Source organism: Ascaphus truei, chromosome 16 (genome assembly GCF_040206685.1).
Source record: "Ascaphus truei isolate aAscTru1 chromosome 16, aAscTru1.hap1, whole genome shotgun sequence".
NCBI lineage: Eukaryota > Metazoa > Chordata > Amphibia > Anura > Ascaphidae > Ascaphus > Ascaphus truei.
Genome location: NC_134498.1, coordinates 37,529,856 through 37,673,519, shown reverse-complemented (window position 1 = coordinate 37,673,519; position 143,664 = coordinate 37,529,856). Strand labels below are relative to the sequence as shown.

General features: G+C 45.4%; 3 protein-coding genes and 2 non-coding genes across 9 annotated transcripts; 4 read left to right on the top strand and 1 right to left on the bottom strand.

The window, feature by feature from the left end:
• The first annotated feature begins 5,705 nt into the window (after positions 1–5,705).
• Positions 5,706–23,343, top strand: RBMX (RNA binding motif protein X-linked). The gene is made up of 11 exons (XM_075573236.1): positions 5,706–5,792; positions 6,777–6,896; positions 7,376–7,482; positions 8,072–8,237; positions 16,889–17,011; positions 17,661–17,784; positions 17,879–17,995; positions 18,681–18,769; positions 19,235–20,362; positions 20,941–21,006; positions 21,288–23,343. Exons 2-9 carry the CDS (start codon positions 6,788–6,790, stop codon positions 19,537–19,539), a joined length of 1,140 nt encoding a protein of 379 aa, XP_075429351.1. The 5' UTR covers positions 5,706–5,792; positions 6,777–6,787; the 3' UTR covers positions 19,540–20,362; positions 20,941–21,006; positions 21,288–23,343.
• Positions 6,953–7,027, top strand: LOC142467723 (small nucleolar RNA SNORD61). The gene has a single exon (XR_012788496.1). It is a non-coding gene; the product is annotated as a small nucleolar RNA SNORD61 (small nucleolar RNA).
• Positions 17,279–17,353, top strand: LOC142467724 (small nucleolar RNA SNORD61). The gene has a single exon (XR_012788497.1). It is a non-coding gene; the product is annotated as a small nucleolar RNA SNORD61 (small nucleolar RNA).
• Positions 23,344–36,955: 13,612 nt separating the features above from the next.
• Positions 36,956–89,926, top strand: ARHGEF6 (Rac/Cdc42 guanine nucleotide exchange factor 6). 5 transcript variants are annotated; one of them, XM_075573230.1, is made up of 22 exons: positions 36,956–37,277; positions 44,135–44,218; positions 46,746–46,830; positions 49,487–49,614; positions 50,485–50,686; positions 52,112–52,182; positions 54,602–54,696; positions 56,204–56,299; positions 57,521–57,643; positions 63,532–63,670; positions 64,719–64,778; positions 69,393–69,539; positions 71,135–71,221; positions 73,101–73,179; positions 74,882–75,021; positions 75,476–75,631; positions 76,898–76,918; positions 80,994–81,087; positions 83,404–83,493; positions 86,001–86,100; positions 88,386–88,440; positions 89,396–89,926. In XM_075573230.1, the coding sequence occupies exons 1-22, from the start codon at positions 37,113–37,115 to the stop codon at positions 89,516–89,518; spliced, it is 2,340 nt and encodes a 779-aa protein (XP_075429345.1). In that variant the 5' UTR covers positions 36,956–37,112; the 3' UTR covers positions 89,519–89,926. The 5 variants fall into 5 exon arrangements, with proteins under 5 accessions (XP_075429345.1, XP_075429346.1, XP_075429349.1 ...); XM_075573233.1 differs by lacking the exon at positions 36,956–37,277 and adding an exon at positions 38,863–38,939 and having other exon boundaries at positions 49,492–49,614; XM_075573231.1 differs by lacking the exon at positions 76,898–76,918.
• A 4,257-nt stretch (positions 89,927–94,183) lies between these two features.
• Positions 94,184–116,157, bottom strand: CD40LG (CD40 ligand). Its single transcript, XM_075573240.1, has 7 exons — positions 115,546–116,157; positions 113,331–113,468; positions 110,258–110,303; positions 108,317–108,376; positions 101,836–101,898; positions 101,429–101,488; positions 94,184–97,723 (listed from the first exon to the last, which is right to left on the bottom strand). Exons 1-7 carry the CDS (start codon positions 115,702–115,704, stop codon positions 97,350–97,352), a joined length of 900 nt encoding a protein of 299 aa, XP_075429355.1. The 5' UTR covers positions 115,705–116,157; the 3' UTR covers positions 94,184–97,349.
• Between the last annotated feature and the right edge of the window lie 27,507 nt (positions 116,158–143,664).

The following is a 143,664-nucleotide window of genomic DNA, read 5'->3' as shown; positions in this document are numbered from 1 at the left end:
GCAGGAGAATTTGAACTTGACATCTGCGACGGAGGCGTGGCCACGCCCCCGCCGGCGGTTCAGCCAATAAGGGCGAACCAGCCGCGGGACGTCATGGCCACGCCCCCGCAAACCCACAGCCACGCCCCCTCCCGTCACAAACCTTCCCTCTCCCCCCAGACCGCAGATCGCGGTGTAGCGCTGTGCACGCGCCGCCCCCCCGCCGGGCGCGCGTGTCACAGTGAAGACTGGGGACTCAGCCTAAGGCTGGGTCATGCGAGGGGCTTCACGCTCGGCTCTAGCTGGAGCGATGTGTGCCCTGTTGACGTGACAAGGGGGGGCGTGTCGTGGGCGTGACTTCACAGAGCTGGTTCGCCCTCATTGGGCAAACCGCTCACGTTACTCGGCCGTTGCGCGAGGAAACAAATGTATTAGTGCGCTCTAAGGGCAGCCACATAGGCTAAGCTTGTACACTCGGCTTGCTTGCGAGAGTGCAAGCTTTTAGGCCGAGCTCGTGGTGGTGGCGTCGCTATGTGCGCCCGCACACTTCCGGGACTCTTACCTGATTGTCTGTGGTAGTTCTTCAAGTGCCTGTGGAGCTGCGCGCGTCGACACTGCTACATTTTGCAGCAACACCTCAATTTGAAATTTTGCGCTGCAGTCGCGTGACGTCAGCATCACGTGAGCTGGTTCAGCTAATGAGGGTGAACCAGCTCCATGACGCGTTCGCCGCGTTCGCCACGTCCCCCACGTCCCCCACCCCCCAACATCCTGCAGCTAGCGGTAACCAGTTGTTTGTATTTTTCTTAATTTTAGATAATGCACTGGGCGCAAGTCTGTTTTTCAAGGTGTCCGCTCTTTTGAAAATAACAGAACGGTTTTCAGGGACTATTTCTCCCAAAATAGGGTCATTCTTGACAATGTGCCAATGCCTTTTATAAGATTTTTGATTTTATCTGCCTGTCGATTATAGTCTGTAAGAAATGCAAAATTGAAACCACTATTATCTGACTCTGCTCCCTTCATTTTTATTTGTAAAAGTTATTTTCTACCTGTGCACTGTGCTTTGTTTATTGCATCTTAAACATTAACCCTATTAATAACCCTGTATTCTCTTTCTAGAAATCGGTTCTGGCGGAATAAAGATTGATCATTAAAAGTCTCAAGATCAGTACAATTTCTCCTTACTCTTCTAAACTGGCCATAAGGCTAAGGCCCCGGTCTCTCCGCTGTAACGCGCGCCCGCGCTTTTGGCGGCGCGTTCAGCCGATTCCCCGGTCTGCAGCTCACTGCAGGAGGAGAGACCGGGGGGGCGTGGTGGAGGAGTGACGGGGGCGCGGCCATGACGTCACCCGGCAGGTTCGCCCTCATTGGCTGAACCACCGGGGGCGTGCCTAATCGCTCGACGCGAGTCCTGCTCTCAATTCTATTGAGAGCAGGAGTAGCTCTCGCGCGAGCGCTGTGGCCCCCCCTCGCAGCGGGCCCAGCACCATTGCGGGGAGGGCTCTCGTGGGCAGCGGGGGCAAGCCCTAAGGCACATTTCTTATCAAACTAGGATGGTGACAGCTCGACTGTAGTAAATAGTAATTGCTAGCCACCTGTTTAAAGTAAGTTTTTGTCTTAATGTACTCGCTTTCAATAAAAATGGTGAGATCTAAAAAAATTGACTTGATTCTTGCTATAATCACAGGTAAACCTCAAATTTAATTAATTAGCATTGATAGAATCTATGAATTTAAGAAGACTTCCCTCATCACCCCTCCAGATGGAGGTACTTAGCCGTGGTCAGGATTGGAGAGATGCGGATCGTCGTGGTACTTTGCCGAGGTCCGGATTGGAGAGGTGCAGATCGTCGTTGGTAGCCGGGGTGAGGAGATTAGAAGAGCGGAGTCCAAAAGAGTAGCCTAGGTCAGGAACAAAAGAGCTAGGAACTGAAGTACACGACAAGACTGTGGAGGCAAGGGTAGCAGTGAACACTTCGAACAAACAAAGGTTTATGCTCAGCCGATTTGCCAGTGGGCCGGCTGAGCATATATAGGACACAGGTACCAATGAGGTAGCAGACAGGAGGAGGCGTGTCAGTAAGACTGACCGTGATAGGCTGATAAGGCGCAGGAGACAGGAGTGGGGAGGATCCCTGAAGAGTATAGATGATGCGGCTTATGCGCATGCTGACCGCGCACCGATGATGTCGCCGCGTGGGCAGAGTCTGGAGGCGGGACCAGAGAGGGTGGTATTTACATCCGCGCAGGATGCGCACGCGCCCCTAATATGACGGCTGGTCCCAGGAGAAGGGAGAGAAGCGTCACGGATGACGGATAGAGAGGGGGACCGATCACGGGTTGGGGTATGTGCCGAGTGCGCTGAGCGCGTCGCGCATCACAGATCCTGACCCTCTCCACAGGGAAGCATCGCTAGGGTTTTTTTTAATCCCACCATCTCTATTTGTTTGGAGAAATAGGAAGTAGCAAGCAGCCATTTTACACACTCCCATATGTACCCCCTACAAGTGCAGTCAAATATCTCAGGGTACTACATCTACTAAAAGATGTCTCAGAACACGGCATTAAAAAGTGATATCAACATAACATTTGTTATGCATTCTAGGGGTGCCAGGTGGCTTCTCCCAAAAATAATGGAGGACACACCTGTTTCCTCTCCTTGGCCCCACCCCCAGGCTCCTGACACCTCCTGATTGGCTGCATTACCCAATAGCAGCCAATCAGGATGGAGGAAGCAGCCCAGCCCCATAGCAGCAGCCCTGTTCTCTCCCCGCTCAGGGAAATCCTGCGGCCCCCCAAGCTGGTCAGGTCATTATGTCCAGAGAGGTAATACCGGTATACACATACACGCCCAGTATTACCTCTCATGTTTTACTGGACAGTGTGTCCAAATACAGGACAGTCCAGTTCAACACTGGACAACCCTATCCACGTCCTATGTCATATTGTATTTCTTGTCAGGGTTTTTTTTTTGGTATGGAGTATAGTGGTCTGAAGATTTCACTAAACCTCATTAAACAGGAGTAAGTCTCCTGTGTGCTAAAAGTCCCGGCATGCAATTTTCAGAAACCTTAAATAAAAATCACAGCAAGTGCCGAGACATGAATAGCTCCTAATAAAACATTTTATGTCCTGAAATGTGTTATATTAAACAGCCTTTTGGGCCTACGCCTAAAATAATAATAATAAAAAAATCCCATTACTAATTTATCAGGCAGACTTTCAACTTAAAGTGCTAAGTATATTTATGTGTAGGGAACTCACAAATAGTCTCGGTGTTATATCATGTGGCTGAGTACTTTCACTATAATATAATTAAACTAGAAAGGGTAAACCCAGTTGGGCACTCAACTTCCCTGCTGGATGATAAATTGATCAAGTTTAAAAAACTTTATTGTCAAAATAATTAAAATAAATGGTATTTGAAATAGCTAAGGTAGTAGTTACCAACCTTTTTTTGTTTTAGGAACACAATGTGAAATCCCAACCCTCTCCAATAGCGAGTCTGAATATTCAAAGTGCCAATAAAAAAGTTCCTAGTAGAGTGAGTGGGGGGGGGAGGGTGGTAGGGATGTGAGTGCACCTGTATGTGAGTGCACCTGTATACCGGTGTCCTACTGCTGTTATGTGGACAGCTAGAAAGCTGTGTCCTAACCTAGGTAACTAGTGTACCGTACATACCAGAAATAGGCTAAATACCCTTTTGTACCAAGATCTTATAAATAGCTACCCATGTGGATAGGCTAACTGGATATAGTAATGTAAAATATATAAACTCCTAAAAAAGTAAGGTATGTCCTTATGGCAGTGTTTTTCAACCAGGGTTCCTTGGAACCCTTGGGTTCCCCGTGCATCCCTAAAGGGTTTCCTGCAATTTTCTGGTCATTTGAAAATTGTATCAAATACAGAAGAATTTACAATGCATCTGATCACAGAGTTGCCATTAGAATGGTTGGGGGTTCCTCAGAATTTCACTTAGTGTTCCACGACCAAAAAAAGGTTTGAAACTACTGCCTTATGGTATGAACAGTCTACTCAGGATAAAGCTAAGGCCGAGCTCACGGCGGCGGCGGCGTTGCTACGTACGCGCAGTTGCATTCACAAGGTCTCTTACCTGATTGTGTAAGGTAGTTCCTTAAGTGCCCACGGTGCTGCCCAGCTACATTTTGCTGCCACAACAAAAATTGAAATTGGGACTGCAGTAGCATGACGTCAGCATCACGTGAGCTGGTTCAGCCAATGAGGGCGAACCAGCTCTGTGACGCGCCTGTGACGCGTTCGGCACACACCCCGCCACCCCCCCCCCCCCGATTGCTGTGACCCATCTCCTGCAGCTAGCGCACGCATCGCTGGGGCTGCAGGAGTGCGCGCGGGGGCCTAAGTCCTCAGTCACTGCATGTAGCTGATCATGTGGACAATTGCTGGATGTGTAAATAATAGGAGTTCAGAATGGTCTAATGGAGTCAACAAAGGTGCTACAGTATATCAGAGGCATTGCCACTAGGTCAGCAACCACTTCAACCATATCAGCTCCATTGAAAAAATCAATCACTGGAGTAGATTATGAGAAATGTGGTGATGATATAGGGTGCAACGCACATGCGCAGAAGTGGCCGCCAGGTGACACGCATGCGCAGAAGTGGACACTAGGAGACACACACGCACAGTTATTAGAGGAATTCCCAGTGAATATAACTATAGAAGTACAAATAGATTTATTTTTTTAGAAATGTTTCAAAAATAAAACGGGGTGTGGGCTGAAATTGTATTTTTGATTTTTATGATTGACATTGAATGAAAGACTTTTGAGATTAACGGCATTTAAATACTTTACAATCTAAAATATATGTATCTTACTTAGTTATCATAAGTCAATTATATCATGTATTCAAAATGATAGTATGGAAATTTCAACACAAAAATAAATAAAATAAATTATACTCTCAAATCTCTTTCATTGAATTAAAAACATCACCATCGCAAGTACAATTTCTGTGACAAAACAGAAAGAAGTTTCACTTACAATGCGCGTGCTCAGCACACACAACTTTTTTTTATTTATAAAATGTTTTACCAGGAAGTAATACATTGAGAGTTACCTCTCGTCTTCAGGTATGTCCTGGGCACAGAGATATGATGACATGGGTACAAACACAGTTACAGAATGAGGTATTTGTACTAGTACAGACAGGCCCCGGTAATGCGGCGGGTTCCGTTCTATGGTCCCGCCGGAAAGCGGAAACGCCGATTTTTCGGCAATTTCCTCTTCTGCGCATGCGCGACCTCTGCACATTTTTTGCACATGTTTTGCACATGCGCGACCTGGGCAGCCCCCGTTCTGTGCAAGATGCCGACATGGCTGCCCCCTTCCTGGTACCGCTGTATGACCGGAACGACGTAAAGCGGGCCCCTACTGTAATTCAAAACCAACCGTACACACGTCAAAATAACCAGTCAGCACTTCACAACTACATTTAAATAAAGTTTGTATTATTATTATAACAACTCAGTCCTTTTAAAAGTGAGAAGACGTGAGTAATACTGTATGTATGACTAAGCAGCCTGCCAGGCAGTGGCAGCGGAGGGGTTAATGGGGCCTGCTACCCAAGGTGAGGCGCACAGCACCACCGCTAGTTTCATTCATCCTTCATTCATTGGCCAAGGGGGCGTCACATCCGGGCACCACGAGCCTCGCTTCTGTGGCTGTGTGACGTGTCAGTATAAAGCGCGCGCGCTCTTTGTTGGCGGTCATTTTCGTGGCGCAGCTTGGTATCGAGAGGAAGGCAGAGTGCGAAGGCGGCGGAGATCCGGGTAAGTGCCGGCCGTCAAATAACAAAACGTTAGGTTACGCTTCGTAAAAGCTGGACCTCACGCGGGTGGCCTAGCCGTTAATCCCCCACACACGATAGCCTTTTAGTTGTTTGCAACCGAGAAACAGTTGGCACCAGGTGGAGCCGCCATCTTAGATAGGGAGGTCGGCGTGTCCAACCGCCTCTGTGACCGTCGTTTGTACGATTACAAACGAAACCCGAAGCGCTCGAAAAGTTAAATTAATCGACAGCGGCAATTGATGCAGCGGCAAGTGTTATCATGCAATATATATATATTAATAGTGTGTGTGCGCGCGCGCGTTGGTTAAGCCGCGTGTGACCGGCTGGGTAACTCCCCGAGTTACCGGGTTAACTATATATATATATTAATAGTGTGTGTGCGCACGCGTTGGTTAAGCCGCGTGTGACCGGCTGGGTAACTCCCCGAGTTACCGGGTTATCTGCAGTCAGTTCACAGAAACCCATTCAGACCGCGCGTGCCTGTGAGCCCCGTATCCCCGGCCCCGCCGCAGCCCTGCTGGTGCCGGCCGCCATTTTGTGTCCGCGGCTTCGTCTCCTCCCCCCCCCCCCCGGATGGCTCAGGCTTCAAGCACCTTGTTGTTTATTGTCCATTTCACTCCACACACAGGGCTTTAAGGCCGTTTCATGCCCATGGTGTAATTCTCACACATGTATTTTGACCTTGCATTCCCATGTTTTTTCTTTTGGGGTTATATCTTTAGGGCTATTGGAAAAGCTATACTAGATATATCACTGTAGGGCGAGAATACGAGCTACCCTGACTCAAGGGGTTGGTAATAAACTGATTAAAAATTAATATGATGGGGGGCCTTGAAGGCTTGTGCTTAATTTGAGCAACTTTAATGGCTAATGTGTGTGTTTTTTTTTTTTTTTTAATCTTGTGTTTTTTTTGTTAAAGAAATTGGTCTGGTGACCCTCAATAACAAGTTGCTCTTTTTTTCAGATTTTGTCACAATGGTGGAAGCAGATCGCCCTGGTAAACTGTTCATTGGAGGCCTGAACACAGAGACGACTGAGAAGGCCTTGGAGGCGGTGTTTTGTAAATATGGCCGTGTAGTAGAAGGTAAATAAATTCTCATTCTCAATACACATTCACACAATACATTTGCAAAGAAAAAAGCAGTGATGAACTCATGGCATTGATCATGTCTTGAACTGATGAAGCCTTTTTGTCCTCTAAGAAGTTCTGAGCTTTGAGTCTTTTAGATCCAGAAGTGTGCATCACACTTGAATAGCTTTGCTAGCACTTTTTTGGTATGGAGTTTAATTATAGCATGAATGATAAACTGTTAGCTCATTGTGTGGTGGAGGGTCTGCGGCACCATGACCCCTTGGCACAGTCACATGACTGCTGTGCTTAACCCAGAAATGGAAGAGGATTTACTCTACCATACCACATCCTGCATTCCCTTGGAACATCAACACTTGGGGGGAGGTGAGCACACTGAGCATGATATAGCCACTACAGCCCCTGGAGTGGCAAACCTCACGACTGTCTTGGTGCACCCATAGGAGTAACTAATATTAGATACTTTCTTCTAGTCCTTTTAATGAAGGATCGTGAAACAAACAAGTCTCGGGGGTTTGCCTTTGTCACATTTGAGAGCCCTGGAGATGCCAAGGATGCAGCAAGAGAATTGAATGGAAAGGTATGTTAATGAAACTTTGAAGTTGGTGGGCTAGGTAAACACATGGCCGTGTATATTAAAGTTGCAATACAACTAGCATAACTCGTTCACCATAGTGTTTCTGCTGTGATGTTGTTTTGCAGCATTTTTTTTTTGTTAATGCAATCCCAACCCTCTTAAAGGTTAAATGAACATTTGTGGTTAAATGGCTGCTGCTATTCACTGTTTAAAACTGATTGCATGCAACCGCTATGATGCCAGTTAGGGTGTATGTATCTATATCAACAGAAATTGGGATTTTGAAAAATTATTTTTGCTGGCTGCAGCTTCTTTGCACTCAGTTTAGTGGGGTAATATTGCAAAGGTTCCCCCCCCCCAAAGGATTAAAATGTTCCCCTTTATAGCAGTGTCCTATTATGCTTGTTTCATAATTTTCCCCCAGTTATTCTGCAGTGTTAAAGTATCTGAGAAGATCACTAATGTTTTTTTCTCTCTGCTTATTGTGTAATAATGCATGTTTTCAATCAATGCAGTTTCACGTGCAAGGGTGTGTTAAACTAGCATAACTATTTCAATATTACTTGTGAATTAAAACATTTAATTTATGTAGGCTTTGGATGGAAAACCAATAAAGGTAGAACAAGCTACAAAGCCAACCTTTGGGACAACAACAACTAGACATGGGCCAATTTCCACTCCCCGAAGTCGTGGTCCTCCAAGAGGTCTCAGAGGATCAAGAGGAGGAAGTGCAGGGCCCAGAGGCCCTCCACCAAGAGGTATGTTGTCTAAAGTCTTTCAAAACATTTTTTTTTTGTGACCATGTATAGGTGGAACAAAATGGAGGGCACAGAAATGTGCACTGCCAAAGAATTCACTTCGTATGCACACCAGCTTAGTAAAACATAACCTTTACTAATTTTCAATTAAACATGTATCACACTGTGTAAATATTTAAATGTGAAGTAAATGGTAGAAGTGCCCTGATGTGTGGAGGCAAACTAAAGGTAAAGACAAGTAACTGATGGAGAAGGTAGAATGGAAAAGTCCTGTACACTTTCTGACGTAGCCCACTTGCGAAGCCCTATAACTTGGTAACATACCACCAGAACCCACATTAACTCGCTGGCCCTATTAACCCGATTCATTTTAACTAGTCATTACTGAGTGGCACCTTTCCATCTCTGCTAAATACAAGCATAGACTGTTTGATTTGTTTCTGTGGCTACACCCTAAGATGGTGCACTGTCCCCCCTCCTTTGAGGTGAAACATTTCTGCGCTATCGGCAGCATGTCTCCAGCACCACACTAAGGCCTCACCCATGGTTGCTGCTTGCTGGCGGAGGCGCGCTCCCGCTCAGCACTGAGCCCCTAGAGCCCCTTTAGTAGGGGCTCGCCTACGCTCCCGGAAGCGTAGGTCTTATTAGAATTTAAAATTTCAGCGCTCGTCGGAGCGCAGGGCCGGTCACGTGAGCGGTTCGCCCAATGAGGGCGAACCAGCTCCGTGACGTCACTGGCCCGCCCCCTGACGGCACGCTGTCTAAGGCCAGGGAAAGCACCCGCTTTCCCTGAGCCTCAGCACGCCCGCCGGAACCATGGACGAGGCCTAAATCAGGGTGTTTAATGCCACATGAGCCCCTAATGGCATACCTATACATATGCTGAGCATTTATGTATTTTAGCCCACAGCTATTTACTCCTGGCTGGCACCAATATCCTTGGTATATGAAGTCAATGTTGACCTGTTTGCTTGCCATCATGTAAATACTTAATGTGGGGAGCACACATCTATTGACTAATTAATGCACCTACCTTTAGTCCAAAGAAAAACTGTCTTGCGCTTCAGTAGTCAGTAGGTGCACCAAAGTGTCAGCATCATCATGCAGGGATATGAAATGAGGGTGCAATCTGTGGCCACTAATTTGACCGGAGTAGGAGGGAAATTGAGCCCCTACCTAAGATGAAACTCCGGTCTGGGTCCTGCTCTCCTCTGCTCCTCTGATCCCGCGTGCAACCTTCATTGAAGATGCATGGAAAGGAAAGATTCCGTCGCAACCGCGCATGACAAAAGTCCAAGCTACTTCCGGATGAATACGAAAAACTTTATTGGCACATAACACACAAGGCTACACCACGATCTCCCCCTCAACGCGTTTCACGCTCTAGTACAGCGCTTCGTCTTGGAGTGGGGAGACGTGGTATGAGCCTGAACATTTATACTAAAAAAGCCCGCGAAAACGGATTGAATCTTTAACCCCTTCATAGCAAATGCCCTTAATATGTTTATAACACTTGTCACAAGTTATACTTGTGTAATGTATATGCTTAAAGAGCCTACAAGACATTATATAGTGAGTCACCTCTATATAGCTCAAATTCTTATAAGGCATTAATACAATTGGGTATCTAAAAACTAGTTGCAACATCCACAGTAATGCTGCACCCCTGATATTAACCTTTGGAATAACATCACACAGCCTCCCAAAATCGTTAAACCGTATAAAGGGATAACTAAATCCACTCAACAACAATATTAATATGTTGAGTATATAAGGACTGAGGAACTGAATCATAATGTGTAATTCAGGGGAATCGGCAATGAACTAGGAAAAAGGAGGGAGGGGGGAGGAAGGAAGGAAAGGAGGGGGGGGGGCTGGAGAAGAAGAAAAGGAAGAAAAAAAGACAGATGCGGAGGATAAATCACAATGAACCTTAAAATAAAGTTAATACTTGATAATCCATAATTAAAATCATGCAACAACACAGCAAACCTTAACAAATCTAATAAATAAATACATATAATATTATAAGAAACAACGCAGATTCCAGTCCACATTAAGTCCATTGGGTTGCAGTGTGTTCAGGGCAAAAATCCAATGAGCTTCTCGCTGATGCAAGATTTTAATCCGATCTCCACGTGGAGGTAAAGGAATATGTTCAATGGCTAAACATTGCAAAGCACTCCCTGAACCCAATGGACAGGTGTTGAAGTGTGAAGATACCGGATGCAACACATCATGATTACGTATAAGCCATAAGTGCTCTAAGATACGAATCTTGAGGACTCTGCTTGTTAGGCCAACGTATTGTTTGCTGCATCCGCATCTTAACAAATAAACAACAAAATCTGTCTGACAAGACATGAATGATTTAATCTTGAATCTGTGTGTCTCTTCACGGTTAGAAAAATGTGTTGATTTACTCCTATTAGGACATATCTTGCAATGCCCACATTTGTAAGAACCCAATAATTTTGGAAACAAAACCTATTTTTCTTATGGGTTGTAACATACTTGGTGACACATTTCCTAACGTAGCCGCTTTACGAAAAACTGGACGAGGGCCAGTGCAAACCACTTTTTTTATCATTGGGTCCAAGGATAATGTACCCCAATGCTTCCAAATTATGGATTTAATTGCACTGGCTTGTTCGCTATAGTTGGTGATAAAGTAGGGCGCATCGGTGTTTTCGGTAGGTCCACCCTGTCTGGATTGACTCTTATCCATATTAATTAGGCCCTCTCTTTCAGTATTGAGAGCTAGATCGTAGGCTTGATTGATCAAGATCCATTTTGGCATATCCCCTTGACAGAAATCTATCCCTCATCTCACCCGCCCTGTGTACAAAGTCCTCCAAAGAGGAACAGTTCCGACGTAAACGAAGGAACTGTCCCCTTGGGATACCTATCACACTGAACCTCAGATTCACGCATTTGTTTGATATGCATCAAATACAATTTTTAGATCTCAATTTATACATTGCCATTGAGAATAAGATACAATCTGATATATTCAGAAAAGAAAATGCCAGAAATTCGTTACTTCATGCCAGAAGTTGTCACTCCCGCCCTCTGGTCAGAGGTATCCCAAGGGGACAGTTCCTTCGTTTACGTCATTTGCTATGAAGGGGTTAAAGATTAAATCCGTTTTCTCGGGCTTTTTTATTATAAATGTTCAGGCTCATACCACGTCTCCCCACTCCAAGACGAAGCGCTGTACTAGAGCGTTGAGGGGGAGCTCGTGGTGTAGCCTTGTGTGTTATGTGCCAATAAAGTTTTTCGTATTCATCCGGAAGTAGCTTGGACTTTTGTCATGCGCGGTTGCGACGGAATCTTTCCTTTCCACCTACCTCGAGTCCTGAGATTTGTCAGCTCCCTGTTTACACCCACAATACAGTGATGCATGTTTCATTGCAAATTAAAGGTTATGTTCTATGAAGTTGGTGGGCATACAAAGTGAATTCTTTGGCAGTGCACAGTTCTCTGTGCCCTCAATTTGTGTTCTGCCTACTCACTACCAATTCAGGTTTTGCACCCACCACTTATCACGAGGATTTGCCCGTCTTTGTCACGGGAGACCAGGCAATTTACACCCTTTTGCAAGGATCATGCATTGAGCAAAACGAGTTAATGAAATGTAAATGTATTCACAAGAAAAGCCATACACACAATGAAACAACCTACATCAAAAAGGACACGCTTACTTGGGAATTGGGTAGACTCTCCTAGGTGCACTGAATCCTAACCCTGATAACAGTGTCAAAAACAGGACAAAAATATTCCAGGCGGCTTTCGCTTAAGCCGCCCTTTTCTCGATGGAGAGTTGAAACTGGAAACTTAGTTCGTTCTCCAGTCCTCCCAAGATTGTATCTGAGGGGCGCAAGAGGTTATAATACTTCTGTTTCATAACAAAAATACTATAGCCAATCCAGGGTTGAGATTTCTCCGCAGCCAATCTGAGGCAAGCGGGTAGGAAAAAACGTTACCTGGAAATCTGAATGAACCAAGGGACATGTGCAATTTTGGCACCTCGGGCCTGGTTCCCTCAATGCCACCCGCAGTGACAGGCTCCTGCCAGTCTGGTGGGATCAATGGAAATGCAAAGTGTCTCCATTGATCTCAGGCCATGGATACGTGAGTCCGTCCTGTCCAAATGGTCTTGACGCCTTAGACATCCTCTGGGGCTTTTATCTCCAGATGTCCTGCCAGACCTTCTAGCACCAATTGGTGGCCCCAGTGGCCTGTCGGAGCATTGGTTCTGCCAGTCCCAGCTCATTTCTTGGCACATGTTTTAAAACGCACTGTTCCATAAAATATACACTATAAAAATATCCCAAGTCTTTTCTGGTTATGAGCAATAGAATAAGAAGCATGTTGTTTACTAGCCATGTTCCCCACACTCTATACAATAAACATAAGACTGGACTTTTTAAAGTCCCCTCACAACCTTATAGATTGGAGTATCCCCAGAACCTCTAAGCAGGTTCTGGGTTAACTGTACAGTAACTGGGTATCCCCCCTAAACCTGGGGACCCCTTATTGTTACAGGGCTACTTTTCATCCCTTTGCACCATTTACCTTTCTGGGCTGTGCTGAAGCAGGGACCCCTAAGGGTGTCGCACAAGTGTTTTCAAGGGGAGATATTACAGAGACAGTATCTACATGCATCCAGGAATCTGACACACACCCCCCCCCCCCCCTGAAACTCATACCATAGCAATCCCTGCTTGTTGGCATCCCTGGAAAGGTAAAAACACATTCTTTATTGTCTCATAATTACAGGTAATGCTTTTACAACAGTTGGGTCCGAGAGCTGACACTCCTGAACCCCAAAACACAGATCAGAGGTAACCAAACGGGCTTAAGCTTTATTAGTGAGCCTGGTTGCCTCTTCACTGTCACAATTAGTGCAGTGATTTTAGTTAGGTGTGCGCAAAGTTCCTGAGCTGTGCCCCCCTGCCTGGCAGCCCCAGCAGTTGTGCTCCCCCTGTCCTTGGACTCTGCGTCATAACGTCGGAGGTCGTGGCCCGGCACATGACCCGTTGCCATGGCGGCACGTTGTTGAAGAGCCGGTAAAGTGCAGGTAAGAGTTGGAGGCCTCAAGCCTCCCGGCATTTAATTTAAATGCCTTGGGAAAGAGCGCGTGGCCTCTAAGGCTAAGGTCCCACTGGAGGTTGCTGCACGCGCGCCTGGAATCCTGGCAGCACGTGCACCGCGCTAGACTGCGGTCTGTAGGCAGAGTTCTCAGGCGTGGTTGGTGTGGCCAAAACGGGCAGGGTGGGCTCGGCCATTACGAGGAGGTGGGCCACCACACCAGCTCACTCCCCAGTTCATCCTATCCACGGTGAAAATACTTTGGTTACATTTCACATTTCTGATTGTGTGTATACTACCACAGACGCACAACACTGCTCTGTTGGAGACGGGTCACATCTGGTCCACAATACTGTAATCTACTAATACCAGAGCCTGAAGCTAATGAAACACAAGTGCTTTATACAGGCGGTCCTCGGTTATCTGATTTTGCTCAAAATGGCGTCGTAAAGCGAAACCCGTTTTCCCATAGGAACACTGTTTAAATCAAACATTCCGTTCCTGAAGGCATTTTTAATGCTAAAATACACAGAAAATGTTACTCAAGCAATAAGATATGCAGCACACATAGATTATGATGGAAACATTATATTTATTGATTCCATAACTGTAAAATAAAACTATGCTGTATTCTGTACAGAAATGTTCATGAGCAAGAAAAAACCATCAATGATTGGAGGAAGATTATTGGGGGGGGGGGGGGGGCGGATCTTCAATAGACTTTTTGGAGGTGATGTAGGTGGACTTGACGGTTTCGGTCTCTTGAATCTCTTCATTGAAGTCTGGACAGATCCTTTCCTTTTCTGCGTGTAGATCTCTATCAGCTGATTTGGTTAGACACCCCACGACTGACTGTTGATTTCTGTTCAATGTTAGGGTCATTGTCCTCAAATATGGCCAGTGCGCTATCAGTGCGCTATCAATGTGCTTGAATGCCGCAGCCAACATTTTGGTTGACAATAATTTACGTGGCTGGGCCACATCAGCAGATTGGTGGGCCTCCTCTTCAGCAATTTTTTGCTCTTCTAATTGCATGAGGTCTTCATTGCTCAACTCGTTAGAATGTGAGGCGAGCAACTCCTCAATATCCTCGGTTTCCACCTCCAAGTTGAGATCACTGGCCATTTGCACAACAGTTTCTGTAACTTCTGCAACAGTCTCTCTAAGGCCTTGGACATCAGACACAATCAGGGCACAAATTACACCAAACTTCATTTAAATTGGATTGTTTCACCTCATTCCATGCCTCCGATGTTTCTTACTGCATGGAGAATGTTGTAACCCTTCCAAAATTCTTTTAAGGTTGGACCTCCTTTCACATCAGTTGCTCTGATGGCCTGGGCAAATGTTCGCCTAAGATAGTAGGCCTTGAAGGAAGCGATAACCCCCTGGTCCATCGGCTGTATCAATGAGGTGGTGTTGGGGGGCATGAACACCACCATGACGTTTGGATGATGGTCATCCGGGTACACGGGATGGCCAGGAGCAGCAATGATTTAAAACGAGGTTCTGGTTCATGCAATATAATTGCACAGCTGGAATAAATTGATGCTGGAACCAGTCCTCAAAGGCTCCCTGTTACCCATGCCTTACAGTTGGACTTCCAAATCACTGGAAGTGTGTTCTTTGCATAACCCTTGAATGCCGTAGGGTTTTCTGCATGATAAACAAGCAAAGGTTTTAGCTTCAAATCACCTGCAGCATTTGATCTAAGCAGAAGAGTCAGCCTGTCCTTTGCAACTTTAAACCCAGACATTGACTTTTCCTCTCTTGCAATGTAGCTTCTACTGGGCATTTTCTTCCAGTAGAGCCCAGTCTCATCAAAATTGAACACTTGACGTGCGCAATAGCCACCGTCCTCTATAATTTTGGCCAATGTAACAGGGAAGGTTTTAGCTGCCTCCTCATCAGCACTAGCAGCTTCCCCGGTCACTTTAATGTTATGCAAGTTTGCCCTCTCTTTGAACCGCATAAACCAGCCCTTACTTGCAGTGAACGTTTCCTCAGTGGTCCCTTCTCCATGCTGTTGCTTAATGTCATACAGACTCAAAGCTTTGGCCTGAATTAAGGCAAAACTAATAGGCATATGACGGTGGGATTGATCTTCCAGCCATATGAGTTTTTCTACCTCAGCGATATGCCCAGCATGTTGCCTTATTGTTGTACATTGCATAGGTGCTGAGCCCTTGATCTGTTCCAAGATTCTTGTCTTTGATTATTGTCACAATAGTTGTGCGATGTATATCCAAGGCACGTCCAATTTCTGTGTTCGTTTCTCAGAGCGCTTTATTATGTTTTGTTTGGTCTCCAAAGTAATAGATTTTCTATTCCTTTTTGGAGTAACAGCACTTTTGCTTTTATCAGCCATGGTTTAGGGCATAAAATACACCACTAAACCTTCACACAGACTGCTCAGAATGATTTCCCTAGCCTGCAGCCGTCTGATTGGACATTTGTAGCAATTTTTTAAAGCGTCGGATAAGCTGTTTGGGCGTCGTGAAACGGGCCATAGGGATGCATTGACTAGCGTCGGATAAGCCGTTCGTCGTAAAAAGAGGACCGCCTTTAGTTCTAATTGTCACCAGTGAAAGTATGTCACTTGTGGCACTGCATCTTGGGATGAACTTCTCTTTCAATTGGCAGCCAAAGGGTTGATTTTCTGCCAACACGGATGCCCAGTAAAAGGGGAGTTCATTTTCTCACAAAAGGGTGTCTCATACCTGGCCTCTGATTTGCTCCCTTGCATACCATGTCACGCCCGCTCAGGTACACAATCCTGTTGTAGCCCCTGCTGGCTGATTGATGCGTCTGTGTAGTGAGCGAGGAGGCACCGGGGACAGCTAGTGAGCAAGGCTGGTGAGAGGCGCGGTCGCACACCGCCAGCTGCAGCGGGGACCTAGCCTAACTGCCGCACCCCCCTTCTTTGGCCATGCATGCAGTAAGTTTGCCACTAGTCTGGGGTGTCAGACTAGTATTATAATTTATTTAATAAACTGAAGTCACTCAATTTGTATAATTCACTTGGGGCAGCGGATTTTTTTGCAGATTTGAATCGGGGTCAATATGTCAGCTCTTCAGATATTTCCCAATTTGCTGGCCAATAGTAAGTCGTGACATCGGTGCGGTTTCCTATTGGCTCTTGTGACATAGGAGCTTCAAACTTGAAAACTGTGCCGGATGAGGTACAAACACCTACTTCGAGGTATCTCTGATAGTAGGGTGTTCCCATATCTGCAATTAATGGGGTTCAGCAATTAAGAGACCCCCTGCTTAATATATATTTTTAATTGCTGTCTTGGATTTCTTCTTTAAACTTCTAAAATGTTTCCGAACAGCATATTTAAAAAAAAAAAAAAAAAAGTAACTGCTGAAGTACTAGTTATTATAAATATGCCATTACTTACTGTGTAAACATTTGGCAATTTCCAGATCACATTTGGGAGGCAGTCTCCGCATGGGTTTGCATGTAGAGTAGCAAATGCTCAATTCATGATCTATCAAGACTTCAGAGCTGAAAGATTATTCTCCATGATTCATCAATGTTACTTTTTCATCAGGAGGTTCTTCTTCTCGAGGGCAAATGCCTTTGAAGAGAGGACCGCCACCAAGAAGCGGTGGTCCTCCACCTAAAAGATCTGCTCCCTCTGGTCCTATTCGCAGCAGTGGAATGGGAGGAAGAGGTAATTTTATCCTCCATTTAAAACTCGTTACAAAATCAGTGTTTTACCATGTAATAATATATCAACACTTAACTATCAACTGTAAGGTTTGGAAGTGGAGATCTAAATATTATGAACTTTTCTCAGTCTACGTTGTTACAGATATTTTAAATTAATGTAAGCTGTTTTTGATGTTAGAGCTTTGGTACACGTATGCCTTTGAAACAAGGTATGTGTGTAGTAGAAGGTAAATGCTCATTCTTAATACTTCTGTGCTTGCATTTAAAAGCGGTGATGAACTCATGGCGTTGATCATGTCTTGAACTGATGAAGCCTTCTTGTCCTCTAAGAAGTTCTGAGCTTTAGTGGGTCTTTCAGATCTGGAAGTGTTTGTAATCACACTTGTATAGCATTGCTAACACTTTTTTTTTTATATATATATTTTTTTTTTTTGTTATGGAGTTTATGAATGAAACGGCTGTAAACACTTTGTGTGCCGCAGCGGCCACAACAGCAGTACCATTTGCCCCTCTGGCACAGTTGTGTGATGGTGTATGTACACAGCTATACCCATATCCAGTAAACATCTTTTGCAGCAGCATTTGTTTTGAAGTGTCATGATTGCATACTAAATACTACTCATTGACACTAACGTAGTCTGTATTTGCAGCGCCACTTTCACGTGAGAGAGATGGCTATGGAGGACCACCTCGCAGAGAACCTATGCCATCACGGAGAGATGTTTATATGTCACCAAGAGATGATGGCTATAATACAAAAGAGAGATATGATGGGTAAGGAATTTCATGGCCAAGTGACTGTTTGCCTTTGCAACCAGCATTGTGTGGAAATGTAAGCGTGCTAAAAAATATGTATATTTTTCTTCAGTTACTCAAGCAGAGATTATGGAAATTCTAGAGATTCAAGAGATTATGCACCACCACCAAGGGATTATGCCTATCGGGACTACAGTTCACGTGATGAATATGGATCTAGAGGCTATGGGTATGTACTTGGTTTTTGTGTTGCCTCCCTCCACCCAGAAATGCAAATAAAACATTTCTTTCTTTGAAAGAACAGGTGCTCATTATAATTACAAAAGCATAAAAAGTACAATGCGTTTATGGCCTGTAGCTGAAATTAATGGGATCTGTTCTGGAGACCCCTTGCTGCTTTAATTATGACCAAGTCTGCCCAAAAGTACATAGTACCTAAATCGAAATATATGTATACTTGTCCACCACTGTAGGGAATGTGAAATGTTTGAATGGGGGGGGCGGAGAGATGGACAGCTTTCCTCCCCTTCGCCTATTTTTGTGCACTTTTCCCTCCCTCTTCCTATTGTGGCAGATAAGTGCGTTTATTTGGGTTTATGTACTCTTTTATTTGTGCAGACTTGTCTTTGCAATCAAGTAATGGTCTTGTATGTTCCTTTGCACTGTCCACTCATACTCTTTATGCTTTTGTAACTACAATTCATCTTGTTGATATTCTTAAGGTTCTATTTTTAGTCTCTCCCCCCTCGCCCCTCCCAGTCCTGAGGACACCTATTTATCAGGAATTGGGGTTTCCTGTTGTCTTTTAGCAGCAATAGTCTTGTATTCCTCTGTGCGACCCCATCCCCAATAAATTGAGTATTGCTGTCTGATTTAACTATAATATAGCTAGCCTTTTATTTGTTTTGCTTCAGTGATCGTGATGGTTATGGTGGGCGTGACAACCGGGACTATTCCGATCACCCAAGTGGGGGTTCTTACAGAGACTCGTATGAGGCATACGGTAAGGTTTCATTTTAAAAGTCTCTTGTTTTGCAGGTTTACTTAATTGCCCTATGGTGAAGATCCACATTTCATAATGGGAATTGGAACACTGCTAGTTTTATTTGGGGCAGAGGCAGATTTTATTCTCCCATAAATGGAATGCTAATTTAAGTTGCATTACAGCAAGATCAAAATACAATACACCAATGAAGCAAATGCAACTCCCTGGATATCATGTGGCAAAATGTCTATATAAAAAAAAAGCTGCTGTTCTGGAGCTCATTACCCAATGAAGTGTGCCTCACTTATTTCCAACAAACTAGATTTTGTAGCAATATGCAGCCCCCTCTACTAGAATTTCCCAAACATGGCAGACCCTACAAAAACTACCCAGAAAGTACAAGAAAGTAAATAAGCTGCAAATATCAAATATATGTGATGTAACTTATAGTATTGCCCTATTACCTGACCATTGACCCTGCAGGTAACTCGCGTAGTGCACCACCTGCAAGAGGGCCCCCGCCATCATATGGTGGAAGCAGTCGGTATGATGATTACAGCAGTGCTCGGGATGGATATGGAGGCCGAGACAGTTATTCAAGCAGCAGAAATGATCTCTACTCAAGTGGGCGTGATCGTGTTGGCAGACAAGAACGGGGGCTACCACCTCCAATGGATAGGGGCTATCCTCCACGTGACTCATACAGCAGTTCAAGCCGTGGTGTGCCCAGAGGTGGTGGCCGTGGCGGGAGCCGATCTGACAGAGGAGGTGGCAGAAGCAGATATTAAAAATCTATTAACATGGACCAAACACATCCTTTAAACAAACTCAAAGGAGACAGTGGCACTTCTGCCCTTACCACCAGCGGACTACTATAAAGAAGTTTGTTTTTATTTATCCCCTTTTTTTTACCTGTAAGTTTTCTCCTCCATGAATTTTATGCTCTTGTGAGGAAAGGTTAAAATGCTTAATCTTCAAATTTTGTTAGCATTTTTCTTTGAAATGTTAAATGTGTAGTTTGAGCTGTGTATTAGTGTTGTAATTTTTTTCAAAGTAAAGTTTCACTGAAACGCCACATTCCATCTTATTTCATTATTGTTCCCCCGACTGTCCACACAACATCTGAGTTACAATGGAGACCACAAACATGAGGACTCATTCAACTTTTTAATGTAAATTGTAGGGGGTTGTGCTGCTTGCCACACAAACCTGAATTCCCCAAATTACCAGTTTATTTATCAATCAAATGGTGTGTAAGGATGCTAAAGATTAAGTCCACTACACCTGAAACAATGGATAATGCTGACACTCCCTACAGTTACCGTGCAACAAAGGACTTTCTGCCCACTCCTCCTAAATAAGAATTTAACACATGGTAATCTGCTGCAATTTAAAGGTACAATCCCTGTCATACCAAGAAGCTACCAAACAATATTTGCTGTTACTGTTTCAATTTGTTTGCAACTCTGTAGTGTCACTTTTAAAGGAATGATTCTAAAGGCCAATGAAGAACCAAATCCATTGATGCCTCCATCTCAAAGACCATGACAACCTAAAACAAGTGAATCTTTCAACTATAAACCATCAAATGCCTGAGAAACAGCAATGAGGGTAAGCAAAGCAAACTAGTTTTTTCAGTCTAAGTCAAACTTGCGCTGCATATCTACCTCATGGTACAGATTTACAGTACATAATGGAATTAATGAATCATGGAAAGGCACTGCTGGATAACAAATATCTAAACAACATTATGCTTGGATAAAAATCATGTTGAACATCAATTAGTTTGGAAAATTGTGGATACCTGCATTTGATAGAGGGAAAAGATTTCACATTTAATAAATTAATGGGCAGGTGAAACTTGCGGTTCATCTCTAGCCTCGGATGTTCTTGCAGACCAAAGCACACTTGATATAGGTTATTAAAGAGCAGCTTGTTGCCACATGCACGCTTTTGATACATGTCAACCTCTGAAGTTCCAAAAACTTGAATAGACTGAAGACCTACAGGTACCTTAATCTAAACATGGCAGTGCACAATGGAAACTTCATGCCATAAGTCATCCTGATGTTCCTTTCCAAACAAATGCCTCTCCAAACAAAGGATATCATTGAAGGGCCTAACTGCAAGTTCAGGGAAAGGCAAAATTGTATGTGAAACACCATTTCTCATGTTAAATATTCTTGCAGGTTGACTGTTTCCTTCTGATACCTGGGAAATGATGAATTTTCATTGGATTTGGCCATATGCAAATGGTAAGAATTCATCAGGTTTTGTCGTGTAATGAAGTTGTTGCTTGAGACGCACTTATTTAGCAAACTGTTTTAAGAACTATGCCACAAGTATTAATGGGAGGGCCATAATCTGAATTCTTCTGGACTAGTTGAAAGGTGTAAACTAGAGTCCGAGTAACAAGTGAATCTAATGTTGTAGGGAAAAGTCTTAACTAGGAACAAACTATTCAGAACTCTATTCACATTGTACATCCAACTGTACCTGTGTACAACTGTTTACACTTCTTTTCATGCTTTTGTAGATGAAATACCATGGATTGAACGTTTCAGAACACGTGCCAGCGTCTGATGTCGGAAGGTATAGGTTTGGCTTGCAGCTAATGGAGTGATGTCATGGTTTGTTTCTTTCAGAGAGGAAAGTTGCATTTTTGTAGAAATATGGAGTACAGATGTAGAACCATATAACATGGCTTAACACCTCGTATTTCTAAAATGGTCCCAAGCCCACTAGCACACTTTTTAAAAAATCACAATACTATTTAGGGCATAATGTGGGGGATGCTTCCTACAAGTAACTAGACGGCAGATTTTTAGAATAACTGAGGTAACCACTTAAGATGAGTTAAGGTAGCAATTTCTGGAAAACCCAAAGCTATCGATAGGCAGGTTGGAGAACCAAACAGATGATGGTAGGATGTTTTGCAGAGGCAAATTGCCTGCTGCTTGCCAGTGAGTAATTTTTTAACGACTGCTTGCAAATAGCATTTTGTCCCACTTTCACGTTAAACTATAAAAAACCTGAACATAAACGTCCCAACTTAAAAGTTGATGGCCCTCCTAGAATTAGAATAAAAATTAGCATGGGCATTTGGCTAAATGCCAAGTTTGTCACAATGTTGTGGGAAGAACACAGGAAGGGGAAAAACCCCAAGTATAGTGAAAGCCCTTTCATGTTTGACTGTCCTGGTGGAGAGGAGAGCAGGGTGCCTGCAAATATTAAGTAATAGATGTGTCAAGCTTAAGCAAATGTAATCCTATATGCAGGTTAAAGTCCCCACGAGAAATTAGTATTGTCAATGGGGTCCCATAAATTGCTAATTGGTTTCCAGTTACTCTGCCCATTTATTTACCAGAGAACCAGACCTGTCACTTTGCCCCAGAGAAGCATAAATTGTTTCTATTGCAAGATTCCATGTTTTTAGGTTAATATTTACCAGAGGTTCTACAGTGCTAGCAGCAAGTATAATTCAGGGTTTTTAGTTGGTACTTACAAATCTAAAACCATTTGATAAAAAAGCATGGCAAGTGTTTCTGTTTTGTAGTGCAACAAGTATTTTGACGTTTCAGATTAAATGAATGTCCTTTTGTGCTGAAGGTTGATGTGCTCTTAAGGGTGCTTTTTTATTTTATTTTTTGTTAAATTTAGTTTCAGATGCATTTTAAGGACTTAATTGCTGCATTTCAACATTTTCAGGTATTTATTACATATACCATCTAGATTTACATTACCTGAACATATACATAGTCTTGATTTAACATGGAAAGTGCACCTCTTCATGCTAGTTGGGCAGCTATGGGCCATATCAATATCTCCATGGGCTGTCAGAGCCCTGTTCTACATAAGACTCTTAAACTTTCTGCAGCCACAGTAGTTGCCACCTTTGTGGCCAAGCAAATGTTAAAACTTTTTGCTTTACACTTGTTTAGCCACTGGCCTGTGAGACTTTATATACCTATAACACACAAATATATAAATATAAAGAATACTACATGTCGCGCAGCGTACACTGACATGTAAATATATGAATAATTTCTTGGCCAATGCAAATTCCAAATGAACAAGATGGTTTACACTTTTTTTTTCAGTGCTGAATTTAAAAGGTTCATGCAGTCCCATAGCATAAAAACACTCGCATATATATCCTACGTCTCAAATGCAAACGGGTAGCATGTCTCTACTATCAACCATTTCTTTTAGACGAATCCCATAATCGGTATTTGCATTTTGAATGCAATGTAAAATAATACAAAATATTGCCAACTACACTGATGCCAAATATGTTCAATTGTAGCAAGACGCACCAAATTAATACTTCGCATGGCTGTTTACACCTGCATTATTCAGGGCTGCGTGTATTCTGGCAGGGGCATGCATATACATTAAAGGCACTATATAAATAAAGACCTACAATACTCGCATCTACGTTAACTTCAGATTTAAAACACCCACACTAGAGCACTTAACCAAAAGATATTTTCTTTCCCCACAAATCTTTCCAGAATTGCCTTTTCAATGCCAACTGTATGTAGTAATATACATGCATATGTAATTTTTGCAATAAAATGTTTGGACATTTATTTGTTTTTTTTATTCTACAGTATCAAGTTATAAAATATTTTCACTGCAAAAGATGTATGGCTATGTAAATTAAAGACCATTCCATGACTACTCATTGTCTAGGCCATAATACACATTAAAAATACTTTAAATAAAAATGGCTTCCTTTAAGAACATCTTGGATAACATGCTGCTCATTTTGAGTCCCAGGTAACATTGGATTAGATGCATCACTTTTTTCTCTTGTAATAACTAGACTAACAAACACCTATTTTCAGAAAAAAACTATTAGAGAAATGCTGGGATATGGGTCATTCTAAACTGTTGAAGATTACCTTGTTTTGTCCCTTTCTTTTATTCATAAGAGAATTTACTTTCTGTAATGTTTCTATGCTAGGTGGTGGGTTTTTTCCCCCCTCCAATGCCTCCTACAAGCAGTTTTATTCTTACAATGGGGCTACTATTGCTTGACTGAATACTACCAAAGTCCACCTAGGCTTGTGCTGTATGTTCAAATGTATGTCTTGTGAAAATAAACTCATGGAGGCATCTTGTGAAAGTGAATGCAACAACAATTTTTGACTCCAGATAGAGAGACTTAACCATCAGTGATGGGAGTCCTGCATTCTTCTCAATGGAACACAAACATTCACAGGAATAAAGTTCTGGGAGCCCTTATTTTGTATGGGCCAACAGCTATTTTATTGTGCTGTACAATCGGGCAGGAAGGACAATAGCATATGTAGTCTTTTGCCATACAAGATTGAGACAAACTGACATGGGAGCAAGGTGTTTACAAAGTGAGTGGAGACTAGGAATAGTGCTTCATAGCAAAGGTTTGACTGAATACCATACTAGAATAAAAGGATTTTTATGGAACTTTGAATTGCTGTACCCTACCATACATAGTTTGGGTACAGCAGGGGGAATGTCTTGGAGGCAAGTGAGAGGCAGTAATAAGATGGGGAGAATTTGTTGAAGTGCAGAACGTAGATTAGGAGTATCTGGACCATAGGTCAAAAATGTAGATGGGAGCAGTGCTATGTTTAGCTTGTAGGTGGCGCAAGACGTATACATGAAGAGCAGAGGTCCTAGAACAGGCTTGGGGTACACAAACTAAGCAAGAGTGAAGAGGATGTATAGGTAACAAAATGGTAAGTGTGGTCAGATGGGTATGATATATAAACCAGGCTCTCCAGTCTCCTTCAAAGGTAGGTTATTGGGGAGCGCAGATACCACCATATATGAAAAAAAAATATAAACAATATATAGTGTAGTATTTTCTTAGATAGGAGACATCTTTTGTAATAACAGAAATGGGGACTCACTTTCCCACTGAATCAACAGCAATGGTTTAACCCGATGGATGGTCAGCTCAGGTGGACACAGTGTGTTTGTCCTCAATATAAGAACACACTTAGTGCAACATTTGCTAATATGGTGAAACGTGTAGAGTTGAGACTGAGTAGGCCCTGTGAGATCCAGTGATCCAAGTTATTTCTGCTCTCCCAAGTGTAGAAAAAAATCGGGGAGGAGTGGTGTCATTAAGGTCCTTGGTATGCCGTATCGGATAGTTCAATGGGGCACTCTAAAGGTTAATTTTGCAGATAACCTGCTTAATTACAATTAACATTGCGTGGGATGTGTTTTTGTGTTTGAGTACGGGTATGGGACTTGGGATGGTTGCTGACAGCCTGCAAAATGGCACAACAATGGTGCTGTATGGAGGTGTCATTTTTGTTTATCTACAACTCATGTCACCAGAATGACGCCTGATGAAAGATCCATTAAGAGATCTGAAACGTCTTTTTCACTGTTCTTGGCTGGCGCATTAAACGGAGAACTTCATTATGAACTCGAGTAGAGCTCTGCTTTGTATTTCTGACTTAGAGGAGACCTGCACTTTTGAAAAAATTGTCACACGTGTGTCCTACCAGGTACAACACCCAGTGGCTTACTTGGCACACGGACAAACATTCTGAAGGGGGATATATATATATATATTTTTTAAACACACAACACCTACCGGAATGCTTCTGAGACGAGGAGATAGATGATGAGAGGTGGGAATGGGGAGCAGTGTGCATATGAGGCAGGAGGGATTGTGAGGAGAGACTGCAAAGCGAGTAGGAAACATGAGGAGCCAACACCGTAAGGCCAGGTCCCCGCTGGCTACTGCAGTGTCAGCTGCAGGGACGAGCTGCCCAACAATGGGGCCGGGCCCACTGCGAGAGAAACTCAAGAAAATTGAGAGCAGGAGTCGCAACAGAGTTTTAGGCCACGCCTCCCCTGCGGTTCAGCCAATGAGGGCGAACCTGAGTGATATCACTCCCACTCCCCCGGCACGCCCTACCCTGTCTTTCCCCTGCAGGCCAGGGGACTCTGCAGTACGCTCCGCCTGCCTTGCAGACGCTCATGCAGCGTGGTCACCGCCTAAGGCCGGTGGAGTGTAAAGAGGAGGTGAGGGGATGAGACAGCAAGACATTGCAGGGAGGGGTGAAAATAAATAGTAATGTTTAATAACCTTTAAGGTCTGCTAGGTCGGCGTATGTTATGCTGGGTACAGCTAGTTTACAATATTTCTATACAGATGATCACATTTTAAAACACTTCATGGGATCATTAAGTGAGTGAATAGCCCAAGGTGTGTCTATAACTCACTTTTAGTTGAACCCACAAGAATAGAGAGCAGACAAAGTGGCACGAAAAGATGAGTTGCAATGCTCAGTGAATGAAGTAGCCCTTTCCTAATATATAAAGTATATAATGTTTAAAATAGTGTTATGTTCAAGCAATCTGTTTTACTATTGTGTCGTGTCAACTTTTTAAACAACGACAGTCTTGTCTGAACTGGTCCTAACCAATCGGACTAAAATATGGTAATTTTTTTTTATTTAAAGGCATGTTCAAATAGATTATATTTTCCTTAAAGTATCATTCACCTGTTCACTGTTTTTTAAGTAACATTTTTTTTAAAGTGGATTCAACATTCAATTAGCCATGAAAATCTGAATGGTATCCATCATGTAAATGTCTTGAACATGTTCAGTTAACAATTCAGCAACCATGGGGTTAACTTTCCGTTTAAAATACCTATTTTTCTGTGTCTCCTGTGAGATCACCTGGGCAAATAAAACAATAAGAAGAACCATGTTGACAGGGAGCTGACTGGACAGTAAACAGATCTTACTCTTCTAGGCCAAACTTCAAAGGCAGCATGAAAATTCCTGAGACTGTTTGATGACCATTCTCGATTTCCTTACAGATTTAAAAATGTATGAGAAATAACATGTGATATTCGCAAGGATACAAAATATAGATATGTGGCTGGCAAAGCTAAGATGAGTAACAATACTAAATATGACAGGTTGTCCGAGTTGCATGTCAAAAATTTGTCTCGCCCTCCAGCGTCAAATGATTTCGCGGGGTCATGTGATGTCACATTGTCATGGAGACGGGTGGCTGGAAGGGAAGTAAAAGTTACAGAGGCCTCACGTGATCCCCGGCATTTATTTTAAATGCTTTCGGAGACGCGCGGGGCCTCTTAACAGCCGCGCCCACCCCAGAAAATCTCGCATCCCCACTTTGCGCACCCCTGCTCTAGAGTCCATTGAGTTTAAAAATCATTCTCCCTGCCATAAATGTCACAAAACATTGAGGCGTGGGAGAGAAGACACCGCCACACAGGTTGGCTTCTTGTGACAGGCAAAGTTTGGGCATAAAAAAACATGCATTTATGTATCAGAAATAGAATTCAACATAGGAGAGTTATGTCTATAACAAGCAAGTTCTTCCAATCCACTACCTCTTTGGAGGGAACGGATATTGATCGTTGGTAATCTTTCTGTAAACAAACACTACCACTTTTCGTATATTTAACCTAAAATGTAATAAGTACTGTATTTGGGCTATAATTGAACTTAGTAACTTTTTGAATAGATGGCAGCATTTTGGAACACCTTTTGCTACATTGGATTTGTGCTAATTACATATTTATTTCAAGTAAACCTTGTGATGCAGGGCAGTGGAATTCAACTTGTGTGGAACTCTTCTGGTGTACAGAAGAAAAATTGGTATTATAAACTTTTCCTGTTGAAGACCCTGCTTTTTAGCTGTATTTTTAAATTAATAACTACATGATATCAATATGTTATGGCCTGGTGTTAGGGCAAGTCGATTGCCTTGGGCCCCGCACTCCAATGGAAATGCTGCATTATCACTGTGCCGTGGTCCATATTACTCTCCCCCCTGTCGGCACCGGTATCCAACTTTTGCCCGACTGGAGGAGGGAGCTGGGGAGTCCCTGGACTGGCAGAACCGCTCCTCACCCCAAGGTAAGTGACTTGTGAGGGGGGGTTCTTAGCTTCTTTTGAGTTGCCCTCCTGCAGCGTCGCATTGTCTAGGTGAACCAACGTCAAATGACACTGCGTTGCCATAACGTGATGTCACATGACAATGCAACACTGCTGGAGGAGGGCCACTCTTCAAAGAATTGCCTGGGCCGCCAGGTAAGTACAATCTGCCCCTGACTACTTCCACTGGAGGGGCCTTGCCAACGTGCCATCTTGAGCCCCCACAAGCTCTAAGGCCGGGATGGATTTATATATTATATTGTATATTATATGACAAGCTGCATTTAGAGGAAGAAGAAAAAAGTTCTCTACTTTTAGTCGATAGGTATAAATATGTAGGATACCTAAATTGGGGTTCCTCTGAGTTAATACATTTTTAAACGGTTTCCTTTACAAAATAAATAAAACCGCTAATGTGGTTAAAGTAAAGTGTCACTGCACTCTGATGAAAATGGAGAAGATAAGGTGATGATAAACAGAATGGTATTATCAATGAAGATGAATGGAATGAGATGGCGAGATTTAGAGCACCAGAAAGACATTTTAATCCATTGGGTGTTGTAGGAGGTTGCAATATTAAGATATAGCGACACAGATCCACTCCTCTTGTGATTAGCAGGTTGAAAGATTTCACTTTGAAAAACAAAAAAGTTATATATACATATTTAAAAGACTAGTACGGGTCGGCTTTAGCCCCACCACATTCCTCCTATAGATCTGAAATATCTCTAGTTCTATGTTTTGCAGTTTGTCTGGGGTGGGAAATGACCCGGGATCAAAAACCTCTATTATATAGGGTCTCGAGTGTGGTGGTCTAGCCCTCACTACTCCCTAATTTGACCAAATACTATCAGGCCAGTCAACTCCTCCTTTGGAACCCAACAAGATGTTCTAGAGGTTGGGTGGACATAGAACACTCAGATTAACCCAGCTGATATTAACTCAGTACTATGGTTGATCAGACCTAAGAGGCCGGCAAATGCCAAATCCTACCCAGTCATTAAATATTCCCTATGTCTGTGGGACAGGCTAAAGATTCTATTCAAACTCTCATCCCTAAAATCGGGTATGATCCAAGTCCTCAATAATCTACACTTCACACCTGGCCTTTCAGATCGTTCCTTCAGCGCATGGAAAAAAGATGGCACCATCAGGGTTCAAGACATGATCTCTGGCGCCACCAGTAAACAATTTCCAGACCAACAGGAACAGAAAAATTAACCCACTCCGAAATCTTGAGATTTACAGGTTAGAACACAACACTTGGTGAGACCCCTAAGGGTACTCACGGAAAGAATCCGTTTGTAATGCACTCTACCTAATTTTGATAATGGCAGTATATAACTGCCGATTAAAATACTCGAAACATCAAGGACGACTGAGGACTAAAGTGGTCCCAAAATACCCCACTAATAGAAAATAACATTTTATTAACATGCAGGGAGAGTAACAAACACAATGTGAATTAAAATGCAATGTAAATAAAATCCCCTTGGAGAGAACAGACCTGCTGAGTGGTAAGTATATTGGGATGTATAAGGGGCCATAGGGCTACTAGCCTGGTGATGCCCCTAGTGTCGGCGCCCAAATAATAAGGGACCCTGTGCTGTCAAACGTAATAAAAAGTATCAAAATCAATATTAAGTCCCTCCAACATACAAAACACTCAACGTCATGTGGAGCTTGGAGCTTCGTTTTCTTGGATCTACAGGTTGAGCATTTTATCATGCATGTCCACACCGCACATCAACCGCCCTTCATCACATATTTTCAGCTCCTCTGACTCCCGTTATCCGAAAAAGTGCCTAATCTCTGCAGTTAACCAACAGCTCCTGAGCATGGTATATGACCAAAAAGTTTCATACATGAATGAGTAGATGGGAGGAAGAATAGGGGGGGGGGGTCATTGTAAGAATACTGGTTTGCTGGTATGTAACCTCGATCAGGCTGCTGTGGCCAACTCGGCTCACTGTCGCACGTCGGGTGGTTCTGTCCGTTAATAGTTACCTTCTGGAAAAGTACACGACCTGCATATGGGACAAGGGTTAAAGCTGCAGTTCAGTCAATATCCTGCATGTATGTTTTTTTTAATAAATCAGTTCTGTAGTAAGAAAAAATACTTTTAGCATTTTCTGTTTTAAAAACAACAACTTTGAAAGACCAATTTTCTTGTATTCTATTTTAACAACCATTTGCTAAGGCACTGCCTCTTCATGTCCTGTCACAAGCTCTGGCGTGTGTCAGCCCTGCCCTCCCTCTAGCACATGTCAGTGCAGGAGTGCTCATGAATATTCATGAGCTTCCACTAAGAGACAGAAGCAGAAAAAAAACAGATCCCTTCACTAATGATGTCACCAAATTTTGCAGATCAATACATGGAGAACGAATTGACCTGCAGCTATACAGTTCTTTAGGTAATTAGAGATTGCCCACATGAAAATATTGAAGTAAAAAAATAAATTAAAAAAAAAAAAGACTGAACTGCAGCTTTAATACACACAGCTAACCAGCAAACTCACTTTTCTCCACGCATGCACCCTCAAATGAATACGTAATATCTCGCCTCAATCCGTCCCAATATACCATCTGTCACGAACAGCACACTCTTATTTATACAACCAGGGTTAATGCATACAGCTAAACTAGCCGACTTCCCTTTCTCCTTCACAAGGTATTTTAAATGAGCCTCTGTGTGTTAAGTGCATAATTTCTTAATAAACAATCTATTGTAGCAAAAGTGTCTGAAAATTTAACTTTCCTCTACAAAGCGGGCAACAGTGTAATCGGAGCCAAAAGTATTATTTATTAAAGGTTAGCTTTAATATACAAAAATACAGTGCTTAGGTTACAGAAAAAGATTATTACGATCACAAGGTTGTCAATACTACATGTTGCACATCAACAACCTTTGCAAGATATGTCAGGATATCATGCTGAATGCTTGCTACAGACCCATCGGAACTGCTGGTCTGTCCCAAGGTCTGGTAGTTCTTGGATGGACCTCCAGCTGCACTGGCAAGCATAGGCCCATGTCCCCTTCTTCCTTATTATCTTTGGTGGCAATTTGCTGAGCTCAGGGATACTATTCCTGAGAAAGTAGTAATCACAAGATGCATCCCATTGATAATCATTAAATATCACTATGGTAAAGTCACAGGCAGTGCAGTGCCGTTGGTTACAAGCTCTTTTTTTTAAATATTTGTTCCTATGCCAAAGGGAAGTAGAAGAACAAATGTGTGGTGCTGCAAACAAAAGCCTTTTTTTAGACAATTGACTTGATAGAAGAATCCTGAGGTGCAACCCCCCTAGGGTTGAGTGACTGAATAAGTCCAGACAAAATGGGTGACAGCTGCTGATAAAGCTCCAATTGTGAACCGACTAGTGGACTAGGGTCCCCACAAACACTATAACAAAAAACAGATAAAGTGCGCAAATTATTAAATCTATTGATTAACCCCTTCACCTCCGTGTGTTATTTATATAACAAAATACAACCTCTAAATCGATGGGTGACCTGCAGCTATATGAACAGGGGTAAACCCCTAGGCAACTGAAACACAAAAAAGACAAAAGCGCAAACGCACATAGTGAAGTTTGTAAAAATGGGTGAATATAATTTTAGGGTATAATATCTGCGTACATCAGGTTAGTGGGTATAAAGCATTTCATGTGCAATACATGAGTTTACCAACGCCGCACTGCCGCCTCCAGACTTTGGGAACTCTCTCTCACAGCATCCAGGACACACTGTCTCGATTGTAGTTGGAAACCTCCACTGCGGTGCTGTGTCTTGGTCAGTCTCCTTCCCCGATCGCTGCCGTTATAGCTGCTCCTTCTCGGGTCTGTTTTCCAGCTGCCACTGTGTCTCAGCTCACTTTGGCAGTAGGTCACGTGTCCCGCGGGGTTTGCGACCGGCCGCAAAGGGAGGTGGTGCCGTAAAGCACGATCTTAGCTTTACTGCAATTTGCCGAATGCAGTTTTTTTGTGAGAAGTCAGTCCAATGCAGGAAAAATCACACAGAGTGTGGGGATAGAGTCCTAGGACTTATTAAAATCTTTATCCAACGCGTTTCGAAGCATAGGCTTCTTCTTCAGGGGTGAAGTAAGGGACCTCACATACATGTGAACCAACATATAATATCGGAATGGAGAGTATCCAGATAATATCCAGATGCTTAAAGTAAAGTAATTACTCACTCAGAGTCAGCTTGTCCTCCTTGTCATCACTTTTTAGATATGTCTTCATCCACTTGAGGGGGGTGTGCATCTGTTTTTTCATAGGTCCTTGAAGTATACAGATGGGAAAAAGCAGGCACCAGCAGCCACACAGGATCAACAAATGAGGATTGCTAAAGAGAGCTAGTTCCCATGCAAAAAGATTTAATGAATTCTACAAAAAGATAACAACAGCATTGTGGGGTACTAGACCCCCCACCAACGCGTTTCGAGCGCTAGCGCTTTATCAAGCTCGAAACGCGTTGGTGGGGGGTCTAGCTCTCTTTAGCAATCCTCATTTGTTGATCCTGTGTGGCTGCTGGTGCCTGCTTTTTCCCATCTTTATAATATGCCAAAGGGAATGCAGCTTCCACCAACATACACTGGACAACATTTTTTTTTTTTACTATGAACTTGACTGGAAGTTTTGCAAGAATGTTGGTTAGCGGTTTTAGTCTTTTGCTTCACATTACCATCATCAAAGCAGACATCATCCAATATATCATCAATAAATGTATCGATATTTTCATCGATGGATGCATGTCTAGATTGGTTTTTATTATGCTCTTGATTAGACGTTTTGACAGATTTTTGGTTTGCAGGTTTAGTCTCTTGCTTCATTTATCTTCACCAAAGCAGACATCATTAAATATATCTTCTATCAAGTCATCAACATCATCATCAATGGTGGATTCCTTGACTAATGCCTTTCTACATCTGCTTTGGTCAGCCCTGCTTTAGCCAGTTCTGCTGCGGGGAGATGCTGGTGGCTCCAGTGTACAGTACTTGGACTCCACCTCGTCCAGCAGCTGGTCCAGATCACTGTCGGCCATAACCCCTGCCCCCATAGACAGCAGCCAGTTACTTGGCGACGGACTTGAGCGATCATAAGCTTTTTCTCCTCAGTCCTTGTTGTGTAATGGGAGTCCCAGAACTGGACAAGAATCTCCTGATGATTGGAACTCAAGTTGCCAGCACTAAAAATAATATTTGATCTCGATGTTTAGGTTATTTTATACTGGATTCAAAGAAGTGACTTTTATGATTCTTGCTGAACATCAGAATATTTATTTATCCAAATTGAATTGTATTGGTTTTTTTCTCCTTTTTATTGATCCCAACTACTTCCCAAAATGTAAAACCCTACAGTAATTATTCCTTCTGAATCTAAAATAATATTTTCTGTTCTCCGTGGTATATATTTGTCAATTTTTTTAAAGTTGTTACCTATGCACTGTTTGTATGGCCTTATCATTTTGCTATGACGTTTCAGATCTGTTTTTGTGGACCTACATTTGAAAATCTTATACGACACAAAACTTAAATTGGGAAAAAATATGTAAAAGTATCTTGTGAGTTATTAACATTTCATGGAAAATTAAGTAGGCAAGTGTTCAAAAACAGCTTGAAGCGATCACATTTAGTACATAATGAAAACTCTACTAAGGTATTTATCAATTTGCACAGTAATTATTTCCAAATGAAGTACTGTATTGAAAAGTTTAATCTGCAATGTATTCTGCATTGTGATAAAGCTTCATATTTGTACTTGGGTATATACTGTACGTCAGGTCTAAAACTTCTTCTATTTTACAGCTTGTTATTCAACTAGAACTTTTATTGCTGTACCAAAATGTACGGTTCATGGACGCTAATAATGGCCACACCTAGGACCTAAAAGTTTTATCAATGACGACAAAGGAAAGATTTGTAATCTTATACACAGATACTATTAACAAGCCGCATATGTTATTGAAGTAAATTCTTAATAGTATTCTTAATTGTTGTATTTTTAAAACAAATGGTAACTAACCTCTTGTGTGCCCGATTGATTAAAATACTTAATGTCTCACTCAGACCTGAGCCCTGGTTGGTCCTGCTGGACATGCCCCTTCCAGACCTCTATAAATCCAAGGCCAAACTTGTTGGCCATATCCTCACAGCAGCGAGATGACGTATTCAAGCATGCTGGAGGAAACTCAGCCCTCCGGACCTAAACATGGTCACAAATAGAATCTGGCACATTATGACGATGGAACGACTTTTACGGCCTTTCCAAGGGACTGCTGCAATTCGTTTGCAGTTATATGGAGACCATGGTTGCAATCGGAGGGGGAGAGAACTTCAATACAGAAGCAGCTTTCTTTTAGGCAAAATGTTAGGAGGGGTTGATAACCCCAATAGGTGTAGGGCTGGTAAGAGGATACGACATCTTTAATGCTGTCCAGCTCCGCAGATGGTGACTGTTTCTCTGTTTTGTTTAGTTTTTATCAGTGTTTTTTCCCCTGTGCCATACGTTGGTCTGGATCCATCAGTCTTGGCGCAGGGTATTATGTAATAGGGTCCCTAATCACTGAAATGACATAGGGTCCCTCTATTTGTTCTGTACCCCATATAAACTACCAAATGAATGGGTCAAATTGAGGCGGGGGTGTGACGGTAGGGGTAGATTTGGCTGCTCTTAAATGAAGGTAAAGCCCGCCATTACTCCTACCTGTTAATAATATGATGTATTTATCCATGTATATACTAATAAACTTGTACCAGTCATGTATCTGTGTACTGTGCCACATTGGGCTGACATTATATTCTTTAGCTTGGTTCCAGCACTTCTGGAAACGGGTTAACTGTATGTTTAATGTTTTAAATGTACAGTTCTTTGTGTGGAAGATGGGTATACAAGTATCCAGCTTCAACACAAAGAAGATCCTGGGCGAGCTAAGGTGAGTAGCTTAGGACATTGTAGAACGAGGCTGGGCTGTGGTCTCAGGTGTGGGGAAAGTGGCTCCTTTCGGGGGGACCATCATTCGGCCCAGACACCGAGTCCTCTCTCCCTTTGGGGGGTATTGGGAGGACAAGTGGAACAGTTGCCGAGACTGTGTTCAGTAGGCACGATTCCCATTGGTCCATTCAAATGTCCCGCTCGACTTAAGCCCACCAACCTCGCTCAAGATTGATCCAACACAAGCGAGCCCTCACTCGCTGATTGGACCCTGAAAAGCATCTGCTCTGGGATTGGTCGGGTCGCCGTCCTCTATGTTGGTGGATGGAGACCAAGGGCTATATCAATGGGAACCCGGCTTTGGCTCCACAGACTTGTGGAATATTCTGAGAGTCTAAATCGACCCTTTAAATATCCAAAGTCATCCGAGGGTGTTCCCGAGATTTGCGGAGGCGTTTGGAGGGAAGCAGCGGCGGGGAATTTAAAACTGTTGACTAGCGGAGAGCAAGGCAGCGGTGCTCCTACCATCGATGACAGCGGCACAAGTTGGGAACGTGCATCGGGCAACGCAACACCATTTGACGTTGCGTCGCCATGAGGAAGTATACTGACAGCTAGAGATCACGCAGGAAAAGGTAAGAGAGTTACAGAGGCCCCATGCTGTCCCCCGAAAATGTGTTTAATTGTTATGGGGCAGAGAGCCGGGCTTCACTAAGGGGACAGGAGGCCTTGAAACGTTGCTCTATTGTGCACATGTGAAATACAGGAGAAATACAAACACTCCCCTGACTGGTGCTACAAAATATCACAGCATGGAGAAAGGATATATTAAAAAGATCCGGACTCATATATAATGTGACAATAATCCATCCGAATAGCTCTATAGTACAGTGTGTATGTGGAAATATCTGTCTCGCTAAAAAGCCCCATAAATAAGACACTTAAGCAGGAAAAGAGACTGTACTACCAAGGGTGAGTAATGTGCATAACAACACTCACCCTGAATTGGAGCACATGTCCCATCTGGCGGTCTAGGCGGCTGGAGCAGGTAAAGAAAACATACTGGCTGCCGGAACAGAATCTGTAGGACAAAAGTAATGAATGAGACTCACAATCTTAGAGTCAGCTTAGTCCCGGGTAGGCTGCTTCAGTCCAAAGATAAGTATAGCAGTTGTGGGGTCTCGGGCTGATCACTGCAGAGAATAGGGATGGAGGCTGGTCACCAATAAAAAATATTTATTTGAACATCAAAATAAGTGAATACAGGGTCCTCTGACGCGTTTCTCGCCCAACGGGCGCTTTATCAATTGTGCACATATAACAGTGTGTCTGCTAATTTTTTCTCTCCCTGTGTGTGCACTGATTTCTGATACATTATAGAAGAAACTTGGTGAGACCAAAAGCAAAACGTAAGGCCTTCATTTTGCTTGATTTAATTTTTTTAGTGCTGATCCAGTTTGATTTTTGTTATATTTATATAGCACCAACCGTGTAGGCTGCGTTTTACAAAATTACAATACAGGGAAAATAAGCATGCAAACAATGGGGATAAGAGTAGCAAGTAAAATGATAACATAAGGCAAAGGGAGACATTGCCCCAAAGAGCTTGCAATCTAAATATTTAAATGTATTGACTCAATGGAACCCCCTTACAAAACGTATTGTGACTGCAACACCTCCCCATGTATGGTAGGTACATAATGATACTATTGCCACCAGATTTGCTTTAAATCTGATTAATAGCTTTATGGGGACTATTTACTAATGTTTCCCAGCTGCAAAAGTAGGTGCAAAAAACAGCCATATTCACAGAAATCATATTGAAAGCAATAGGAGTTTTTCCTGTGATAAACCTGGTGCAATTCTTTAGCACAGACTTTGCCCCTGTTTTGCAGCTGGGAGACAGTAAATAATCCCATGTATTGTACAGTATTGTATGTCTTTATTTATATAGCGCCAAAAGAGTACTCAGCTCTTCACAAAGAATACAGTACAGGGAATTATAATAATACATTAAGTGCAGCAACATCAGACAATAGGAAAGGAAATCCCTTCCCCGAAGACCTTACAATCTAAGAGGTATGATGGGAAACTTACATAGTCAGCAGGTGAGGGAATAAGTGTAATATAATGGGACACAAACCCTTTCACAGATGGGACCAGCAACCTTTCTGAAATGTCACCATGAAAATCTAGCAAACAAACTTAATGGGTTTTGAAAAGAAAAAGATATCTTCTACTTGTGGAACCCCAGGGTCCCCCAAAGTTCCTGGTTATCAGCACTGTTCTAAAGAACATAAATGCTATTGCAGCATCCTAGAACATGACAAGTGACCTGCGCACATCTGCTTCCTGCATCGCTGTGTAGTGCAGAGCAATTTGAAGCGTTAGCTCGGCACGCACAAAAAAAAAGGAAGAATGAAGCAGATGCAATCGCGGATGTGGGTAAAGTCTCCCAGCTGCACTGCATACTGTACAATACCGAGCCGTCCTGCCCAGCCATGAACCCCCAGGAGCAAAGCGTCACATGGCTCATCTCCCTGGGAGTTTTAAAGTCACCCAAAAAGAACATCGGTGACCCTGAAGACTTCCTGAAATGTGCTCTCAAGGATGGGGTAGTGCTGTGCAAACTGATGAACCGACTTCGCCCAGGCTCTGTGGATAAGGTAACTGATCTGGCTCATCAACGTGGCTACTTATATTTGTACTAGAACAAGGTGAATTCACTTAATCTCCTGCTCTGTGCATGTTTGTTCGTGCTCAATGACTTCTAAAGAACAGAGGAAACGCCCTGATCCTTTCTTTGTCCACATGATATAGTCATAGCTGTAGCCCATATTGATCATACATAAATGGATGTGTGTCAAAGCAGAAACGGGTGTACTTTCTTGTAATCCCAGATGTTGTGCTGCAACACATGTTAAAAACGGCTGAGCACCGTATTATATGTAGAGCAGTTTATTACTTGGCCAGCGCAGTCATACAATAGCAACAGTCTGGTTTACTGATTGCAAAATATATCCTAAATGTACCATGCAAGGTAAGGGTTTGAAAGACAGCAGACTAGGATTGTGTGCATGCAGTAAAATCACACTGCATGGGCAGTCTGCAACTCATGCAATTGCAACAGGTCACGATAGGTGTCATAACAGGTTAGGTTTGCACCATGGAATTTGTGAAAGGAAAACCACTTCAGGTGGTGACGTGTATAACAATATTTCGGGTATTTGAAATGAGATGATTAACCCCTGGTCACAAAACGGGTTGGGACACATTACCACAGAGACTCTTGTATGCTAATGGATGGCACAAAAAGAGGAAGAACCCCGAGAGCTTGGATATCGTTTCATTAGGCACAGTTACTTTGTATAAATAGACAGTTCCTCTTTATTTCGGAGTATTATTGCCGTGGCATGAGCTCTGCCAGTCCGCTGTCGCTAGCTCCTTCTGTCACAGCGTTGCAAATCCATCCTTTATAACATTCCAATACAGAACGTCCGAACGGATCCATAACATTCCATTACAGAACGTCCGAACGGATCCATAACATTCCATTATAGAACGTCCAAACGGATCCTTAACATTCCATTATAGAACGTCCTCATTGGGACGTCACATCCGGTTGCCTTACAGCACAATCCTGTCTGAATCACGATAGCTGCATGTTACATTTCAGAGATTTTACTATATAGAACAACGTAAGCCACCATCTTTGAACCGGGCAAAAGCTTTAGCATGTTAGTTGCAGAGCGATAGGGAAATGCAGTCAAATTAAATATTAGGATGAACTGCGAGCCAAACGTGACACCGCTCACTATTCCTTTGGCAAAGTCTGTTTCTATTAACGTGCAAACCAGTTTCCATGCACGGGTACCGTGTACAAAATAAATCTTTAATATATACATCTGTTATTAGTTGCATTCAAAAAAAGTATAATTTTACGGCAACTTTTATTAACACTATATTTACAGTTTATGTTACCCCCCCAAATTTGTGGGGTAAAAGTTGTCACATTGTATTCTTTACCCTTAGTTTCAGACATGAATTGCAATCTCTCATAGGTTAGTGTGTTTATGTATCTCTATAGAGAAGTGCTTCACATTACGTGTTTTGTCTTGTTTCCCAAGTGTGCTGGGTCTCCAATCACGCTGGTTGTTTCCGAAGCAGATGATATAAACTGTGCACACATTGGTTATTCGTCTATGACTTGCTGATTGGTCAGGGTTAATTTCCCAGCACAGTTTGCTTTTTCTCTTCCTGTCAGTGAATGTAGACAGTGCTATGCAGCACAGAGGGTGACCTGGCTTTAGTAAATTGTCTTAGATAAGGTCAGTAGTTGTTTATTTACCAAGTGCATCCTATTGCTGTGCAATTAGCCGTCTATTGAAAATATATTGTCCTATAAACATAATTTGATGGTATCTGTAGATCTCCTATCTCAATGTTTTTCAAACAGGGGTTCCTAGGAACCCTTTGATTCCCCCGGGCATCCCTAAAGGGTTCCCTGCAATTTTCAGGTCATTTGAAAATTGGACCAAATACAGAAGAATTTACAATGCATCTGATCTCAGACGCGCTATTAGAGAAGGTTGGGGTTCCTTACAATTAATCTGATCTCAGACGCGCTATTAGAGAGTGTTGGGGTTCCTTACAATGCATCTGATCTCACACACGCTATTAGAGAAGGTTGGGGTTCCTTACAATGCATCTGATCTCAGACGCGCTATTAGAGAGGGTTGGGGTTCCTTACAATGCCACTGATCTCAGACACGCTATTAGAGAGGGTTGGGGTTCCTTACAATGCATCTGATCTCAGACATGCTATTAGAGAGGGTTGGGGATCCTTACAATGCATCTGATCTCAGACGCGCTATTAGAGAGGGTTGGGGTTCCACAGAATTTCACAATATATAATTATAGTGTTTATTGGCAGATACAGGCCATGTGTAAGTATACTGGTTTACAAATCCGTTGTACTTCTGCCATTTATGACTTGTCTACCATAAACTAGTTCAACTTTTGTTTGAGGAAACCTAAGTTGTATTTTGAGATACAATAAAAGCCCTGAGCTGAAGGAGGAAGTAGAAATGAAAAATACATTTTCGATGCAAATACATGAGATTCCTTTTAGCTGCTTATTACAAAGGATTCAGTCACCTGCAATTTACTACTCACAAGAACAGCAGTGTAGATTCTGATGATCAATTTACCTCATTACTAATCGATACACTTCTGCTCCGTTATAAATAAAATCTTAAAATACACATAAAATACCTGCTTTTTATATACTTTTCGTAAGTCTCTGTCCTGAACTGCTTGGGTTGTCACTATATACATCCAACCTCACTCCAGGTTAACAGGGTGATCATAATCCTGGTCAGAATGGCTTTGAGTCTCACTTAACCCCTTCAGTGCCTGGGGGGGAAAGGGGATCTTGCAACCTCTGTGGTTACGGCCCCTCCGGCACCCCCACCTCCCTTAAAAGTCAACGGAAGAAAACGCCAATGAAAGAACAGGGGTGGCCAGCTCCAGTCTCAATGGCTACCAACAGGTCAGGTTTTCTGGATATCCCCGCTTCTGCATAGGTGGTTTAATCAATGTGCTGAAGCAGGGATATCCTTAAAACCTGACCTGTTGGTGGCCCTCGTGGACTGGCGTTGGCCACCCCTGACATAGAGCGTACGTCATAAGGGCCCCCAGACTGCCGCACCCTTCATGGCATACGCTGTACCTATATAGGGCACTGAAGGGGTTAATCCTATCCAAGTTGCTAGCAGAGCAACAAAGGGGATTACAAAACCAAAACAGAATGATGATCACTGACTCAACTGCCCCAGAGTTAGTTGCAGGTATGTTCCTGATTACCCGCTGTTTCATGGACTTGGGATTCTGTATTGTCACTGCTCTTTAGTTTCCCCCTCGCATACAGTTGTTGCAAACACATACTATCAGTAACCAGCATACATTGGCTGCTACAATAACGCCCTGAACTCTGCTGCTGATTTGTCCATCGATCTGGTGAATCTAAAGAAACTAAAAAGTTCACTGTTGCACCCAGGAAGCCCCACAGTTAAATCATATAACTTTTACACTAATCTTTATTACATTTAACATTAATCCTATATCTAAAAATGGTCCATCGATCTGGGAAGATCAAATCGATGCTGGTAAATATCGTGGTCCTATTTTTTTTTTGTTCACATTACTTGCTGTCACTAAAAATACTGAAATAAGACCTATTTCATCTCAATATGATGCAGACAGTTGTGCCTGCGACAATTAGTGTGTGATAGAAAAATGTGCGAGTTTCTCATTGGGTATCACATAGGAGAACCTTGATACGATCAATCACAAGTGTCTATATACCCAGCTCAGAGAGGGCTGGATAGGATTAGGGGAAGGCTGGTATATTTAGGGCAAGGCTTGGCATATTAGGGCTATTATTTATATTGCTACAGGTTAAATAAGCTGAACAATTCCCTTATTTATCCGGCTAGCAGATAAATAGCCGCTACCTACAATCAAAGCCCTCACAATATAGAGTATAGAACTAATGATGGGTAATCCTACTAGTATGGTTAGGTGCTGTAAATACAAATATATAGATGTTGTTGATTATATTTCTTTATTGTGTATGCAGACTTTAAAAAATTATAGTACAGCACCTTGCAGAATTAGGCTGCGTCCATAGAGGGGCAGACTGCGCGGACGCGTCTGCACGCTGAGCGATCAGACTGCCTAAAGGCAGTGATCGCGTCTATACGGCGTGGGGGCGCGGGATATGCGTGGAATCAGTCAAAACTGATTTCTCGGGCGGTCACGTGAGCGGTTAACCCAATGAGGGCGAACCAGCTCCGTGACGTCACTGGCCCGCCCATTCACACGCCCCCCGGACGTCGCGCGTACTAAGGCCAGGGAAAGCACCCGCTTTCCGTCAGCCTCCGCGCGCCTCCGCACGGCTGCATTGTCTATGGACGCAGCCTATGTATATAAACAGCAAATTATTACGCACTGTGGGTATAGGAGCACCAGTCAAAAAGAATATACATTAGCTTAGCCAATCTCTACCCAAAAGAGCATAAATGTTGATGGGTTACAAAGTTACAAAGGCAGTAAATGTGAGTGAATGGTAATAGCACCTTGTAAAATCCTAGCAAGAGATCTCTGCACTGTTAATGAACGTTTTAAGGCAAAGGAAGAGTTGGCTCACCAAGAGATAATTTGATTTTGTGAAACTGATTTGTAAAAACGCTAGGTATTTAAAATCCCGCAGCTCAGTCTGAACTCTTAGGCCCCGGTATCTCCGCTGCAACGCGCGCCCGCGAGATTGGCGGCGCGTGCAGCCGATTCCCTGGTCTGCAGCTCACTGCAGGAAGAGAGACCGGGGGGGGGGGGGAGTGACGGGGGCGCAGCCATGACGTCACCCGGCAGGTTCGCCCTCATTGGCTGAACCGCCGGGGGGCGTGCTGTATCGCTCGACGCGAGTCCTGCTCTCAATTCTATTGAGAGCATGAGCAACTCTCGCCCCAGCGCTGCGGCCCCCCCTCGCAGCGGGCCCGGCGTCATTGAGGGGAGGGCTCTCGTCCCTGCAGCGGACGCTGTAGTAGGCAGCGGGGTCAAGGCCTTAAGCAGCTGCAAAATGTGTCTGCAACTGCATCACAGGTTTCAATGACGTTTTCGCTTTCAAATGCCCATTCTGTATTTTCTTTATTTCAAGAACTCGCTCTTCATGACGTTTTTATTTCGGTGAGGTCGCTGGGAATATTGATATTTAAGATTCAAGGATTTTTAGCCTCCTTATTGACCATTAAAGTAATACTAATTTTATTTATATAGCATTTATTTCCCAATGGGACGACTCAAAGCGCTTCTTCACACATTGAAAGCCAACAGTTCCAAAAAAAATAATAATAAAAGGAACATATTAAAAGCTATATAAAACAAACAGAATATAGAATGGAATGATTAAATGCCAGGTAGTGTGATTCACTCATCAAATGTCTAGAGAAAGAGGCGTGCGTCTGTTTTTAAAGATTTCCAGGGTGGCAGCCTCTTGTACAGTACAGGGCAGAGAGTTTTAAAGGGTAGGCACAGCGTGGTTAAAAGCTTGGGCCCCAAAAGAAGTCAGGGAGATTCTGGGAACTGTTAGGAGTCCTTCACCTGTGGATCGGAGCGAGGGGTGGTGTAGGGCAAGGGTGCTCAACGCCTATCCTCAAGACCACCGCCAACAGGTCAGGTTTTCAGGATATCCCAGCACAGGTGGCTCAATCAGTGGCTCCGTCGAAGACTGAGCCACCTGTGCTGAAGCTGGGATATCCTCAAAACCTGACCTGTTGGGGGCTCTTGAGGACTGGAGTTGAGCACGCCCTGGTGTAGGGCAACCAGGAGCTCTTTCAGGTATTTGGGGCCCTGTACGTAGGGCTTTGGATGTCAGCATACCTACCTTGAAACAATCTTCCAGACAGACAGTGCAGAGAACAGGTGTCATGTGACAAGAACGGGTCGGGTTGCATAACTGCCTGACCACAGCGTTCTGCACCACCTCTGTTTCCGGATGTTCCAGGCGCGAGCGCGCGAAACAGCGTAGGGAGATCCTCTTTGGGAATTAAGTTCTTAACCCTGGCGATGCTGCTCAGATGAAAAGGAAGAGGAGTTGAGTGCGGCTGACAACCTGATGTTTTAATATATGAAGTAAGAGTTGTCAAGGCATTCAAACATTGTTACCTGCCTGAAGTTGAACACAATATATAATAAATTAGTATACAGGCAGTCCTCGTTTTACACCGAATGGCTTATCCAACGCTATGCAATGCATACCTATGTTCATTTTTACAACGCCAAAATGTTTTATCCAACGCACTTACAACGCTTTGCAACGTTATTTATGTGTATATAATATATATTGTATTATATTATACAGGCATACCCCGCATTAACATACGCAATGGGACCGGAGCATGTATGTAAAGTGAAAATGTACTTAAAGTGAAGCACTACCTTTTCCCACTTATCGATGCATGTACTGTACTGCAATCGTTATATACGTGCATAACTGATGTAAATAACGCATTTGTAACAGGCTCTATAGTCTCCCTGCTTGCGCACAGCTTCGGTACAGGTAGGGAGCCGGTATTGCTGTTCAGGATGTGATGACAGGCGCATGCGTGAACTGTCATTTGCCTAATGAGCGATATGTACTTACTCGCGAGTGTACTTAAAGTGAGTGTCCTTAAAGCGGGGTATGCCTGTATAATATATTATGTTTATATTATATATAATACAGTATATACACTATATAATTTATATGTGTGCTGCATATCTTATTGCCTGCGTAAAATATTTGGTGTATTTTAGTGTTAAAAATGCCTTCAGGAACGGATCCTTTAATTTAAACAGTGTTCCTATGGGAAAGTGTGATTCGCTTTATGACGTTTCGCTAGCCAACGCCATTTTGAGTAACGCATTGTGTCGGATAACCGAGGACTGCCTGTATATTGAAGTTTTTTTTTGTTGTCATTTTAAGTTTTGTGCAGAACCCAAGAATGAAGCGGATTGCCTTGAAAATATCAACGAGTTTCTGAAAGCATGTGCTACTCTTCGGATCGAGGTGAGCGTTGTTGTATATACACAGCATATTTATACAGATGTAATTTACCTTGTTTATATAATGCGTGGCGTCAAACTTCAAGTGACCGCCGCCGTTAATGTTGCTGTATAAATTGTATTTGTGAGACTCAAGTGCGTTGATAGTTCACTTTGTATGTGTAAAGTTGTTGAGTTTATGGAGCTGCTTTTTAGATGTTTCACAACGCTATAGTCCAGGGTTCTTAATAATATATAATAATGTTTTTTCTTGTGTAGCTGACAGTGTGCGCAGCGCTGTAGATAGATTGCAAGCTTTACTGCAGGGACTCTATTAATTTTTTTGGGGTGCCTGAGGCATAGGGAAATAAAGTGACTTGCCCAAGGTCACAAGCAGCTGACACCAGGATTTGAACCAGGTCCCCCTGCTTCACACTCGGGGTCATTGTTCTTGGAGTCAGGGCGTTTACTCACAGAGCCGCTCCTTCAACTAGTTGTCCAGAGTGGTCAGATCAGAAAACATTTAGGAACAGTCTATTGTAATGTCATTTTAGATATACTGTATTTAGAAAAGTTTCAGTGTGAAAAATTGCACTCGGCTGCCTAAGCAACTCGTATGAAAGTAGCAGGAGCAGAGCATCTAAGTGCCACATTAAGGCCCTTTGCAGCCTGTCCGTTAAAGAGCCAAGATATAGGCTATAATCCAACATAGTGAGCGCTTGCCTGTTATAAGCGAGGGTTGGGGTTCCTTACAATGCAATAACCTGACTTTATTTTCCAGCGCAATCTGCCTTTTTTTTTTTGTACACCTGCTAACAAATATGCATACGGAACTTTATTGAAAATATGCAAAATATCACTTTATTCAAAGATATATTAGATCTTTTATGTGTTTATTATTTGCATAATTTCCAGCCTTCTCCTACAAAGCAATCTCCTTTTTTGCAGTCATTTTGCATCCGTTCGTCCTTGAGATCTCACCCCACTCTCTTGGCCTTTCCGGAGAGTAAGAATAAGATCGTACTTCTGCTTTTACAGAACACCTCTAAAGATTGCTAGATTGTTTAAATTTTATTTTTAAGCAACAAATTGCTCTTCTCGACTCGCCGGCAGATTTTGCCCTGCACTGTGAAAACTTATTTTCATGATCTTACCACACCATATACTAAAACATGTCTGTCGTTCATGCCTGCATTATGATACAAAATTCCACTTTTTGCTGCAAAAATGAAGTTCGACTCCACACTTTTCGAGCTAATAACATAAAGACCCGTTAGACACCTTCCTACACTGGGAACACGACTTGCGGTCCCTTTTGCTTGAATGGGCTATAAGGAATCTGCCAGCGCTGAAAGCTGCTTTATGGCAGATTAGCGCTTCATAAATCTGGACCAAGATCTTTAGATTCTCGGGTAATACACAAACTGGATTGCATCTGGACTCAAGGGATAGCCAAAGTACATTTTTCCTGTCTTGCCTTCAACAAGCTCCTCACCCCTACTACACGCAGCACTTATCACCTGAGATCTGACGCCAAAACACTGTTCGCGGTCCAAAGGTTCAACAAGGAATCGGGTCGCTTCTCCTTGTCTTACCGTGCACCTCACACCTGGAACAATCTACCCGAGACTCTCAAAACCACCACCGAAATTCTTTCAAAACTGAAGCTGTCTCACATTTTAATCTGGTCTGTAACTGTTACCTGTTACCTACGCCCATAATCAGGGCTCGACAAACTAGGGTAAAACCCACTCCCCTCCCCCCAAAGTAACTCACCCCCCCTCACGATTCTTACTTGCGGCAGGGTCCAGCGGCGTGGTACGGCGATCTCCGTCTTCTCCCCTGCAAATTGTAATGTTTCCCCTGCAGGTCCTGGAAAAATGGCAGCGCGGCGTCAAATGATGCCATGTTGCCATGGCAACGTAGAGTCCCATTGTCATGGCAACACGGCATCATTTGACGCCGAGCTGCCATTTTTCCAGGTCCTGTAGGGAAAACATTACAATTTGCAGGGGAGACAACGGAGATCGCCAGACCCCGCCCCAGGTAAGCACTCGACAGCTGCCAGAATTCACTCGCCAGTGGCGTGTGGGCGAGTGCATTTGCTGAGTGCTGCCCATAATGATATATTATCTCTGTCCACAAAATGTCTGTAAATACAATGTATAACCTCTGTTCATTTAATGTAACTATGTATTTGTCATCACAACTCTGTGCCCAGGACGTGCTTGTCAGCGAGAGATAACTCAATATATTACTTCCTGGTAAAATATTTTTTTATAAATATAAATCTTTCTCTTTGTATTGCAACTATGAAAAATATCCCTAGAAAGGGTAATGCTTATTTTTGGGTCCCTTCTACCCACCTTCCCAATGGAAATGAGCAGGAAGCATTGTGTAATTATGACAATGATGTGAACACAGTCACAATTAGTATTACTTTATAATATATTCTGTTTATTTGAGGTAGGAGGTCAGTGTGTTTTTATTCCCCACCTCAATCTTCCTTTTTTTTTTTAAAACTTTCTGAACAGTAACCTTTCTTTCCACAGCTGTTCGATGCCAATGACCTCTGCACTGGTGAGAACTTTTCCAAGGTTCTGAGCACTCTCAATGCGGTCAACAAGGCTACTGAAGGTAAGAAGTAAAAGTCACACTGTGAACGTCCTGGAGAGTCTGGTCAGGGTGTGTGTGACCATAGATGTGTGTGTTCATCTCCAAATTAGTGGCCATTTAAATCTTTCTTTGGTTGTGATCTCCTCAAGCAACAGAGGTGAATAGCAATGGTACATCACAAGTATAATGTATAATATATTATATGTGTGTGTGTGTATATATATATATATATGTATATATATATATATATATATACATACATATATATATATATATATACATATATATATATATATATATACACACACACACACACACACACACACACACACACACACACACACACTGTGTGTGTATATATGTATATAAATATTTATATATACACACACATATATATAAATATATATATTTATATATATACACATAGATATACATATACATTTTTATATATATATATATTTATTAGTGGGAATAAAGCCTCAAAGAGTATATATCATAGTACTTAAAAAAGGTAAGTAGACATTACAATATCAGCGACAATGTTTGAAAATGAGACGAGCATTTTATATCCCTCGGTGGCCCTATCCCACACGAGGGTCCCCAGTGTGACATGAGCACTATGCAGTGTTTAGAAAGGGGTTCCTAGATGGAAAAAAATGTGTTCTTGAAGAATCCCAAAAACAAAGTTCCCAGGTAAAACTGGGGCATCTTACCAGTGTGTGGGTTTGTATGATCTTCTGTGTGGGACTCCGCTTGTCCTTAGAGATTTGGGGTGGGTGTTGGGGATAAAAAAACAAAGCATATTCCCTGGTGCAGCTGCTGCAGCACTTGTCTGCGGTCATCCATATCTGCATCAACTATGAGGACCGGGAGTCTCTGGGTAACATTGCCAACCCTCCGGTCCTTTTTGTATTTCGAATGAGCTTGCTGGGAAAGCAATGCACAATCACACACTGCTATTGACAACGTAGATTCTTCTTTAGGAGAGTGGTGGGTCTTCTTAAAAGTGTGTGTATATAAATATATTTATTTAGTTATTTATTTATTGAAAGAATGACAGATCTAGTATAACAAATATGCCAAGGAAAAGGAATACTTTTTATGCCAGTACAAATGAATGGGGGATAGGGCAAAACTTTCAATGAATCCAGTCCCGTGAGCCCCTCATAAAAGCTCCCTGCTCTCCTCCGCACAACTGTTATTTATGTCCTAACACTCAAGGGGGTAAGTTCTCTCCTCACAAGGATGGTTATTTTTCTGGTACATTCTTGTGGAGGGCGCTTTCTGGCTTCTCTATTGCCGGGCAAAGGAGAAGGTTTCCCTGAGATTTCCTAATGCCACAATATGTTTGTTTGGCCAGTGGGGAGCAAGCAGGTGTGAGTGTACCATGGTGCTAGCCATTGCGCTAAGACATTACTGCTCCCTGCATTTGTGGCACTCAAGCTATGCCCTCCTGCTTACCTGAAGAGGATCTGGCTGCTGTCTATGGTTTGATGCTACGTCAGTCTGGAGCGTGATGGCTATGGGTATGGGAACAGGACGCGCTGATGCTGCCTAGTATTCCAAAGGCATCGTATGACTTCTGTGGCCAACTTCAGTCCTCAAGAGCCGCCAACAGGTCAGGTTTTAAGGATATCCCTGCTCCAGCACAGATGGCTCAGTCATTGATTGAGCCACCTGTGCTGAAGCAGGGATATTCTTAAAACTTCACCTGTTGGTGGCCCTTGAGGACTGGAGTTGGCCACTCTTGTTTTTAGACTATTCTATGGAGCGTTCGTATTCTACTAAAGTTGGAGAATGGTATGCATGATTATCGTTTTATTTGTAAAGCGCAAACGTCTTCCGCAGCGCGGTACAAAGTGATGTAAACAGATACAAAGAGGTAATGATGAATTCTCTATGATGGTGTGCGCGCTTCAAAAACAAGAATCTTTTTGTTCCCTTTTAGATTCTACGGGTAAGTAAGAAAAAAGATTTTCTGACCCTGGGTGTGGTGTTGTATGAGACTCTCCTGTGTAGCCCAATAAACCCATTTATCTCACAGAGTAACTAATTGGGCCCCCACCCTGCCCGTAAACTCTGCTGTGAGCCCAACCGGAACATTTCTTTTCCTATTTGAGTAATTTATTTTATGGGTGGTAGATGTCATTTTTTTTTTCCTCCCACCTTTAGGCTACGGCCCCGCTGTACGCGCGTCTGGCGGCGCGTGCAGCCAAGTCCCCCGGTCTGCAGGGGGAAAGACAGGGGAGGGCGTGACGGGGGGCGCGGCCCTGATGTCACCTTGCAGATTCGCCCTCATTGGCTGAACCGCCGGGAGGTGTGTGGCCTAGCGCTCCGACACGAGTCCTGATCTCAATTCTCTTGAGAGCAGGAGCAACTGTCAGCGCAGCGCGGCGGCCCCCCCTCGCCGCGGCCCCGGCCCCATTGTGGGGCGGCTCTTGTCCCTGCAGCGTCCTCCACAGCGGGCGCTGCAGTTGCCAGCGGGGACCTGGCCTTAAACTGCTTGGGTATGTGCTAATTGTTTGTGTTGGCATACAAAGGACTAAGGCATCTCCAGCTGAATTGTATCAGACTGGGTGAGCGCTAGTTCATTCCATTTTTTTTTATTATGCCTCACGACACTGGAACCGCCTGTGCCGCCGGTGTACATACGTTGATTCCGTTCCCTTTTTGGCAGATCAGACAACCGGGAGACCGTGTTCGCGTACGATGTCTCAGTCGCATAACTTTGCTGCCTGTTCTCCGATAAATCCCCCGGGTGCAGACTGTTCCTCACGAGTACTGAAGAGGCATTCCAAAGCTGTGGTATGTTTCTTCCCAACGTGGTCCAAACCTCGGCATTTTGAAACCGGGGGGGGGGGGGAGGCTGCGGTAGCATTTTACGGTGCTCTAACCGGCGTGGCAGCTGTACAAGTTTTAATGCACGAATTATCTTTAAGCTGCTAAGTACAACTCTGTTTTGTTATACAAAGGCACTCCCAATGAGTACAAGAAAAAAGGAGAGAGAAACTTGCTGTAAGGTAACTCGCCTGTGCCCCTATGTTTGCAATGGAGGCCTATATTCGTATAATGTATAGAAAAGGCAGAGGCACACAAGTAGAACTGTAGTAAGGTTAAGTAATTAGCCTTTAAGGAGCCATTAACGTAACAGATTTTTGTAGATCTGACCCTAAATGGGATGCGTCTGTGTGGGTAACATAATAATAATATTTTCTCCCAGTAGGATTCAAAGCGCGTCACAATTACAGTATAGCGCGCGGTACGCAGCACATAGGAATGTTACAGACACAGTCCTTGCACAGAGGAGCTTACAATCTATGTTGTTGGTGCCTGAGGCACAGGGAGATAAAGTGACTTGCCCAAGGTCACAAGGAACCGACACCGGGAATTGAACCAGGTTCCCCTGCTTCAAACTCAATGCCATTGCTTACAGAGACAGTGTCTTGACTCGCTGAGCTGCTCCTTCTCCCTATGACTTCTAAGGCATTTCTGTAGTTTTCTACTTAGTAGAAAAAGATGACTTAAAATATCCGCCATTTTCCTTATTTGCCTACAAGTTGGCCACAATGCTGCTGGTATTGTTCTCAAATCCGACCCTATATACAACGTCCTGTGTTGATTGTATATATAGTGAGTCGCTTGTCTCCGTTCTCCACCCTGTTTATTTTCCAACAGGACATGACCGGGAATGGCAGCTATCAGTTGATGGTGAAGGCGCGGTTTGAGTTTAAGCAGCAAAACGAGGACGAGCTCTCGTTTTGCAAGGGCGACACCATCTACGTCACCAGAGTGGAGGACGGGGGATGGTGGGAAGGCACCGTTAACGGAAAATTGGGCTGGTTTCCCAGCAACTACGTGAAAGAATTCAAGTCCAATGGTAAGAGCCGGATTATATTTTATTTTTATAATGATGTATAATTAATTGCCTGCGATATTGACTGCAAATGCCATTTTTTAAAGGGATTTTTAAGGTCGATCAAGGGGGGAAAAAAAAAAGTAGACAGGAAATGTTTGGCTAATTAACTCTTTGAGTGCTGCATGGGCCGTGCGCCCGCACTTCACAATCACGTGACCGCTTTTCGGGAGCGCACACATGAGCGTGGCGTCACTGATGATGGAAGAAAGGGGGGGAAGTCCTCCTGTTCCATGCCTGAGCTGGCCAAATCGCGTTCCCCCGCTGCAAACGGGGGCGCAGAATGCGGATCTCTCCGAGAAAACTAGCAAATAGCGTATTTTTACTGAATTCGAACCGGGGGCAGCTCCAATGCACCATTTAACCCCCCAGTTCCCGAGAGACTTACCAGTTTAGTTCCTGGATTTTCAGAGAGGGCGCCTGTGATCACCCAGTAGGAAGTTGCAACGTCGTCCTTCCTATGAGGTTGTGGCTTCCTACTGGCAAGACCGGGATTTGGCGGCCATTTGGATTGCTCCCAGTGGGGGCAGCAAAACGGGCAACTAAACCGGCAAGTATTTCAGATACCGAGGAGTCCCTGGCTAAAAATAACAAGGTCCAGCTCCGGAGGAACCTTTTTGGTTCGAATTATGTAAAAAAAAAAAACCATGAAAAAAATAGAGTAGGCTGCGCCTTCAGGTTACCTAAATCTTTACAAATAAATAAATGTATATATCTAGATGTTTATCTGCAGAATTCGCCTGTGACTTGGCATACCTGCCTATCGCATGGAGGGCGTTGGCCATTAGGTAACCGTCATTGGTATGACACGGACAAAGTTGCAATTGAAGCATTTTCTTGCTGAAGAAAAGGAGAGAAAACACGGCTTTTTTAGTATTTAACCGCTATGGGAAATGTCCCATGCTCACGTGTCCCCTCGCTCATCCAAGAGGTGGTTGCCGTTCGTGCCCGTGTGGGAATAAACGCGCCCCACCTGTGCAGGTACAGGAGCGCTGGCGCAACTCCGAGCTGCTCACGGAATCACCTACTTTTATTTTATTTATTTTTTCAAAACATTTTTATTAGGCGTTGGTAAGTTTTACAGGCGTTGCAGTACAAATATGACCTAATACAAGAAAGGTTTTTTTTGGGTTGGATAGTGACCGTTGGGGGGCTTCGCCCCGGGGAGGAGGGGGGGGGGGGGGTGACCCCAGGACCGCCTCATGGTCGGAATAGCCTACTTTTAAACATAACTGGAAGGGCAGTTGGTCTATTTTGCACTATACCACGTCAGCAATGCTACTCACGGTGTGAACTTTCGCAAATGATCTAATCCATTTGTTTGTTGCCTTTTTTTCTTTGTTTTTTCTGTTCTGCTACAAAATACTCCCTATGTCCCCTTTTTCTCAGACAAGCCACTTTCCCCCAAAGCATTGAAAGGATGTGAAACAACGCAACTAACAAAAAACTACTACACTGTGGTAGGTATACATCCCCTAGCTACACATTACATGTAGCGATTTCGGTTTTCCGTATTTATTTTCTCAGAAAATCGGTGTTTTTTTTGTTGGGGGGGGTTGGGAGGGGGTTCCATACTCCCCCCGTAAAACCTCTGTCTCCGACCTGCGGACGGGCTGCCTCAAGAGGTGGAACTTAATAGGAAAGGATGCTTCATTTCCGGAGTTTATCGGTTTTCACCGATTTTAAATGCCAGATAATCAGTCGGTGGTGTTTTTTTCGGTGTTTTCCGATTGAAACCTGAGCCCGGAATCTCTAGCTATGTGGAAATCGCTGCTATTTTCAGAGAAATGCATTGCAATAATAATAACTTTATTTCATTTAGTGCCTTTCTCCCAATGGGACTCGAAGCTCTGCGCAATTACAGTATAATGCACAGTATGCAGCACATAGGAATGTTACAGGCACAGTCCCTGCCCCGTGGAGCTTACAATCTATGTTTTTGGTGCCTGAGGCACAGGGAGATAAAGTGACTTGCCCAAGGTCACAAGGCGCTGACCCCAGTTCCCCTGCTTCACACTCGGTGTCATTGTAATATAGACGGCAGCAAGCAACGCGAATGTTGGACAACAAAATGTGCTTGATAGATGAATAGGGCCGAAGTATAAACTGTACCAGTGTTTTTTGACCTTTTTTTTATTAAGTAACTCTATAATTATATTGTAAAATTATGAAGAACCCCAACCGTCTCTTAATGCGTCAGATGCATTGTAAGGAACCCCGACCCTCTCTAATAGCGCGTCTGAGATCAGATGCATTGTAAGGAACCCCAACCCTCTCTAATAGCGCGTCTGAGATCAGATGCATTGTAAGGAACCCCAACCCTCTCTAATAGCGCGTCTGAGATCAGATGCATTGTAAGGAACCCCAACCCTCTCTAATAGCGCGTCTGAGATCAGATGCCTTGTAGAAACCCCGACCCTCTCTAATACCGTGTCTGAGATCAGATGCATTGTAAGGAACCCCAACCCTCTCTAATAGCGTGTCTCAGTTCAGATGCATTGTAAGGAACCCCAACCCTCTCTAATAGCGCGCAGAGATCAGATGCATTGTAAGGAACCCCAACCTTCTCTAATAGCGCATCTGAGATCAGATGCAATGTAAACTCTTCTGTATTTGATTCTATTTTCAAATGACCTGAAAATTGCAGGGAACCCTTTAGGGGTGCCTGGGGGGAACCCCTGTTGAAAAACACAGAATAAAAACCTATACAAGGTTGTTGGTCAAAACAGCAGGAGATTATTATTTTCCTTGTGTTGTAGCAGGAGAAAGGGAATTCTCCAGTGGGGCTGAATGGGACTTTACTGATCATTGCTGTGTTGATGTGTACAGGGATGAGTGGTTTCTCAGAATTGTTGCCTGTACATTCTGAAGCGTGTTTTTGGCAATTCAGGGCTCCTGTCAGCCTCGGGCGTCTGCAGAGTACAAGCCCCAACACTATGTAAACCATTTGACGGTGTAAATATCTTCTAGTTCGGTCTTGTGTTAACATTTCTTATATATATATATCTATATATATATATATATATATATATATAGATATAGATATATATAGATATATATCTATATATATATATTTATATCTAGATATATCTCTCTCTCTCTATATATATATATATATATATATATATATATATATATATCTTTCATGTGCTACATCTTTGTAAATCAATGAAGGGTTGAGTACATTTAAAAAAAATCTCATTAGTTCTAGTTTTTCAACATGAAGTGTTAATCTTGCTAACATTTTATTTATTTGTATACTTTTTAAAATGTTAACGCAGCAATCCAAGCTGCCGTTTAAATAACAAAACAAAAATATTATTATTTTTATTTTCCTTTTTAATATGTGAATCAATACAATCCACACAATAAGTCATTAGCTATGTTGCCGATCGATCCGTTCCGCTGTGATCGATCGGGGAAGATTCGGCTTGGGGGGGTTCACTGAAATGACTGCAGAGGAGTATTCTGCAGTCAGTGTGAATTTGTAAATGGTTGCTATAGAAACAAAAAAAAGGCTTGTTACATTACAATGCATTAAAAAAATAGCGCTATAAGTATTTTCTCATAGTAAAGAACTGATTTATAAAAATAAAAAAACCACACACAACACATGTAGGATATTGCTTGGTCTGCAGCTTTAAAATGGACAAGAAGCAAAAAGTGTCTCACTGTGATTGCTCATCAAATCCCTGGCTGCAGTGGAAGCACTGTATGCTAAGAGATAATGGGGAAGGGCAGGGTTGCAGACCTGCCTGAGACATGTGAATGTGCTCACAACGTGGTCTTTTTATTTGCTGCACAGTGGAGGGGTTTTTTGTCACTTGTCTGCTCACCCTAATTTATGTTGTCTCTGGTTGTATTTATGTTGAATGACAGGTACTGCAGAATATCCTGGAAACTGAGCGCGACTTCTCGAAGGAACTTCAGTTACTGCTTTCCACGTACCTCCGACCTCTTCAGGCACACGACAAGTAAGATTAAAAGAACCGGTCGCCAGATTAATTGGCCTGAAAACCATTTTTTCGGGGGTGGGGGTGGGGGGGGGGGGCAGCATCATATTGGCCTTTCACCATTATCACCTAGCACAGTGCTTCCACTGCAGCAACAGCGTGTTTGTGTGTTTGTGTGTATGTGTGTGTGTATGTGTGTGTGTGTGCGCGTGCGTCTGTCTGTGTGTGCGCATGTGCGTATGTGTGTATGCGTGTACGTACATGTATAATGAGGTGGGTTTGGGTTTTGAGCTCGCTAAAAGTGTGTATGTCTCAGACAGATTGTCACAAGTTTGTTTTGGCGTTGTGTTTGGCGTTTCTTTTCGGCTTTTAGATCTTCAGCCTACAGGTATGGGGAGCGCTTTCGGTACAAAAGTGCTTCACATGCCCGATGCGGAATCACTGTCTCATATGCAGGAACAGATCTAAATCAAGCCTTGTTCTCTCTGATCCGTAATCCCAGATTTGAACAAATTCAGTGCCAAAATGAAGGATCACTACATGGACAGAATGAACACCCGTAACATCTGAGAGGAGGACAGGGAGGCAGATGGCAACTGTGTCCAGCATTATAAAATAAATATATTATAACGTAAATACGTTATGAAGAAGCAGTTCATGTTTGGACTAGTGCATGGGTGGCCAACTTCAGTCTTCAACGGCTGGCAACAGGTCAGGTTATAAGGCTATCCCTCCTTCAGCACAGGTGGCTATGGGGTTAACTGAGCCACTGTGTCACCTGTGCTGAAGCAGGGATATCATTAGAACCTGACCTGTTGGTGGCCCTTGAGGACTGGAGTTGGCCTCTTCTGGACTAGTGGTTCTGATGATCAAGTTCACATTGCAAGCAAGTTGTGTCTATCTCCGTATCAAAGCTATTTTGGAGCAAAGCTACGTGTCGCCTCCTCTTCATCAATGCATCAATGCATCAATGCATCAATGCATCACTGCATCAATGCATCAATGCATCAATGCATCAATGCACGTGTGCCTAGTTTGCAGTTTTGAGGGGTCCATAGGATGATGTCAGGAGGAATTACGTAACACTCACATAATGAGTATTTGAGATGTGTAGATAAAGCGACTGCTTTTGAGTGCACGCTTATCTGCCAAATAATCTTCTCATCATCAACCAACCCGCGTAGTTACATAGTAGACAAGGTTAAAAATAAACCTTGGTCCATAGGTTGAACTCTATGTTAAAGCAACTTGTAGGCGCATACAAAAGCAACTCAATAGCTTGTTACCGTTTTATATCAGGGGTCTCAAACTCGGTCTACAAGGGCCGCCAACAAGCCAGCTTTTGTGGATATCCCTGCTTCAGCACAGGTGGCTCAATCAGTGGCTCAGTCGAAGACTGAGCCACTGATTGAGCCACCTGTGCTGAAGCAGGGATATCCATAAAACCTACCCTGTTGGTGGCCCTTGAGGACTGAATTTGAGACCCCTGGTTTATACCATGGCTGTTAACGATTGTTTTATTTCTCAGGATAAGCACTGTGGACATCATTTCTCTATTGGGAAACTTTGAGGAAATATGCACCTTTCAACAAACGCTGTGCCAGGCTTTGGAAGACGGCGCAAAGTAAGACTATGGATTTCTTCATGTATTCGTTTTTCTTCCGTCTTTTAAATTGTAAGCTCCTTTGTCTGGAATCTTTTTTTGTTTTCTGTATCTGTTAGGTCAGGGGTTCTCAACACCAGTCCTCAAGGCCCCCCTAACAGGTTGGAAGTTAAGGCTATCCCTGCTTCAGCACAGGTGGATCAGTCAAAGACTGAGCCTCTGAGTGAGCCTCCTGTGCTGAAGCTGGTGTCTTACAGATAAGGACACAGTCCTTATCAGTAGGAGTTTATATATTGGAAAAACCTATTTTTCTCTGTATTTTGTATTGTATCTATCTCTGCGATGATGGGAGACTCAATATTACGATCTACATTCCTGGAGATTATTTTGATGTTTTCTTGATGGGGGAAAAAGAAAAATCCTCAATCCTGTCAATTTGGTTTAAAACCCAAAAATCTCACTCATTTTGGGCCCTTGCAGGTTGACTTTCCTGAAAATACTTTCTGTGGGACTTTCATCTATGCTAATGACAAAAAAACACAAAACCAGTATGGCCAACCCTATACGGTAGTCACCCTTCAGTCATCACCTCAAACAGAATGGGAGCATGGAGGGCAGTTCTCGTGTATTCCCACTAGATGTCTCTGCCCTGTCACTTAAGCAGTAGTAGCTGCTGGTCTCTAGTAACAGATACTGTAGAGAGGCTTCCATCATGTAGTACCCAAAAGTGCCCATGTTCAATGATTGGCAGAACAACCTACAGCACAGCCGTTTTGTCATGTCAACGTTTTGGTCTGAATTCCGCTCTTCTTCAGGATGGGTATTTATTTGCTATGATGACTGCTCGGGTTCTGTCTGAACTCCGACCTCCTTCAGGACAAAACGATTGATGGCCCTTTGCCCTGACAAAGGTCGTCATTTGGATCGTAACTTTGACCGTTAAAAAGATTTGCCGTTTCATATACTGTTGTGTCTGCCATCGAACATTCCCACCGTCACTTTAGCTTACATATTTTTTTTCACTAATTGTGCTTTTGAAGATTTTTATTTTTTAATTTGAAAAGTGCCATTTTCAAAGATTCTCTCTTTCTGCCTCTTACGTGCATGTCACATAAAGAGGATTGTCTTGTAAACTGAGCTAGTTACGTTCATTATTCGTGATCTTCATGTCCCTTTACTTGCGTGGCATAATATACTGATATATTGTTACTGTATACTGATCCTTTTACACTTTGTTTTCAGGCTGGCAGAAAATCAACAAAAAGTGGGTGGCTGTTTTCTGCATCTTTTCAACCAATTTAAGTCCTTATACTTAAGCTATTGCGCTAATCACCCTATGGCTGTTGGTGTTTTAACACAACACAGGTAAGTGATATTGGCTTCAGCAGTGAATGTGTAAATGACTTCTCCGTGCACCAGTGAGGTGCAGGTGACCAGAAGGTACATAGGGAAGGTTGGAAGTCTCAGGTGACCCCCCCTCTTCTGCACACCGGATCCACACTGCTCTGTGACGTCACTGCCACCTGCACACGAAGAATGTAACCCCTTCCCTGCCTCAGGGGCCAGGGGTTTTATCTGCAACATGTTTAATCCCTTAACTGTCAGGACGCAATGAATGGGTTAAAGGCCCGTTTATATTTTTCAATTCCTTTTTGTTTTACATTCAGGAAAGAAAAGAGTTAAACGTTTATGTTCTTGTGTGCCTGCTTTTATTTCCTTTTTATTTCCTTGTTGTTCTACTTTGTGTTGTTCTTACAATTACACGGTCTTTCTCCCCATCACTTCCCCCGTGCGCTCTCTCTTCCCTACTCTGCAAAACTTCCCCCGTGCGCTCTCTCTTCCCTACTCTGCAAAACTTCCCCCGTGCGCTCTCTCTTCCCTACTCTGCAAAACTTCCCCCGTGCGCTCTCTCTTCCCTACTCTGCAAAACTCCCCCCGTGTGCTCTCTCTTCCCTACTCTGCAAAACTTCCCCCGTGCGCTCTCTCTTCCCTACTCTGCAAAACTTCCCCCGTGCGCTCTCTCTTCCCTACTCTGCAAAACTTCCCCCGTGCGCTCTCTCTTCCCTACTCTGCAAAACTTCCCCCGTGCGCTCTCTCTTCCCTACTCTGCAAAACTTTCCCCCGTGCGCTCTCTCTTCCGTACTCTGCAAAACTTCCCCCGTGCGCTCTCTCTTCCGTACTCTGCAAAACTCCCCCCGTGCGCTCTCTCTTCCCTACTCTGCAAAACTTCCCCCGTGCGCTCTCTCTTCCCTACTCTGCAAAACTTCCCCCGTGCGCTCTCTCTTCCCTACTCTGCAAAACTTCCCCCGTGCGCTCTCTCTTCCCTACTCTGCAAAACTTCCCCCGTGCGCTTTCTCTTCCCTACTCTGCAAAACTTCCCCCGTGCGCTCTCTCTTCCCTACTCTGCAAAACTTCCCCCGTGCGCTCTCTCTTCCCTACTCTACAAAACTTCCCCCGTGCGCTCTCTCTTCCCTACTCTGCAAAACTTCCCCCGTGCGCTCTCTCTTCCCTACTCTGCAAAACTTCCCCCGTGCGCTCTCTCTTCCCTACTCTGCAAAACTTCCTCCGTGCGCTCTCTCTTCCGTACTCTGCAAAACTCCCCCCGTGCGCTCTCTCTTCCCTACTCTGCAAAACTTCCTCCGTGCGCGCTCTCTTCCCTACTCTGCAAAACTTCCCCCGTGCGCTCTCTCTTCCCTACTCTGCAAAACTTCCCCCGTGCGCTCTCTCTTCCCTACTCTGCAAAACTTCTCCCGTGCGCTCTCTTCCCTACTCTGCAAAACTTCCCCCGTGCGCTCTCTCTTCCCTATTCTGCAAAACTTCCCCCGTGCGCTCTCTCTTCCCTACTCTGCAAAACTTCCCCCGTGCGCTCTCTCTTCCCTACTCTACAAAACTTTCCCCCGTGCGCTCTCTCTTCCCTACTCTGCAAAACTTCCCCCGTGCGCTCTCTCTTCCCTACTCTGCAAAACTTCCTCCGTGCGCTCTCTCTTCCGTACTCTGCAAAACTCCCCCCGTGCGCTCTCTCTTCCCTACTCTGCAAAACTTCCTCCGTGCGCTCTCTCTTCCCTACTCTGCAAAACTTCCCCCGTGCGCTCTCTCTTCCCTACTCTGCAAAACTTCCCCCGTGCGCTCTCTCTTCCCTACTCTGCAAAACTTCCCCCCGTGCGCTCTCTCTTCCCTACTCTGCAAAACTTCCCCCGTGCGCTCTCTCTTCCCTATTCTGCAAAACTTCTCCCGTGCGCTCTCTTCCGTACTCTGCAAAACTTCCCCCGTGCGCTCTCTCTTCCCTACTCTGCAAAACTTCCCCCGTGCGCTCTCTCTTCCCTACTCTACAAAACTTCCCCGTGCGCTCTCTCTTCCCTACTCTGCAAAACTTCTCCCGTGCGCTCTCTTCCCTACTCTGCAAAACTTCCCCCCGTGCGCTCTCTCTTCCCTACTCTACAAAACTTCCCCGTGCGCTCTCTCTTCCCTACTCTGCAAAACTTCTCCCGTGCGCTCTCTTCCCTACTCTGCAAAACTTCCCCCGTGCGCTCTCTCTTCCCTACTCTGCAAAACTTCCCCCCGTGCGCTCTCTCTTCCCTACTCTGCAAAACTTCTCCCGTGCGCTCTCTTCCCTACTCTGCAAAACTTCCCCCCGTGCGCTCTCTCTTCCGTACTCTGCAAAACTTCTCCCGTGCGCTCTCTTCCCTACTCTGCAAAACTTCCCCCCGTGCGCTCTCTCTTCCCTACTCTACAAAACTTCCCCCGTGCGCTCTCTCTTCCCTATTCTGCAAAACTTCCCCAGTGCGCTCTCTCTTCCCTACTCTGCAAAACTTCCCCCGTGCGCTCTCTCTTCCCTATTCTGCAAAACTTCCTCCGTGCGCTCTCTCTTCCCTACTCTGCAAAACTTCCCCCGTGCGCTCTCTCTTCCCTACTCTGCAAAACTTCCCCCGTGCGCTCTCTCTTCCCTACTCTGCAAAACTTCCCCCGTGCGCTCTCTCTTCCCTACTCTACAAAACTTCCCCCGTGCGCTCTCTCTTCCCTACTCTGCAAAACTTCCCCCGTGCGCTCTCTCTTCCCTACTCTACAAAACTTCCCCCGTGCGCTCTCTCTTCCCTACTCTGCAAAACTTCCCCCGTGCGCTCTCTCTTCCCTACTCTGCAAAACTTCCCCCGTGCGCTCTCTCTTCCCTACTCTGCAAAACTTCCCCCGTGCGCTCTCTCTTCCCTACTCTGCAAAACTTCCCCCCGTGCGCTCTCTCTTCCCTACTCTACAAAACTTCCCCCGTGCGCTCTCTCTTCCCTACTCTACAAAACTTCCCCCGTGCGCTCTCTCTTCCCTACTCTACAAAACTTCCCCCGTGCGCTCTCTCTTCCCTACTCTACAAAACTTCCTCCGTGCGCTCTCTCTTCCCTACTCTACAAAACTTCCCCCGTGCGCTCTCTCTTCCCTACTCTACAAAACTTCCCCCGTGCGCTCTCTCTTCCCTACTCTACAAAACTTCCCCCGTGCGCTCTCTCTTCCCTACTCTGCAAAACTTCCTCCGTGCGCTCTCTCTTCCCTACTCTGCAAAACTTTCCCCCGTGCGCTCTCTCTTCCCTACTCTGCAAAACTTCCCCCGTGCGCTCTCTCTTCCCTACTCTGCAAAACTTCCCCCGTGCGCTCTCTCTTCCCTACTCTACAAAACTTCCCCCGTGCGCTCTCTCTTCCCTACTCTGCAAAACTTCTCCCGTGCGCTCTCTTCCCTACTCTGCAAAACTTCCCCCGTGCGCTCTCTCTTCCCTACTCTGCAAAACTTCCCCCGTGCGCTCTCTCTTCCCTACTCTGCAAAACTTCCCCCGTGCGCTCTCTCTTCCGTACTCTGCAAAACTTCCCCCGTGCGCGCTCTTCCCTACTCTGCAAAACTTCCTCCGTGCGCTCTCTCTTCCCTACTCTGCAAAACTTCCCCCGTGCGCTCTCTCTTCCCTACTCTGCAAAACTTCCCCCGTGCGCTCTCTCTTCCGTACTCTGCAAAACTTCCCCCGTGCGCTCTCTTCCCTACTCTACAAAACTTCCCCCGTGCGCTCTCTCTTCCCTACTCTGCAAAACTTCCTCCGTGCGCTCTCTCTTCTCTACTCTACAAAACTTCCCCCGTGCGCTCTCTCTTCCCTACTCTGCAAAACTTCCCCCGTGCGCTCTCTCTTCCCTACTCTGCAAAACTTCCCCCGTGCGCTCTCTCTTCCCTACTCTGCAAAACTTCCCCCGTGCGCTCTCTCTTCCCTACTCTGCAAAACTTCCCCCGTGCGCTCTCTCTTCCCTACTCTGCAAAACTTCCTCCGTGCGCTCTCTCTTCTCTACTCTACAAAACTTCCCCCGTGCGCTCTCTCTTCCCTACTCTACAAAACTTCCCCCGTGCGCTCTCTCTTCCCTACTCTGCAAAACTTCCCCCGTGCGCTCTCTCTTCCCTACTCTGCAAAACTTCCCCCGTGCGCTCTCTCTTCCCTACTCTGCAAAACTTCCCCCGTGCGCTCTCTTCCCTACTCTGCAAAACTTCCCCCGTGCGCTCTCTCTTCCCTACTCTGCAAAACTTCCCCCGTGCGCTCTCTCTTCCCTACTCTGCAAAACTTCCCCCGTGCGCTCTCTCTTCCCTACTCTGCAAAACTTCCTCCGTGCGCTCTCTTCCCTACTCTGCAAAACTTCCCCCGTGCGCTCTCTCTTCCCTTCTCTGCAAAACTTCTCCCGTGCGCTCTCTTCCCTACTCTGCAAAACTTCCCCCGTGCGCTCTCTCTTCCCTATTCTGCAAAACTTCCCCCGTGCGCTCTCTCTTCCCTACTCTGCAAAACTTCCCCCGTGCGCTCTCTCTTCCCTATTCTGCAAAACTTCCCCCGTGCGCTCTCTCTTCCCTACTCTGCAAAACTTCCCCCGTGCGCTCTCTCTTCCCTATTCTGCAAAACTTCCCCCGTGCGCTTTCTCTTCCCTACTCTGCAAAACTTCCCCCGTGCGCTCTCTTCCCTACTCTACAAAACTTCCCCCGTGCGCTCTCTCTTCCCTACTCTGCAAAACTTCCCCCGTGCGCTCTCTCTTCCCTACTCTGCAAAACTTCCCCCGTGCGCTTTCTCTTCCCTACTCTGCAAAACTTCCCCCGTGCGCTCTCTTCCCTACTCTACAAAACTTCCCCCGTGCGCTCTCTCTTCCCTACTCTGCAAAACTTCCCCCGTGCGCTCTCTTCCCTACTCTACAAAACTTCCCCCGTGCGCTCTCTCTTCCCTACTCTGCAAAACTTCCCCCGTGCGCTTTCTCTTCCCTACTCTGCAAAACTTCCCCCGTGCGCTCTCTCTTCCCTACTCTGCAAAACGTCCCCCGTGCGCTCTCTCTTCCCTACTCTGCAAGCACATACATACAGAGGGGTTTAGTTACCAACATCTCCAGACAGAGACAAACATGCTGTAAAAAAAACCCCCAAAAAACATTCCTAGATTTCCCACCGAAACGAAGTTCTATAGAAAGTGAGGGGATTTTTCCTTTGATAAACCCGGTGCCATTTTGTATCTTTTTTACTCTGCTTTTACAGGAGACTTTAGTAAATACAGTAACCCCCCTGAATGTTGTATTTTATTATCTGAAATGCCGTTTGGGGGTGGAGCCATTTTCGAAAAATGTGTGTTCCTCCCTGTACAGTTTGGAAAAACACGACTGCCCATTTTCCTCTTTCTGGTGTTAGCAATGGCCCCGTCTGTGTCAAATAGATCAGGGGTGACCAACTTCAGTGCTCAAGAGCTACCAACAGCTCAAGTTTTCAGGATATCCCTACTTCAGTGCAGGTGGCTCAATCATTGACTGAGCCACTGATTGAGCCACCTCTGCTGAAGCAGGGATATCCCAAACACCTGGCCTGTTGGTGGCTCTTGAGGACTGGAGTTGGCTACCCCTGAAATAGATCATGGATTTGCTAGCCATGAACAGGTTAAGGAACGATGATCCCAACAGCAGTTTGGCTGCAATGCACAACAGGGGGGTCGCAGATTGAACAGATATTAAGCACTGGTGGACTTCACGTACAACTGATCTCCAACTGTTTCATCTATCTATGGCCTTCCTGTTTAATAAACATTATATAAAAGTACTTCCTGTTTAATAACCATTGTATAAAAGTACTTCCTGTTTAATAAGCATTGTATAAAAGTACTTCCTGTTTAATAACCATTGTATAAAAGTACTTCCTGTTTAATAACCATTGTATAAAAGTACTTCCTGTTTAATAACCATTGTATAAAAGTACTTCCTGTTGTGTTGTGCAGCGATGAACTGGAGAGGTTTATGGAAACCCAAGGGGCAGCAAGCCCAGGGATTCTCATGCTGACTACGAGCCTTAGCAAACCCTTCACAAGACTGGATAAATACGTCACTCTCCTCCAGGAACTGGAAAGGCACATGGAGGTAAGTGACACTAATATCTTGGCGGCCAAAGGCAGTGCGAGCGCCTTTATAGAGCCGGTAACTGGCAACATCGGTAAACGCATTGTTTCAGAATAGTCTTATTCCAATGTTAGGCCGTGGATATAGTAGGACGGAGCGCATGGCGTCGCGCGCGCCTGTCGGCCAAGCGATCTGTGGCCTGTGAGCCACAGCGATGCGGAGGCGTGGCCGTGACATCACGAGAGCGGTTCGCCCTCATTGGCTGAACTGCGCACGTGACCTAACCGTCGCGCAACAAACACAAAATTGCTTGTCTGGTCAAGAATTGCGCGCGCTCTATGGCCTGCCCCAGAGGTACGCCCTTTTTGTTCGCGCGGAGTATGGACGCGGCCTTATCTGAGCCCCAAAGGACAGCAGTATGGAGGACTGGTGTTTGTGGTTGTGCTGTCTTACTTAGCTTTGTGGGCCTTTCAGTCGCCGAAACTATAAAGCAAAGTTAATGTCGCCACAGACGCATCCAGTGCAGCATTTAATCTATGTTGCCAGAGTGCAATACATTTCAAGCCCATTTGTCGTCGAAGAGAATAGAAGACACCGGCTAATTCAATCCACTAGACGCGGGCGTTTGCACTGCCATCAAGCCGTTGATTTGAATCAGCCCCTCAGTCACTGTTTAAAATCAATAAAAAGTAAAGAGTGACTCAGTGTGTGTGCTCATTTGCATGTCGTTACCCAGAATCCCTGCCTGCAGTGGAAGCACTATGCTCGGAGATAATGGGGAAAGGCAGGGTTGCGGAACTGTCGGGGTATCGTTATTTGCCCCCTGAGTCACGTACTGAGGCATAGGAAAAGTGAAGACACTGTTTTGTCGAATCCTCTTTAAAATCAAACATTATGGTTTGATTCTTTACCAGCGGGACAGCTGGTGGAAAGCTGTGCGTGGCACACGGATCACCGTTTTTGGGTGTAGCTGCAGTTAGGGACAAATCGCTGCGTTCATATTTTATAGAATGTGAAAGTTTCCATGATAGAAATAGGATTTCTTCTTTTGTTTTTTTTTTATCAACAGGAAGCTCACCCAGATCACCAAGACGTCCTCAAAGCCACGGCATCCTTTAAGGCCCTTGTGGTAGGTGATGTAGATGTCAGAAACGGTATGTTTATATATATATATATATATATATATAGGGCTCGGGCCAGGAGCAAAATGAATCACGCCTGACATTTCTCCCACTACATACATGTTCATGAAGTGGAATGAAACGGAGCGTGGCACTATTATATTGCGTATGATTTGAGTTTAATCTTTTCACCCCAGTTTTTTTTTAACGTGCTTGAGTGCCATGAGAACGTGATTACCACAAAATAACACCACACCCTCCCCCCTCCCTCTCTTCATTTGGAGAGAGGTATCAGTCTTGTGGTTTACAACCTGTCATTTGAAGTGGGAGATACTGTTTTTAAAGGGGCAATCCCTGCTAGGACCAAAGTGAACTAATTCCAGTGACATGTTTAGAGGTATTTTCTGGGTAATTTCTACCTTTTTAAACCAGCTCTGACCCCTATAAGTATGTTTAATTATAAAAAAAAAATTAAGTTAGGGGTGTGATTTCCTCGGGCCGCTCCCTTCTGTGTGATGTCACTGTGTGATCAGCAAGTGCTTGCACAGGCAGAGTCCCCCCTCCCCACTTCCCCTTATCTTTATTGGGTCTCTGATCAGGACAGGGTGGGATACGGGGTAAGAAAACATTAGGTTGACAAACCCTTCCCCTTTCAGACGCCCCCAAACAAATTCAACTGTCAGACTATGTGAGATTGCACCTTTAAATTCTAATCTCAGCCCTGTGCAACCTCACGACAGTCTTATCTCCCTATACAGAAACTAATTGTAAGCTCTTCAGGTCGCGGTGCCCGTTCGACTGCAAAGAGCACAAAGTGTGCTGGGACGTTGCATAAAATCATGTGTTATTTTTGGAAATGTGACCTGGAAAATTATGTCTATCGGGTATTGAGATTGAGCAGCCAGCCTCATCGTTGCCCTCCATGCAGAACACGAAGATGCATCCACATGTTCCGCAGGCGAGGAGAGTAGGTGGGGTTTCCTTCCCTGCCTCTATACGGTGGTTTTGGTGTCTGCCTAATAACTATTGCAGTACAAGCTCTTCTCCAGTACGGTTATAAAGGTTAACAAAGGACGGAAAAGTGCATCTCTACCATTGTCAGATATGTAAATAAGGCAGAAAACGATGAATTTTTACAATTTTGTAAATTAACTTTTTTGTTCAAGGGTTAATTTATTTTCAATGGTCAATATATAGACGGTATTGGGTATAACCTAATCTGTCCCTCAAGAAACTGAGTTGATTTGAAAAAGTCTCTGTACTTCCAGCATTAACATAGATCACAGTGGCTTAACATTAAAATAGCTTCTTCCAAAAAAAAAAAACATTTCTACAACTATATGAAATGAATGTGAGCACCTTCTATTGAATATAATTATGTGCCGCGGGGAGTCAGGTCAGGATCAGTCGATGGTCAGGAGACGGGCCGAAGTCAGAGGCAGGCGGCAAGGAAGTAGCGGTGGACAGGCAGGAAGTCGGTGGCAGGTAGCGATGGTCAGGAGACGGGCCGAAGTCAGAGGCAGGCGGCAAGGAAATAGCGGTGGTCAAGGACGACAGAGGAACAACATAGTAAAGGTCCGAATAAGGTATGGTACACAAAGAGAGTGAGATAGCAAACGATGTGGCAGAGAGCTTGGTCACAGAGAAACCTCAATATTCAGGACAGGAGGAACAGGAAGGGGAGGTTTATAAAGGCTGGCTGCAGGTAGGACACAGGTGCCGTTAATGAGGCAGTCAGGAAGGACCTCAGAGGAATAAGCAACCGAGAAAACCAGTTGTCCCGGTGGCAGACCGGGAGAACTCCTGACTGAGGACGCAGAGACCAGGGTTCACGACCCACCAGGGACATCCCTGGCTATCGATCGATAGATAGATCTAGATAGATACAGTATATACTTTTTTGTTAAGGGCCCATAACTAATTGATGAAAGCGTTCTAAAGCTATTAATTTAATTATTAAAGCGGACCTATTAATTAACGTAATGATGTCTGCTTATAAACCCATGGGAATATTATTTTACATGAAATATTTAGGAAAAATAGAACGCAGCTGTATTATTTAGGAGAATTCAAGAAAAGAAAATGCTTTGTACCAAAACAGTGGGACAAACCCCTGTTCTTGTTTTCTCCCCAATGATGCCTTGGATTAATCAGGCGAGTCTGAAATGAGTAACGTCTGCCGAAGGAAGAGGCTGCTCCGCTTTCCCAGAATGTGCATCTGGCTTCTTGTAACTTGGTCACAGTGAGTTCTTGGTACTATGGTTTGATAAATGCTGTGAATGCATTCATGGTGGTTACTTCTATACTGAACTAAACAATAGAAGCACACACAGAGAAACACCCCCAATGTGTATTACCATCTATGCCCTGTGTATAAAAGCATAAAACCATACGTACTCCCAAAAGTAATCTTTGATCAAAGCTCATCATAAGTGTAGTTTCCTTCCAATTTGGGGTGCCTGGGTTGACCCCCGATGGTGGTTCGCTCCACTTCTCCACCACTCCTCGATGGTTTCCAGTACTCGGTCCACAGTAACTACGACACCCAAGTCATGGCTTGGATAATGTCACACCTCCGTGTCAGTCTGATCACACTGCAGTTCGCCAGCCAACGCGATTCGCAAAGGCGTTTTCTTGCTTTTTCAGGGGTACAAGGCATCCTTGTGCGGTATATCTGCAGTGAATTGGCGTTTACTGCTTGAGAGGCCTGCAGGCGCCTCTAGGATAGACTGGGTACCGCTGCAGCCTGCGTTACACTTTAAATCCATGTAAATGCGTATTTTAATAATCAGGTTAGCTACATCTGTTTCGATACTTCATATCGCATAGGCGCAGGGCAGAGGGCACAGTAGTAATGCGCCATTGTCCCTGCAGCAAAAATTAGGCTGAAGAACCGTGTAATCCCACATCACCACTTTTGTAATCAATCTAATTGGTGTCCGTAACCAAAGCAATGCACTTTAGGCCTCTCTGTCAGTGAAGGGTTTAGCAAATGTAATTGTGATTCAAGAACAGAACTGGTTTCTTTTGTTGCTCTGGACATTAATGACAAATTGCATTTCTTTGGCTTCTCTGAATGGAGGAGTTTGTCTTTTGTAGCCCACCCTGAATTTATTATAGGGCCATTAAGGATGAGGTTGTGAGAGGGGGGAGGTTTGCCTGTGCTAGAACACACAGAAGGGGAGTAGCCAGAAGAAATCAAAACTCTGCTCACAATGTTTACTAACGTTTTATAAAAATGCGTTACAAATACTTTTATAGGTGTCAGATTTTGGTTAAAAAAAAAAATCACGTCGCCCCCATTAGTACATTTTGGTCCTAGGAGGGGCTGGCTCTTTAACTGGTACCGCCGATCGTTCGTCTTTCAATGAGGTTTAGTTTCCTTCCTCTAGTGCTGCAGAGAAGCCACAACAGTTGTGTATTGTTAATGCTGCAAGGGAAGGAGAAACCGGTTTCTTAGAAAACCGGAAAGCTGGAAAATGTGGTATTTGCAAACGCCGCCCTCCACGTTACAAACCATATTAACGTACAATCGTTATTTTTTTTTAAAGATGTCAAAATTCATATGTCAGCTGGAATTCTTTCCAATGGTCTCGGCTGTAATTCAGATATAGAGCTAGATTGGTGAAATAATCCATGGGCTATTTTGCAGGTTCCCAGGTTGTTACCTCTGAATCTTCCGCTTTTTTTTTTATAGGTTTTTTTTTAATTGCTTGTTATTGTGTATTTGCAGCCGACCCCTGTAACATACGGCGCTCCATTATATTGTATAGTCTGTGTGGAGTTGTTCTGGTGTTCAAATTAGCCTTCAACTCCTCTTCATCGGTGAAACTATTTACTGCCGCCTCCCGGCCCCAAACCGGGAGCAAAATCCGTGCAGAAAACAGTGCAATATTTACCATTGAACTAAATAGGGGAGGGCTTTTTTTGGTATGACGGGGCAGTTCTTTTGCACCGCTTTTGCCCCTGTGGGTAAATCGACCCACTGTCTTTCATGAGATCATGTGAATATTATAACTCCAGTAAAGAACCTAGTGTGTATCAAAAGCAAAAGTGATGTGATTCTGGGCATTAATGGTACCAGGTAAAGCAAGGGGGGGGGGGGGGGGATTCCTGTTCTTTAAATTGTATTTTCTTCAATAAATCTGGGTGCAGTTTTTTGTGCCCTGCAATTGCACCTGATAGAGCAGTAGGGGCCAACTCCAGTCCTCAAGGGGCCACCAACAGGTCAGGTTTTAAGGATATCCCTGCTTCAGCACAAGTGGCTCAGTTGAAGATTGAGCCACCTGTGCTGAAGCAGGGATATCCATAAAAGCTGGCCTGTTGATGGCCCTTGAGGACTGAGTTTGAGACCCCTGCTAGAGTTAAACTCTCAAGAGCAGTGGTTCATGTATACACGTATTAACACAGCATCTGCTGCCAGACTTTATATAGAATTCTAAATGGCCGGTCACCGGTCTCCTTTATTAGCGCTTCCATCAGTAGCCTGGTCCGCATATACATCGCAGCGGGGGCCGCGTGACGCTGTACCTGTTTCTGAAAGTCCGGGACTGGGAGGCAAACGGCGCTCTGTGTCCTGCCTCTGCCACGCCTCCAGCGAAACGCGTGCTGCTCTATTTCAGGCCCAGTGTCAGGAGCTGCGGAAGAGAAAGCAGCTGGAGTTGCAGATCCTCTCGGACCCCATCCAAGGCTGGGAGGGCGAAGATATCAAAACGATGGGCAGCGTGGTCTACATGTCCCAGGTCTTGGTACAATGCGGCGCTGGCGAGGTGAGGGGTGGACATCGGGCACAAGTGTTGATGTCGCCAGAATGACCAAGAGGTGCAGATTTTTTCCATTAAAGTAGGAAGTGGTCAACTCCTATCCCTCAAGAGGTCAGGATATCTCTGCTTCTGCACAGGTGGCTCAATCAGTGGCTCAGTCAAAGATTGAGCCACCTGTGCTGAAGCAGGGATAACCTGACAACGTGACCTGTTGGCTGTTGGTGACCCTTGAGGACTGGAGTTGCCCTCCCCTGCATGAAAGGATCAGGATAGCAGGATATTCCCAGACTGGGCACAAGTCCCTTTAGATTTTGTCCCAAACAGCGTTTGAACCGCGGTTGATTTTGTACAAACGATAGCCACACAATTCCCCAGGCATTAGCGGCAACCTCCATGTGGCCGCCAAAATGTGAATTTTCCAAGAATATTTTTTTTAGTTTTTTGTGTTTTTTTTCTCCTCCCCCCTCTAATATTCTCAAATTTTGTTGGACACTCCCCAAAAAAGCAGCCACTATTTTTTTTTTTAATTTTTTAAACTCCAGATTGTAAAACAAAACCCACTAATGGCATTTTGACACACTCGTCCATCTCTCCGTCAGAGTAAGGCATTCAGTGATGACGTGGTAACTCACTTTTTTGGCTGATCCGTAAAAGTTACAGCACCGCACTTGTACAATAATAATATATATTTTTCTTCTAGAGCGCTGACACTGGTACGCGGCGCTCTACATAGACTTTTGCGGGCGCAATGCGCTCCTGCCCTGCAGAGCTTACAATCTAATTTTGGTGCCTGTGACACAGTTAGATAAAGTGATTTGCCCGGGTTCCCCTGCTTCAAAGCCAGTCTCAGGGCCTTTACTCGCTGAGCTCTGTGTAATGAATATGCTCTCTCATCAGCCCTTCTCTCGCGTAGCAGCATTACATTGTAAGCTTCCCAGGAAAGGACCCCGTTCCTGCATTCATTAGTAGTTCTGCTGAAGAACATGCTTGTTACCCATCAGTGTGAATCCTTTAAAGCTGCAGACCGAGCAATATCCTACATGTGTTTTTTAAATAAATCCGTTCTGTACTATGATTAAACACTTGTTGCATTTTTAAAAAAAAACTCTGAATGACATTTTTAATGCATTACAATGTAACAAGCATTTTTTGTTTTTATAGCAACCATTTACAACGTCACATTCCCTTCCTCTTCTGAAACAGGCTCTGGCACACCCCTTTTTAAGCCCTGCCCTCTCTCTAGCAGTGTACCAATTGTATCTAGTGACTGCCTGGTCACATGATCGTCCCCACAGAACTTTGCATCTTTGGTCCTCTTCTGCTGCACTGACAGCCATTTAGTGAACCCCTGAGCCGAATCTTCGTCGATCAATCACAGGAGAACGGATCAATCAGCAACTTAGTTAATTACTGATCACTGTGTGGATTTGTATTGATGCACATATTAAAGGGAAACAAAAAAACAGCAGATTGGACGGCTGCTTTAAAACTGCAGGGCCGGCTAGAGAAAATGTGTCACAGACAAAGACAATGTTATCTATTTTATCCGAAACCGAATTGACTTAAAAATGTAACCCCTGTTTTTCCTTTATTTGCTCTAGGACAAAGATGAGAGATATTTCATGCTGTTTTCCAATGTGCTTTTAATGTTGTCTGCAAGTCCTCGGATGAGCGGCTTCATTTATCAGGTAATATGTTGGAAAAGCTACTTTCGTTTGTTTTTAAACACTAAAGATGACCTTGTAATGTAAATCCTATAGTGCAGTCACATATCCGTGCCTTAAAGGAGCAATCCAAAGGGGACAATTAACATTTTTTTTACATGGGTTTGAAGCAAGGGGTCTCCGGAGATGAACCCCAGTAATTTCAGCTCTGGGGACCCCACACTTGTGCAGATACTTACGTAGGGGTTGCCGGTATCTCTGCGGAGTTTAAAGGTCCAAGTCTCGCGGGCCAATGGGAAGACACGCCGGATAATGTCACTGCTTCCTATTACTCAGTGGGACATTTAAACGCCACCATTATGTTAGGCACACAGTTTCTCTGCATGCAATAAAATATATGCTTAATGAACCCCATTAATCTCCGCTATGGGGACCCCCTGCTTCCTGAGATACAGAACTAAAAGGGTGAGCCGCTATCTTGCCAAAGTTTAAAGCACAGGGTCACATGGGCCAATAGGAAGCCGCGCCGGATGACGTCACGGCTTCCTATTGGCCCGCAGGACGCGGTAGCTTTGAAACTCCGCCATGACGTGTTCCAGGCGAGCGGAGCAGCTACCGGCGCCCCCTACGGAGGCAAGTATCTCCGGAAGCAGGGGGTCCATGAGCTGAAATGAATGGGGGTCTGCTCTGGAGACCCCATTGCTTCAATCCTATGTTAACCAAAAAAAAAAAAAAACGCCTGCTGATATTACCTCTTTAAATTCTTAAATCCACAGTATTTCCCTCCCCACCTAGAGATTTACATTGTACTAATAAAAGATATCTGTATTACTCAAACTTTCTAGGCTTCTTCTGCTTTTAAAATAGCCTCTCTCTCAACTACGTGCAGTCTCTGCCGCCGAAGCCTTTAAAACTTTCCCAGGCATGTCGGGGGGTGTTTTTTTTCTTCTGTTTCTGTGGTTAAGAAGGCAGCCGGATTTGCCGTGACACAAGATCACAGCAAGTAACAAAAGGTGGACACTTCGCACGCGTGTTGCTGCAGCTTGACCAAAATATACATCAAAGTAACCTGTTATCAGGAGAGACAGAAGCCAATCCAGTAACACAGGGGTTCTCGACTCCAGTCCTCCAGGTTCCACCAACAGGTAAGGTTTCCAGGATATCCCTGCTTCAGCACAGGTGGCTCAATCAGTGGCTCAGTCTTCGACTGAGCCACTGATTGAGCCACCTGTGCTGAAGCAGGGATATCCTGAAGACCATGTCGGTGGCCCTTGAGGATTTGGCCACCACTGCAGTAACGCATCTTATTCTAGGTGAGCCCCCCCCCCCCACTCCGTTCAGATTCCGAGTGTGCATTGCCAGTCTGTCTGTAACTCGTTGAAGGATCACCCGTTACCCTACTGGACATTCACCTTTATTATAGATCTGAGTTACTTGATAGTTTATTTTATGATTTTTTTTTTGGGAGCGGCCCCTTTCTTATTGTTTGTTAATCATGACATTAAATGAACATGGCAACAAGAGGTGACCGTTTTTTCAGTGGTGGGGCAGGGCACTTTGTTCTATTTTCATCCTGCCTGTAAATCACGCTATAAGTATTTAGTTACTAAGGTATGAGGGATTAGTTGCTATATCACTTTTTCCAGGGTGACGGAGCAGCATGGAAATGCTGTAGGTCAGAAATGATATATAAACCGAATCCCTTTTGTAGTTGGGGAATTTTTTTTTTTAACATTTTCACAAGGATCACACACGTGACACATGCGTGACAGACTCAATGTTGCACAATTGCAGTCCAACAAAATGCATTTGAAAGCTTTAAAACAGGGGATTTTGTATGCCTGGTCCAATGAGCAGGTGGGAGATTTCGGTGCACTTATTCTTTGCTTTTTATTTTTTAAAGGGGAAATTACCCTTGACTGGAATGTCAATCGTGAAGATGGAGGAGAATGAAATCAATAATCACGCTTTTGAAATCACAGGTGAGAACGTCTTTCCGTTCTGAAAATGTGCACGATCACAGATCATATCTCTTAAGGATTATTCTGCCATATGACTCATGCTGTGAATCATACGGTATAAGTTTCAAGGAGTACGTTACCAGCAATATCTCGAGTCTTAAGTCACCATGTATGAATTTCCTTTTTGTTAAATACATCATATCCATGGAAAATAATACTTCATAGTATAATAATTTGTAGCATCTGTTATTTATATATTTATATTCTAATTGAAATATATATATATAATCTATATTAGAAAATGTGTCACGGACAAAGACAATGTTGTCTATTTATAAAATATATATATATTTGATAGATCTATCTCCCGGGGAGGTTTAGTGTGAACAAGATTGCACTTGTTAGCCTGGGCAACGTGCATTGTACTTGGAAGCGGACAGTCCAATGACCAGTGGCAGTAGCAGTACCAGTAATGGTCACTGCTACTAGTTGAATACTGAATATCAAGTAGGACAGAAAATATACCCTTTTAGCTGTGGGCCCACAGGTATTTTAGATCTAAACAAAAGGTCAAATATATTAATGTGGAGTGCCTCAAATAGAGATTAATTAAAGTATAGCTTTTAAGACGTAATATCTAAAATATTTACAGTTCCAGTGATATACATTTATCGACACTCAATGTAAAATCGGGTTGGGGGTAGGAGAGTGGGTAGTGATTTTGGCTGATCTAGACCAGGTTTACCCTCAATAGGTTTCTTATTCATTTATTCTCGTAGCAGTGTCTAGAATCACCCTTGTACTTAGGAGTATCTTAAATCGCTCGAACTAGCTGTCTTTAGTTCAGCCCAATGACCATTTGGTCGCTGCTACTAGTTGAAGAGTCCTGCCACAGAGTATTAGCGGAAAAACACACTTCATATTTTTATGTCCCACTTGTCACCCCCAAGAGTTAAAGCCGCCCAATGTCCTGGGTTACCTGAGACCGTCCTATTCTGCGCGCTTCTACAGAAAATCACAAATAGGCCAGGATTAAATGCAAACCGCTTAAAAGGCATTTTCGAAAATCATAATACCGTTTTCTTTTCTTTCTCGCAAACCTGTCCCTGTTGAGCCTCCCAGAACTCCTTGCAGCAAAACCGTGGCAAATATTTTGGTGCACAATGTCCCCGTCGCTTCCACTCGCTGGAAATACACTGGGGTCCATTTATCAAGCCCACAATATTTACAACGGCACGGATTCCTTAGTCCATCGTGTCTCTGAAATCCCAATAACTTTGTAATCAAGTGTCTTCAATTTTGCCCCTGATCTGTCACTTTATTATGCTAACAAAGAGTTAAAATAAAAATTATGATATAGATTTATTGGTATGGATCCCAATTTAATTAAAACCAAACTGGATCAGCAATCAAAAAGTAAATCAGAGAAAAATGAAGGATTTACGTTTTGCTTTTAGTCTCGCCAAGTTTCTTCTTAAATGTATTTTTTTTAAAAAGCAACAATACAGAAAAAAACATAAGTACTTCATTTTTCTTTGGTTTGACTTTTTGAGCGCTGATACAGTGTGGTTCTTGTATAGCTGTATCATATAGGATATGAGGGGATATGTGGGTATAGATGCAGGATCATAGCCCCTCCAGCGGAATTATATGAGTCTGGGCGAGTGCCAGTTCATTCTATTTTGTGATGTGAGTCCCAATTGAATCCATGCTTCCAATGCAGGAATTATGATAGAACGTATAGTGGTACATTGCCACAACAGCCACGATTGCCAGGAATGGCTTGAACATCTTCACCGACTAACCAAAGCCCCCGGGTCTCACACCTCATTGTGCAAGACGCGGTCCTGGACAGGCCACCGGGTAAGATATCCATACGTTGGTTACATCAGGGGTGCCCAACGCCAGTCCTCAAGACCCCTCAACAAGTCAGGTTCTCAGGATATCCCCAGCTTCAGCACAAGTGGCTGAAGCAGTGGCTCAGTCAGTCCTAAAAAACCTGTTGTGGGGGGGGGGAGGGGGGGGAGTTCTTGAGGACTGGAGTTGAGCTAGAAACATGATGATGATGTCTTCAGTCTCCCTTTTTTAACCATAGATTGTAAGCCCTATGTAGCATGGACTCCTCTTCCACAATATTACATGTATGTCTGAAGCACTTCTTCCCATGATCTGTTGTTATAAACCGGCCCTTTAAAATGTATCTATATAATGCCCCTTGTAGTCCATAAACAACAATGCTTGTGTGTGTGTGTATATAGTGTACATATATTGTATTCCATATTGTAACTGCTTCTCTTTATTGTGTTTCGTGTGTCAGCTTTCAGATGGAAGGCAGCCTCAACTTTCTCATCACTCCTACACACCCCCTACCCGGGGCCCCTTGGAACCGCTCAACATCTACAAACCCTGGACCTTAAGCTGCTTGCGACCTGCTCCTCCACTTCGACCTTCAGCTGCACTGGGTTACAAAGAGGTAATGCGCCAAGAAGGGTGGGTCGCCGTGCTGGTCCTTTCTTCCATGCAGTGACAAAGGATGCGCATGCGCGCAGACCTGCAGTTTCCCCTTCTGCACATGCGCGAACTCCGTTCTGCGCGTGCGCAACCTCGGCCGCCCCCAGGTGAAGTTTTTCAGGATTTCCCTGCTTCAGCACAGGTGGCTCAGCCTGTCCATGCTTCAGCACAGGTGCCTTAATCAGTCCCTGCTTCAGCACTGGTGGCTCAATCAGAGCCTCTGATTGTGCCACCTGTGATGAAGCTGGGCTGTCCTGAGAACCTGACCTGTTGCGGGGGGGGGTAGGGGGGCTCTGAGGACTGGAGTTGAGCACCTCTGTATTACAAAACGCTGCAGAATGGCTCGTTAGAATTACAGCCCGTGGCATGGGGGCGTGGAAATGCGCTCTAGTTTTGGATAGTCTGCGATTCTCAGGATGTATGTCACAGTAGTTACACGCACCTGATAAGTTGAGTTACATCCTTTCCTGTTTGATGCCAGTGAACACGAGAACAGCTCTACAGTTTCGATGCTGGGCCTTGCATGGCACATTCAGTAGCATATCACATAAAAATGTATGTGCCTCTTAAAGGAACAATTGATGCGCTGATTGAGCTGAACCCCATTAATTTCAGCTCCGGGGGCCCCCTGCTTCCCGAGATACAGACCTCCACAGGGGGTGCCGGTATCTCAGCAAAGTTTAAAGCTCTTGTGTCACGCCGGCCAATTGGAAGCTGACCCTGATGATGTCACGGCTTCCTATTGGCTCACAGGGCGCGGGAGCTTGGGAACTCCGCCATGACGTGACCCCTGCTAGCGGAGCGGCTACTGGCACCCGCTACAGAGGAAAGTATCTCCGGAAGCAGGGGTCCCCGGAGCTGAAATTAATGGGGTTCAGCTCTGGGGATCCCCTACTTCAATCCTACAGTATGTTAAACATGTAATAATAACTTTCATGCTTGGGTTGCCTCTTTAAAGTCCTAAACCAATGAGAGTTGAACAAAACTCCAAAAAGTGGGAGCTATTCGGCCTGCATGTGTGTCATCATGTACTTTATATCTCTGGGTACGACCTGTCCTGTTTATTGTAACATTGCGTGGCATTGAATTCCTAAGTTTTTCATGAGAACATTATATTTTAGAATAAGTTTTTATGTTATTTTAGAATATGACTGCAAGCAGACTGTCCAATATTTTCACCTATTTTCTCTCACGTTTATCCTTCTCTTTCTCTACATATTCATTTTAGAGGATGTCTTATGTCTTTAAGGTAAGGGTAGATCCATCTCTTACTCTGTGCAATAAGAACGCTTCTCTCTGCATCTCTGAGTTCTCTCTTGCTTTTGTCTGTCTAACACATGGGGTGGCCAACCGCAGTCCTCAAGAGCCACCAACAGGTCAGGTTTTCAGGATATCCCTGCTTCAGCACAGGTGGCTCAATCAGTGGCTCAGTCAGAGACTGAGCCACTGATTGAGCCACCTGTGCTGAAGCAGGGATATCCTGAAAACCTGACCTGTTGGTGGCTCTTGAGGACTGCGGTTGGCCACCCCTCGTCTAATCGCTAGAGATGTTTTTAATTTTAAGCAGAGTAAAGAAACGCAGGTTCAGAATTCTGCATTAAGCCTTATGTTGAAAAGGAAATATTTCAGTAGTTTGCAAATGGAGTGTAAAATGTCAAATATTTTGGTGCATCTGTCAACTAGATTTGAAAACGGTGCAACAAATACAGACTTTTTCTGAGCGTCTTTCTTTGCTTTCCGTGTGCCTGCTTTTTTATTTTTGCACTTACAAGACCGTCTGAGCTATTTGTTGAGGCTATTGTCGGCGCAGAGCAATATGCTGCAAGGAAGTCGTCCGCACCGGAATCTGCGAGAATCCATAGTTATTGAGCCCACTATGTAAACGGAGGAACCAATACTGCAAGCTCTTGGGTGGCAGGATAACCATTTCAAAACGCCATTTAAGCCTTAATGTTTCTCCATAAAACTAAATGTTTGGAGCAGGGGTTCTCAACTCTGGTCCTCCAGACTCCCCAGCAGGTCAGGTTTTAAAGATATCCCTGCTTCAGCACAGGCGGCTCAATCAGTGGCTCAGTCTTCGACTGGGTCACTGATTGAGCCACCTGTGCTGAAGCTGGGATATCCTTGAGGACTGGAGTAGAGAACCCCCTGCTCCCAACATTTTGCGCTACAAGATCAAGTATATAAAGGGGATACTGAAGACACGTGGAAGGAATAAGACATGGAAATTGACTAAATGCATCTGCTTAGCGAGAAACAATCTTGTGTGGGAAATATCCATTTATTTATTGATAGATTTGTATTTTTTATTTTACATAAATGGAACCCAGGTGTTCTCCGGAGCTGAAGTGGGGTTACTTTCACCTCTAGGGAACACCCCTGAGATACCAGTGAAGGTGCAGGGTTAATATTCCCTCCTGGGGAAACAATATGGATGCCCACATTTCGTTGGATCCATCGTCCAATAGGAAGCCACAACCTTGGTTGCGGCTTCCTATTGGACGATAGCGGCGGACATGTTTTTCTCCATTAAGGGAGTGCCAGTAACTTCACTGGTGAGTCTTCGACTGAGAATATGAAGCTGGGATATCCTCAAAACCTGACCTGTTGAGGGAGGGGGGGGGGGGGGGAAGGGTAGGGCATGAGGACTGGAGTTGAGCACCCCCGTCGTGGGGACTGACGCGGTTCAGGTAATTAAAATAAATAGTTTTCCCTATGCTATTGTAGCACACACCTCTCTATCCCCTGTTATTGCGAGGCGGATTCTGTTTAATCCATGCCTAGCTCGTTGTGTGAAGGCATTTCCAACTCCAGTCCCCCAGCTGGTCAGGTTTTCAGGATATCCGTGCTTCAGCACAGGTGGCTCAACTGTGCCACCTGTGCTGAAGCAGGGATATCCTGAAAACCTGACCTGTCGTTGTCCCCATGAGGACAACAACAAATAAAATCCCCTTCATGTTATTACAAACCCAGTAACTACACAGATGGAAGATGGGTTATGAAGCATATTGGCCCATATTTAGACACCATCGGGCACAGGCAGATACCTTATGGCCCGCCGCTTAGTAGACATGGCCCATAATGTCTTCTACTTAGAACCGATTATGTTAAATGAATTGAGACATGGATTTGATGGGGCTGGTGACCGATCTTGTCTCCGGGTTTCTGTTGATTGAAGTTACACTGCTACAAAAAATGTCCTAATTCAGGCCAGGTCCTCATAATCACCTGGAAACCTAACAGAATAAAATACAAAAAATGCAAGGAAACCAAACCAACTCGCAAGCTAGAGCAGCAGTGTGCGCTGATTTCAATGTTTGTTTTTTTTGTTGTTTTTTTTACACGCTTCAGGAAACCTCTTCTCTTCCCGTCGTTCCCAACACATTTAAAAATTGTGGGGGGGGGGGGGGGGGAATCCGATGCTCTGTTTTGGAGATCAAAGCGTCTGAAATATTACGTGTCCGGGAGGTTAAAATGAAGCTGTTCCCCAGGGCCTAGTGATATCTAAAGGCGACCTCAGGCCTAGTGAAATCTAAAGGTGAACTCAGGCCTAGTGAAATCTAAAGGCGATCTCAGGCCTACTGAATTCTAAAGGCGATCTCAGGCCTAGTGAAATCTAAAGGCGACCTCAGGCTTAGTGAAATCTAAAGGCGACCTCAGGCTTAGTGAAATCTAAAGGCGACCTCAGGCCTAGTGAAATCTAAAGGCGACCTCAGGCCTAGTGAAATCTAAAGGCGACCTCAGGCCTAGTGAAATCTAAAGGCGACCTCAGGCCTAGTGAAATCTAAAGGCGACCTCAGGCCTAGTGAAATCTAAAGGCGACCTCAGGCCTAGTGAAATCTAAAGGCGACCTCAGGCCTAGTGAAATCTAAAGGCGACCTCAGGCCTAGTGAAATCTAAAGGCGACCTCAGGCCTAGTGAAATCTAAAGGCGACCTCAGGCCTAGTGAAATCTAAAGGCGACCTCAGGCCTAGTGAAATCTAAAGGCGACCTCAGGCCTAGTGAAATCAAAAGGCGACCTCAGGCCTAGTGAAATCTAAAGGCGACCTCAGGCCTAGTGAAATCTAAAGGCGACCTCAGGCCTAGTGAAATCTAAAGGCGACCTCAGGCCTAGTGAAATCTAAAGGCGACCTCAGGCCTAGTGAAATCTAAAGGCGACCTCAGGCCTAGTGAAATCTAAAGGCGACCTCAGGCCTAGTGAAATCTAAAGGCGACCTCAGGCCTAGTGAAATCTAAAGGCGACCTCAGGCCTAGTGAAATCTAAAGGCGACCTCAGGCCTAGTGAAATCTAAAGGCGACCTCATGCCTAGTGAAATCTAAAGGCGAAGTCAGGCCTAGTGAAATCTAAAGGCGACCTCAGGCCTAGTGAAATCTAAAGGCGATCTCAGAAGCTAGGGATTTTTATCACCAGAAAAGGAGCAGGACATGCTCTGGTATTGCGAGGTGCTACCATTATATGAGTTTAAATCATAAAGGATTCTGGGAGGGGGTGGCTGCTTCAATTCAACCACTTAATCACGTGACTTGTTTAATGTGTGAAGTTGGTTTAACTGCAGTGTTGGGTCACTTACACTTTGGACTTGCCCATTTTAACTTTTTGCTTTCTACTACATAGAATGCGCCTGTAATCTAACTATATAATACATTTGAATTAAATTAAAGCCTTTTTTTTTTGTGCTAAGCAATTTTATTTTCCGAGTTGAGACTCCTTAATATCCATACTGTTTGATAATACCATTTCCAGAAATAAGTCGCACAAGGCTTTTGTATTCTGTCTCTTCAGTAATTAGGTGTTAAAAAGGTGTTTTTCGTCAAATTGAGCAGAAGTGACTTGATCATTATAAGCAGATATACACTAGCAATATAACTCCACTAATTCACTACAATACTACCTTCTTTATCTTTTCTTGTAATACCTAGGGATATTTAAGCTTGATTTACAATGGGTTATTTATGTATGCCTCATGTTGGTATATACCAGGGGTGGCCAACTGCAGTCAACAAGGGCCAAAAACAGGTCAGGTTTAACAATATCCCTGCTTCAGCACAGGTGGCTCAGTCAGAATGACCTAGCCACCTGTACTGAAGCAGGGATATCCTGAATGCCTGGTCTGTTGGTGTCCTTTGAGGACTGGAGGTGGCCCTTCCTGATGTAAACCAATGCTAGTTGTTGTTTATCTGTAGTCTGCCATTTTGGCGCTATCTTGGAGCAGTGGATGCTTTGGCCTTTAACTGTAGGAAGCCGTACTAAAACTTTGTGTTGTATCGTCGCGACTGAGGCGAAATGCTACAGCTATGTCGGGGTAAACTCGTTATCTCTGCAGGAACCCAGCAAGAGCCCGAAAACCGTGAAGAAATTCCTCCAGAAACGAAAAAACGAGAGGAAGCATTCGGACGACGATTCTGGTTTCAGAAAAAGTACGAGCTGCTTCTTTTATACCGTTTAGCAATTAACAAAGAGAGGTTTTCCAGAATGCTCAGTATGGTAAATCTTTGTTATAGAAATATCAGTCTGTGACTATTCATTGCTCTGGGGCAGGAGTGGCCAGCTCCGGTTCTCAAGGGCCACCAAAGGTCAGGTTTTCAGGATATTCCTGCTTCAGCACAGGTGGCTCAGTTGTTGACTGAGCCACTGATTGAGCCACCTGTGCTGAAGCTGGAATATCCTGAAAACCTGACCTGTTGGTGGCTGTTGAGGACTGGCGTTAGCCACTCCTGCTCTAGGGCATAATTTTTAAAGAAATCTTTGCTCTTCCCTGCACTGGCATAAAATGGCTGCCTGGAGCTTCCTTGTGGGTCAACCAATCATTACTAGTAACATCATTGCAGGCGCCACTGGCCCACATATGTGCTCCAAGCAAGGTCATGGCAGCCATTTTTGCTTGTAAGGGCAAGTGACCCAAAGAGCTGATATTCCTCAGCAACAACAATTCTCCCTGGAGTCATTTCCAGGTTCCTTCAGACTCCAAAATGGAACCAGTTCTGAAGGAATAGAAAGTGAAATTGCTGCTCTTGTTTTAGGTGGGAAAATTGTAACTTGTTAATCAGCAACATGACCAGGCTGTTGAGATCAAACCGAATGTGACCTTTTGATCTAAATCTGCATGTGGGGTTGATTGTTCTATTTCCTTTTGAACAGAAAATGCTTTGGAGGGAAACTCGCCAATATCATGTGTTAAACTGCGCTGCTGTTGAATCTTTTTATTAGTGTCTCTTTTTTGGGGGGGTTCGTGGAAGGGGGGGGGGATGTAGGAAGTGGCTTCCCACAGACGAAAAAAAAAAATATATATATTTCTATACAACAGAGCGATGATGATATGCTGTAGCATTGCAGTGCCTGTAGGTTTTTTTGTTTTATTAGGTTTTTCAGACGTTATTGTTTTGATGTCTGTTTAGGGTTGCCATGCGGCTTCTCCAAAAATACCGGACACAATGGTGAAAGGTGCAACGCTCTCGAGACACAAGCACCCCTCTCGCCACAATCCGCTCCATGCTGTTTCCTCCTCTCCTTGGCCCCACCTCTATACTCCTAACACCACTTCCTGATTGGCTGCTGCTGGGTAATACAGCCAATCAGGATGGAGGAAGCTGCCCAGCCCCTTAGCAACAGCCCTGCTCTCTCCCTGCTCGGGGAAATCCCTGGTCCCCCAAACCGGTCAGGTGACTATGTCCAGAGAGGTAATACCGGACACATACATGTCCAGTATTATCTCTCATTTTTTACTGGACAGAGTGTTCAAATACAGGACAGTCCGGTTCAATACTGGACACCAAGGAACCCTACAATTCGGTTGCTTAAGTTTTTAACTATATGATTTGTCACGTTGGATGGAGCACTAGGACTTTTTGTCTTTTTGTCATATATGCTGTGAGATCACAATCTCCTTAGCACTCTTTTTTTGACACACACACACACACACACACACACACACACACACACACACACACACACACACACACACACACACACACACACACACACACACACACACACGGTGTGGAGGGTTTGGGTTCTGAGCTTACAGGGGCTCTTTGCGTTTCTAAATTTATATTGGTAATCACTTTTTTATTTGAACAGAACTATTACCAACCATTTGAAAATCTGTTTAATAGTTTAGCGGGCATCTATTTCCTATGTTTTCAAAAAAACATTTTTTCAGGCGTTCGGACCATTTATAGAAAATGCTGCCGCATACGGTGTAGTCGTTGGGGTAGTATTTTACGCCAGCCTGCCGCACATTTTGATCCAGGCACAGCACGTGTTTAACGAGGAAATCCCAAGGGGGCGGATTTTTTTGTTATGAATTTCATTTAAAAAAGAAATATATATGTTAAAGCAGGGGGTCTCAGGGAGCTGAACCCCGTTAATTTCAGCTCCGGGGACCCCCTACTTCGGATGACACTTACCTGGGGGCTATTAGCTGCTCCAGTCGGCTACCAGGGTTCACAATATGTCCGCTCTTCAGCTTTTTCCCGGCTTGCTGGCCAATAGGAAGCCGTGACGTCATCGACGTGGCTTCCTATTGGCCCAGCTGAGGCGGAAGCTTCAAACCTGAAATCCCTGCTTGCTGAGCCAGAGCACCTACTGCGGAGGTAAGTATCTCTAGAAGTAGGGGGTCCCTGAAATTAATGGGGTTCAGCTCCAAGAGACACCTGCTTCATTTCTGTATTAAAAAAAAAAAATTGCGGTTTTTGATTGCTGATTAATCATGTTTTATCTCTTTTTTTTTGCAGGTACTGTTGCTTTGGAAGAGGACGCGCAAATTCTTAAAGTAATTGAGGCATATTGCACCGGTGCAGGCATCCAGCAAAACCTCAGTTCCTGTAAGTCAAATTCCTCTCGTTTCATGACAGTCGGCAATTTCAGATGATCAAAGAGGAGAGGAGAGAGGTTTCACAGCCGTGCTGGGGTAGAGATTCAGTCACCGGGCGTTTATCGTGAAATCTAGCCATTTGCTTATGTACCACGGCTTGTTTTCGTGAGAATTGACGACCGAACGTGGTCACGTTTGATGTTTGTTCACGGAATATATTTTCCGATGAGTTTGCCGCTGAAGGAATCGGGCGCTACAGCGCCGCTTCTTCTGCGTTTGCTTAAAGGGGGCAGTTCTACATAGGACCCCAGTGAGCGAATGGCAGTGTAATTAGTTACAGCAGGGCTTCTCAACTCCAGTCCTCAAGATCCACCCCCCCCCCCCCCCCCCCCACAACAGCTCAGGTTTTCAGGATATCCCTGCTTCTGCACAGGTGGCTCAATCAGTCACTGCTTCAGCACAGGTAGCTTAAGCAGTCCCTGCTTCAGCACAAGTGGTTTAATCAGTGGCGCAGTCTTTGACTATGGCCACCGTAGTCATCCAATAGGAAGTCGCAATGTCATGACTGCTGTTGTGGCTTCCTGTTGGCCCGCAGGACTTGGTGGCCATTTTATTTCCCAGTTAGGAGCAAAAAGTACACCAGCAGCTAAAGCAGTTAGTAGTACTGAGGTACTGTGAATGTCACGGTGAGGCTCATGGAGAACTTGTATGCCGTTCATGCTTTATACACCTCACTGCTGTCGGCATTCATTGGTTTAAGAGACAGAAGAGGCCATTTTAACCTCCCAATAAACAAGGGGTAAATTCAGACCGGGTTTTTGAAATGAGGGATGCTTGGCGCTGTTAATGTTACCTATTTTAATGTCCCTCTCCATTTGTGTGTTCAAATACATTTCTAAGGTTATGTAAAAAAAAAAAAATATGCCGGGTGTCCGCGCGAGGCCTCTATAATACACTTGCTTTCCCTTCCAGCGATGCGTCGTCCTGGTAACCCGGCATCAAATGACGCAGCGGGGTCACGTGACATCACGTTACCATGGCGACGTGGCGTCACATGACCCCCACGCGTCATTTGACGCCGTGGTCGAGCGGGTGGGGGGGGGGCGAGGAGTGCAGTCAGGGGTGCGCACACTTTTCCCCGTGCGCACCCGGTCTACCTTTTAGTTGTTTCTGCTGGAAGACGGGACAGCAGCGTGGCTGTGAAAGGGTTAAAGAGTAGAAAGCTAATGTGTCTACAAAAGCGAGACCGATCCTTATCTTATTGTTTGTAGCATGCACAGGAAATAAGAATATCTTTTCATCGGCGCTAGTCATAATCGGCTCCATTGTACACATGTAATTTACTTTTTTTTTTTAATCACAGCAATAGTTGCACTAAGCACAAGTAATATACATTTTATACACACACACACACACACACAATTTGATAGCGTTAGATATGAACGTGAGTGAGTGATTATTGCGCTTAAATCTCATAGATTTAAATGTGAAATAATATACTATTACACGAAACTAAAATACAGTACATATATAGTAAGGGGGAGAGTGCAGATATGCTGATCAAAGAAAAACGTTGGTATTGTAAAGCAGTCTCTGAAACAGTATAGTAATGATGAGAAGAATATTGAAGTCACTTGAAGATGCACAAAGTGGTGTGGATCGCGTGGGGTCTCACTGCAGCTGCTTCGGGCGGCCAATTCCAAAACAAGACCTCTAAATGCAAGAAGGAAGCAAGGGCTCCATGGTGAAATAGCGTTAATACATTGTATCATAACACAAGTATAATAAATAAGAATTATTGCGCTCACAAAAGTCTTCCAGTCTGTGGTGCAAAATTCTCTAACGAGGGCGTGTGCTCAGAAAGAAAATCCGTTTCTGCCTGGAAGAGGCGCCAGACACGCGAAGACGGTGTCCGGAGCCGACAGATACAGCCGCGTCCCTTTGTAAAGTCCTCCGTTTCCTGCAGAATTTGGGACTCCCGCTCTAAATTCCAACCCAAAGCGTTTCGTCCGACGCATTTTGCAGCAAAGACTGGAAGTCTTGCTCTCAATGTGATTTTAATGGCACTTTTGTGAGTGCAATAAATCCTATTCTTTATACTTGTTATATTAAATATTTCACTATGGAGCATGCACGTTCTTCTTTTCAGGGGGGAGGGTGTGTGTGTGTGTTATTTTTTTATTATTGGAAAAAGATTCAAGGCCCCGGCCCCCCACCGTGCTCCCAGGGTTTAGAGGAAATTAATGGAGTACAGTGGCAGCAATTAGTGAACTTGAACAGCAACACTGTATCCTGTGTTTTTACTCCCAAGTTAAAATAAACCTTGGACTTTTGGACGTGTGGGCAAATTCAGGATTTCTTTACATGCTAATTTCTAGTAGCAGTAACTGGACCTAAGACGCTACATTACTTTAACTTTAACTGTTTCTGCTTCCTTTGCATACGTAGGTATTTCCGTGTGTGTTTATGTATTACACATATAATTGAAAAAATGTATGATGTGTTCCTATTCTGCAGGCTCCCGCAAAGATTCTGCCCCACAAGTCTTGCTGCTAGAGGAAGACAATCTAATTATTGAGGAAATGAGGAGCAATGGCCAGGCTGTTACAGAAGAGAAGTAAGGGTCTCCATGGGCTGATCACATAATGCATATTCTATGTTTATATCACTGAACTCCCTAGAGCCGCAAAACACCTTCCACTGCATTGTGCCCCCCAAAACTGGAACAGTCTACCCGAGACTCTCACAGCCGCCACCAGTTTAAGTTCTTACAAAACTAAAACTGTCTCACATTTTAATCTGGTCTGTAACTGGTACATATGCCTATATTATATATTATCTCTAACTGTGCATGCTAGGTCTTGTATATAATGTATACCCTGTTCACTTATGTAACTGTATTTGTAACATGTACTATTTGTCTTCATAACTCTGTGCCCAGGACATACTTGAAAACGAGAAGTAACTCTCAATGTATTACTTCCTGGTAAAACATTTTATAGATAAATCTTTTTTTTCTTCTGCTAGGATTGAAGCAGGGGGTCTCCGGATCTGAACTGCATTAATTTGCTGCCAGAAATACCTTTTTGTAGGGGTTGCCGGTATCTCTGCCAGCAGAGACACGGTGTGCCTAACATAATGGCAGCGTTTAAATGTCCCGCGTCTCGTGGGCCAATGGAAGCAGTGACGTCAAACAGTGCGGCTTCCTATTCGCCCGCATGGCCGGGACCTTTTACACTCCGCAGAGATACCGTCGACACCTACAGAGGTAAGTATCTCTGGAATCAGGGGTCCCCCACAGCTGAAATCATTGGGGTTCAGCTCACTAGACGCTCTGCTTCAATCCTAGAACAAAGGAGATGTAGTGCGAGGTGTTTTGCTGCTTTAAAGGTGCGATTCCGCCTAGGGTGTTTTTTTGTTGTTTGATTTTCTAGGTCGGGAAACGGGGGGGGGGGGGTCTCCAGAGCTGAACGGTGTTAATTTCAGCTCTGGGGACCCCCTACTTCCCGAGTTGTTTGTCTCTGAAGGTGCCCCCCATCTCGGTAAACAGTATGGAGGTTTATATCCCCCGCGGCATGGAGGCCAATAGGAAGACGCAACGTCATCCATCACGGTTTCCTATTGGCCGCGGGAGATTTAAGAATCAGGAAGTATCAGCAGCACCAACGGAGTTAAGTATCTCATGAAGTAAGGGGGCCCCCAGAGCTAAAATGAATGTGGTTCAGCCTTGGGGACCCTCTGATTCGAACCACTTTAAAACAAAAATATGGTAGGAATACTCATTTAAATGCGTGCGATGCCTGCGGATGTGCTTGCAGGCCATGTGAGCAGTGAGGGATTATGGGATAGAACGTGTCGCTTATCTTTGTCATTTAGGTTGTTACACAGGGGGAGAGAGGCCCTGTCGGACAGATGTCTCCTGGGTGAGGAGAGGGCAGGAAAGGCCCCAATCGCAGGCACTCATACTCCTCAGTACATAGGGCAACCATCTAATATCTCCTCTCCTTTATTCCCATAGGGGAGTATACCTTATGTAACCTTCCTCTCGAAGGGACACAGACAATGCCTTGGGCTTATACTCCATTGCAGGAGTATTGGTAATATTCTGCCACTTCATGTATACTGTATACTATCATCACTGGATCTACTTCATACCAGTAATTCCTTATACTCATCTGTGCCCCGTTTTGCAGGCAGAATCAAAGGTGTTTACCAGCGTCGGTCAGCCATAACCCCCCCCCCCCCGATCCTAGTGTGGTTGACCAGACTGAGGTCTTCTTTTTATGTTATTTTCACGCATTTGTTTAAGCAACTTTGTCCCCTTATTCTTTTAATGAGCCCTATTAAAATAGTTTGTTTTTAATATACTCGGACTCTCTCACTTAGTACTTTGGGGGGCTCCGTTGTTTAGCCTCTAACACACAGGGGCACCGTTCATATTCATTCCTCCTACTAGTGCTACCCTCACCATCGCCCATTTAACTCTACAGGTCTCTACCTCCACCCCGTCCTTCTGCAATGTACTGAGTAGTATGAGTGCATGCAATTGGGGCCTTCCCTGTCCTCTCCTCACCTAGGAGATACCTGTCCGACAGGGCCTCTCTCCCTGCTCATATCTGCTGTTTCCCCCCAGTGCACCGACCCTCCACCAAACAGTGTATCAATATAGGTTGAGTGGGTATCCCCGACTCCAGTCCTCACGGGCCACCAGCAGGCCAGGTATTGGGAATCCCTGCTTCAGCACAGGTGGCTCAATCAGTCGAGGCAGCGATATCCTTAGAACCTGACCTGTTGGTGGCCCTTGAGGACTGGAGTTGGCCACCCCTGCACTAACCTATCGTGGAAGTACTGTAAATCTCAGAACACCTTGAGCGTACTGATGATAGCTCTCCTTTGTTCTAGGAGCCTCGTAGACACAGTTTATGCATTGAGAGATGAGGTCAAAGTACTAAAACAGGTAAGAAAATTGCACATTTTGTAATGGGTACATGGCAGTAAGACTGAAAGGGTTATGCATCAATCTCATGGCTTATCCATTTTTCTGCTAAATTGACTTGAATATGTATTTCTTAACTAGAAGCGCTATACAAGAACATGCTATTATTAATGTCCGTTTTTTCTTTGTACCCTTCATCGGTTCTGCGCAGTGTCCATTAGCTAATGTTGTAAGCAGTGGCGGATTAAGCCCCACTGGGGCCCTTAGACACCAACACTTTGGGGGGCCTTTCCTCAAGACGGCCCTCCTCCTGCAGCGTTGTGTTGTCATGGAAACACGTTGTGGCATCATTTGAGGTCGGGTCACCATGACAACGTGACACTGCAGGAGGAGGGCTGCTCTGGAGAAGGTAAGAGATACCTCTCTTACACACACACACACACACCTTACCTTGGGTGAGGTGCGGGGGACTCTGCAGCTCCCTCCTCCGGTCGGGCGGAAGTTGGATCCCGGCACCGACAGGAGGAGGAAGACCATGGCAGACAGTCACCGCCGAGCTACTGCCCGGGGATCCACAGCACCGGCCCACCGCACCCTACGGGGCCCCCTATCCTTGGTACGTGCTTAGTCTGTAACCCGGCACTAGTTATAAGGAGTAATATATGTACGCAATAATATGTATACATTTTAGCACATTGCACTATGTCTTTAAATACATTTTTATATGTCTTAAATTGCTCTGACGTTACGTAGCTTCCCTTAGGCACCAGATAAAAATGTAGAAAAGTAAAAACACATTTAATTTAAAAACAAAAAACCGTCTGTGTAATGGAATAACGGTTAAAGATCACACTTGCTACCTTTCCATTGAACTGCAAACTGGCAGCAATGTTTCCTGGTTTAAGCTTTGTCTGTTTTTGTTTTGTTTTGTTTTACTTCTGACCTTTTCGATCGCCTCATTCTATCATCCGAAAAGGAGAATAAAAGAATGAAGCAAAGTCTGGACGAAGAGCAAAAGTCCAGAAAGGAACTGGAAAAGTTGGTCCGCAGGATGTTGAAGCAAACCAGCGATTGCGCGCGGGACGATCCAACTCACTAGTCCGTCCGTCCCCGTCCCCCCCGTTCAATTTGGCAATCTAACAAAATGGCCGATGGCACGCATGGTTAATATCTGAAGAAAGCAGAGTTGAGTGGTTCTTGGTTAGTGAATGGGGCTCTGTATGTTGGAGACAGTAGAACTTTTATGGACCCATTTTAAATCTGGGAGCTACTTTGCACTGCTTTTGGTACATCCTCCAGCCATGAAACTCAACCGCCCCTTATACACTGTGTATACAATGTCAGGGTTTCATGCAGAGGCAGGACAGGGTGGTTCCCCGCTTGGCTTCCATTTTATCTTTGAAAGAATGCAAAAGAAGCTGAAGCCTAATATTAGTATGGAGTTGCAAGCATGATATAGGCCTTCATAGGGCAGGGGTGGGCAACTCCAGTCCTCAAGAGCCACCAACAGGTCAGATTTTCAAGATATCCATGCTTCAGCACAGGTGGCTCAATCAGTGGCTCAGTTGAAAACTGAGTCACTGATAGAGCCACCTGTGCTGAAGCAGGGATATCCTGAAAATCTGACCCGTTGGTGGCCCTTGAGGACTGGAGTTGGCTACTCTAAAGTATAATTGTAAATCAATTCAGGGATGAGACGCCAGTTAAAATGTATACAACATGATTGGGTGAGTGGAGTTTAGTAGTATGTATCATTAAGATGTATCACTGTTGTTGCATAAGATTTAGGCAATGGCTCCTTTACCTCCCCCCCCTCCCACCACGACGTGTTCTCCCTTCTGGTGATGCATTTCCATTAACTGTTTCCAAAACTGCAAATTGTATAAAAATGATCAAAACTGCAAAGCCCCCTGGAGCCAAATTGTGAAGCGAAGTGGACTTCTTATCTTTCAAGAGTTTGAGAATACCCGTATTTGGAACTCCCTGTTTGGGAAATCAATATGACCGTGAATCAGAATCTCTCTACGATGTCATTGTGGCAATGATGTCATTGTGGCAGTGATGTCACTGCTTTCTGTTGGTTGGCTCTAGCGGCCATCATGTGTTTTTTCCACTGAAAGTTACATTTCTCTGGGACTTTCCTGAGCTACAATCTGTTCAGTTCTAAATATGTGACTACAAATAAAGCCGAGAGAATGTAGGGGACTGCTAATTTAACCTACTTGCAAATCGGGACGTTGGTTAAAAATTAAAAGGAAGGTGAAATGTGTAGATCTGTAAATGATCATGGTGTTTTTGTAAATGTGTTTCCCAACTCCAGTCCTCAGTGACCCCAAACAGCCCATGTTTTTAGGATATCCCTGCTTGGGTCACACAGGTTGTTCAGCCAAAATGATTGGGCCACCTGTGCAAATGCGAGGATACCCGTAAAACCTGGAATGTTAGAGGTCCTTGAGGACTGGACTTGGGAACCACTGTTCTAAGAGGTTCTCGAACAGTGGATAGGAAATCGGGGGTTCATTATACAAGACAACTGTCTGAGCCAATGTGTTTAGTGTGTGAAAGTTCTGTGCCCGAGGCATCTGTTACGCGGAATTCTAGGGTCTTGTGATTGGTCAGTGTCCCAAACCTTAAAGCGTATTTTTATAGCACTATGTTATTTTTTGTTTGATGGTTAAGTCTGACCACCGTTTTTTTTATTTTTTTTAAACGAACTTTATGTGCTTTTATTTTCGCAATGTTAAGTCGCACTGGAATTTCTGCCTTGTGTCATTTCCATAGTACTTTTGGAAGATGTGATTTAGACTCTGAGTTTGTCCTTTACTGGCCTTTAACGCCGTAAAACCTACACGCGTCCGGCTTCTACTTCCGCTGGTTGGAAAAGTTCAGAATCCATTTGGGTACGAGCCGCCGGGCTTGAATTATTGCAGTTCATACACAAAAGGACAACCTGCTCACTAGAAGCCGTTACTGCTCACTGACAGTATTCACTGTGTACAGAGCAGATAAATGGGGTTGAAGTTTGACGCTTTGTGTGCATTTTTAGAACAATCCTGGAACACCACGTTACTTGCATAGAATACCTAATTCCAGCACCTGCCTGTTGGGAATACTTCTGTCGCATTTGCCCTTTTTACGTTGGCACTTGTTTATTTTTTGTGACCCATCACGTTTCAAGTATCTAGAAAATAGTTGAATTATTTCTTCTTTCTGTGAAATCCTTAAATGGCTTGTATGTTTCTCCAAACAGTTTAAAAAAAAACCTATGCAGATCTGTTTGATCATAGGAATTTGGGTTATGTGCTGAACAGAACTAAACATTGTAATCATATTTTGGGGATAATGAATGCACATGAAATTATAGGCCTTGTTTACTAAACAGTGCTAAGCCCAAAGGCCCCTTTTAGCCCTTTCCTTATGGCTTCCAAGTGTTTAGTAAATGTAGACAAACATTTCTGCTTGGATATAGCCCAGATATTATGCTCTTGCTCTTTTTCCTCTTTGCAGAGGTCTTTTTTGGAACCAATGCTGCAACTTGAAATGTTCCTGTTAACTTTATAGACAAATTCATTTTTCTCTAAATTAGGGGCGCTCAATTCCAGTCCTCAAACCCCCCCCCCCCCCCACAGGTCAGGTTTTCAGCATATCCCAACTTCAGCACAGGTGGCTCAATCCATCCCTGCTTCAGCACAGGTGGCTCAATCTGAGCCTCTGATTGAGTCACCTGTGCTGAGGTTGGGATATCCTGAAACCCTGACCTGTTGGGGGGGGGGGGGGGGGATTTGAGGACTAAATGACACGGTAACTTCAGCATTCTTTCATGGATTCTGTTGACTGTCCAACGTCAACAGACTAAGATGTATTGCCCATAAAGTTTTCAAACTAGTAAACCTCTTGTAGAGTAGCAGCGTGATCTTTGACATTGTGCTCGCACCAGGAGATTAAAGCGCGCTTCCTGCACTGTGACTGTCCGTTACGCGCAATAAATGCTGCTTCGTGTGGATGGAAGTTGGAAAACACCATGCAGTATATACTTTTAACAAGTGCCTGAGAATCAATGATTTGCAGACTGTTCTGGGACTGGCAATGGTTTCCATATCTTTACTTTATTCGTATGCAATTTATAAGTGCGGGCGCTTGTGTTTCAAAACTAGTCCACTAGTCAATTATGTTGAGGTATCCCAAGAATTGTACGTCAATATATGCAATAAGTCCCAAAAGTGCAGTTAATAACTGTGATGCAATTATAGTATTTTTTTTTTATGATGGCTAGCAATGACCTTATTTTTAATACTTTGATATGTAAAGGCCCATAGAATTGTTACATGTGTGTTCCTGTGTGTATTACAACGGTACAAATTATTTTCTTGGGCTGAATCGATGATTTTAGAAATGTACTGTGCAGGTCATTTTGCAATTTATGCATTTATTCCGAGTCCTATGAATCCAAAGAACAGATTGTTAGAGGAAAACAAGCCATGGGTGGAATAATATCCGCGTTTTGTGCATCTAGGCGGTTTACTGTATTTTGTAAATATTGTGCAATTCTGTCATATGCTGAATGCCGTGTAAACAGCTGTTTCATTTTATCTTATGTACTGTATATTTCTGTTGCTATTTTCCTGGATCCATTTTTTCAAACGTGTTTTTATTTCGAATTACTTTTTGTATTGCTACTTGACGTTTTCAACAAATATAAAACATTTTTGGGGAAAATGTGTTTGCCGTTAAATTTGTGTAATTGAATGTAGAAATAGGAGAGGGACCAGGATTGGGGGGAGAGATCCCCAGAAGCAAGGAGGAGAAGCATGGAAGGAAAGCAGACTTGTGAGGAGGATTTGTAGGGGTGTGTTGCGGAGGGGAGTCAAAGGGCGCAGATACAGGAAAGGCGTTCATGTGAACCGAGGAGAGAGGGCGATACGGGAACAGAGTTAGAGGAATAATGAGGATGTTAGAAAGTTGTAGCTTGAAAAGAAGTGAGGTTAGAACAAATATAAATAGAGGCGGCGAGGCAGTGGTGGTAGTGTAAGTTGAGTGGTGGGTACTGGGTACTGGGCACTGGAAATGGAGTTACAATGTGCAAAAGAGTGTGAGATGTGCTAAATCCAATATATGAATGGTAGTGCTCTCGAGTAGTGTTTCCCAACCGGGGTTCCGTGATACCCCGGGGTTCCGTGAGAGGATCGAAAGGGGCCACAGGATTTCCCCCAATCTCCCGGAGACGACAGGGGGTTGCACAGTTTCCTCTATCCTGATTGGCTACATTACCCAGCAGCAGTCGCCAATCAGGAGGAAGTGGCTGGAGCCTGTGGGGTGGGGGCCAAGCATGGCCCGGAGAGAGGTGAGACTGTGTGTGTCTGTCCTGTGTGTATTTTGTCCTGTTTGTGTGTGTGTTTTCTGTGACTCCCTGCCCCCCTCTGATTCCTGGGACTCCCTGCGCCCTCTTGTCTGTGTTTTCTGTGACCCTGTCCTGTTGTTGGGGTGCCTCAGAAACTGAGCACTGTATTTAGGGGGTGCCAGACAGAAATAAGGTTGAAAACCACTGCTCTGGAGTGAGGAGTGCTGTATCTCCTTGAGACTTTGATAGAAAACATCCTCCTTTCCAGCACAGTTCAACTCCAGAATCCAGGCCCAGGGGGTGTGCAGTTGCCCACAGAGAGATTTACTTTGAAATCACCTAGATTATCTATATTTTACTCAATTACTTCACAGCAACTTGCAGAACAAAAACACCACGTCTAGCATATAAATAGTTTAATGGCAGATCTATACAACAAAATATAACATTCATTTAAATGATACTCTTTAAAATACAAAATAAGAATACCAGTCGGTGGAAGGCTTGTGGTTGAGTTCTGTACATGTATATGAAAACGTGATTACTTTGTAGCTATATATTTTGCTCTTCTGAAATTTACGAAGGCACAGGTCCACCGAAGGGCACTTCTTTAACTCCACTATCCCGATATGGACCTACGGGGTCTTATTCCATATACAGTTCTCCAGTCCAGAAGAGTTTAGCTGCTTTTAAAGGTGCAGTTCCACGTAGTCGGACAGTTGAATTTCTTAGGGGCTTATTGGGAAAGTTTTTGTCAATCAAAAGATTCCACTTATCCCAGCCTGTCCTTATCAGAGAGCCAATAAAGATAAGGAGGGGGGGGGGGGGAGGGGGGACTCTGTACAAGCACTCGCTGATCACACAGTGACATCACACAGAAGGGAGCAGCCCAAGAAAATCACACCCCTCCCAAGTCTCACTTGAACAAATTATATAAAAATACTTCTAGGTTTCACATTTGGGTAAAAAAAAAAGTATTAAATACCCAGACGGATTGCCCCATGGTACAAAAATCTTCAACAATAGCTTCAAAGCCTCTTGTGTACGGGCTTGTTACAATTTGTATGAACTAGAGTAGTTTTTGTGTGCTTTTCAATGATCATTAATCTTCCTTCCTGCATTGGCTTTGGATTTTGGATTGCAGCCTCCCTCCAGTGCTAAATCAGTTACAAGGTTTCAAAATATAACCAGTGCTAAATCAAATGAAGGCTAAGTATTTAAACTTTGTGTAGAGACCCCAACGATAATGGGTGGTCTACAACAGGGGTGCTCAACTCCAGGCCTTAAGACCCCCCCAATAGCTCAGGTTTTAAGGATATCACCGCTTCAGCACAGGATTGTTGAGCCACCTGTGCTGAAACAGGGATATCCTGAAAATTTTGCCCTGTTGGAGGGATCATGAGGACTGGAGTTGAGATCCCTTGTGCTAAGCTGTTTATTCTGGGTGTCGCTCGCTGATCCGGTGGTAACTGCCATTGATTTGGATGGCAGTTAACGCCGGGTCGGGGTATGATACCTCGCATCACGACTTGCAGCATCCTGGCCAATATGTGCTGTGCAATACAATGAGTACAGTTCTTTTCGCTGGGAACACGACATATCCCGGTTATGTCCCGGCTAATAAGGGTTTTGCTATGTACTGAAGGACCATATCAAATAAAATACACATCTACCGTTGAAAGAACATTTAAGTATGAGAACATTACGCATACATTTATTTCACATACAATATACATTACTATTAATAAATTATAAACTGTACAAAGTTTCTCTTTCTGGTCTATTCACTGAAAACTGTTGATGTAGAAGATATCTAAGAAAACATTTTGAATGATAAATATCATATTAGCCTAATTTAAAAATAAAAATAAAATAAGACTGGTCTTTCATCTACGGGGGTTATTCATTCTTAAACTGCGATAGTGCCGATCGGGGCACTATTTCACTGAAACTCCTTGATCAGCATTATCGCAGTTCAATTAAGAAAAAATTTCTCCAATCACGTTAGTGCACTTAACGTTGGGTTACAAACTCATGTTGACCTTATTGGAATCCCCATCAGAGTGACATCGGGTTACAGAACAATGTCTCTGATCCCGGTACTGATCACAAGTCAGGGCTTGGCTTCCCACCTGGGTAAGGAAAGTGACGTGTCCAAGATAATTGTTCTTTTGTTTACATCTGAAATGGAACTGCCCTTTTTAGCTTATGTTCTAGTGTTTTCTATTTAAAAATATATATATATATATTTAAAAATAATGGGAACATAAACATGATCTTTAATGGGTTTTCCATCATTCTTCCAAATTATTATTTTGACCGTAAACACTGCTGAAGAATCCATGCAGAAAGGGGGAGGGGGGGGGGAAACGATGTGTTTGGTTATGGATGGAAATGAATTACAAATAAGTTAGTCGCCACTTGAGAAGTATCTTCGAATGTTAAGTCTCTTGTGTTTTCAACAGGATGATCCTGACGAAGGGGTGTATTCAATAAAGTGCAATCTTACCAATTCGGCGCTACCCCACGGAAAACCCCATGGACTTAATTAGGCCTTTTCATGTGATAACTTTATTGAAAATGCCCCAAAGTCATTAATTATCATTATTATTTCCTGAGTAATGAATTCTTGGGCTTATATAAAAAGAAGGAATTATGTTCATTTTTTTTTGAGCTTTTCTGAGAAGGGCACCATGGGAGGGAGAATCTTGAAATCTGTTTAACAACGATCTAAAGCAGGGGTGGCCAACTCCAGTCCTCAAGGGCCACCAGTAGTCAATGATTGAGCCACCTGTGCTGAAACAGGGATATTCTTAAAGTCTGATCTGTTGGTGGTCCTTGAGGACTCCAGTTGGCCGCCCCTGATCTAAGCTATTAGGCTACTGAAGAGTTTATTTCCATGTAAGAAGTGGTGTTTGATTTAATGTCTGTACACACGTTTCAAACCCAACTTCTCAGACTTGGGGATTATGCATTAAGGACGGGGCAGGTTACACGGGTTTGAAATCTGAACTTGGCAAGCTGCGAGGTTTGTTTGGAAGTTGGAGTCAACCTTCGGTACACCTGCGAGATTCAAGCCAAAACACAAGAGGTTCGTACTTTTTATTATTATTATTATTATTATTATTAGATTTTTTTGAAACTGGGCAAACTTTAAAAACTTGAACGTATGTGAAAAGTTTCATTTTTTTTTTTTAAAGTATTTTTTTTACAAATCCAACACGTGCCCATCCGTCATTCAAATGTAATTTAAAAAAAAGTGAGGAAAAATAATACAATGTTGAAATAAATTAACTTTTTTCACATTTGTGTCTCAGCCCCCCACCCCTCTCTCCATAACCTGACGCAAATGCTGGTTAAACATCAAGATGAACGCATAAGCTACATGATATTGCAGAGTAAGTCTGTGTTCAAACTCCTGGTTGATAAGCTCTTGATGGAAATGTGTTTTCTGTTAAATAGAACCGTGAAAGAGGAAATGATAAAGGTAAACTTGAATCGTGGGAATATGCTTTGTTATACAAGGATGGCAATGCATCACGTGTCACAGTTAGCGTTCTTCACAGTCTAGTCTTACAGTTCGACAAGTTTCTCAAAGCCTAAACATGCCAAAGTACGTAAATCCAGGGCTGTAATTGACTCGAGATGAATCGGTCACGTTCACAAACAGCTGATCGTTGTGCCTGAGCGTAAACACTCCTCCCTGTTGGATCGAATGCAAAGCGCATTCTGCCGTCGGTGAGATGAAGGTATTTGCTCCTTTTACCAACAGTTTGTCAGCTTCAGGTGGTCTACTCAAAAAAATGTATTGCACAAACGGTGCACGGGGAGATTGTGTTGAATTCATACAAAAACTGACTTGAGCGTACACATAATACACTCCAGGGGTTTCCACTCTTAGTTTACCATTGGCGTAGGTCATCTGGTCGAGCATAGATGAATAGCCTTTCTGCATCCATTGTAAAACTGTGGGGAAAAATGATGATGAATTATTGAAAATGTTGACCACAACTGGTATTACAATGAGTACCTTTACTTCGTTACAAACGAAGAATTATTATTTTTACATTTTTTTTTTTAAAAGGTGCTTTATCAAGAAAAATACATTGAGATAAAATAATGAAACTGGGCTTGACAAAAACTGGACCCCAAAACAAGCAACAGTACCAACATATTTCCCATTCTTCTTGTAACAGGGACTTATCCCTGTTTACATAAAGCAGCATCAGAGCTCTGAGAATCCAACAGAGCGATAGTTGATTGCAGCCACTCAATTAGCTAGTCTCCACCTGGACTAATGAGAGCTCTGTAAAAAGCCTCATGTGAGACACAGGTGTGAGATTCATTAGCTCACATTTGTGCTGACAGAAGGAGAGCAGAGAAGCCTGCACACAGACACTGTTCTTGAGCACAAAGACTGTGCTGAGATCAAGACATCCAGGCACCCAGAGACCTATATTTCTTGGACACAGAGGACCCAGGAACCTGCCAGAGACTGACATGGAGGGCCACTTGCTTAAGGTTCTTCCTGAGACTTTGGGGTGATAGGCTGGTAATCGGAATATCCCTTCAGTCCTGCAGACAGGGTCTGGGGAAGTAAGTTAACCCTTACAAATGGATAGGGGTTTGTTATTTTCTTGCTTTTGTATGTTTTGCCTGGATAAAGGAACAGGCTCAATAAAGCCAAGATATAATTTCACCCTAATCGGTCTCCATTATATGAACCTCTGCACACATCTCTTACACTGCCCCATCTTCGGATCTTCGAAGTTCATATGGTGCATTATCTATAAATATGTAGATGAAACATTAAGGGTTAAATCCATAGTGCTCCATTCCCTGACATAATGTGACATTAAAAATAAAATAACATGCATCTTCAAAGTGCAATAATGCCATGTTAAATCATGGTTTCCCCCAGGAAACAGCATTGTGGTAACTATAACGGCCAGTAGTGGTAATTATGCAAAAGTGGCGTATATCCACAAAGGTCTGTTGAGGTTAAAGCCAGAACTTAACGTTAAGTTGGTTAGCACAACCTAAACTTGCGTTACATCCGGACATAGTTTAGGTTCCGGGTTGGTTAGTTTGGGTTCGTGTAATGGCGGCTTAAATGTCCCACGGGCTAATAGGAAGCCATGATGTCATCCCATGTGGCTTCTTATTGGCCCGAGTGATCAGGACATTTAAAAACCTTGAGAGGGATACTGGCACCCCCTACAGAAGTAAGTATCTCGGTAAACCGGGGGGTCCCCAGAGCTGAAATCAACGAGGTTAAGCTCCGGAGACCCCCTGTTTCCAACTTTAACAATAAAACAAGGCAGCTGGGGCAGAACCTTTAACAGGCATACTTGAGGGACATGGCCCATATCACCACCAATTTATTACATTGGATGCTCACTTCCATTAAGAAATGTTACCTATAAATACCCTATAGTTTTATCACACGCTACAGAATCAGTTTGCACAAAGGACATTCAATCGCATTTTGTAGCAACTTGCAGGAGCCGAGGCCGGTACCACACAATCATCTCAGGAAACGTTTCTCAGAACAATTTTTCTCGGCTTCAAAATTACCCGTAAATCCAAGTGTTTGAAAAAAAAAAACGAGTGCGTTATCGTTTCTCATTTTCACAGACTCTGCAAAGCTGGGTAACTGGGTGTTACTTTCCGTCGCTCTCTTCCACTTTTGCCTTTGTGCAGTCTTTGTGTTTGACGTGGTTTCCTTACCATTTGTGGCATCAGAAACAAAGTGAAAAAGCCACAACTTTGAGTCTCTGCTAGTGATATGTTTGAAGACCTCCCACTGACATGGCATGAATTAAAATAGATGTAGCGTCTAAAAGAAACATCTTTTGAAACTCAAATGTGGGCTTAACAAAGCCAACCCCTCCCCTCACACCCCCTCTCCCCCTCAATCTTTTCCAGATATGCTACTGGGATACATTATCACAAAATGCCAGCACTCACAGGGTAACCAAACCTAAAAAATGCAAACCCTACTCAAAACTAGATTGGCTATCCCTTGAGTCCAGGCGAAAACTATATTTTTTCTGTCTTGACTTCAAATACTTTCTGGACAAACTACCCCCCCCACCCCCCTTCCTGAACAAGCTCCTCACCCCTATCACACCCAGCACTTATCACCTGCGGTTTGATGCCAAAACAAAGAATCTGTCCGCTCCTCCTTCTCTTACTGAGCACCTCACAACTGGAGCAACCTACCAGAGACTCGAATCTGGCACCAGTCTAAATTCTTTCAAGACTTCAGGTGTCTAACATTTTAATCTGGTCTGTAACTGTTACATACGCCCATAATCATATATTATCTTCAACTGTGCATGCAATGTCTAAATACAATGTATAACCTCTTGCCTAGGAAATACCTGAAAACGAAAGGTAACTTAATGTATTACTTCCTGGTAAAACATTTTATAAATAAACAAGGAATGACCTAACTTTGCCCCGGTTTGGGGGAGGTGGGGTTCGAAGGAGTTCAAAATATTTTTTTTTTCAATTTCTAACAATAGTTTAACTAAAACATGCTAAGTTGCTATCTGTTCTCGCAACTGTGTGACCCATACATACCCCCCCAAACCTGTTTGGCCCCTGCTCTTGGCCTCCCTCACCCTCCCTATAACAACTACACTCTTCATCTTCACTGTCCTGGGACGCCCGTCTCATCCGCTGCTTCCTATCTGCCATCTACAATTTTTCTAAGCAAGTCAGCCACTGGGTGTTGGACCTGCTAAGCTATATATCTGGCATGTGACATCATACTGGTGACCTCATAATGAGTTGCAGACATTTTGTACAGCTGAGACTTTGTACAGAAACATACCTAAGAGACACCCCCCCTCACCCCCGAAAACCCCATCTACTCCCTTCCTTTTTATTCTATTAGACAACATGCCAAGTTTGGTGACTCTAGGATTAAGCTTGTGAACTTGTATAGCCGGAAAACAAACTTTCTGAATTATAGTGTAGATAAGAACGTACAGTATGCCACAATATACTCAGAGATAATACAAGACCTGAATTCAGAAATACTGTGCCGCCATAATCATACATGAATGAGGGAAATTGCCATACATATATTTGTTTTAAGAAGGTTCCAGTTGGGGGGCAAAACTTCTAGCAGGATGTATGCGGACTTAGAACATCGAAGCCTGGATATTTACACGCTACTTCTGAGTGCTGGTCTTATATAATCACTGACAATACAGGCTCTTCCTAAACACAGATGCTGCTGCCATGCGTGGTGGCGGCACCAAAGGATTCATTCTACGGGTTTGTTCCATTTAGAAGCGTGGACCCCCCACTGCTCCATCGTGGGAGGCACTGCCCCCCAGCACCCTCAACCTTTTGCTTGTTCTTGCGCGATGCTGAGGACAGTAAGTCTTACTACATCCGTACGCAGTGGAGATGTCTTCCCGTGTTGGGGAAGAGTTCATCAACATTCTCAAGCACGTGGAAGATGTCATCCTAGCATTTACCTGGGAGCACTGTCGGGTAAGATCAGAACAAGAACTGTCTTCTTGACCTTTCCAATTACCCCAATGTTTTTATTGTCGATGGCTAACGAAAGGATCTGGTTCATATTTGAAATAGAACACTGTCAGGTCTGCCTAAAGTGAGTATTGTTACTTCCAAGTATAGTATCATTCATACCTTCTTTGCTGCTGGATTGTTGTCCGACAAGATGAGCTGCCACTGGGGACGTCTCTTTCTCTGCAATTAAAAGAACGCTTAGTAACTTAACCACTTCAGTGTTCAACATACAGTACGGTAATAATGCGGTAACACAATACATAACTGCAAGTTTTTCCCCTGTACGAAAAAAAAAACAAATTTGCACCAATTTTGCATAAAGCATCAAATATGCATTTATAGACTCAGAGGTGTGAAACAGGATGCAACTCAACACCAGTTTTGCTCCCTGTCGGGGTGAGCAGGTTATGAAATGACTTGTATAAAAAAAAAAAGTAGATAGAACTGCATTTATAATCAAAGCATCTTTGAAAATAAAATATTTGATGAAGAAATGCATCCGACATCCGTGTGATAATATCTCTTACCTTCCTTCTGCTCGCTGGATTTGACTCCCACAAGAGGGGCTGCAAGGGGTGACCTGTTTTTCTCTGTAACAAACAAATAAACAAACAAGTTGTTTAGTTGTGACACCGGGTGTCAAGATGACAATTATATTTGTGCAGACTTGTGAGATAAGATACTCAAATATGAATTAATAATAATAACATGTTCTTGTATAGCGCTGCTAGTTTTATGTAGCGCTTTACAGAGACATTTTGCACGCACAGGTCCCTGCCCCGTGGAGCTTACAATCTATTTTTTTGGTGCCTGAGGCACAGGGAGATAAAGCGACTTGCCCAAGGTCACAAGTGGCCGACACAGGGAATTGAACCAGTCTCCCCTGCTTCAAACTCTCAGTGCCAGTCAGTGTCTTTACTCTGAGCCACAAGCACGATGCAAATTGTGTTGGGAGTTACAGCAAAAGCCATTTTCATGCCAATGGTCTCACTTTTAATTCTAATCTGATCATTTGCTTCACAATTATGTTTAACGGCTTTTCACTTTCCGATCCACACGCAAAACACGTGCGCGCCGCAGATTATTGAAAACATTCTGCTTTATCTGATGACTTACAGCAAAGTAAAGGAGAATACTCGGGGGTTCGGGCTCCGCTGCACGGTAAAAATAAAATCGAAAACCATAACCTTTTATTTAATAGGCCGTCAAAAGTTTTTTTTTTTTTACAGGAATATTTCTGTAAAGGAGAAAACTGCTGAGCGTTTTCAAATGAAGCATGCCATCCGTATTTAAAATATTCATATGTATAGAAACACTTGTGGTGCATTGACATGTCTCAGTCAGGTCTGCAACCCTGTCTTTCCACATTATTGATTAGCAAACACTGCAGCAGGGGGTTCTGGGTAATAACATGCAAATAAACACAATGTCACTCTTTACTTCTCATCCATTTTAACATGGAGCCCTATAAGCATAGCCTTGCCGCATTACACAGCTGTTCAGCACAGCCTGGGTTAAAGAAGTGCAGAGCCAGTAAACCCACTCACAGACAACGGTGGTGGATTTTTGAAACATTTTTTTTTATCCACCATAACTTTTTTTAATGTTTACAGTATGTATAGAAACAAACCCAGAATAAAGGATTGGAACACCCCTTAAATCAGCATCCAGGTTGCATTTTTGCTTTGTGTATTTATTTTGTTAAGTTATAGGAATGAAGCGGGGGGGTCTTCGGAGCTGAACATTGTTCATTTCAGTTCCGGGGACCCTCTGCTTCCAGAGAGACTTACTTCTGTAGCAGGGTCAGTATCTCTGCAGGTAGCAGCCTGTTGGAACTAACATAATGGCGACTTTAAATGTCCTGCGTGACGTCATCCCTTGCGGCTTCCGATTGGCCGATGTGACGTGGGACATTTAAACACGAAGGAGATACCGAAACCCCCTACAGAGGTAAGTATCTCGGGAAGAAGGGTGTCCTCGGAGCTTAAATTAATGCAGTTCAGCTCTGGAGACTCTCTGCTTCAATCCTATAACTATAAATAAATAAACAAAGCAGAAAATGCAACCTGGAGTTCTGCTCTAAAGCGGCTCTAAAACTGGTATTTGGTGACAGAAAATATCTTGTTAAGTTGCCATTGAGTGACCTGTGGAAACAGTATGATGGCATGCAAGCACTGCAACTGTGCCTACTCAGCAGGCACTGTACCTTTTTTTATTACCATGTACCTATTAAAACCAGGTGTACCTGTTGTACCTATTTCTGCCTGTCAGCTAAGCTGAGTGCTCCATTGCCTGTCTCCCATTGGTTGAAGCTCTGAGCCTTCAGCTAATTGCAGCAGCTAGAAGATCAATGACTGATTTGATAAATGAGCAGCATTTTAGAAGGACATTATCACATATATATATATATCTTATACTATATTAGTGAAAGCACTGTATGTTTGCCTGCCTGCCTGCCTGCCTGCCTGCCTGCTGGATGTCCGGTGTCCCTAGGGGAAATCTCATTGGTCCCTTGGGCCGCCCCCGCACACCTCTCATTGGCCTGAGGCGGAGTGACGGCCCAAAGAACACACAGGGACACAAACACACACACACACGCACGCACGCACGCACACACACACGGACACACACACGGACACACACACACACTCACACACACACTCACAGGGACACACAGGGGGGGGGTGTACATTAGCAGCATGTATAACCGGGGGGGGGGGGGGGGGGGGGGGGCCCCGCGCCCCCTCACATACCCGCCGGTCCCGGAGCCTCCGCCTCTTCCTCCCCGAAATCAGCCTCCACCACACCCGCGCGCACCTCCTCCTCTCCCCGTGTTTCCCGCGCTTTCAGCCCCCCCCCCCCCCCGGCGCCGCTACAGTCAGCGGAGGAGCGAGTGCCCGGGACACAGCGGGGGAGCGGCCACAACAAGCTGCCTCCCGCCTCAGTTCCACGTGGGAGCGGCCGGAGGGGTGAGGGAGCTGCCGGACGGGTGAGTGAGCGGCCGGACGGGTGAGGGAGCTGCCGGACGGGTGAGTGAGCGGCCGGACGGGTGAGGGAGCGGCCTTCACCCACCCCTCACCCCCCTTCAAATCACCTCCCCTCCACCCCCCCCCCCCGGCGCCGCTACAGTCAGCGGGGGAGCGAGCGCGCGCCCGGGACACAGCGGGGGAGCGGCCACAACAAGCTGCCTCCCGCCTCAGATCCACGTGGGAGCGGCCGGACGGGTGAGGGAGCTGCCGGACGGGTGAGGGAGCTGCCGGACGGGTGAGTGAGCGGCCGGACGGGTGAGGGAGCTGCCGGACGGGTGAGTGAGCGGCCGGACGGGTGAGGGAGCGGCCTTCACCCACCCCTCACCCCCCTTCAAATCACCTCCCCTCCACCCCCCCCCCCGGCGCCGCTACAGCCAGCGGGGGAGCGAGCGCGCGCCCGGGACACAGCGGGGGAGCGGCCACAACAAGCTGCCTCCCGCCTCAGATCCACGTGGGAGCGGCCGGACGGGTGAGGGAGCTGCCGGACGGGTGAGTGAGCGGCCGGACGGGTGAGGGAGCGGCCTTCACCTCCCCTCACCCCCCTTCACCTCCCCTCACCCCCCTTCACCTCCCCTCACCCCCCTTCACCTCACCTCACCTCCCCTCACCCACTCCTCACCTCCCCTCACTCCACTTCCCTTCCACCTCCCTCCACCCCCCCCTTCACCTCCCTCCACCCCCCCCATCACCTCCCCTCCACCCCCCCTTCACCTCCCCTCCACCCCCCCCTTCACCTCCCCTCCACCCCCCCCCCCTTCACCTCCCCTCCACCCCCCCCCTTCACCTCCCCTCCACCTCCCCTCCACCCCCCTTCACCTCCCCTCCACCCCCCTTCACCTCCCCTCCACCCCCCTTCACCTCCCCTCACCCCCCCTCCACCTCCCCTCACCGCCCCTCCACCTCCCCTCACCGCCCCTCCACCTCCCCTCCACCCCCCTTCACCTCCCCTCACCCCCCTTCACCTCCCCTCACCCGCCTTCACCTCCCCTCACCCCCCTTCACCTCACCTCCCCTCACCCACCCCTCACCTCCCCTCACTCCACTTCCCTTCCACTTCCCTCCACCCCCCCCTTCACCTCCCCTCCACCCCCCCTTCACCTCCCCTCCACCTCCCCTCCACCCCCCCCTTCACCTCCCCTCCACCCCCCCCTTCACCTCCCCTTCACCTCCCCTCCACCCCCCCCTTCACCTCCCCTCCACCCCCCCCCCTTCACCTCCCCTCCACCTCCCCTCCACCCCCCCTTCACCTCCCCTCCACCCCCCCTTCACCTCCCCTCCACCCCCCCTTCACCTCCCCTCCACACCCCCCCCCCTTCACCTCCCCTCCACCCCCCCCCCCTTCACCTCCCCTCCACCCCCCCCCCCCTTCACCTCCCCTCCACCCCCCCCTTCACCTCCTCTCCACCCCCCCCTTCACCTCCTCTCCACCCCCCCCTTCACCTCCTCTCCACCCCACCCCCCTTCACCTCCCCTCCACCCCACCCCCCTTCACCTCCCCTCCACCCCACCCCCCTTCACCTCCCCTCCACCCCCACCTTCACCCCCCCTTCACCTTCCCTTCACTCCCCCCTTACAACCTCCCACCACCTCCTCACCACCTCCACCCCCCTTCCCACCCCCCTTCCCAACTCCCCACCCCCTTCCCACCACCCCCCCCCCTTCCCACCACCCCCCCCCCCCTTCCCACCACCTCCCCCCCACCCCCCCCTTCCCACCACCTCCCCCCCACCTCCCCCTTCCCACCACCTCCCCCCCACCTCCCCTTCCCCCCCTCCTTCCCACCACCTCCCCCCCACCCCCCCCCCCCCTTCCCACCACCTCCCCCCCACCCCCCCCCTTCCCACCACCTCCCCCCCCTTCCCTGAGGCGGAGTCACGGGCCAAAGGACACACAGGGACACAAACACACACAGACACAGACACACACACACGTAGACACACACACACACACAGACGTAGACACACACACACGTATACACACACACACACACGTATACACACACACGTATACACAAACACACACACGTATACACAAACACACACACGTAGACACAAACACACACACGTAGACACAAACACACACACGTAGACACACACACACATAGACACACACGTACACACACACGTACACACACACACACACGTACACGTAGACACACACACGTACACGTAGACACACACACACACACATGTACACGTAGACACGTACACACACACACACACACACATGTACACGTACACACACACACACACACACACATGTACACGTAGACACGTACACACACACACATGTACACGTATACTCACACACATGTACACGTACACACACACATGGAGACATACACACACACACATGTACACATACACACACACGTATACACTCACACACGTATACATACACATAATGTATACACACACACACACATGTATACACACACATGTATACACACACACACATGTATACACACACACACGTGTATACACACACACATGTGTACACACACACACACATGTGTACACACACACATGTGTACACACACACACATGTGTACACACACACACATGTGTGTACACACACATGTGTATACACACACATGTGTATACACACATGTGTATACACACATGTGTATACACACACATGTATACACACACACACACATGTATACACACATACACATGTATACACACACACACACACACATGTATACACACACACACACGTATACACACACACACACATGTGTATACACACACATGTGTATACACACACAAACATGTGTACACACACACAAATGTACACACACACACACACACACACACACTTATAAACACACACACACACATACAATGTATACACACAAACATGTATACACACACACAAACATGTATACACGTGTATACACACACACGTATACACACACACACACACAATATATACATACACACAATGTATACACACACACATGTGTATACACACACGTGTATACACACACACACGTGTATACACACACACGTGTATACACACACACGTGTATACACACACACACACGTGTATACACACACACACGTGTATACACACACACACACGTGTATACACACACACACGTGTATACACACACGTGTATACACACACATACGTGTATACACACACGTGTATACACATACACACACACGTGTATACACACACACGTACACATACACACACACACACATGTATACACACACACACATACAATGTATACACACAAACATGTATACACACACACACCCCAGCACCACCACCACCACATCAGCACACCGGTATCCCATGCCCCCCCAGCACACTGGCATTCTCGGCTCCCCACCATTCCCAGCCCCCATCAACACCATCAGCACCCACACATCGCCACCTTTGCACCTCCCCCATCGGCACACCCACATCCGCACCCCCACATCAGCACCAAACCCTCCCAAATCAGCACACCAATACAATCACCATCAGTACAGCCACAGCAGCACTACCACCGCACATGGGCCGCGTGGACCACTCCCCACCCAAATGCCACACCCACACCACAAACATCCCGGGCAACGCCGGGGCTCTCAGCTAGTATATATATATATATATATATATATATATATATATATATATATATATATATATATATACACATATACATACACACACACACACACACATGTAAAATAACGATCTTTGCATATAATAAACTGCATATAATAGCAGGCGCTCACTCGCATGTAAGCTCCTGTATCCCACAGAGGAGGAACTAAAGCGCACCTATTCTAATCTGCCCGGTGCTGGAGGGTCTGAGAATGTTTCTAAGCACCTAGAGAAATATTTTGCATATGACTATTTGACATTAAGCTTGTTGGGTGTCTTAAACACCCCCATTACAAATAACACCTTTTTGTGTTGAGAATTCAAACATTTAACCACACATTTCACTTTCATTCTTCATGGCATGCTAAGAATATAATACCTTCTTTTGACTTTTTGACTTTCTCCCCTTCACGATGAGCTGCAGTTGATCCATTTCCCTCTGCAACGAAAATTATGTGTTTCTATCATCATTTAGCTTTTGAACACATTATGCCTGTTAGGACATTGCAAACAAATATATATATATATATTATATATATAATCTCATATACACATCTTAAAACATACCTGCTTAACAAAGCATATGAGTAGCTCTGTGGCCGATACTATACACCTTAGACATAAACCTTGGCCTCTTGCAGACACACTTACCAGAACGCCCTCCTACTGTCTCTGTACCCTTCTCCCAATGCTTTTGTTTTTGGGCGACGTCGCGTCGCCGGCACTATAAGCACGGCCTTATGTGTTATTTGTATTATTTGTTATTTATTGGATTGTCATATGTATTACCGCTGTGAAGCGCTATGTACATTATTGGTGCAATATAAATAAAGTTATATATATAGTCAGATATATATATATATATATATGTATGTGTGTATATATATATATATATATATATATATATATATATATGTGTATATATATATATATATATATATATATATATATATATATATATAGCAGAAAATAGCCGTGTTAGTCCAGTTGCGATAGTGCAGAATAAATGCGTTCATTTATTCTGCACTATATATATATATATATATATATATATATATATATATATATATATATATATATATATATATATATATATATATATATATATATATATATATATATATATCGGACATATGCAGACCAGCTGCTTCTTGAGGGAAAAAATTAACTAAATGTAAACTCAGAGCAATTTGCAAGCAAAAATTCCATTGAGTAAATAAAATAGTTTTGCTCCAATATACAATGTGCCCCCTTCTGATTAATAGCTACTACCAGAGAGAATGAACTGTACCCAAGACAAGACAATATTACATTCTTCTTCCACCACAATCTTTATCAACTCATTTGTGCATGTAAAAATGTTTTATCCCTAGAATACACCGATTAATACAAGAAGTCATTATTTCACAAATGAAGAGAACACCTTTCCTTATATACGTCAGGAACAACAACGCTAAAATAGCAGAAGTGCCAAAAAACTATGCTATCTACAGAAAACACATTGGGGCAATCGTTACAAATAGCCAAGTTACACCCCCCCCAAACCCCCCCCCCCCATATCTAAGTGGACCAAGTCTGAAACTGTATGGCTGTACGGCTGTCCTGTCCTAGCATCTGCCATCAATGATCACCATTAAATAGAATAGATATACATGGAGATCGCAGTGATACAATACTGAAGGAGCTGCTGTGAATTACAATGTGTCAACTAATAATTCCAGGGGATTTCACTCCACACCATACAGGTGAAGTCATATTAAGAGGTTACCAATGCCTACAGTATCATTTTGTAAATATTGTCAAATGTAATGATTTGTAGACAAAGGAATGTCAAAAATCTATATCTCAATCTTAACATGTTTAAATATAGTTCCTCATTTGTAGTGAATTTCACAAAGATGAGCTCTTCCATTTGATCCGATTCCTACCACCTACAGGTGCGGTATTAGGGATATCCCTGCTTCAGCACAGATGGCTCAATCAGTGGCTCAGCCAAAGACTGAGCCACTGATTGAGCCACCTGTGCTGAAGCAGGGGTATCCCTAATACTTGACCTGTAGGTGGCCCTTGAGGATAGGAGTTGACCACCCCTGGACTACTAGAATGTATAAAAAGGGATGGCAGAAGATTTTCTAATTTATCATTACGTTTGCGTCTCCGTTGAGTGAAACGCATCAGTAGACACCTGTATTGCTGACCTGCAGCAGCGCATGGTTTGAACCTATTGTTGAAGTACTCTGTCATGTTTGCATGAGGTCAGCTAAATGAAAACATCTACAACAAGCTACATAACCTACGAAAGAACTAAGAGGAAACATACCTCTCAGCATTGCGTGCGTTTCTCCGGATACATCCATTTTTGTGACCTAAATAAAGAAAATGTATTTGTTGATGCAAGTCACAGATACACACCCACTGTATTACAAACGCATTGCGACACATATTTATTATTCTTTGGTTTTATTACATGCAAGAAAATGACATGAATAATGTATAGGTAACCTTGCTGTTTACATTATGAGATCGAGCTATACCCATATGGCAATCTACCACTTAGAAGTCTATGGAGTTGATGTATCAAGGCAAAAGTTGAGTGATTGGTACGGCTGCACGAGTGGCTCAGCGCTGACTCTGTAAACAATTGCACTGAGGTTGAAGCAGGGGTGCCTGAGCCACTGAGCCACTGAGCCACTGAGCCACTGAGCCACTGATTGAGCCACCTGTGCTGAAGCAGGGATATCCTAAAAACCTGAGCTGTTGGTAACTCTTGGGGACTGGAGTTGGCCAGTGTGGTACTACTTGAGATCTAGTCTTTTCGGGTGGTACGAGTGTGTCACCAACTTACTGTATTTTTCCGCTTTAATTCCATGTGTCGTCTTTTTTTTTTTTTTTTTTTAAATGCTTGTCTGATTTAGGATTTTGTAAAATGTTTTTTTACTTCAATGACAGTAAAGATCTAGCTCAGAGATGGAACTTCCACCTCTGAGATTTCTTCTGTCGCCGAAATACTTTCCGGTCTGGTTTTCCTTCTCTCTTCCATCTCTACAAACCTGATTCATAGAATGTTCCAGCAGTTCTAGAACGTTTGACAAGGTTCCAACCCTGAGAGTCACTAATTCCTACCATGGAGTCTGTGTATCAAGGCAAATGTGGGGCAATTATGGGAGGGGCGGAGGGGGGACACGACTGGGACTTATCAAAGAACAAATTCAATGGGATTTTTTTCTTTGATACCTATGGGGCCAATTTTGCTGCCCCACAATTTCAGCACAAGCCGGTGTAATAACATAAAATAAGACACCAAAAAACGTTTGTTTTGACTCAATTTTCTGCTTGTGTTCAATGTAAGAAAGTGTTTCTTACATTTAACACACATCGATAGCCAGAAACGTTTACGCCAGCACAGACCTGGTCGGATCTTTTTGATGGAAATACAAGATCAAAATTGACGCAGGAAATGCAGCGTTTTGATCCATCTCATTGTAATCTGGGTGTTATGTAACATCTCCCTGACAGCCCCCAAAATCGTAAGGGATCACACAGCACAAAAACTTGCAGCAAAGACCTTGATACATTGACATAGAGTAGGAGTGGCTGACGCCAGACCTCAATACCCCCAACAGGTTTTCAGGATATCCCAGCTTTAGCACAGGTGGCTCAATCAGAGGCTCAGTCAAAGACTGAGCCTTTGATTGAGCCACCCGTGCTGAAGCAGGGATATCCTGAAAATCTGACCTTTGGGGGGGGGGCTTGAGGATTGGTGTTGATTGCAGTCTAACTCAGCAACATACACCAGAGTTGCATTATAATGAACAAAACAAAACACTTGGCTTTTTCACTCTTGGATATCATTTTCATCTTGTGTCGCTAGTCTCTCTGTCAGTGGTTCCAAACTCCAGCCCTCAAGGATCACCAACAGGCCAGGTTTGAAAGGATATCTCTGCTTTAGCACAGGTGGCGCAATCAGTGGCTCAGTCACTGAGCCACTTGTGCTGAAGCAGGGATATCCTAAAAACCCGACCTGTTTTGGGGGATGTCTTGAGGACTGGAGTTGAGAACCCCTGACATAGAGACTAGCGACACAAGATGAAAAAGACACCATTTGCGTCCATTTTTCTCCAAATTTGCCATGATACATCACCTCAAATATCTGTGCCCGATATTTAACTCCGCATTGTTCTTGCAGTGAGAGGTGGCAGATTCCTTCTGGGTCACGTATTCTGCACTTGCCCCATTTTATACCTAAAAACCCTTTCCGTGCATCATTTCATTCATGATGTGCATTTGTTGACAACCTCGTGTACCGTTTTAGGATCTGCATTCTTAAACCCTTCAGCGCTTAGGGAGGACCCCGGCAGTGAAAGGGTTATGAGGGACATGTCTCTTTAGAATACAAATAATCAATTGCAAAATTCAAACTCCCAAGATGCTTTCCCCCCCCCCTTTCAATTGCAGGATTACGGCAGCGAAGACTTAACTTAAACACATTTAAAATCGACTCATTCAATTGTAACGTGAAATTAAAATGTAAATTTCAATTTCATTCTTGTTCTGCGTGGAAACTTGAGACACTGCAAATCCACATCTACACAACAGACACAGCCAACACAACCTTAAAGAACGGTCTGATGGCGCAATATTAACAGGCTGCTTTTTAAATCGAGTAAAAATCATTTAACTATTAAAACAATATTTTAGTTTTTTTTAAGTCCATGGATTAATGCATGTATGTTTAATGAAAAAATCTTAATAAAATTTTTTATTTTTATTTTTAAAAACCCTAAAAAAATACTTTGACAATATTTTCAGAGACCAACCTTGTAAACGTGAAGGAGCAATACAGCAATATTCTACATGTGTGTGTTTTTAAAATAAATTAGTTCTGTAGTATTAGATAATACTTACTTCCTTTTTCTATTTTTAAATTCAACTCTTAATGTCATTTTTAGTGAGTTTTCATATACTGCGCATCGTTTGATTTATATAGGGGGTTTTAACACACTTTGTAACACTTTTCTGTTTGTGATAATGTGTTGCTAATATTCCCAGCAGTTTGAGCTGCAAACTGTAACAATAGATAATGTCACTTTAGTAATAAAAGGATACATTGTAGCTGCTGAGTTACACTGGCTGAAGAATTGATCTGAAAGGCAGCCATTTAATGAACCCTGGGAAGCAGGATCTTTGGGAGAACAAATCAAATCAATCGGCAGTTTAGGTAATACCTTTTCAATAAAGGTAATCAAAGGCTGCATATATTAAAACAAAAAATTGTAATTCCTCTTTAAATTGTTATATTCCATTCTGCAATGGAAAGAGTAAAAATAAGGCAAACCACACGCTGTGTACAACCTCCTCAACACCCCGCAATGCAAGTCAAAAGGGTAACTTACCTCCGCAATAAGGGTGCGCATTTTGGATATCACCTCCTTGCAGTTTAATAACGTCGGATCGATATCTCCTCCCTTCATACATTTCTGTATTGTTCTCAGGAACCGGTAATCATCGGTGAAGATCTTTTCCTCATCAAACTTATTAAAACAATGAAAAAAAACAAAAAAAACAACAAAGGATGAATTCTTGTGTGTGTTGCTGCGGGTACATACAAAGCCCCGGGAAGTGAAGCGGGACCATTTGGGATTATTGATCTGGGGCTCCAGGCTGCATCACTTGGGTAAAAAATATAGGGAAAAAATAAATAAAAACTAGCAGCAGATTGATCAAATAATAAAATGAAACATGGAACGCTAAGGGGATTCAGACAGGCTTGGGATAGACATACGGCGGGTCCTAAATACGAAAGAAAGGGTCTGCGGTTTTACAGCAGATCGGAAAATAGACAGAGAAGGTGGGCGCAAAGTGATTCGTATCTGTCGTCAAATTCTCTGATTTTTTTTTTAATGTTTCTGAATTGTTTCTTCTATAGATCTGGTGTTTTCTTGCACTAGTTTTGCCGTTGGCGCCCGATATCTGCACTGAACTTCTTCTACACTGAAATCTAATTCTCCGTCCATGCCACATATTAGATATTTCCTCTATCAAGCTGCCAGCACCACACAGCCATGTATATATAATTTAGAAGTCTTACGTTAACGTCACCCACATTTTATTCATCTGTAAGCAAGGTTATAATAGAGCATGATAGGTCACTTGAAAGCAATTTGTGAATTTGTTACATGGTAATTGATATTAAATTAGAGGGACCCTTGATACAATGTCAGTGACTGCAATCTCATCAGCTGCATTGGCCACAGATAAGAGACTAGTGTTCATCCACACATTCTTAAACTTGGATCTAGAATCTTAGAAAGCAACAGTTACAGGTCTGTAACTGTTACATATGCCCATAATATATATTTTCTTTACCTGTGCACGCAATGTCTTGTATATAATGTATACCCTGTTCATTTATGTAACTGTATTTGTAACCATGTATTATTTGTCTTAACTCTGTGCCCAGGACATACTTGAAAACGAGAGGTAACTCTCAATGTATTACTTCCTGCTAAAATATATTATAAATAAATAAATCAGACCAGCCGAGAGAGGGTAGGAATTTCAGGAAACAAATTGGTTCCCCCTTTAGCTGGTACTTGGTTTGATTCTGCTGAGGTGCCATCTCTAAAAATGTTTCCATGTATTTTTTTTAATACATTTTTTCCCCATCCATTGTCCGGTGTTTGAATGACCAATATGGGTTGTTACGGAGCGATCTGGGTAATAATTATTATCCGAGCACCATTCTACTAATCTTAGTAGCAATCCTCACTGTAAAGTGGTCCACTGTACAATATTTGTGGCAATGCTACATTACAGATACTCAACATGTCAGGCAGTATTTATCAATAACACGGGTGAATTAATGTCTACGGAAAATGTAGTTGAGGACATCATGATGCTAAAACACCAGTGATTAAAAACCATCACGCACAATTTTTATCTGGACCCTTAACAGGTTGTGATACTGTTATTGGGAAAACCTAAACATATACATGGACAGTTTGCAATATGTTGAGACAAAACATTGTCCCATCACCAAATCTCTGCAGATCGAGAATGATCGATCGTGTGCAATATATTTATTTATAATTTTGATTTCCTTTTAAAATATAAGGAAATCCATTTTTTTTCCCACGCTAATATAATTCCTTGAACCCAAGAAAGTCATTACTACAACTGTTTCATAATTAGCAAAAACAAATAAATGCACATTTTAGACTTGTACTTTGAATAAAAAAAACGCCATTTAGGTTCCATTATGCAAGAAAAAAAAGTTGTGTTTTTTATTCCGTTGATGATCAATCGCTAAGAAAACGTTCAACGTTGCATTCAACAATATCCTTCCTACTTCTGAAATGTTTCCATTATTACCATCATTAAATCAACAAATGCATAGTTATCTTGAGTACAGTACTATAATGACATAATGAGATGCCCACAAATATATATATATATTTTTTTTTAATTAACGTAATCAGCAATTGAATGAATTTCTATCAGTATTTCTCATTTTATTTTTCATATAATCTTTCTTTTATGAAATACCTCTTATTATACTGAAAATATATATACTTTCAAGAAATTCCGACCTGTGAGCAGCAGACTTACCTTATCCAACCTCCGGCAAAGATAAAAACCAAAAAGTGCAGTCCCGATAATTTGTGCCACAAAAAATAGAGTGAAAATGCACATGGTCATCTTCATTTTAATGGGTGATCCCGGATAGGACGGGTGTCTCGGAGCAGTTTGATTGTAAGCGTTATTCATTATTTGGTATAATAGATGTGTCCTCTTTGACTTTGACACTCTGCAAGCAGCATTCAAACTGGTACTTGTCTAAGACTGCAGTGCAGTTAAAGCACTCTCCTGAAACCTACACTTCCTGGAAAATGTCCTTTGTAGTGTGATATCATATGCGCTGTCATCACCTGTAATGCATCATACACCAGAGTTTTTGAATAAGATTCCATGGTGTCTCTGTATCAAGGAAAATGTGTTGGGCACATACCATATATCTTGGCTTTATTTGCATACGACAGCATCAACTAGCAGTAGGTTGGTATCAACACAGCCAGATGGGTTTATGCCCCCTCAGATATAGCTACGGTTTTGACACTAGGAAAAGAAGGCTAAAGTGATTGGGATAGACAACGAATTTGATACTTCACTGGGAGTTAGGGATGAGGTCAAATGTGCCTGTATTGTAGTTAGAAGTATTCATTTTGATTTCTGTGTTATCTCTTCCCTAACTCCCACTAACACTTCAGGGTAAAAATAACTAGTTTAGTGACAATTTAAGATCAACGTTGACTTGATGCATCGACCTCCATATTTTTCTCAACTCCTAAATAGTAAAAAAAATAATAATAAGGTTACGTTATCGGTAGTAACTAAATGAACCCCCAAAGTGTTGTGGGCTCCACTGGCAGTGATATGGTTAGAAATATCATATTGTTACCTTCCTCCTCTTTAACCTACAATATCCTCTCTGAATACTTCTCCTTACATTGAAACATAGAATTTAACAGCAGATAAGTGCCCCGTGTCCCACCGTGTCGGCGCATTTCTCTATCCACCGTACAACCTCAGACCGCTTGATCCTGGGCTATTTATTGTCATATGTCTATCCCAAACATGCCTGAACTCCCTTATTGCATTAGCCCCACCACCTCTGTTGGGAGTTTAGTGCACGAACTCACCCCCTTTTCCGTGAAGTACTACCTCTTAGCCGGTCGCCCCCCCCCAGCTTCGGAGCACGACCTCTAGTTCTAGCACTCCTCTTTCTCTGAAATATGCTCCCTCTTGTACTTTGTTGAAACCCTTGATGTATTTGTAATGTTTAAATGATACCCCCCTCCCCTCCTCCACCTCACTTAGATATGACCTCCAGAATGAAACACAGATGTGAGATCTCACCAATGATCTATAAGGTGGCATCACGTCCGCTTTTTTCCTGTTGCTAATACCTCACCCTATAAGATCTCACATCCTGCTGGCTTTCCGTATTGCTTTCTTTTACATTGCTCATCTGGATTTCAATCAGTTGAAAGCATAACTCCCAGGTGCCATGCCTCTATAGTAGATTACATTTTCGTACCATTAATCATATATCCTGTCTTTGGATTTTTGTGACGTAAGTACATTATTTTGCACTTTTGGTCATTAAATTGTAGTTGCCACACTCTTGGCCATTCCTGCAATCTGCCTAAATAAATCATCGTTTTATTTAGCCCCACTCCACCCTGTTCCAGATCTTTGTGTCATCTGGAAAAAGGCACACTTTCCTGTTCAGACCATTGGTAACATAACTAATAAAGATATTAAAATGCAACAGTCCCACTACAGATCCCAGGTACTCACTGGTCACCATTTGCTGATGTGAATTTACTCCCTTTACCACAACAACTGTCACCTAGCCTTCAACCAATATCTTATCCATTAAATTACCTTAGAGTAAAATCTTAAGCATTGTAACGTGTTTATGTTGTCTACGTGGAACAGTGTCAAAGGCCTTACTCGAGTCTAGAATCTAGTGTGCCTCTTCTGCTCCACCCATATCTAGTACCTTAGTCTCAATATCACACAGACATTTGGTCTTTTCCTAACTAACCCCCTTTTCAGTATTTTCACCGTACTTATTTTTCATCTTCCTGCAACATCTTTCCACATAAACACTTATCTTACCTCACAACTATCCCTAATCTATACACATTTTCTCATCAATTCTTCTCTCCACTCATGAACTCCACTGCTTTCTGCATTTACTTCTACTACATTCCTCCTCTCCTGGCAAGAGTGCATACAAATCTTCCTCTCACCTCCTGTCCCTATCCCTCATTCAACTTTTGGCCACAGGAGACATTCCTCCAAACCCTGGCCTCTACCATATCCTCAGTTGCTTTCACCCCCGACTACCATCTCGTTCCTCTAATATCTAAGAGCTCTAATCCTTCCAACCTGATATCCATCCACTGCATGACCTCTGCCTCTATCCCTTTTTCATACGCTCTCTCTCTGGAATGCTTGATCTTTATCCAAGATAATACAAGCTGTGCATGACCTCTACTTCTCGCTCTCCTCTTTGCACTAACTGAAACTTGGCTCTCACACTCGGACTGTACTCTGGAGGCAGCTCTATCCCATGGCAGCCTCTCAATCCCACATACCTCGCCCCACTAGATGTGGTGGAGGAGTGGGAATTGTTCGTTCGGTTCACTGCAAGTTTCAACTCCTGCCTACACCTGCTTTTCTTTGCCTTTTTACTCCACTATCTCGGTGCTTTGCTGTCATCTATAGGTCACCGGAATAAATCCTCCCACGCTATTTTCCTTTCTGACTTTGAATCCTTGTGATCATTATTTTCTTCTGACATCCACTTTCCTCTTAGTGGACTTTAACACCTATATCAAGGACTCCTTTCTATCCTGGGCATCTGGTCTGCTCTCTCTCATTACCTTCTTTGGTCTCCACCGATGAACTGCTTCCAGCACCCACAAGAACGACCACTTCCTTGACCTCGTCTTCACTAAAAACAGCTCTTTGCCTGATTTCTAAACCTTTCCTAGTCTCCGAATATAACTTCATCTAATTTTCCTTCTCTCACATTCCTCCAATTTCTCCTCCCTATACTTGCAACCTTCATTCCATTAACCTTCAGTCTTTGGGATACAGAGTACGATCTAAACTTTCTTCCTTACCACCCTCCTCTGACCCAAACCGCCTTATCCCAATGTACAACTTTGTCCTTGTCTCCTCACTAGAACAGTATGTTCCTGATGTATGCCGACACTCATGGCGCTCCAACCTCGAACCATGGCTAAACATGCTTTCTATGATCCAGCACTTGTTCTGCTTAATGCCTCTGGAGAAAATCACACTCTCTAGCAGATTTCCATCACTACAAATTCTTCCTGTACTGCTCTGCTCTTTTTCTTGCCAAACAGAGCTACTTTACTGTACCTCTCTAAAAAAACATGCACCAATTTAAGCCACAAGAACCACGTGATTGAAGACTGCTCAGTCCTTAACCATTTTGACACCAGGAGCGATCACCAATCGGTTCACTAAAAATTACATCTGAATGCAAAGTTGGAAAGATGAAAACTGATTAAAAAAAAGATAAAAGCAATCAACGTTAATAACCTCAAGAATTACAACAGATCATTTAAACTAGAGCTGAAAAATCACTTCAGCTTGCTTGAAAGGGATGGGATGACTTTAACAAATAATTATGAAGAATTTATGAAGATTGTAGTTGAAAGCACAGAAGAAAATTTGAGGAATCACTAACAACAAACAGGATAAAAAATAAAATATAAACTTTAAATGGCAAAAAAACTAAAATTAAATATCTAGGGATCTTTCTTACGCAGAAGTATCAAGATCGATTTAAACAAAATTTTCCAGATCTTTTCTCCAAGATTAATAAAGATCTAATAGAATGGAACAAATATCAGATTTCCACGTTTGGACGAATCACGGCGGTAAAGATGAATATCTAACCCAGATTAGTTTACCATTTCCAGACCTTACCAATAGCAATTCCCTTGAAATATTCCAAAGATATTCAGAATAATATATTCCATTTTATTTGGGGGAGGAAAAGCTTAGGACTCCTAGATCTGTTATTTTGTCCTCAAAAATGAGAGGTGGCCTAGCAGTCCCAGATATAAAGAAATACTATCTTGCGTGCCACCTTAAACAAGTCATCTACTGGTACTCGAATATCAAGTAATACTGTTGGGTAGATATTGAGGCGATGGTGGTGGCACCAGTTTTGCTCCCAGCACTATTATGGTTACAAAGGGATAGATTTAATAAAATTATGATCCAACAGCATTCTGAAGTGATTAGATTCACCACGAATATATGGTATCAATCTAAAAAGAGATTTGGTCTACTTCAAAACCCATCAAGATCGAGGTCAATCATCTCATTACCATAGCGACGCTGTGCAACATCATTTGGCGCTGCGGTTCAGAAGGAGGGCGGCAGCATGGAGGCGGCAGCCACAGCTAAGTGCGGGAGAAGAAAGAGCTGCCTAGGGGGCCCACATTTTCTTTTTCACCGGGGTCCAAACCCAGTGCCGGTAGTACAGGCACTCCAGTGGGCTTTTGAAAAAAATAAAGCATCCTAATGATAAAAAATCATTCAATCCATTAGGATATACCGTGTCTAATGTATGAATCCAAAAGGATTCACGTTGTAGCAATAACACATCTTTATCCATTCCTGCCTTGGTTTTTTTACATGCTCAATCCCCTATTAATTTTTAAGGAGGACACTGTATGACTGAAATCCGTGCAATGTTTAATGAGAGCAGTGTCCTCAGCACAGTGACTGATTTTGCTCTTGCGCTCTATGAACCGTGTATTAAGCATTCTGTTGATTTTACCAATGTAACAAAGTCCACATGGACACTTGATCATATATACAATATTGCTAGTTGTACACGTTCTTTTATTTTAAATAATTTACCACTTCTGGGGTGATTGAACGGATCCCCTATGCCCAAACTATTACAGACACTGAATCCATAGCATTTATAGCAACCCGCCTTAGGTGTACTCAAGAAATGTGGAGTGGTATAGTGGTTCTGATTGTCAGCTTTAATCAAGATATCTTTTAAGTTCTCCCCTCTTTTGTAAGCAAACCGAGAAAAATCCTTACAGATATCCATCAGAATATCGTCTGTTTGTAATATCCTCCAATGTTTTTTAAGTGTTTTTTTTTTTATAAAACCACTAGCTGTTGTAAACTTACTGACAAAAGTCATACGTTCATTATTTGAAACTTGATTTTGGGGTTTATTAAATGCTGTAATTATTTCAGATCTTTTGTGTCCTCTCTCAACAAATCTCTCCTCAATTTCTTTTAAAGTCTCATCGAATTTGGGTTGCCGATCTATAATGCGCATTGCCATGATCTTTTGTGAAAAAGGTAACATTTGTTTCAAGCGCTTTGGGTGGAAGCTGGATGCATGTAAGTTACAGTTTCTGTCAGTGGGCTTCCTGTAAACGTCACTATGCAACTCTCTATTTTCGTATGTTATGAGTACATCCAGATAAGAAATCTGATCTTTACTCCAACTTTTCGTGAATCTCACTGTGGTATCTAGCCCATCCAAATAATCAAAAAAATGTGGTTAACTCATCTTCTGTACCTTCCCAGACGAATAGCAGATCATCTATATATCTACAATTAAAGAGCATATTATTGTAATGTTTGGTTGGAAAGATGAACCTCTCCTCAAACTCAGTCATATATAACTTAGCATAAGATGGTGACACATTAATGCCCATAGCAGTGTCTGCAAATAAAAAGTTTGCTGAAATTTGAAATAATTTTTGTAGAAAATATAAAATGGCGGAGGAGCATAATATAATCAACTGGCGGATTAGTTTTGTGTGCAATTGTCAAATTCAGTCGGATAACGTCTAAACCATCCTCGTGTGGGATGATGGTGTATAGGTTTGTCACATCCATTGTCACCATCAACATTTCCTTCCCATGAAGAGGCACTGAGCGTATCTTTTTCAGGAAATCAAATGTATCCTGGATATATGATTTTCTTTTAATGGCCAAGGGCTGTAAAAAAAAAAGTATCAACACATACTGCTAATGGCTGGTAGATGGAACATGTGGCTGAAATAATGGGCCTACCAGGAGGATTTTGCACACTTTTATGAACTTTTGGTAATAAATAGAGTACTGGCCATCTAGGGTTTTTCATAATAAGAAAATTCACAGTCTCTTCATCAATCCATAAATTATTTAATCCAAGTTGAAGAATACCCTTAATTTCTGTTTCATACTTTAATGTGGGGTCAGGGTCAAGTTTAATGTAACACTTGATTGCTTAGTTACCTAAGTGCCGCCATTTTGTACTGAGTATAGTCTTGCACTATAAGTGCTCCTCTCTTATCAGCTCTCTTGAAAATAATGTTTTTATTCTCTCTCAGGTTTTTTAATGCCTCCTTTTGTTCAAGAGTAAGATTGAAATTCATATTACGTTTCCTTTTCAAATACTGTTTTACATCAGTCTTAATAAGACGCGTAAATACATTAACCCCCCGTGTTCCTGCAGGGTGCAATAAACCTAGACTTGAGTTTACACTGATTAGTTTTTACCTGTTCTTGTTGCTGCCACTGCTGTTCATGCTGATCTGAGGATTTACTGCAAAAGAAAGATTTTAAATTTAAATTCCGTTCAAATTTGAACAATTCTACCCCTAATTCGAAAGGATCAGGCCTCATGGTTGGAACAAAAAAAAAGACCTTTGGACAAAATACAAATATCCATTTCTGTTAATTGGTAACTGGAAAGATTAATAATCAAATTGTGCTTTCTCCAATTTATCGAGGACGTTGTACCGGAGGTGTCCTCGGGATTTCTGCCCCCCCCTCCTTGTTTTGCATCTTTTTTCTTTGATGTTTGTCCTCTCCCGTTGTCCAAAAAAGATCTTCCTGGGGTGTGTGCTATTGCCACATCAGCTGACGAACCAGTGTCAGAATCACTTGTAAAAACTGTCTGTCTTCTTGATGCTATTTTGGCCCGTGTTTGAAAATTAGGACGTCTTTCAGATTTTTTTCTCCAAAAATAAACCGTATTATCTTTATAAATAATCTGTGACTATAATCTGTTACTATTTTCTTAAACTTCTGTTTTTTTTAAAATGAATCAGATCATCTTTGAATTTTCGTAGTCTTATTTTTAACTCATCCAGTGATTTCCCTCTGATGTGCCTGCTCGATGATTATTGCTATTTTTAGAATATAATGCCTCACAGTGGTTAGTTGCTTACCCACTTCTTCTATTACCAATAGAATTAAATCAAGTGATGCCTTATTTAGAATTTTACACCAATTGTCACAGAAAATGTTACGATCACTTCCAATGGTTGGGCAATTTTTTATTCTAAAGCCCCTGGGTATTAGTTTTTGCTTGTAATATCCTGTTAATGTATTCCCATCAGAGTAGCGTTCTATTTCTTTTTTTTTTCTTTAGCCTTTCTAGGTTTTTTTATATGGTCTGTTGGCCTGTCTGGCCGAAAAACCTCCTCTGGGGTAGATTTCAATAAAATGTTATTCGTTTCTTCGTCATTGGATGTTGCAATTTCTGCTCTTTTAGTTAATCCACAAAATAGATTAACCAGACCTTCCATGAGTTAAAAACAATTTTTCGCCACTTATCGTAGATCGGGAATAGAATCCAAAGGAGGATCCGGGAACCTGTACAACAAGGGGTCTAAAAAATATCTAACAAGTTCAAAAAGGGTGGTACTGAAACATAAGCTTCACAGCTGATCAGTACAGTGTTACAAAGTGCTAGACATAGCATACTTTTGGGTGCAAGCAATGTAACAGGTAACTGGAGTCCAATACGTATAAGGTAAATGCTGCACACCTAATAACTAAAAGTATAACCAATGATACAATGACCGGTGGTCCCGGGCTTGAACGAGAGCTTGTAATCTATCCAAAGTAAGTAGTAGCTGAAGGAACACAGGGCACAAATGGATTTGAAGTAACTAAACTAATTTGTTGAGCCAAACACAAAGTTTCGACCTTAGCGGTCTTTATCAAGGGATATAGCGGCATAATAACACAGTCCTGTGAAGTCCATTATATAGCACCCATCACCCCATAATGCTCTCTGTTCAATCATTGTGGATGATATTCATGTGTGCTGGAAACGCCCTCATGTTCAATCAAGGAGAACTAATTGGTACCCTCCTTGTGATGTGTATCACCAGAGTTTATACTCCATCCGGGCCCTTGGCCTGCAGCTCAGTAGATAGATCCGCCCTTTTGTGCTGTATCTCTGCCATTGCGCCGCTCCTGATCCCTCTCCCTTGCTGTTGTCCCTGCAAAGGATCCATCCGGGTCCCCTTTGTGGAACGCATTCATTGCGCTTTGGAACAAGAACCTGCTTAAATAGAAAAGCATCGGCAAGTTAAAAATATTGACGGAATGCAAAAATACCACATATTGCATCAAGTTAGCAGATGTGTCACTCATCTGTCCTCTCAGGTCAGGTTTTCAGGATATCCCAGCTTCAGCACAGGTGGCTGAGTGGAAGACTGCACAACCTGTGTTGAAGCAGTGATATCCTTAAAACCTGACCTGTTGGTGGCCCCTGAGGACTGGAGTTGCCCACCCCTGCCAAATAGCGTCATGTTGCCATGACAACGTGATACCGCCTGGCGACATCACGTGACATCCCGTTGTCATGACAACATGATGCCATTGGACGTTGCCGCGCCATCTTGTTGGGACACTGCAGGGGGAGATGCCGCTGGATGAAGCCACCGGAGAAGGTAAGAGCTGAAGCCCCCGCACATGTCCCTGCACCAAACTTCCCAGCAGGCCCTGCAGTAACCCGGGGATTTCCAATCTCCACCCGTAGCCCTGAGATACCTCGCCGAAACTCGGTCAGCTCGCGCCCTTAGGCACTTACATGGGGTGACCCCACCCCCTTGCGGCCGCCCTCCTTCTTCCAAATCACAGTGTCAAATAACGCAGCTGCGTCGTGTTGCCATGGTAACACGACGTCCGTGGCGTCATTTGAGGCTGCCATTCGGAAGGAGGTCTTGACAGCGCAGCATCTGTATATGGCGGCGGACATTTTTACAGCCCCAAAATGTTGCTGCTCTAGGCCCGGGCCTAACAGTCATAATGGTGAATCTGCCACTGCTCGTAGTCTCTGGGTCAAACCCGAAGAGGTGGCAACCCTGGGCACAGTGTGCGCACAGGCAATCAGCCAGAGATTAGAGTTAGGCCTAACTATAACATTCGGCAATCAGCCAGAGATTAGAGTTACAGGCCTAACTATAACATTCTGCAATCAGACAGAGATTAGAGTTAGGCCTAACTATAACATTCTGCATTCAGCCAGAGATTAGAGTTACAGGCCTGACTATAACATTCTGCAATCAGCCAGAGATTAGCGTTACAGTCCTAACTATAACATTCTGCATTCAGCCAGAGATTAGAGTTACAGTCCTGACTATAACATTCTGCATTCAGAAGGAGTTTTTTTTTTAAATTTACACCCACTCCTCTGCATCATGTCCTGTGTGGTTCTGTAAGCTGCAGCTATAATTGCCGCTGTTTATATTTTGCACTTCCAATTTGCATGCTTTGTCCTTTGCTCCCCTATTTTTCTTTTTGTTCACATATACCATATAACAAACAGCAATTGTTCCTGCTGCTTCTATTCAGCATTCATATCTTTTAAAGTCAATTAGACATGGTTTCATTGTTCTTCCATTCAATTGTTTAGTAGATACTAGCTGAGAGACCCGGCGTTGCCCGGGATGTAAATGCGTAATAGGTAGTATTATTTATAAATTGTGGAACAATAGGTGACTGTTTGTTGTAAAGGTTGGATAATAATATTGAAAGGAAAGATGGAAGAAAATGTAATACGATGTTGTATAAAAATGGTTTATTGTAACCACACCACAGTACAATGTATATTTTGGTGCCATAAGTGATGTAAAAATGTGAGGCGTGTGTCCTGCTAGGGTGTGAGGCGGCAGGTGGCGCGTGGGTTGTGAGTGCTGTCTGCGAGTGGGGGTCCTGCTAGGGTGTGAGGCGGCGGGTGGCGCGTGGGTTGTGAGTGCTGTCTGTGAGTGGGGGTCCTGCTAGGGTGTGAGGCGGCGGGTGGCGCGTGGGTTGTGAGTGCTGTCTGTGAGTGGGGGTCCTGCTAGGGTGTGAGGCGGCGGGTGGCGCGTGGGTTGTGAGTGCTGTGTGTGAGTGGGGGTCCTGCTAGGGTGTGAGGCGGTGGGTCAGTGATGTCGGTGCGTAGGGGCGGGAGGCAGCAGGTGTGTGTGGCGGCAGGTATGTGTCGAGTGTGGCGGGTGTCTGTTGAGTGCATGCAGCGGCTGTGAGGCGGTGGGTGAAAGGCAGAGGCGGCCGGAGTAAGGGCGGGTGAAAGGCAGAGGCGGGGGTGGGGAGGCGGTAAGGCGGGCATGAAGGCGAAGGGCGGCGGGAAGGGGAGGAGGGGGTGGAGGAGGGGGGCAAGGGGTGGAGGAGGGGGGCAAGGGGTGGAGGAGGGGGGAAGGTTTAGAGGAGGGGGGAAGGGTTAGAGGAGGGGGGGAAGGGTTAGAGGAGGGGGGGGAAGGGTTAGAGGAGGGGGGGAAGGGTTAGAGGAGGGGGGGGAAGGGTTAGAGGAGGGGGGGGGAAGGGTTAGAGGAGGGGGGGAAGGGGTGGAAGTGTGGGAGGGGAAAGGGGTGGAGGGGAGGGGGGTGGAGGGGAGGGGGGTGGAGGGGGTGGGAGGTGGTGGGAAGCGGTGGGAAGGGGGTGGGAAGGGGGGGAGGTGGTGGGAAGCGGTGGGAAGGGGGAGGGAAGGGGGAGGGGGTGGGAAGGAGGGGGAGGGGGTGGGAAGGAGGGGGGGCGGTGGGAAGGAGGGGGGGCGGTGGGAAGGGGGGGGTGGCGGTGGGAGGGGGGTGGGAAGGGTGGGGAGGCGGTGGGAAGGGGGTGGGAAGGGTGGGGAGGCGGTGGGAAGGGGGGGAGGCGGTGGGAAGGGGGTGGGAAGGGGGGGAGGCGGTGGGAAGGGGGGGGAAGGGGGTGGAAGGGGGGGGAGGCGGTGGGAAGGGGGGGGGAAGGCGGTGGGAAGGGGGGGGAAGGCGGTGGGAAGGGGGGGGAAGGCGGTGGGAAGGGGGGGGGGAAGGCGGTGGGAAGGGGGGGGGGGAGGCGGTGGGAAGGGGGGGGGAGGCAGTGGGAAGGGGGGGGGAGGCGGTGGGAAGGGGGGGGAGGCGGTGGGAAGGGGGGAGGGGGGGAGGCGGTGGGAAGGGGGGGGAGGCGGTGGGAAGGGGGGGGAGGCGGTGGGAAGGGGGGGGGAAGGCGGTGGGAAGGGGGGGGAAGGGGGGGGGGAGGCGGTGGGAAGGGGGGGGAGGCGGTGGGAAGGGGGGAGGGGGGGAGGCGGTGGGAAGGGGGGAGGGGGGGAGGCGGTGGGAAGGGGGGGGAGGCGGTGGGAAGGGGGGGGAAGCGGTGGGAAGGGGGGGGAAGGCGGTGGGAAGGGGGGGGAAGGCGGTGGGAAGGGGGGGGGAGGCGGTGGGAAGGGGGGGGGAGGCGGTGGGAAGGGGGGGGGAAGCGGTGGGAAGGGGGGGGGGAGGCGGTGGGAAGGGGGGGGAGGCGGTGGGAAGGGGGGGGAGGCGGTGGGAAGGGGGGAGGGGGGGGAGGCGGTGGGAAGGGGGGGGAGGCGGTGGGAAGGGGGGAGGCGGTGGGAAGGGGGGGAGGGGGGGAAGGCGGTGGGAAGGGGGGGAGGCGGTGGGAAGGGGGGGGGGAGGCGGTGGGAAGGGGGGGGGGAGGCGGTGGGAAGGGGGTGGGTGGGAAGGGGGGGGCAGTGGACAGGAGGGGGGGGGGCAGTGGACAGGAGGGGGGGGGGCAGTGGACAGGAGGGGGGGGGGCAGTGGACAGGAGGGGGGGGGCAGTGGACAGGAGGGGGGGGCAGTGGACAGGAGGGGGGGGCAGTGGACAGGAGGGGGGGACAGTGGACAGGAGGGGGGGGCAGTGGACAGGAGGGGGGGCAGTGGACGGGTGGACAGTGGACAGGAGGGGGGGCAGTGGACAGTGGACAGGAGGGAGGACAGTGGACAGGAGGGGGGGGCAGTGGACAGGAGGGGGGGCAGTGGACAGGAGAGGGGGGGGCAGTGGACAGGAGAGGGGGGGCAGTGGACAGGAGAGGGGGGGGCAGTGGACAGGAGAGGGGGGGGCAGTGGACAGGAGAGGGGGGGCAGTGGACAGGAGAGGGGGCAGTGGACAGGAGAGGGGGGGCAGTGGACAGGAGAGGGGGGGCAGTGGACAGGAGAGGGGGGGCAGTGGACAGGAGAGGGGGGGGGCAGTGGACAGGAGGGGGGGGGCAGTGGACAGGAGGGGGGGGGCTGTGGACAGGAGGGGGGGCAGTGGACAGGAGGGGGGGCAGTGGACAGGAGGGGGGGCAGTGGACAGGAGGGGGGGCAGTGACACACACACACACACACACACACCCGTGATGCGCCCTTTCTCAGTTTCGTGCGGCGCCACAGGTGGGGGGGAGGTGGGGGAGTGACACCTACCTGTACTTCCGGCCGCCGCCATCTTCTTACTCGGCGCCGCGAGGGAGGAAGGGGGTCCGCCATCTTACGCGCCGCGTGGCAGCCTGTTCCCCCGCCGGGGACGGAGTGGAGCGGGAGGGAGGTGAGTGGAGCGGGAGGGAATGGAGCGCGAGGGAATTGAGCGGGAGGGACGTGAGTGGAGCGGGGGAGGGAGTGGAGCGGGAGGGAATGGAGCGCGAGGGAGGAAGGGGGTCCGCCATCTTAGGCGCCGCGTGGCAGGCTGCCTGTTCCCCCGCCGGGGAGGGAATGGAGCGGGAGGGAGTGGTGTGTAGCGGGAGGGAGTGGTGTGTAGCGGGAGGGAGGTGAGTGGAAGGGAGGTGAGTGCGGGAGTGGAGCGGGAGGGAGTGGTGTGTAGCGGGAGGGAGTGGAGTGTAGAGGGAGTGGAGCGGGAGGTGAGTGCGGGAGGTAAGAGCGGGAGGGAGGTGAGTGCGGGAGTGGAGCGGCTTCCGGGCGCGTCTTAGGTGGGCGCGTGTCCCCCCGCCGGGGAGGGAGTGGAGCGGGAGGGAGGTGAGCACCGGGGAGGGGGGGAGGTGAGTGTGATGGGGGGGGGAGAGGACAGAGATATATATGTGTGTGTGTGTTTTTTTTTTTTTTTTGGACCTTTGGCCCGTCACTCCGCCTCAGGCCAATGAGAGGTGTGGGGGGCGGGCCAAGGGGGTGGTGTGAGTGTGTGAGCCCAATGAGAGGTGTGGGGGGCGGGCCAAGGGGGTGGTGTGAGTGTGTGAGCCCAATGAGAGGTGTGCGGGGGCGGGCGGGCCAAGGGACCAATGAGATTGCCGCTAGGGACACAGACATACAGTGCTTTCAGAAATATATAGTAGATTATACAGACAGTGAAATTGTTAGGAAAACATATTTTATTGTAAGGAACAGCTGAGTTTCAGTGGTAGGTGTTGTCATACAGTGTGTGAGGTAGCGGGAGTGACATTGGTGGCATGCTGTTTGACTGTAGTCCGCGGCGTCGCGGTCCGGTTGCGGAGGGAGATGTGTGAGGTGCAGGAGATGTCAGGCGTGCTAGTTGTTCCGCGGGAGGTAGAGTGTGTGAGGTAGCGGGATAGCGGGAGTGACATCGGTGGCATGGTGTGTGGTGTGTGTGAGAGCATGTGTGTGTGTTGCTGGTGTGTGATGGCGTGTGTGTGTGTATGAGGCATGTTGTGTGTGTGACGTGTGTGAGTGCGTGTTGTTGGTCATACACATGTTAAAAATGGCATGTTTTTGAGTGTAGTGTGTGGCATAGAATGACAGGATGTTTGCGCGTGTGTGTGTGTATGAGGGGGTTTTGTGTGGGTGAGTGTTGTGTACATTATACAGACAGTAAAATAGTTAGGAAAACAAATTTTATTTCAACGAACATCTGATTTCCAGTGGTAGGTGTTGTCATACACTGTGTGAGGTAGCGGGATAGGGGGAGGAACATTGGTGGCATGGTGTGTGAGTGTAGGCCGCGGCCTCGCGGTCCGGTTGCGGTAGGGAGCTGTGTGAGGTGCAGGAGATGAGGCGTGCTGTGCGGTCCGCGGGAGCTACACTGTGTGAGGTAGCGGGATAGGGGGAGGGACATCGTTGCCATGGTGTGTGAGTGTAGGCCGCGGCCTCGCGGTCCGGTTGCGGTAGGGAGCTGTGTGAGGTGCAGGAGATGTGGCGTGCTGTGCGGTCCGCGGGAGCTACACTGTGTGAGGTAGCGGGATAGGGGGAGGGACATCGTTGCCATGGTGTGTGAGTGTAGGCCGCGGCCTCGCGGTCCAGTTGCGGTAGGGAGATGTGTGAGGTGCAGGAGATGTGAGGCGTGCTGTGCGGTCCGCGGGAGCTACACTGTGTGAGGTAGCGGGATAGGGGGAGGGACATTGGTGGCATGGTGTAGCGGGGATGGGGGCCTCGCGGTCCGGTTGCGGAGGGAGATGTGTGAGGTGCAGGAGATGTGAGGCGTGCTGTGCGGTCCGCGGGAGCTACACTGTGTGAGGTAGCGGGATAGGGGGAGGGACATCGTTGCCATGGTGTGTGAGTGTAGGCCGCGGCCTCGCGGTCCGGTTGCGGTAGGGAGATGTGTGATGTGCAGGAGATGTGAGGCGTGCTGTGCGGTCCGCGGGAGCTACACTGTGTGAGGTAGCGGGATAGGGGGAGGGACATTGGTGGCATGGTGTAGCGGGGTAGGGGGCCTCGCGGTCCGGTTGCGGTAGGGAGATGTGTGAGGTGCAGGAGATGTGAGGCGTGCTGTGCGGTTCGCGGGAGCTACACTGTGAGCTAGCGGGATAGGGGGAGGGACATTGGTGGCATGGTGTAGCGGGGTAGGGGGCCTCGCGGTCTGGTTGCGGTAGGGAGATGTGTGAGGTGCAGGAGATGAGGCGTGCTGTGCGGTTCGCGGGAGCTACACTGTGTGAGGTAGCGGGATAGGGGGAGGGACATTGGTGGCATGGTGTAGCGGGGTAGGGGGCCTCGCGGTCCGGTTGCGGAGGGAGATGTGTGAGGTGCAGGAGATGTGAGGCGTGCTGTGCGGTCCGCGGGAGCTACACTGTGTGAGGTAGCGGGATAGGGGGAGGGACATTGGTGGCATGGTGTAGCGGGGTAGGGGGCCTCGCGGTCCGGTTGCGGTAGGGAGATGTGTGAGGTGCAGGAGATGTGAGGCGTGCTGTGCGGTCCGCGGGAGCTACACTGTGTGAGGTAGCGGGATAGGGGGAGGGACATTGGTGGCATGGTGTAGCGGGGTAGGGGGCCTCGCGGTCCGGTTGCGGAGGGAGATGTGTGAGGTGCAGGAGATGTGAGGCGTGCTGTGCGGTCCGCGGGAGCTACACTGTGTGAGGTAGCGGGATAGGGGGAGGGACATTGGTGGCATGGTGTAGCGGGGTAGGGGGCCTCGCGGTCCGGTTGCGGTAGGGAGATGTGTGAGGTGCAGGAGATGTGAGGCGTGCTGTGCGGTTCGCGGGAGCTACACTGTGTGAGGTAGCGGGATAGGGGGAGGGACATTGGTGGCATGGTGTAGCGGGGTAGGGGGCCTCGCGGTCCGGTTGCGGAGGGAGATGTGTGAGGTGCAGGAGATGTGAGGCGTGCTGTGCGGTCCGCGGGAGCTACACTGTGTGAGGTAGCGGGATAGGGGGAGGGACATTGGTGGCATGGTGTAGCGGGGTAGGGGGCCTCGCGGTCCGGTTGCGGTAGGGAGCTGTGTGAGGTGCAGGAGATGTGGCGTGCTGTGCGGTTCGCGGGAGCTACACTGTGTGAGGTAGCGGGATAGGGGGAGGGACATCGTTGCCATGGTGTGTGAGTGGAGGCCGCGGCCTCGCGGTCCGGTTGCGGGAGGGAGATGTGTGGCGTGGAGGGGAGGGGGGGTTTGAAGAGGCAGTCTGCAGTGTTTGGTGTTGTGTGAATGTGTGTGTGTGCTGTGTTTGTGCGTTGTGTGTAGATTCTGTACCTCAGTGGTTCCCAAACTTTTTCGGTTCAAGGCTCCCCAAGGCAATCAGAATTTTTTCAAGGCTCCCCAAGGCGATCAGGATTTTTACGCGGCGCCCAAAGTAAAAACAAAGGTGTATATACATACCTAACAGTTGCAGTGCGCAGTTGGTGTCTCTCTCACACACTCTCACTCTCTCTGACCTCACTCTCTCTCTCTGACCTCACTCTCTCTGACCTCACTCTCTCTCTGACCTCACTCTCTCTCTCTCTGACCTCACTCACTCTCTCAGACCTCTCTCTCTCTCTGACCTCACACTCTCTCTGACCTCCCTCTCTCTCTCTCTGACCTCACTCTCTCTCTGACCTCACTCTCTCTCTGACCTCACTCTCTCTCTCTGACCTCACTCTCTCTCTCTGACCTCACTCTCTCTCTGACCTCTCTCTCTGACCTCACTCTCTCTCTCTGACCTCTCTCTCTCTCTCTGACCTCACTCTCTCTCTCTCTGACCTCACTCTCTCTCTCTCTGACCTCACTCTCTCTCTCTCTGACATCACTCTCTCTCTCAGTCTCCCGGTGCTGCTCCTCCAGCGTGCGCGCCGGGCCTCCCTCTCTCAGCGTCGCTGAGCCGGGCTGAACAGATGCACAAAGCCCCTGCATCTGTAATCAACGCGGCTATAGTTCCTCCGGCCTGGGACATAGTAAGCGCTTATGTGCTGCTGCTCGCTCTTGCTTGCTGCCGCTCGCTCTACCAGGAGCTTTTCGCTGTCCTGGCAGAGGAGACAGCAAGCGTGCTTGGTAGGCGGGTATCACTGTGTGTGTTTGTCACTTGGTAGGTGTGTGTGTGTGTGTGTGTGTGTGTGTGTGTGTGTGTGTATTATATAATATTTAAAAATGGAAAAAAAAAAGACATGTGAGAATAAATTATTTATTAACATTGTGCAACTTTGATAAATATATTCACACGCACACACCACACACACATCACACACATCCATATACACCACACATACATATACACACACACACACACACACACACACACACACACATATATATATATATATCACACATACATATATATATATATATATATATATATTGTGACAGAAACCAGGGGTTGGTAATAAACTCCATATACAGGGCTCCCAGGATACTGAACAGTTTCTGTCCTGTCTAAGCTGAACAGGGCAGCCTCGTGGTACAGGCACTCCATTCCACAGTTTGTCTGCTGCCTGTTTTCTGTCACCTGTCATGCTGATTAGAGTTCAGGTATATAAGACCTGTTTCCTGTTTCCTCTGGGCCCCGCCCAAGAGCCTGGAAGGCTGCTGAACTGCAGAGGGGTGAGAAAGCCTCTTTCCCAAATCGCTTCATTCATTCTGTTAGTTTGTCTAAAGACTGCAAAGGTACTTATTTTGTTGGTGGAAGTGGACAAGCCACTTCCAACTCTGAGTCAGGGACATCTAAGTTTAAGTTATCGCTCAGACGAGCAGCTTTTTGTTTGGCTTTGTTTTCTGTTTAAACTGTGGCAGTCTCAGTGCCTGGGACTGAATAAACCAGGCATAGCCTGTTTAAAGGAACAGTACGTGACGTCTCATCATTTAACCTACCCTAAAAGACCGTGTTCTAACAGTCCCGGACAGACGGCGGAGCCCCGGAGTAAGCCGTTTGTCACATATGGTGGAGAATGCAGGCAGAACACTGAAAGGTCTGGGGGTTAAAGAACTTTAAAAAAAAAAAAAAAAAAAGAAGGTTTTTTTTCTCTCTCTCCAAACAAGATGGAAGACGTGGTGAGTGCGCTGGTACGCAATGTCGCTGTCCAGAAAGACGCGAATGAAGCCCAGCAACAGGCGAGTGAAACCCAGCGACAGCTGTTAATAGCCCAGCAAGAGACTAATGCAAACCAGCAAGAGACAAACCGCCTGCTGAGAGAGGAGCAAAAGCGGTTCGCTCAGGGCTTACAGCAGGAACTCGAGATCCTGAGGGGGACTATCAGTAACCTTCCACTGGCAGAGGCAGCCCCAGTTCCGAAAATGACCAGGGCAAGCCACTACCTTCAGAAGATGGGACCCTCGGATGATGTGGAAGCCTATCTTCTCACGTTTGAACGCACGGCACAGAGAGAGGGATGGCCAGAAGCTGAGTGGGCTGGTCTAATCGCACCCTTCCTAAGCGGCGAACCCCAGAAGGCTTACTTTGATCTAGAGCCAGCCGAAGCTAACGTCTATGCAAAATTGAAGTTCGAGATCCTCGCCCGCCTCGGCGTAACCACGGCTGTTCGTGCCCAAAGGTTTCACGCATGGTCCTTCACGATGGATAAAGCCACCCGAAGCCAGATGTATGACCTCATCCACCTCGCCCGGAAGTGGCTACAACCCGAGATCAACTCAGCAAGCCACATCGTGGAACGGTTGGTCATGGACCAGTTCTTGAGGAAACTTCCCTCTGCCTTACGCCGTTGGGTCAGTCGGAGTGACCCCCACAATGTGGATGAGCTTGTGGCCCTTGTAGAAAGGTACAGTGCAGCAGAAGAGCACCCGCAACCCACAGTCGTGGAGCAACCCCACTATCCGAGGTTCCAGGACTCTTCCAGAGACGGTAAAAGGGTACCGGGGTTAAGGGGCGCTGAAGAGCGGCGACCACCTTCACGCCGCTCCAGCAACAGTGGTTCGCACACTAAGGGCAATAGCCAACATGGGGAGCCGGGAAAAGGCTCTAAGTGGGACACAGACTATGTACCTAAATGTGTAAATTGTCATGAAAGGGGCCACACAGAAAAAATCTGCCCACTAAATGATGAGCCCATGCAATGCAACAGCGTGGAACCTTATTCGCTGTTGTCCCAATGTATGGGCCCTAGCCCAGAGGACCCCTTGAATAACCATCTGTGGGCATTTGTAAAGGTTAATGGTAAGAGGGTTCGGGCACTTCTTGACTCTGGGAGTATGGTCACACTAGTGTCCGAATACCTATTGCCCATTAAGAAGAAACAGGTAAACAGTTCACAAAGAGTGGCAATTTGTTGTATACATGGGGATAATCATGAATATTCCACTGTTGATGGTTTTTTTGAAACAGAATTTGGTTCTTTAGATTTCAAGGTGGGTGTTGTACCCAAACTGGCACATGATGTGTTAATAGGGACCGACTTTCCCCATTTTCTAAAAATGTGGTCCCCAGCTCAGAATAGCGCCCAGAGTTCAATAGCAGACCATAACGAAGTGTTAGAAGAAACAAATCCTTTCCCTTTTTCAGAAATGGAGGTTGACGAGGGCCCAAATAAGAAGGGGGAAAAGGAGGAGTGCTGTGAAATTCCCTTCCCCATCACTACTTTGGTAGGGAATACCCCAAATCAAGATGTTGATCAGGCACTTACCACCCCAGTACAGGATAAGACCCTCGCTGACCTAGAGGTCAGTCCTGGGAGTTTTAAGAAGGCCCAGTGGGAGGACCCCACATTAGCGGTAGCAAGGGGAAATATACGGGACCAGAATAGTACTCATGGCCAACCAGATAGGTCACTTGCTTACCCCTACTTCGAGGTAGAGAACGACCTAGTATATTGGGTTGATAAAAGAAAATCAGTTACAACTAAACAATTGTTGGTACCACGGACATTCCGTAACGTAGTATTACACCTCGCACATAGTCATCCATTGGGGGGACACCTAGGGGTGGAAAAGACAAAAGAAAAGGTTCTCCGAAGCTTTTATTGGCCTGGGGTTCTGGCAGAAATTACAAACTATTGTTCCTCATGCCCAGAATGTCAGATCACCGCCCCGTTCAAAGCATACCGCAGCCCATTGGTACCCCTTCCCATAATAGAGGTACCATTTGACCGGATTGCTATGGATCTAGTAGGACCCCTAATAAAGTCTGCTAGGGGACATCAGCATATATTGGTAATATTAGATTATGCTACCCGATATCCGGAGGCAGTTCCCCTACGTAGCACCTCTGCTAAAAACATAGCAAAAGAGTTAGTACTTCTGTTTTCCCGGGTCGGAATTCCTAAAGAGATCTTATCTGACCAGGGAACACCATTTATGTCCCAAGTAACAAAAGAGCTATGTAAACTCCTAAAAATCAAGCATCTCAGAACCTCAGTCTATCATCCACAAACAGATGGTTTAGTGGAAAGGTTCAATAAAACCTTAAAGAGCATGTTACGCCGGGCGGTCGATAAGGATGGGAAAAACTGGGACTGTTTGTTACCATACCTGTTATTTGCCATTAGGGAAGTTCCCCAGTCATCCACAGGCTTCTCCCCGTTTGAACTATTGTATGGCCGACATCCAAGGGGCTTACTGGATATAGCCAAAGAAACTTGGGAACACGAGGTTACCCCTTACAGAAGTGTAATAGAGCATGTTGCCCAAATGCAGGACCGCATTGCTGCAGTCCTACCCATAGTGAGGGAACACATGGAGAAAGCTCAAGAAGCACAAAGGAATACGTATAATAAGGGTGCTAGGGTCAGAATTTTTTTTCCAGGTGATAGGGTACTAGTTCTGGTTCCCACCGTGGAGAGTAAATTCCTTGCTAAATGGCATGGGCCATATGAGGTCTTGGAAAGAGTGGGAGAAGTAAATTATAGGGTAAGGCAGCCAGGTAGGAGGAAACCTGAGCAAATTTACCATATAAACCTACTCAAGCCCTGGAAAGATAGAGAGGTCTTGTTAACCCTAGTACACCCAGGTCCGTCAGAGAATCAAGAAACTGACCCAGAGGTTAGCATAGCTGAAACACTGTCCGTGCATCAGAAACGAGAGGTCCAGAGTTTAGTGAGAAGGAACAAAGAAATCTTCTCTACACAGCCAGGTAAAACTAACGTAATTAAACATGACATAGTCTCTGAACCGGGGGTCCGAGTTAACCTTAAACCGTACCGAATCCCAGAGGCCAAGAGAGAGGCTATAAGTTTAGAGGTAAAAAAAATGCTAAAACTAGGCGTAATTGAGGAATCCCAAAGTGGGTGGAACAGCCCTATAGTTTTAGTCCCAAAGCCAGACGGTACAACAAGGTTTTGTAATGACTACCGGAAACTAAACGCGGTGTCAAAATTTGATACTTATCCTATGCCCAGGGTGGATGAACTTGTAGAGAGACTGGGCAAAGCCCGATATCTCACAACCCTAGACCTAACAAAAGGGTACTGGCAGGTTCCCCTCACAGAAAGGGCAAAAGAAAAAACAGCCTTCTCAACCCCAGACGGCCTCTTTCAATATAAGGTGCTGCCTTTTGGCTTACATGGAGCTCCCGCCACATTCCAAAGAATGATGGATAAAATTTTAAAACCACATGTTCGGTACGCTGCCGCCTACCTGGATGATGTGGTAATCCATAGTGAAGATTGGCAGTCCCACCTTCCAAAGGTCCAAGCTGTGCTCGACGCAGTTCGGTCTGCTGGACTAACTGCTAACCCCGCTAAATGCACTATTGGTCTGGAGGAGGCCAAGTATCTGGGGTATTCTATTGGTAGAGGGTTACTCAAACCACAAACACTCAAAGTAGAGGCGATACAAAATTGGCCAAGGCCAGTCACAAAAAAACAAGTAAGGACCTTTTTGGGGTTAATTGGCTACTATAGGAGGTTTATTCCCAATTTTGCAACTAAGGCAACCCCACTAACCGACCTCACAAAAGCAAGAGGACCGCTAATGGTAAAGTGGTCCCCCGAAGCCGAACAGGCCTTTAGAAGCCTGAAAGAAGCTCTCTGTGCCCAACCAGTGTTGGTCACACCTGACTTCTCCAAAGAGTTCGTAGTCCAAACCGACGCATCTGAGGTAGGGCTGGGGGCGGTACTCTCCCAGGAGTCTCAAGGGGAGGAGCACCCCATCCTTTATTTAAGTAGGAAACTAAATCCCCAGGAGAAAAATTACTCCATAGTCGAGAAAGAGTGTCTCGCAATAAAGTGGGCTGTAGAGACACTCAAGTATTATCTGTTGGGGAGAAAGTTCCGATTGGTCACAGATCATGCACCCCTTACCTGGATGTGTCAAAATAGGGAGAAGAACGCTAGGGTGACCAGGTGGTTCCTAAGCCTACAGCCCTTTAAATTTTCTGTGGAACACAGGTCGGGGCACAAACATGGCAATGCCGACGGGTTGTCAAGGATGCACTCCCTAATATCCATGGTCGCTCACCCCTCGAGGTCTGAGCTGGGGGGGAGGATATGTGACAGAAACCAGGGGTTGGTAATAAACTCCATATACAGGGCTCCCAGGATACTGAACAGTTTCTGTCCTGTCTAAGCTGAACAGGGCAGCCTCGTGGTACAGGCACTCCATTCCACAGTTTGTCTGCTGCCTGTTTTCTGTCACCTGTCATGCTGATTAGAGTTCAGGTATATAAGACCTGTTTCCTGTTTCCTCTGGGCCCCGCCCAAGAGCCTGGAAGGCTGCTGAACTGCAGAGGGGTGAGAAAGCCTCTTTCCCAAATCGCTTCATTCATTCTGTTAGTTTGTCTAAAGACTGCAAAGGTACTTATTTTGTTGGTGGAAGTGGACAAGCCACTTCCAACTCTGAGTCAGGGACATCTAAGTTTAAGTTATCGCTCAGACGAGCAGCTTTTTGTTTGGCTTTGTTTTCTGTTTAAACTGTGGCAGTCTCAGTGCCTGGGACTGAATAAACCAGGCATAGCCTGTTTAAAGGAACAGTACGTGACGTCTCATCATTTAACCTACCCTAAAAGACCGTGTTCTAACAGTCCCGGACAGACGGCGGAGCCCCGGAGTAAGCCGTTTGTCACAATATATATACATACATACACACACACACCACACATATATATACACCACACATACACATTATATATATATATATATATATATATATATATATATATATATATATATATATATACACCACACATACATATATACACACCACACATATATACATATATACACACACACACACCACACATATATACACACACACCACACATATATACACACACACACACACACCCTGCAGCCCGTTTTTCACACACACCCTGCAGCCCGTTTTACACACACACACACACACCACCTCGGTGCTGCTGCTGTCTGGTGGCTCTGCAGTTGCAATGCCGGGCAGGCTGCAGCCCCATTGGATGGGAGCGGTCACGTGACCGCTCCTCTGCTTCCCCTCAGAGGTTTTTTTTTTTTTTTTAAATGAGCTAGCAGCCCTTGTTTCCCGCTGCTGGCGGCCCTGATCGCGGCGCCCCTCTAGCCAAGCCGCGGCGCCGCACAGTTTGGGAAACACTGCTGTACCTGATTCGGCAGTCTGTGGTAGCAGACGTGAAGGTTTTGATAGCTGTGAAGCGTGGCCCCAGAGCAGGTTGAGGATTAGAGGAAAGCGTTCCCAAAACTCAGTGAGGGGTGGGACAGTGTGGAAGTATTAGGGCATTGGTGTTGGACGCAGGCCAATGAGAGGTGTGCGGGGGCGGGCATTGGACGCAGGCCAATGAGAGTCAGTGAGGGGTGGGACGCAGGCCAATGAGAGGTGTGCGGGGGCGGGCATTGGACGCAGGCCAATGAGAGTCAGTGAGGGGTGGGACAGTGTGGCATTGGTGTTGGACGTAGGCCAATGAGAGGTGTGCGGGGGCGGGCATGGCCTGAGCAGGAGTGACAGGCCCAAGGTCCAATGCGATTGACCCTTGGGACGCAGACATACAGTGATTTCACAAATATATAGTAGATGTGCAAAAGAAAGACAAGTGAATTCATTAATACAATGTTGTATTATTCCCCTTTATAAGTAATAAAGTATATTATCTCTCAGTGCGCCTGCTTGTCACTTGTCTTTCTTGTTTGTGAGCTCCCCTTGTGGGGGCTCATTTTTATAGGGGATGTGTGGAGCCCCCCCTTGACTAACGGCTGCAAGAGGGACTATTTACAGTGACATCCCTAGCGCGGAACGACACCCCAGCTTCCAGATATGTGCAAACTTTAAAAAAGAACCATGTGCAAACGGTTCGCCAAGGCAAAATCCCCACAGCCTGAAATACTGTATGGGTTGAGATGAGGGGGAGACAAGGGAGGAGGAGGAGAGGGATGGCAGAAGAGGGAGGATGGGAGAGGGAGAATGAGAGAGGGAGGGGGAGTGAGAGAGAGGGTGTGCGGGAGAGGGAGGGATAGGGAGAGAAAGGGGAAGAGAGGGGGGGGGGGAGAAGCAAAGAGAGGTGGAGAGGGGAGTGAGGAGAAGGGAGGGGGAGAATGAGTCAGTCCTATTATATAACTCCCAAAACACATGGAGAGTTACCAGTCTTTTGATATATCTGGGAAGTAAACTAATTTTAATATGGAAATAAATTCATTAATCAACATTAACTTGAATGTAAATCCATAGCACGATGCAGAAAAAGGCACAGATTTTGCATTACTGATCCATTGTGCTGTTCTTATTTTGTAAAACTGTTAACATGAACACACCTAACTTTCCATCGTTATTACTCATACATGGAGCGGACGTTTAGGCAAAGATTGTACTACAGATTATTGTTTAAAATCTCGGTTGCTCTTTGAAATGTGAGAAAGTTGACCGACAGAGATTTGCATATTCTTTATTAAATGACACTTCTCCAAGTGTTTTTCTAAGTTTCTTTCTTCGGTTCATCTTTTTTTCCCCCTTATGTTCAATATCACTCACTTGACTGCTTTGTTTTTATTCAAGTTATGGAACCTATGCATAGAGGATGTGAGATATGGTGAGATGGTGAGATATGGTGGTCATGGTGTTGCACTGACAATCAAAACCTCTTCGGTTCTAGCTCAGTCTCAACCACATACTTTGTTCTCTTGGGGACATACCTTCTCTCACCCTCCCTCATACTGACCAACATGTGAAAAGCTGATTAGTAGGCAGTAGTATTAGGACTACCATCGAAAGTGGGGAAAGTCTTGGGAGTATAGCTAAGACTCCAGCTATTTGCTCCGGTCTGGCTTGCACACAACATGGCTCTATTACGATAGTAGGGAAGGGTCAATTATTTTGGTTGGAGGGCCACTTGGCAAGCTTTGGTAAGCTTCACAGGTCACATACGTGTAACGGGTATTCCACCCCACCCAATCGCAGATATAGTGTGGGTGCGGGGAACTTAGTGTTACCAGGTGTGGTGCGTTACCTGTTAGGCTCACAGGAGGGCTGAGCTTCCGCCACGGGGAACCTGGGGCAATTATATTAGGAGTAACCCTGTACTCGGTGCAGCGCCTCCACCTGCGATGGTTCCTAGCAGAGCAGGAATTGTTCCTCGCAGGACACATACAAAGAATCAGCACACCATATGTATAATAACTAAGGTCTTTACTTAAGAGCACATGAACCATATAACCATATAGAATAACAGGTGTCCCTCTCTGGAGGAGACACTAGCTAATGCGTCGCGCAGGACGCTTCCCCCAACACCGGGTGATCCCACCCGTGTCCAACAATCCCCACACAATGTCCACTCCCTTTTTGGGGAGAAACTAATAATGGTGACTGCGCAGTCACTAACTAATGGAACTGTTGGTGCACTTGTAGAGTTAGAGTACCTGCCGAGCACTCCAGTGCTCGGATCTGCAACTGCTTGGAAAAGGATCCGTCGAGTTCTGGCCCGACATCCAGGATCCACCGTCCGGGGAGACCCCACCAAGATGGCCTCTGCAGCCGCAACGAAGAGCAGTGCCCAACCTTCTGCACGGGTGCGCAGCGTCAATGGAGTCCCTATCTAACACTAGCGCTACTGTGACAGGGTCCCTAACCTAGGGCCTGTCCCTATAGCACCACAAACTGGGGATTGAGGACCTATCTGGGACCTAAGTTGTTACTGGCCTACTCCGTTCCCCTAGCTCTTCCCGGTCCTGACTCTAACTACCTAGTACTCCCAGCGCCTGCAGCAACGCACTGCAACCTGCTGGGTGCGTGCAGCAAACCGTGCTGCACAAGCACTGTGCCTTCTTGTCAGACCTGACAGCCGTGACTCTGACAAGACAGCACACACACACAACTAAGGGCAGAGTCCCTAATCTGGGGCCGTCCCTTATCAATTACCCACTAGCCTGGTGGGGAGTTGGGGCCTACCTGGGATATGGGGGACCTTTCCTGGTGCAGGAGCTTCACTTGCTCCCTACACCCTTCCTTCCCCTTCCTGCTCCCAGCTCCAACTAACTAGCGTGGGCTCAGCGCGCGAAATGTATCCTTTCCTCTCTCTGTGCAGGGAGATCCTAGGCCCTATTGGCTCCCTGGCGTCGCGTGGGGTGTGCAGAGGCTCATGGGACTCGTAGTCCCTGCTCAGAGCCTTCCCTGGTAGGCTAGGGTTTCGCGGGCTCCTACCTGCGCATGCACGAGTTATCTGTGGGCCTCCCGGCGCTCCTAGCCCCTGCGCATGCGCAACGCAACCCTCAATGGTGGCTTTCCTCACCCCGAGCCGCCGGGATCCTCGTGACCCGACCGTGGCCCTAGCAATGGCCCGATCGCGTCCCCGGCAACCGGCTGCATCTCCGAAGTAGCGCGCTGCTCCCTGCTCCGGACCCCACCTTTGGAAGCAGCCGTCGGGTCCGTCGCTGGCTCCGGCGGCACCCGCGACCGCGCTGCTCCAAAGGAGGGGGGTCTCTAGGAGCCGCTGGAGACCAGGGCTACATACGTAATATAGATTCTACATTAAGTCTGTGAACCGCGAAGCTTACCAACCCTTTCTCTCTTACCCCCCACTCTCTCTACCACCATTTCCTTCCCCCCTTATCTCCACTCTCTCCCTTCTCTCCAGCTCCCTTCTGTCTTTTTTTACACACCATAACCTTAATAAGTATATATATGTATACTAGCTGAGAGACCCGGCGTTGCCCGGGATGTAAATGCGTAATAGGTAGTATTATTTATAAATTGTGGAACAATAGGTGAGTATTTGTTGTAAGGTTGGATAATAATATTGAAAAGAAAGATGGAAGAAAATGTAATACGATGTTGTATAAAAATGGTTTATTGTAACCACACCACAGTACAATGTATATTTTGGTGCCATAAGTGATGTAAAAATGTGAGGCGTGTGTCCTGCTAGGGTGTGAGGCGGCGGGTGGCGCGTGGGTTGTGAGTGCTGTCTGCGAGTGGGGGTCCTGCTAGGGTGTGAGGCGGCGGGTGGTGCGTGGGTTGTGAGTGCTGTCTGTGAGTGTGGGTCCTGCTAGGGTGTGAGGCGGCGGGTGGCGCGTGGGTTGTGAGTGCTGTCTGTGAGTGGGGGTCCTGCTAGGGTTTGAGGCGGCGGGTGGTGCGTGGGTTGTGAGTGCTGTCTGTGAGTGGGGATCCTGCTAGGGTGTGAGGCGGCGGGTGGCGCGTGGGTTGTGAGTGCTGTCTGTGCGTGGGGGTCCTGCTAGGGTGTGAGGCGGTGGGACAGTGATGTCGGTGCGTAGGGGCGGGAGGCAGCAGGTGTGTGTGGCGGCAGGTATGTGTCGAGTGTGGCGGGTGTCTGTTGAGTGCGTGCAGCGGCTGTGAGGCGGTGGGTGAAAGGCAGAGGCGGCCGGAGTAAGGGCGGGTGAAAGGCAGAGGCGGGGGTGGGGAGGCGGTAAGGCGGGCAGGAAGGCGAAGGGCGGCGGGAAGGGGAGGAGGGGGTGGTGGAGGGGGGAAAGGGGTGGAGGAGGGGGGCAAGGGGTGGAGGAGGGGGGCAAGGGGTGGAGGAGGGGGGCAAGGGGTGGAGGAGGGGGGAAGGGTTAGAGGAGGGGGGAAGGGTTAGAGGAGGGGGGAAGGGTTAGAGGAGGGGGGAAGGGGTGGAGGAGGGGGGAAGGGTTAGAGGAGGGGGGAAGGGTTAGAGGAGCGGGGGGGGGGGAAGGGTTAGAGGAGCGGGGGGGGGGAAGGGTTAGAGGAGGGGGGGAAGGGGTGGGAGGGGGTGGGAGGGGAGGGGGGTGCAGGGGTGGAGGGGAGGGGAGGGGGGGGGGTGGAGGGGAGCAGAGGGGGGGGTGGAGGAGAGTGGAGGGGGGGAAAGGGGAGCGGAGGGGGGGGAAAGGGGAGCGGAGGGGGGGAAAAGGGAGCAAAGGGGGGGAAAGGGGAGCGGAGGGGGGGAAAGGGGAGCGGAGGGGGGGGGGGGAAAGGGGAGCGGAGGGGGAAGGGGGGGGGAGGCGGTGGGAAGGGGGGGAGGCGGTGGGAAGGGGGGGGAGGCGGTGGGAAGGGGGGGGGAGGCGGTGGGAAGGAGGGGGGAGGCGGTGGGAAGGAGGGGGGAGGCGGTGGGAAGGGGGGGGAGGCGGTGGGAAGGGGGGGGAGGCGGTGGGAAGGGGGGGGAGGCGGTGGGAAGGG

Coding starts and splice junctions, on each gene's coding strand:
- CD40LG (XM_075573240.1), bottom strand. CDS start 115,704: ATGAATAACGCTTACAATCAAACTGCTCCGAGACACCCGTCCTATCCG. Junction 113,469..115,545: donor TTTGCCGGAGGTTGGATAAG/GTAAGTCTGCTG, acceptor TGTTTTAATAAG/TTTGATGAGGAAAAGATCTT. Junction 110,304..113,330: donor TGCGCACCCTTATTGCGGAG/GTAAGTTACCCT, acceptor TTCTTTATTTAG/GTCACAAAAATGGATGTATC.
- ARHGEF6 (XM_075573230.1), top strand. CDS start 37,113: ATGAACCCCCAGGAGCAAAGCGTCACATGGCTCATCTCCCTGGGAGTT. Junction 37,278..44,134: donor GCCCAGGCTCTGTGGATAAG/GTAACTGATCTG, acceptor TGTCATTTTAAG/TTTTGTGCAGAACCCAAGAA. Junction 50,687..52,111: donor GAAAGAATTCAAGTCCAATG/GTAAGAGCCGGA, acceptor CCTTTTTCTCAG/ACAAGCCACTTTCCCCCAAA.
- RBMX (XM_075573236.1), top strand. CDS start 6,788: ATGGTGGAAGCAGATCGCCCTGGTAAACTGTTCATTGGAGGCCTGAAC. Junction 8,238..16,888: donor CAGAGGCCCTCCACCAAGAG/GTATGTTGTCTA, acceptor CTTTTTCATCAG/GAGGTTCTTCTTCTCGAGGG. Junction 18,770..19,234: donor AGACTCGTATGAGGCATACG/GTAAGGTTTCAT, acceptor TTGACCCTGCAG/GTAACTCGCGTAGTGCACCA.